The sequence below is a fragment of the Harpia harpyja genome, chromosome 10 (assembly GCF_026419915.1).
Source record: "Harpia harpyja isolate bHarHar1 chromosome 10, bHarHar1 primary haplotype, whole genome shotgun sequence".
NCBI lineage: Eukaryota > Metazoa > Chordata > Aves > Accipitriformes > Accipitridae > Harpia > Harpia harpyja.
In genome coordinates, this window is record NC_068949.1 from 24,856,631 (window position 1) to 24,997,584 (window position 140,954).

General features: G+C 45.6%; 5 protein-coding genes and 1 long non-coding RNA gene across 11 annotated transcripts; 4 read left to right on the top strand and 2 right to left on the bottom strand.

Annotated features, from left to right (window-relative positions):
• The first annotated feature begins 1,472 nt into the window (after positions 1-1,472).
• Positions 1,473-3,969, top strand: LOC128147150 (uncharacterized). Its single transcript, XR_008236948.1, has 2 exons — positions 1,473-1,999; positions 2,586-3,969. It is a non-coding gene; the product is annotated as an uncharacterized LOC128147150 (long non-coding RNA).
• A 13,768-nt stretch (positions 3,970-17,737) lies between these two features.
• Positions 17,738-42,516, top strand: PKD2L1 (polycystin 2 like 1, transient receptor potential cation channel). The gene is made up of 17 exons (XM_052799969.1): positions 17,738-20,010; positions 21,396-21,570; positions 23,930-24,297; positions 28,210-28,323; positions 30,268-30,395; positions 31,547-31,803; positions 32,663-32,887; positions 33,243-33,471; positions 33,845-34,015; positions 34,733-34,914; positions 37,126-37,246; positions 37,946-38,044; positions 38,800-38,921; positions 39,236-39,353; positions 39,586-39,722; positions 40,518-40,665; positions 41,692-42,516. Exons 3-17 carry the CDS (start codon positions 24,003-24,005, stop codon positions 41,902-41,904), a joined length of 2,559 nt encoding a protein of 852 aa, XP_052655929.1. The 5' UTR covers positions 17,738-20,010; positions 21,396-21,570; positions 23,930-24,002; the 3' UTR covers positions 41,905-42,516.
• An 11,539-nt stretch (positions 42,517-54,055) lies between these two features.
• Positions 54,056-73,771, top strand: LOC128147264 (broad substrate specificity ATP-binding cassette transporter ABCG2-like). 2 transcript variants are annotated; one of them, XM_052799708.1, is made up of 16 exons: positions 54,056-54,339; positions 56,659-56,942; positions 57,513-57,572; positions 58,855-58,969; positions 61,153-61,305; positions 62,074-62,231; positions 63,351-63,502; positions 64,708-64,824; positions 65,676-65,941; positions 66,501-66,583; positions 66,966-67,055; positions 68,383-68,507; positions 68,891-69,045; positions 71,075-71,164; positions 72,412-72,524; positions 73,432-73,771. In XM_052799708.1, the coding sequence occupies exons 2-16, from the start codon at positions 56,659-56,661 to the stop codon at positions 73,577-73,579; spliced, it is 2,109 nt and encodes a 702-aa protein (XP_052655668.1). In that variant the 5' UTR covers positions 54,056-54,339; the 3' UTR covers positions 73,580-73,771. The 2 variants fall into 2 exon arrangements, with proteins under 2 accessions (XP_052655668.1, XP_052655669.1); XM_052799709.1 differs by lacking the exon at positions 54,056-54,339 and having other exon boundaries at positions 56,850-56,942; positions 57,433-57,572.
• A 1,363-nt stretch (positions 73,772-75,134) lies between these two features.
• Positions 75,135-87,993, top strand: BLOC1S2 (biogenesis of lysosomal organelles complex 1 subunit 2). 5 transcript variants are annotated; one of them, XR_008236897.1, is made up of 7 exons: positions 75,135-75,254; positions 76,205-76,321; positions 77,203-77,322; positions 77,811-77,924; positions 78,465-78,605; positions 82,393-82,620; positions 87,869-87,993. XR_008236897.1 is itself a non-coding variant. In XM_052798996.1 (6 exons), exons 1-6 carry the CDS (start codon positions 75,203-75,205, stop codon positions 82,467-82,469), a joined length of 621 nt encoding a protein of 206 aa, XP_052654956.1. In that variant the 5' UTR covers positions 75,135-75,202; the 3' UTR covers positions 82,470-84,360. The 5 variants fall into 5 exon arrangements, 3 of the variants coding, with proteins under 3 accessions (XP_052654956.1, XP_052654957.1, XP_052654958.1); XR_008236898.1 differs by lacking the exon at positions 87,869-87,993 and having other exon boundaries at positions 77,811-77,915; positions 78,457-78,605; positions 82,393-84,360; XM_052798996.1 differs by lacking the exon at positions 87,869-87,993 and having other exon boundaries at positions 82,393-84,360.
• A 769-nt stretch (positions 87,994-88,762) lies between these two features.
• LOC128146955 (cytochrome P450 2H1-like) lies at positions 88,763-97,118 on the bottom strand. The gene is made up of 9 exons (XM_052798995.1): positions 96,862-97,118; positions 95,254-95,416; positions 94,242-94,391; positions 92,320-92,480; positions 91,741-91,917; positions 91,182-91,323; positions 90,703-90,890; positions 90,087-90,228; positions 88,763-89,606 (listed from the first exon to the last, which is right to left on the bottom strand). The coding sequence occupies exons 1-9, from the start codon at positions 97,039-97,041 to the stop codon at positions 89,425-89,427; spliced, it is 1,485 nt and encodes a 494-aa protein (XP_052654955.1). The 5' UTR covers positions 97,042-97,118; the 3' UTR covers positions 88,763-89,424.
• Positions 97,119-107,342: 10,224 nt separating this feature from the next.
• On the bottom strand, positions 107,343-116,745 carry LOC128147132 (insulin-like growth factor 1 receptor). The gene is made up of 6 exons (XM_052799427.1): positions 116,622-116,745; positions 113,088-113,282; positions 112,319-112,434; positions 111,603-111,756; positions 110,578-110,741; positions 107,343-108,854 (listed from the first exon to the last, which is right to left on the bottom strand). Exons 1-6 carry the CDS (start codon positions 116,718-116,720, stop codon positions 108,509-108,511), a joined length of 1,074 nt encoding a protein of 357 aa, XP_052655387.1. The 5' UTR covers positions 116,721-116,745; the 3' UTR covers positions 107,343-108,508.
• Between the last annotated feature and the right edge of the window lie 24,209 nt (positions 116,746-140,954).

Genomic DNA, 140,954 nt, shown 5'->3' on the forward strand with positions numbered 1-140,954 from the left:
CCCCCCCTTCCAACGACGGGGGGGCTGCCCCTCGTGAAATAAGAGGCGCCCGAGGGGCGTCGGGGAGCGGCGGTGGAACCCCGCGCCCCTTCCCCAGCTGGGTGCGGAGTGCGGCGGGGGAGGAAGGGGCTTCGGTGTAACACGCCTACTCTGTATGGGGGGTCTGTATGGGGAGCGTGAGATACACATACATACATATATATGTACGTATATATAAGTCATACACCTCTGTAAAGAAAAGCACACCCGCAACTGTGTATCCGGATAAGCGTGTATATCTGTGTAGGTGTTTATCTCGATAGGCAAAACCAGTCTGGAAAATGTTGGCTGTAACGTTTTAAAGAGAGCCCTGGCCGTTTTCCCCCAGAAAACAGTCCCTCTTGGCGGAGGGCGCAAGGAAAAAGGAGCAGCTCAGTTTGCTATCAGCTATTTTCCGTAACAGCCTCCTCGCTAGCCAGTAATGCCAGCAATGCCAGCAATAGGAAAATCCAAGCTCTATCCCAAGGAGACCTTCACGGGTAAGAGTGAAAAAGAGTGCCCTTACAAATAAAACCCTGCTGGTGGCAGAGCCCGGAGGCAGCTCTCCTAACCCCACCGTGTGGCCACCGTGCCAGGCACTCTCAGCCGTTTCGCAGCAAGGTTGGGGTGCCCCAGCGCCATCACCCTGGCCAGGACCTGTTTCCGCTCCTTCCCCCACTCACGGTGTTTCCCGTGTTCAATCCCCGCTCCCCGCTGACACACGAGACATTCTGGGAGTGGAACAAGGATGTCAAAAGCCATTTTGAAGCGTGCCCATATCCCCTCGCACGTATCCTCTCCGGACAGCTATCCTGCAGCGATGGAGCTGACCACGTGAGGTGCAGACGGACAACCAAGATCTTGCAGAGTCCATCCCCGGGCTGATCCTGCTCAGACATAGTGGGGCTGATTCAGTGGCAGCTGTCAAAAGTGAGCTGCATTGTAATCGCTGGGAGGGAGAAGTGACGATGAAAAATAACAGTAGCCCAGTTGTTCCCTGGATTTAGAGGTGTCCAGCAAAGGGGGAAAAATATGTCTCTCCTTTTTCATTTCACTGTGATGGATGAAGAGGTCTGAGAGCAGTCTGTGTTTTAGTTTTACATTAGGAACTCGAGCCTTGCCTACTTTCTGAGGCACAGTATTACAACAGAGAGCCCACATCAGAAGGTGTTCCCAGATGGTGAAAGCTGACGTGAGTCAGGGAGGGACTTTTAACCATCCCTTTTAAGACTCTCCGTTAAATGTTTGGTTCACAACGCTGAGGGTTACTGAACGCTGGGGAGAAATGATGCTTTAATTAAAGATACTACCTACTTTCTGTGTGAGTATTGGAAGAACTATAAACCGCTAAAAGCTACCCTAAGGAAATCAGACTCCTGCTATTTCCAAAAGAAAAACAGAAAGGAATGAATAAATAAATAAATATATATATATATATAAAAATAAATAAATGGTAGCACTTGTTGATTTAAAAAAATAACCAGCAGCTCATGCCACATGGAGAAAATAATCTCAGTGCCACAAACCAGGGGGAGAACTGGAAATGCTACCGGTGGGAGACAAGGAGGCTTTGGGGCATTCAAGGTTTGCCATTTTACGGATACTCAGACCCACCAGAGCCCTTTCCTTTCCCACCGGTTTCTTTCCTCAGACAGGGAGCATGGCTAAGAGGGAACTTACAGGGCAGCTAGACTTTGTCGTCCTCTAAAATTAACACCACGTCTGGCTGCTCCCACACGCCAGGAGTAAGTTTTCTGAACATTCCCCCGCCAAGTTATCCTGGGAGGTGAACATCGCATTTTTTCTTGTACGGACGGAGAGACGGATCTTGACCGTCGTTGGGGCTGTGCTCACCTGGCAGGTTTCAGACCTACGTGCTAAGGACAGCCCTGAGGAAGGCCCTTCGCAGCATAGTCGGCTTCTCCAGCTGGCATTTTGATCACTTTTGAAACAGGTTAATGCTCCTGAATGCGGCCATGTCGTGGTTTAACCCCAGCCAGCAACTAAACACCACGCAGCCGCTCACTCACTCCCCCCCCCCGCAGTGGGATGGGGGAGAAAATCAGGAAAAAAGAAGCAAAACCCGTGGGTTGAGATAAGAACGGTTTAATAGAACAGAAAAGAAGAAACTAATAATGATAATGATAACACTAATAAAATGACAACAGTAATAATGAAAGGATTGGAATGTACAAATGATGCGCAGTGCAATTGCTCACCACCCACCGACCGACACCCAGCCAGTCCCCGAGCGGCGATTCCCTGCCCCCACTTCCCCGTTCCTATACTGGATGGGACGTCCCATGGTATGGAATACCCCGTTGGCCAGTTCGGGTCAGGTGCCCTGGCTGTGTCGTGTGCCAACTTCTTGTGCCCCTCCAGCTTTCTCGCTGGCTGGGCATGAGAAGCTGAAAAATCCTTGACTTTAGTCTAAACACTACTGAGCAACAACTGAAAACATCAGTGTTATCAACATTCTTCGCATACTGAACTCAAAACATAGCACTGTACCAGCTACTAGGAAGACAGTTAACTCTATCCCAGCTGAAACCAGGACAGGCCACGAGGTTCAGGCATTGACATCTTGGCGAGGTGCGCAGGGTAGTTTGCTTTCCCAATGTGTAAATTGCGGCAGCTCCAGCCTTGCCTGTCAAAAGGCATTTTGGCCATTTGCGGGCTGGCGGCTTGGCTGTGCCATGCCAGCCAGCCTCCCTCCATGGAGAGCTGCCGGCTGGGCGATGGCCAGCACCCTGCGCAGCCCTGGCCCCCACCACCGGGCCCTGCCCATCTGAGTCTCTGCTGCAGACTCCTGCCTCAGTTCTGCTGCTCAAGGCTTGAGACAAGAGGGGGGATCGCTGGGCAGCCCAGGTGGGAAACCAGCAATGTCTAGCACAGGCACAGCAGTACAGCTTAAACTGGACTTTTCCTGATCTAGTTTGTATCTCTCCAGACGGGCTTTTCCCTCCTGCCAGGGAGAGCTGCCCAGCTGAGCCTTCAGCAGAAGTACGTTGCTGGTGGAGTTCACCGACACTGCTTAGCAAAGATTCAGCTTCAGCCATCGCCCTCAGGAAACTGATTCAATTCTTCTGCATCTGGTGACTACTGCCTGAGGTCGTGGTCTTTCGTAAATGAGCTGATGCAATGCCAGGGCCATGGTGCAGGGCAGCGATGAGCAGAGCCATGCCACAGGCAGCACAGGCCATGGACTTCAGCACGGGGTCTTTTTAGAAATGCACGGTCTAACGTAAGGCTGTTTCCACCTTCCCGAGAAGTCCTCCCCACAGATGCATGACCCAGCTGAGGCACCGTGCTAGTGAAAAGCTCTCGGAGAGTACTTTTTGTCAGAGGGTCTCTCAGTTTTTTATCAAGGTTGGGGAAAAGAGAGGCACAAACCAGCAATGGGGGTTATCACAAGACGCTATCTGTGAGCAGAGTCCATAGGAGAAAGAACGGTTGCATTCCTCTCCTGGGATGCACTAACCAGCCTGGTTTTGCTACCACAGTGCCAAGACGCAGGAAAAAAGCATCAAGGCTAAGCTAAGGATGTTTCACCAAAACATTTTCCTTCCTACTCTCCCCTCGGGGGAAAAAAAAAAAAAAAAAAGTATTGCTTTTCCATTTGGCAGTAAGTTTTGCAAGGAGATTTCATCTGGTGTCGACATATTGGAATTTTTAGTGAATTTCCTCAGTTACCCCCTCCAAAAATGTTGAAAAAGCCACATCCACAAAAAAGCTTGCTGCAAGGGCTTTGCAAGGTTTGTTTCCTGTTGTTTGTTTGTCTTCTTTGCCAGCATTCCCTGTCTACCCCTTTTTCTTTTTCTTCGATTTCACAACTGGAAGTTGAAAAAAAGAAGAGGGGACTCAAATAAAAGAGGGGATAAGCTGAAAACTGGGGAAAGAGCTGAGCCCTACCACTTCCCCTTTGCCAGAAATAAAGGTTTGCAAAAATTCTCCTAGGATTATTTTTCTGCATCTCTTGCTTTGTTTTCCTGAAGAAGTGTGAAGCAATTTCAGCTTTAGAGCTTTTTCTAGTGATAGGAGAATCAGGCCATGGGCCTTTCATCCAAGGAGAGGTGCAGGGGTGGTTTTCTGTCATTTCACCAATCCTCCTTTCTTTCTCCTCCTTCCCCTCAAAGAATCTGCTCTTCAAAGGCATCGAGCCCTCTCTGCAGAGCAGATGAACACCAGCATGGTTCACCACTGCTGCCGGCAGTTTCAGAGCTTAATGGTCCCCCTGGTTTTGACAGGTTGACTTCTGGGCACAGTTACGTGTGGCAGAGAAATGAGGTGGGGGTCCACGGCTACAGAATGAGTTGGGACAAGACCTGGCTCACACTACAGGAACTCAGAGTTAATGCCTGCTTGAAAGGTGATGGCAACTGCAGGTCCTTCAGGATTGTCAGTCACAGGAGTTCAGATGCCAGGGGCTCAGATGCCAGCTCGTGGGGTTGCCACCCTTGTTTAATGTTGCTTTCTCCCCTGGACTTTCTTTTGGAATCTGGTAACCCCGTGTTATATTTTCACACGCTCTTCCTCTGCCAGGAAAGGTAGCAAATGGCTTTCCTTTTTGGAATGGAAAGCTAAGACTCTTGTGTAGTCACCTGGCTCCAGAAATTGCGGCTCGAGGAGTCGGATATCATGGCATCGACCAAAAGCGAGGTTTATGTTTACAAGAAATGGCATCATCTCGCTCGCTTGCTCACTTTCAATCATGTTTCCTCCCCTCCTTAAAACATCACCTCTTGCTCCATAAATTCAGTGGATCCCCCAAACTCCTGAAGATCCCCTGCTCCATCCTCACCCTTAAAGCATGGCTAAATTCGGTGTGGGTTACCTGGGCTCTTCAGTTAACAGCTGCTATTGGGAGCTCCCAAAAGAGCAGCAGCAGGCAACCCCCCAGCTGCCTTCCCACAGCTGCCTGGGGAAGAGCCAGGGCTGAAAGAAGCAGCTGGTGCTCACTTTGCCACCTTGTTGCTGCTGCGTGGGACATGTGGCGTTAGAGGGAGGCAGTAAGGTAGCAGAAATCACTGGCGTGTCATTGCCAGGGTCAGAAGGGAAAGCAGATATGACTGGGGTGACAGGCCATGCCGCCAGACTGTGACCAGGATGGCTGAATTCCCTGCCATTGGTGCAGTAATCTTATCAGCACCGAGAATTAGGCTGATAACACGCTGATGACTGGGATGCCCTTTGCCCCATCCCTTGCTGCCTGACTCAGTACCAGACCCCCTGCCCATCCTCCTCCCCTCCTGTTACCGCAAACAGGCTTTGCTCCCGGTCCTCGGGCTGCCAGCAGCAAGAACCCAGCCGGTATTGTCTAAACAGGGCCATACAATGGGCAGCATTGTTGACACTGGATTTTTGCCCTCATTAAAGATGACCTCACAGCCCACCCCTTGGCCACTTCAGCCAGCCCCTCGGGACTGTGAGGCTGTCTTTTGAACTCGGGTAAATAAATTGGGAGAGGAGGGGGAGAAAGGGATGGGGAGCAGAGGAACACAGCGGTCTTTGTGTTGCCACCCTCTCTTCAGCACTGGTGCTCTCTGGTGTCTTTCTACCCACATCAGACATGGCAGGCCAGGTGCCAAGGAGCCAGCTTGCTGAGCTCACCCTCCCCGGCCTGCCTGCGTTCGCTGGGCAGTGACACCCTCTGCGGTTCTGCAGCCTCCCTTCTTCGGGTTGCAATTTGCTCCGGCCATCTCGGCTGTCCTTTCTCCTCCTCCAGGCCTTCTGTGCCTTCCTTCCCACACCTGCAGCCCACACACCTCCTGCCTCTTCTCTTCAGGCTGAGACCATCCGCCCAAGCATCCTCTGCTGCCAGCACCGTGGAAGTGCCACGCAGGGACCTGGGGAAATGCCACCTCCCAGTGGCAGCTCCTGCGACGCAGCGTCGGTGGCGTGGGCAGTGCCGCACTGTCCCCTGCTCCGTGGTGTCACCCAGGTTTAGATGCAGCTAACACACCTAAGATGCCAGCCGCATCTGAGGGTGGATCCGTGTGGGGAGAGAGGTGATGCTGGGGGGCTGTGAGCGTGAGCCCTGGGGACGGGTTGCCACATAGTCAGCACAGGGGCAAATCGCAGCACCAGGAAAGGATGAGGGCACGTCCAAGGTCAGTTTGCTGCTGCTCCTCTTGGGCAAAGCGTGGCGTCCCATGCCACTATGTATCCTCTTTGCATCATTGCCTTCTACCCTATCTCCTTGCTGCAATAGCGGCCTGGGCGTCTGGGGGCTGCCTAACGCTTAAGAGAACAAAAATGGTTTCCCAAAGTTAAAAATAACCTGGGATCTAGAGATCAGGAAGACATCTCCCTTCCAGGCTGCCAGCTGAATCCCAGATATTTCTTCTCCTTCTGGAGAGGTTTCTGATAGGCTCCTGTTAGGGAAAGCAGGCATACCCTGGCAGGGAGAAACTGGTGGGGCTGCCCCGAGAACGCATACATGCTGCTGGTATGAGAAGCGGGAAGGACAAAGGGAAAACTTGCTGGACCCTCGTCCCAACCTTCCCTACTCTAGGCTTAGCAGTGGCACGCAAAGGAAAACCTCAAAGATGGGGCGTGCCTCTCCCTTTCTGCCACCCCCAACTTTGCCTACATCCATACCTCAGTCTCCTTGAAAGTGAATGCTTTCTCTCCTCTTGGGCAATGGGACTAGAGCAGAGAGCTGTCTTTGTATTCCTCCAGAAGCCAGCCTTGCTTTTCCTCATTTCCCTCTTTGCTTATCCCAGTGAAGAGCTGTATCTTGCGAGCAGCACTTTTTTTGTCTGTAAAGAGGAGGTGGTACTTGCGTCCTTTGTCCAAGTCCGTTCACAGCTGAAAATCCTTCAGGATGCCCACCTGAGCAGAGTGCCTCCCCACCGTGACGTGTGATGGGCTGCGGCAGTGTGCACGGCTGGCCAAGGAAAGGACATTTGGAGTCCTGAAGGAGAGAGGTGCTACAAGCTGTTACGTTTCTGGCCAGGAACACTTTTAGGTCTCCTTGCTGGGAATGAAGCCCTTACCTGCCTGCCTGGTTTAGCTGCCTTTCCAGGTCTTTAAAGAACCTGTCTACCCTGTCTCCTTTAAAGAATGAAGCTGGAAACACACTCTTCCCTTTCCACATCTACTTCCTCACTTAAAGAAAAGGGCTGCAGACCTCTGGGTTCATGTCAGTTTTGGTGGGTAAAATGCCCCGTGCTAACCTGGTGTTTGCGTTTGGAGTGTTAATAGGGGGAGAGATCTGTTGCAAGTGTGAAAGAAATCCTGGGCAGGTAACACGGAAGGGACCCTGCAGTCCAATATCTACTCTTAGCTATTTCTGGTTACCTTTTTAAAGTGTCCTTGTTTTGTCTCTGAAGTCTTGTGGCAGTGCTAACATAGAAGTCTCATTCAAAAAGTCAGTCTGCAAAGGCCGCTTGCAAAGTCTGGTCCTCATGGAGAGCTGCAGCAGAGGATCGACCACCACATGCATTCACACATTCACTCATTCACACAGCAGGCATTCGGTGCGTTCTGGAAGGTATGCGTTTTGCTTCATCCGAGCTGTGTTTGAGGGGGTCGTGTTTGCAGAGACTTCAGGTATAAACTTCAAGACCAACCCACACTGGACCTTCTCTAGTTGATAATGCCAGGCGATTTTATCCCTGAGTCTTTGCGAAAAGCAAGTAAGGTTAAGGGCGAAGTAGCAGAATTGTATGGCTTTTGGTACAGAGGTACGTGACATTATCACGAGTGTTCTTACCCTCCTAATTTTACCTAGATGAGGATGCTTGTGGAGGTTTTGGGAAACTGGGCTAAGGGCACCCACTTTCAGAGGGTTGCTGGAACGGCTCTGGGATCCATACCTGTAGTACAGCTACTCTGAATGACCCTGCTGATATATGTGATGGAAGACAGATCAAGCTTCCTACTTCTGCAGACTGTACTAGACTAGGAAGAGTGGAAAATATGTTGGAGGTCACCCTGCTTAGATTTCCGGTAAGATCTTGGCAAATGGGATACTCGGACTGAAATAAATAGGGTGCAATTCACTAGGCAAGTACAAAGTTCTAGCTTGAGGGGAAGAGTCAACTGTCCAAACCTATGCTGGGAGAGTTAACTTGGTGAGATAGCAGTTCTGCAGATAGGGGTCTGGGGGCAACAGTGGAGCATGTGCTCACAATGTTGTGCTACTGTGAGCAGAGAAAACTGTGGATGAAGAAATAGTAGCGTGGGGAAGACACGTGGAGTAACCGTCTGGTTCTGCTGGGCACTGGGGACACCTTAGCGCTGAGGTTTTGCTTTGTTTGCCCATTGTGCCATTCTGCTTTTTAAATAGTCTGCTGGCTCTGTGTTGTGCCTTGGGAATAACAACGCTGCAAAAGGAATTAGGTACAAAGATTAGCAATGCTAAAACTTCAAGAGCCTCCCTGAACAGAAAAAGTAACACACAGGGAGAATCCAGGCAAACTTACCCTGTTCTGCACCAGCAAAGCTTCTCTTCCACGTTGACACTGGGCTGCGCAGCTCTGGGGGATGGCTGCCTGTCAGGACGGCACCTCTCAAACCACTAGCAAAGGACTGCAATGTCAGCCCCCCCAAGGATGTCCCCACCTGATCACAGCTTCTGTAATATGCTGGGAGCACCCCACAGGGACCCCAGCTAACATGCCTGAATGCTGGGGTAGGAGTCTGGAAAGTGCTGGAAAGCAGGTAACAGCTAGCTGGTGTGCAAACACGCAATGTTGCCAGTGACTGGTAGGGCCCCAACTCCTCCTCTTTCTCAATCCGTCAAGTTTATCCTTAAAGAGCTGGCTCAACCAGGTGATTGGCTCATCCCTGAATATCGCGCACACGTAGCGTCTAATCCCCAAACTGACGCCAGCCTCTGGCTTTTCAAATGGCCACCCGAGCCTTTCTTATCTTGTTTTCCTACCTATAAAATGGGACCTTCATGGATTATTTGGAATGACATGGCCAGGAATGAGTAGAGGAAAACAAGTACTGTGCAGCATGGGACCGTGCAGGTTGAGTTGATATTGCACTGTGGACAAATGATTTTCATCTAAACAATGGTTTGGTTAGAGAAAACTGGTGGACAAAGGTAGAAAGGTGGGGAATCATTTTCAGCTCCTGAGGAATCTGCCTCTCTGGTCTCTAGCCAGGACTTGGCCAGCACCATCCCCCCAAAAATCAGTGGAGTGAGCCCAGGACATGCTGGGGTAGGACTAGGGCAGCTCTTTGGTACCCAGAGGGTCCCTGCCTTGGTTTCCAAAGGTGTCAGGACTCCTTGTTCTGCATGTCCTCCCTGGGGCTCACGACTGGATCTCAGGAGGTGCCAGGCCCTCAGGTGCAGGGACCCAGCTCTTGCCCTGGTGCTGCTGGATCTATCACAGACATTTCTGTCACCCTTGGGGACAGGGTCTCTCCTCTTCTGCATGTGGGTGCTAATGTGAGTCTCAGCCAGGGACTAGGGGGAGAAACAGCACCGAAACGCCAGCAGTTGACACCTGAGGGAGAAGGAGAGGAATATTCCTGCAGCCAGTGTCAGAGATGCTTGAGGTTTTGCTCTGGAGGTCCCTGATCTCATTGTGTCTCATCTCTAAAGTTTGCTCCAGGTGTGCTGGGAACAGGCAGGGTGAGTTCCCACGGCCATATACGAGTTACATGACAGGTAAGCAGTGCTGAGGATGTAGGTTTGAACTGCTAATCCAGTTTTATCCCTCCGGCCCCACCCCTTGGACTTTCCCTAAATTATCTGCATGGGATATCTGCATTGTCTGCCCCTGCCAGAAGGCCCTGAGAGGTGGGAGCGTTCCCTCAGTCTCGCGCCCAGCCCCTCTCAACGTGCAATGATTTAACTGCAAAGAGCCTGGCAACTTTCAGCAGGTGGCTGCTGGTGGGGACTGTGGTACTGCCCTCCATGGCACGTGTCTGCCCCTTTATGCTGCAGCATGTGGATGATGTGCAGGGAGCAGCAACCTGCCAGAAAAAGCTTTCACAGGTGGAATAAATTGCACTCCCTTCATCCCAAACACCTGCCCTGGTCCTCAGGCAGGATCGATAGCTGAGTGCTCTGCCTTGCTCTTGAAGACTGGCTGCCTCTCACCTGGTTGGCAGGTGTCTCTGTAGCTCTGTCCTGGCAGTGGCAGGATGGGTCTTGTCGGGGCTGTGCTGGCTCTTGCCCTTATTGTCTTTATTAACCAGGGTGACAGAGTAGGCAGTGAGCGACTGGGTTTGGCAGAGGACACCAATGTGGTGTAGGAGGTAAGTGCTAGTGGGGCTGGGATTCTCAGCGCTCGTGGCTGCTGCGGGATGTGGTCCCAGGCAGTAGGAGCCAGCTGAGAAAGGGGCCATGCAGTTGGGACCAGCTGCACGAGGGGGACAAGGCATCGAGTGCCCAGGCGGCTGTCCTGCGCTGCCTGGCCCAGGAGGCCTTGTGGAGCCACAGCTGAACCCAAGTCAGCAGCGCCAGAGGGTTGCTAAATGAGCTAACAAAGCTTGGGCTGTGGCAGCAGGAGTAGCAGAGGTCACTATGTGAAGTCATCCTGACACCGGGAAGGCACCAGCTGGAGCAATGTGCTCAGCAGTGGGCACCATGCCCTCGGGGAGGGAGCAAATTTGGGGACAATTCAGAAGGGAGTGAGGAAGATAGGAAAGAATGCGAGGTGTGTGCTCAGTCTGAAGGAGCTTGGTGGTGGCGGCGGCTACAGGAGAAACGGAGGGAGGCAAGGACAAGGCTGGAAGGAGACAACAATCCGTTTCCTCTCCGCACTGAACGCGAGGGAACGGGGTTACGTTGCAGTAAATGAGACTTTTATCAGGCCTAACTCTGGCTCACAAATCGTGCTCAGCCTGCTGGGACAGTGGTCCAGCCTGCGCCTCCCCCCGTGCTGTCCTCTGGCCCGACCCAGGCACGCGTCTGAGGAAGTCAGCGGCTGAGATGGCTTGCTGTCACCTAGAAGTGCCATCTCCCCCTCCACCCACAACCTGCCTGGGACAGGGGGGACCCTTGTGGAAAAGGCAGCTGCCCCAAAGCCACGTTACTGGGTGGCTGCTGGGACGGCAGTAGAGGTTGGTCCTCCTGCATGGGCTTTGCTGCGCGTGCATGGGAGTTCTGGGCCGCCTCTGCTCCTATGGAGGGACCACCTGAAGAGCTGGTTGCGGTGGGAAAACAGCGTTACCCGGCCGGGGCGAAGAGCACACGCTGGCCCCTTGACCCGCGGTTCGCAAGCGGATTCTGCGTGTCAGCACTGCTCGCCAGCCAGGCCTCTCGGGGCCGGGGCCGGGGCCGGGGCCGGGGCCGGGGCCGGGGCCGGGGCCGGGGCCGGGGCCGGGGCCGGGGCCGGGGCCGGGGCCGGGGCCGGGGCCGGGGCCGGGGCCGGCTCGGCCGCCCGCCGGGGGCGGCCGCGGCCCCGGCGGCGGCGGGAGGACGGAGCGCTGCTGCCACGCGGTGGCCGGGCGGCACCTCGCAGGGAGCGGGACGGGGAGCCCGGGGCAGGTGGGAGCCCACCCGCCTTCAGAGCGGGGTCACAGGCAGGGGAGCGGGGATGGGAGGGGGCCAGGTCCCGCTGCCGCCTCGCGTGGGTCTCCGCTGGTGGTCTGCCCTTCTCCTTCCCATCAAGCTGCCGCTTTTCTGTTCAGTGCGGTCCTGCGCTGCCGCGCGGCCCACAGCTCACCCGTTCGTAGAGAACTTTACGCTTTGGCTGTTTACGGGGGAAAGGGGAGAAATCGAGAGACGGATCTGGCCCGTTGACTCCTGCAGGGTTGCCGAAGTCCAGCAAAACCTGGAAGTATAGGATTGCAGCCCTCGAAGCATCCCACAGATCTCAGCTGCCGAATTGCACCCCAGGCAGGGGGACAAGTGTCTGAGGTAGGCTGGACCCAGATTGCTGAGGGGTTTGAACACCATCCTCGTGGGATGCATCCAGAAAGTCAGAAAAGGTCAATGATGCTTCCAGTGAGCTTTCCCAAACAGGGCAGCCCTGTGCCAGTTTGCAGCCAAGAGCCACGTGCTATAAAATTCCTGGGAGCTGCCCAGCAAAACTAGGTGGTCACAGTAGTGGGTTTAAGAGCTTTACTAAACTCTTAAGCGTGTAATCGGTGAGTAGATGAAAAGCACTGAAGTACAAATAATAGCTAACGAAACCACTCAATATTTCTATGCAAGATTTACTGTGAATAGACTGAAAAGAGCATAGGCCTTACCTACGCTTCAGAGACTAAATGCTTAAAAAAGCGCTGGTGCATCTAAAGGTGGGAAGACCAGCAGGAACACAAGTTGAGGAGGAGGGGAACAATGCCACAACAGAGACCTTCTTTTACTAGTCTCCCGTTATATGAATTATGGTATTCCATCAGGAAGCTGGATGTAGTGATGCTGTTTTCCACCGTGCTTGCTTCTGCTAACAAAGCTGATGCAAACTCCCACCTCACCTCTCACTTCTGATGTTTCCTGTTATTTTTTTCCTATCCGCTAGCCTACGTGTTAGCATAACGTTCACCAGTTTAGGCCGGTACTGTCCCGTAAGCTGCTTCTCTTCTTCAGCTAGCCCTTCCTACTTCTGTAGATTTAAACCAGTCCTTACACTACCTTATCATGGAAGCATACTGAGTGCTATTAGGGAAGGCCTCTTTGGGACGAAACAGACAAGGTAGTGAGTTCTTGGGTGTGGACCTCTTCTTGTTGGGGTTGAGCTATAGAAAGGCAGGCTGCATCTGCCAGGAACCTGGTGGGACGGGAGTCCGAAGGTCTTCCTTGCTCAGCTCTCTTTGCCTGCCATAGAAGATCCAGCCAGTTTCTTCACCTCTGCGCCTGCTTATTTTTTCTTTCCTATTCGTGTAACCTGCGAGTCCTCTAAGGGAACGGGCTATGCAGAGGCTAAGGATTCCTGACTACTGGAAAGGCCTTTATGGTATAACGATTTTCTCTAGTTGTATGACACACCACTTGCTGGCCGGTTCTTCACTTTGTGCACAGAGATATCGAGGGAAAGCAGCAAGCGGTCTGTCTGAGTAGTCAGTGGCTAGGGCGAAGAGTTCAGAGGAACAGGCCTTCCAAACAGGTGTTTAAAAACCAGCCCATGCCCTTTCAGGAGAAACCAAGGAAGAGCGATCAGCATCCCTTCCTCTCATCACGCTTATTCAACACGAGCTTGCAACCTGCTGTATTCTCAGGGGTATGATGCAGGGACTCGCCTGCACTTGGCAGATGGCTGGGTTGGGGAAGAAATCTTTGATCTGGGCCCTGCTTTGTCTTTGCAGGGACACTGACAGGTGTTTGCTGGTGATACGCCACGGGACACAGGCTGTGGGTGTCCCTCCTTGCTGGCTGGGCTAAATTGGGGTCAGAGGAACACCCTGTAACCAAACACCCTGCCACTGGCACTGACAGCAGCCCAGCCTACGGGAAGCGGCTCTTTGAGCACCCTGAAGGAAGCTGCTTGACTCTCTAAGCGTGGGTCGCCTCTGGGAGTGAGCTGCTCGTTGGTTGCCACCCCAGAGCCAGTTGCATTGAACAGGAGGAAGTACCTTTTGCTTTCAAGCCAGGCCCCTTAGGGCACTTGTGCTTCTTTAGGTGCGGTGCCCACCTGGGTGTTCATCCCTGCCCACAGTGTTTCAAAGACAGACTTTCCTCTCAGTAGCACCGGTACAAGGTTGGCTCAGGCAGCTCCTAGGAGCACAAAGCATGCTTGCTGCGGAGATGCAGCATCAGAGCTGCTAGCCAGCTTCTGGGTGTTCTTTCACTGCCATCGTGTCACATCAGGGCTCATCAAGGCTGGACCGGCCCTACTGGAATTGGGGCTACAGGAGCTGTGCGGCTGCTGGAGAGTCACTGGCGCGGGAGTGCTCAAGGCCCTGAGCGGCCAGTGGGAGCCATGGGACACGGAGAGTCCCATCCTAGACCCCATTCGCTTCAGCAAACTGAGACTGCCGTGCTGAACGTCCTGGGTAAAACCAGGGGGAAAGATGTCCGCAAGGCCTCAAGTGTAGAGAGGACATGGTGATTGGAAGTGCAGGCTTTAATGCTTTTTAGCTGATGTGGAACTCAACAGAAAACTCTGTAGCAGGTGTGTGTGGTAACAGGCACGCAGGCCCACATGCGCATCTGCATGTATTGCAAAGGAGGTTTAAGAAAACAGCACCCTGCAGGGTGATAGTAAAGGTTATTCATCATCAATATCATACTAACAGACCAAGAATATTTAGTTACTGTATTCTGAAAAGAGGAAAAATGACCATTCTCTTGTGAAGGACCTTGTAACTTCTTCCTACACCCGCTTCCTTCTGCTCAGCCGGAGTTGCACGTGCCATTCCCCGCGAGTTTGCAGCCAGCCAGTGAAATCCCCACTGAGGGCCATTGCACAGGTACATGAATGCAAGAGCTCTCTCCATTGTGTCAGGAAGTATGTGTTAGTAAATATGTATTTATACATGTACAAATGTTTGCGGAAACTCACTGCCAAGTTGTACAACACAGCAACGAGTTTCTATAGCTCAGTTTCAATCTGTGCTTGCCCAAGATGCACTTCACTCCCTCTGCACCTTCTCCTCCCCCTCGGATAGATTTCTCTTGATGGATTGGAGACACGTAGGGGTGCTTACTGACGCAGTTCCTGCGTCTTGGTCTGCAGACAGCAGCTTTCATCTTTCGTGTTTGCTCCTCAACAAGTCTCTCATGAGACGGTTGGATACCTTAGCCTCTGCACATTCTTAGAATAAGAATGGTATCAAGGAAGTCAAATGCAGAGAAAATTCACTTGTCTGATGCAAAAATGGAGATAGCCAGAGAAGACTTGGTTCAAATGAAAAGTAATGAAAACACATTTATGTTAATAAACTGTGCTGGGAAAATTTTCAAAATGCAGCATAAGCAGCTTACTCGGCACCGAGGTACTCTTCTGCTTGGAATTCTGGTTTTTCCCTTCTGATGTTTAACAGTTGATTAGTACTGCCACCACCACTTTCCCATCCTCTCACCCTGACAGAGTCCCCAGGGATAACCACCAGCTCTAGCTCGGCTCACATTGCCTGGAAGTGGGAACCAAATGCTCGTGTATGAGTTGCAGGGGAACCTGCTGAAAAAGGATTACTGCCAAGAGAATGGACATAGTACCATAAATAACACGGGAACTTGAGTGTAGAATTATTTATCCACGGCTGTGTCTTTGTTTGTTTGTTTTAGTTGCAGCAAAGAGTGACTATAGTATACGGTGTGGTGCTATAGCTTTCTTGTACAAGGTTTCTCAAGAATGAGACCTCTGGGGAACCTTAAACCTCTGTGATGATTATTAAGCTCCTGGAAGAAAACTGAGAGGACTGTTCAAAATCCAGATAGAAACTGGTTGTGTTATTGAGCTGGACGCTTCAGTCCGGGTCCTCCAGCAAGGGGGTAGGGGTGGGGAGTTGAGGACCTTCGGAGCTGAGCTTCCAGTCCTGCTCAGCGCAGAGAGTTAGTCTGTAACTGGTGTCCCAGCATCATCTCTAGCTGATGAAATAAGTTCCCCCCAGGGGTGCTTCAGCAGCGGCTGGTGAGCTCCCGGAGAGGCTGTCCTCTTGAGTCTGGCAAGCAGATTCCACTTCAGTGTCTCAACAAGTGTCTGCTCTTTATTAACTGGCTGAACTTTTTTCTAACCATGAAATCTAAATGCTTTGTAGTTCTAACTCAGTGTTCGATACTGCTGTTTGGGGGGATTTATGAACCCTTTGGTGCTCTCTTCTCCTTACGCTGGGGATTTAAGGGTGGGACATTGTCTCAAGGTACGTGTGCTTGGCACAGCAAGCCGTAAATGGGATTTTTTCCATGATTTGAGCTAAACCAGCAGAAAGGGCGCAGTCCTCTCAACTGGGAGGTGGGAATGACGCAAAACCTGCCGTCTCGTGTTGTCCTGCGACCCCTTCCCTCCCACAGTGATGCAGCTGGTGGAGCCTTGGAGCTCAGGCAGTCCCCGGGCCGCCTCTGCCCGAGCAGGCGGCAGCGCGAGGCCGTCCTGACTTTCTGCCGGTGTCCAGCCGGGGGGAGCGGGGACGCGCACCGGGCGGGACAGCGCCGCTCGGCAGCCGCCGGCGCGGGGCGGGAGGCGGGGCCCGGGGCCCGGGGCCCGGGGCCCGGGGCCGGCTTCGGACGAGGTTGGCTGGGACGCGGGACGGGCGGGGACACGCTCCACAGGCGCGCGCCGCGCGGGCTGCGTGGGCTCGGCAGCGCGTGCTGCCAGGTGCGGCGGCAGCGGCGGGTGGTGGGTGCAGCGGGTGAGCGGGGGCTTGGCGGGCGAACACCGAGGTGACTTGGTGGGGCCGCCCTGATACCGGCTGAGCGGGGAGGATGGAGGGAGGCGAGGGGCAGCCAGCCCGCGGGCGAGATACCGAGGTGCCTCGCCAGCCGCAACACCACGCCCCCGCACGGGGGAGGGACCGGGGCGAGGCGGGAAACGCGAGAGTGGCTTTGAGGGAAGGGAGCCCCGGGCTGAGCGTTGGGCAGGGCTCAGGTACGGGCGGTGGGGCTGAGGGCGAAGCCCATGATGACGCCAGGGCAGAGGAAGGAAAGCGAGCGTGAGGGGAGAGCGCCGGGTCGGGAAGGTAAGCGCTGAAGCGGCGCGGGGCGCGGACGGCGCCGCCGTCGGGGCGTTGGAGAGCGAGGGGCAGGGGCTGCGGTGCCTCAGGGAGGGGACGGCGCCGAGTGGGCTTCGGCGGGAAAGGCTGAGGTCCCTCAGGCAGGGGATGGCATCGGGGAGGCTTGAGCACGAAAGGGTGAGGTACCTCAGGGAGGGGACATCGCCAAGTGGGCTTCGGCGGGAAAGGCTGACGTACCTTAGAGAGGGGACGGCACTGAGTGGGCTTCGGTGGGAAAGGCAGAGGTACCTCAGGGAGGGGACGGCATCGGGGAGGCTTCAGCCGGAAAGGCTGAGGTACCTCAGGGAGGGTACGACGCCATGTGGGGTTCGGCGGGAAAGACTGAGGTACCTTAGAGAGGGGACAGCACTGAGTGGGCTTCGGTGGGAAAGGCAGAGGTACCTCAGGGAGGGGACGGCGCCGAGTGGGCTTCGGGCGGGAAAGGCTGAGGTACCTCAGGCAGGGGACGGCATCGGGGAGACTTCAGCGGGAAAGGCAGAGGTACCTCAGGAAGGGGATGGCACCGGGGAGACTTCAGCGGGAAAGGCAGAGGTACCTCAGGAAGGGGACGGCATCAGGGAGGCTTCAGTGGGAAAGGCAGAGTTACCTCAGGCAGGGGACGGCATCGGGGAGGCTTCAGCGGGAAAGGCTGAGGTACCTCAGGGATGGGATGGCACGAAAGGCAGTTCAGCAGGACACTTTTAGGTACCTCGGGGAGGGGATGGCACCAAAGGCACTTCAGCAGGACACTTTTAGGTACCTCGGGGAGGGGATGGCACCAAAGGCACTTCAGCAGGACACGTTTAGGTACCTCGGGGAGAGGACGGCATTGGGAGAGGTTTCAGCTGTCAATGCTGAGGTACGTCAGGGAGGGAATGGCACTGAGGTATGTTTCAAAGGGAAATGCTGATGTACCTCGAGGAAGGGATGCTGGGGTAGGAACTTTGATGGGTCAAGAGTGTGTTTAGGATGGAAAATTCTGCAGGAACACATCCCAGTAAAGTGGGGGAGAACGGCAAAACTGTGATCATGCCTCCTAGGATGTCTGCAGGCTTGGGGACAGAGACGTTGAGGTTGTTAATCCTGTTCTAAATATTTCATTCTCTCTCTCTCACACTCCTTCTCTATCCTCCTGACTGGATAGAGAAGCAAATGGACAAGAAGGTCTTGCGCCACAACACAGATAAAATTTATTACTCTCAGCTTCAGAGACCTGGAGAACCATTCCCGTCTTGCCTTTAAACAGCCTCCTCTCATACACTTCTCCCAGGAAGAAGACTCATTCGCCAGTAAAATGCCATATTAAACCATAGGGTGTACACACTGCAACTTCCAAGCCCACCTCTGCATTAACTCACACCTGCAATATTGCAGTGCACATGCGATTTGAACTTGGCACTAGTTGTTGCAGTGTTTGGCTTTGGTGAGGACAGTGTGTGTTCGTCAGCGGTTAGTGTAGGGTGGACTCTTAAGGAGAAAGTGAAAATTTTCATGCAGGAGCTCGTTGATGTTGGAGTGTTGCTGTGGAAGTTTTCATGCAGGTGTTTGATGTTGGAGTACTATTGCAGGGTGAGTGGCTTTGTGAAGGCTTGTCTATGAGATGCAGTAGAGAGCAGTTTACAGTGAAAGGATGAGATTTGGACAGTTTGTTGGTAGGTTTTGGACAGTTGTCGGTTGAAGAGTTGGAGAGGTACAAGTTAGGTGTAGCGTAGAGGGCGAAGTTGACTTTGCCTGCGTGGTGCAGTTGGATTGGTGTGGACAGCTAATGAGAAGTGGGCTTTTGCAAGTGACCCTAAAACTCAAGATCCAGCTGGCAGCTACAGACATTTTCCCGCTGTCTAGCTGGGCTGAGGAGTGCCGTGCATGGCTGCAGTGTTACCAGACCCCTCTGGAGTGGCGCATGGCAAGCTTGAACCTCCGCATGTTCCAGAGAAAGTGTACCAAGGTGGAGAAATCTGGTCTTGAGTGATGATGTCTCATACGTGAATGGTGAATTCTCCTCTCTCCAGGAAGACTGGGTTAAACATGCCACTTTGTCTGTTTCCCAAATTACATTTTGGACTGTATTGCACATTGTCAAAATAAAGCCTTTTTTCCCTGCTTAATTCTTACCACGTTATCGTAATTAGAATTAATAGAGATATTCAAGCTTGTCCTAGCTAAACTGGAAGAGAAGCATCGGGCATGTGTACTTTTAAATGAAAATTAAATCCAATCTGCCATCTGATTATCTTTGAGCGTTTTACTGTGATTAATTCCCTCCCAATGTACTGTGTATAGTAAGGCCTGACATCTAGTGCTACAGGGGATGGATCTAATGTTGACACCTAAATAACAGGAACCGTACTTGCTGCATAACTTGTCTGCTATCTAGGATAGGTACTTCATCGGGCATTTTTTTTTTTTTTTTTTTTTTTAGGAAAAGAACACATCATGAGACTGAAGAACCATCTAATTGTGTCATTATACACATTCACTCCTCTTTTCTCTGCTTGATAGTATTTGTAGCTTTTTTTAACTGGGATTGTTTGAAAAGGATTTTTATTTTGGCTCTGTGTAGGCAGCCTGATATTCCTTTACAAGGGCCTTCTGCCCGAGTTCACCACACTCGTGTATCATATGATCATTGCGCTACACATTGATGGCAAAATTAGCTGTGCCTTGTGTTTCTCCTCTAAACCAGTTACAAATATAACAATATAATGATCATGACAGGAACTAAATTCACAGTGAATATTTGAAGGAACCTACTGCTAATATATTTTTTAAGTTGTTATTTGGATTTTTTAGATGCAACAAAAATCTGTAATTTCTTTTATTCTTTGCTATACAGAAGGTGGTTGAACTTTTTTATAGCAGATTCAATCACTTGTTGTAGAGCAAAATTTTCAGCTCCTGTGAAGAAGTAGGGTAGAGTTATTCATACCATGTAAGCAGCATAGATTAGCTGTATAGAGAAACAGTTAAAAACAACAGACAAAACCACACAAAAACTGCAAAGGCTCCTGCATGCTCACCCTTTAAGTGCTGTGATGTCAGTTTTCCTGAGAGCCTTTGAGGGGCTATCCCCATAATTACAAACACAAGTAAGCCAAACTGTATGATGCCACTGAGGGAAAAATTCTGTATTACCCCAGCCAGATTAGCTCACAACCCTGTGACAAGCTGGTGAAAAAGGGCAGGTTTGGATCAGGCCATGAAACTGATTACAGGCTCATGGTAACGCTATGTAAATTTGTGAATACTAAGTGTGCAATTGCTAAAACAGTCATGAGCACTGGACATATATCTGGCATGTATTCTCCTTTTCCCACCACCACGTTCTGTCCTGTTTCTGGAGATCGTTGCACAGGATTATTTGCAAACAATTTCTGAAGGATGCAAAGCTTCCAGAGTTGCGATGCCTGCCCAGCTGCTGCTGAGCTATGGGTAAGTGCTGTAGAATCTAACCTTGCAGTAGCAGAGTTGTTAATAGCTGCTGAAGAGCCAATTTATTGCTATAGACAATACAAGGGGCATGGGGAAAGGCAGTATATTTTATTAGGCCAGGAGACATCATTAGGAAAACGTATTTTTAGAAATGCAAGCCTCATATATTTTGTTTAGTGAGAAGATTTGCAGGAATGTGAAGGAGGGTTTGTGCACTCAGAAGCAGGTCTTTTGTTTCCTAACTACGGCAGTATAATAAAAGATATTCCTTTATCCAGCTTTTAGTTGCTGGGGATCTTGACAGAAAATTGAAGTGGGGGTCTTTGTGTGTGTACCTCAAGGTAACTTGATTTTTTTTTTTTTTGTTAGGCATTTTGTTTCAGTTAGCCATTTGAATCAGCAATTTAAATGGAGTCAGCACTGACAACATCGTGCAAACAATATACCATGATTAAGATGATTTGTTGGATTTTTTTAATGTAACTCTTGTTCTTTTCTCCTCTTCTCACATGATTTCCAACAGATGAAATCTTTTAATTAATTTTAAAAGGTCATTATTCCCTCCAGCATGGAAGTACTGTTTCATTCACGGGTGAATGCAAGCCAGCTGACAGGACACTGTTCCAGCAGCGTGCTGTTGTAGCCTGCTGCAAGACTTGAGGTGCTCGGGATGAATAGCTCACAGGTTACCTAACAAAGCTGCTGGCCCGTTGACAGGGATCGGAGGCCTAATCCTAGCATCACATAATTCCATGATGGAAAGGGCCTTTAGAGATCATATAGCCTAGCCCCCTCCTCTCTCTCCTTACCACCTCTAAGAGACCTTCACCTAACCTATTCATAACAACATTCTCCACCAGCAGGGAATGTATCCCCTCCCTAGGTGAACTCTCCCAGGGCTTTCTTCCTGTCACCTGCTCAATGGCTTCCCTTAGTGTCTAAATTAAATCTCCACCCCTGCAGTCACAATGAACAAATTATCTCTTCTTCACAGCGGCTTTTTATACTGCAGAACACTTACCGTGTTTTTTCCTGGTCCTTGCTTCTGCCCCAGGACAAATTTCTAGGCTCCCCTCAGAGTATCAGAGCTGCCTTTTAGAAACAAGGCAGTGAAAAAAGGAGCAGTAAACCTGGAGATCCTCTACAACAAATGCAGTTAGTACTTATGATTTTTTTCGTTCGCCTCTAGCTAGGTGTGAGCAGTTCTGCTGACAGTCCTTCTGCTTAGGGAACCCCTCTGTGCAGTGAATGAGTGGTCAGTCCAGGAAATACTCTGACCCACATCGTATTTTAAGGAATTTATTGACAGGAAAACTTCCGGGCTGTGCTCCTTTGTCTTATCCTAACATGATGAATCCCACTGTGACAGTTGTTTCTGGTTTTAGGAACAGTCCTCCCTGGGTACCTCTGAAAGGTTTCTTCTAGGCCTGATGAAAAATGGACCCCTCAACAAAGAGGGGGAAAAAAGGAACGGAGAAGAGAAATTCTGTTGGCTGGTTTTCACAAGAATGAAAGGTTGGTGAATAAGGCCCAAGGCACTGGAAGGAATAAAGACATGAGGTAAGTGCTGAGAGGTGCTATCAGACGCGTGTCGCTCCTTAGCCAGTAAATACTGGTGCTCCACAGGGTTTTACACCAAACACCATAGACATCAACACATACCATGGTGACTTATGAGGTCCTAAAGTTTGGGTCATATTCTCCCTGAGCTGACATACCTCCCTGTGCTACCTAGTGTAAAACGAGGCAGCTTCCTATGCAAATGCTGTATCCTGCCTCCTAGCAAGGAAGTGCTTGTACCATTTTGCAAGCCAGATAGACAACTCAGGCCCCACCTAGATGCCCCTCCAAAACTGAAGTGTGCACTAACAGTACAGTTCAAGTTTACCAGCTGAAAAGGACCTTTAGAGACCTGCATAAACGAATGACTCACCCCAGCCTGCCTGCAAAGCGCTGTATGTGCTTCCTTAATTATAGGGTGCTCTTTGTTCTGCCTTGTGTTAGGCTGTTCAAAATCAGGTGACACAGACATGACCTGTCCTCTGGGCTAGGTGGGTGACCCAGTCTTTCAACACAGAAGGTCAAGGTCCACCCTCTCACCACCTGCTCTGTGCCCTAGCCAGCAAGAAGGCAGACCTGCAACGTACCTGGGCCCTGAAGGATGTGATGTGATGTGACGTGACGATGTGCTTGCCACAGGCAGCGAGACATGCACTGTGAAAAAACCCGTGTGCTTCCCCAAAGCAGCAGCTCCGCACCATAAGCCATGCTGCTTGTGCATGGGCAGGGATATCTGCTGTATGGTCCTGGGGGTGTGACTGGATGCCTGGCCCTGGCATGTGGCCTTTCACTGAGGTCTCATCCCTCAGCATTCCAGCTGCTGGAGAGCTCTGCAAATGCTTTCCATCCATTCACCCCATTGACTCCATTCCACCACTCTCATTTTGCTAGGGAGTAGTAAAACACAACAGGCCCTATTAATACCAGATTCAGTCCAAGGATCCAGCCCAGACCTCCACTGACCTTCCAACCAGCTGCTGCTCTCTTAGTGCCCTGTGACAAATTAGGTCTTGCCTCACTGTTGTTCAAGCAGCTGCTCAGTGCCATCCATCATCAGGTAGGTGACATCGAGGGGATGTCTCTGCACATCCCAGCTGGCCTAGCAACATCACCTGCATGAACGTTGTAGTCCAGAGAAAACACCCTTGCTTGTACCTTTGAGCCCTGTGATTCTACAGGTGCAAGAGTCATGTTGCTTCCCTGGGTAATGTCGGAAGAATAGCTACAATCAGTACCCATGGAGAAGCACCTCTTCCAAATTAGGTATTCAGACCTAAGGAAGGACCAGGCTCAGGCTATAAATTCATTTATCACGTCAACACCAAGACAGAAGCCTGTCATGCCAGGGTTAAGTTGTCACCTGATCCCCCCCTCCAGGGGTACAGTCACAGGCCTCCAGCACCAGCGGGGCCTGGGACTACTTCTTGCTGCTGGCCGGTGGGTGAATGTTGGCAACGCCTAGCTATTATTATTTCCAGTTTTGCCTGGCATAATCCTGTTTTTTCTCAGGCTTGCCTCAGGGCCAACAGGCACTGCAGGGCTCACGGAAATTCTGCAAAAGCAGAAAAGCCCAGTTTCCAAAACGAACCCTAGAAGCTTACTCCCGTTTTTCACTCCCGCTTTTAACAATGGGATAGCAAAGAGGATGCTGTGGAAACGCTGACCAGGATGACGTTTTAGGCCAAACCCCAGCTTCTTCCTGAAATGCCCGCAATGCTTGGCGCACGACTTGCCAAGCCTCGCAGCCGAGCGCAGGCAGCTGCCCGCGGCGAGCTGCCGGTGCCGCCGCCCGCCCGGCTCCGCGCTGCCGCCGCTCCCGGAGAGCGTTTCTGCTCTTGGGTGCTTGCCTGAAAATTCGGGACTTGCCCCATCGCCGGAGCAAAGGCTCCCCGTCCGGCCCGTCTCCCCAGGGGTGCTTGCACAGGGTCCCACCACGGCTCCCAGCCCTCGCTGCGCCCCGCCGGAGCTCCGCCTGGAGCTGATCTGGGCTGCAGGCAGCCTGAGGGGTCCGATTAAATCCCATCTGCCTCCTCCCATTCCTCCCCCCCTAGCCCCCAACTCAGGGGCCGTCTCCTAGCAGCCTCCTCTTCCCACGACGGCATCTAGGTCTGTTATGTCCGTTGGGAAGCACAGAAGGTCTCCTGGACGCGTCGGTGTTCCCAGGACTGCTGAGATTATAGGGCTGACGATGGTTCCTAACAAAGGGTAGTGCCACCCCTCTGATAGGTGTCAGCGGTCGAGCTGGTATAAAAGAGAGAGAGGATGTGTCCTATCTGCGGGAAGCTTTTGGTGTGCCCTCTCCTGGTTGCTGAGGCAGACAAGCTGTTTGGCATTGATTGATCGATTCTCTCTCTGCTAGCTTACGACTCCAGCCTGGGCAGGCAATCTTCACAATTCCAGTTACAAAGTACTTCGGCTGGCAGTGACTAGCCATGAGCTCATCTCGCCTAAGCAACAGAGCTGAGAGCCGCTTTAGAGCCTCAGAGGAGCATGAACTGGAGGCAGTGGGGAGGAAAGCTTGGGACAATCCTGTTTACAATGGCTCTCCCTCTACCTCCTTGAAGATTCGGGCCCTCTACAACCCCAAGTCCATCCTGGAGAATCCCTATGAGAACTTTGAAGAGGTGGGGGATCCACTGCCCTACCAGGAAGAGCAGAGCAAAGCTGTGGATGGGAAGACAAGTCCTTTTCTCAAGTGCTGCTTCTACATCTTCAGAGGCATCCGAGGTAAAGCTCTGACATATCACTAGAAAGCATTTACTAGCCCTTGGGAAGAGCAATGGTAAGGGTGGGGGATGGGGTGGGAGGGGAGTGTGGGGATGCAGAAGGTAGAAACCCCATAGTGTCTGTGTAGCCCAGGAACCTGCTCAACATAGACCAGCATTACTCCGGAGATAATCTTTGGCTGACCTGGAAGGAGCATCCTCATTCTGTGTGCCTTGCTGTAGCTCCAGGGTCTGTAAGGCAGGAGGTACAGACAGAGTCAGTGGCGTGTGTGCTCAGGGTCATGCAGTGAATCTGTTGGCAGAGCTTTGGACAGAGCTTAGGTGTCCTGAATTCACAGGAGCCATCTCTCTGGTGATGAGACTATTCTGTCTTTGTGTGCATTTTCTAGATGGAGTGGTACTGACCCCTGTGTTACAGTAACTTAAGAGCTGATATAAATATCCACCAGAGAAAATCTAGCATTGTCAGGACTGAAATGCAGAGGATAACAGGAATATATCAAGCAAGGCTTTGCTTGAAGACAGCTGAAAGAAAGAGGGGCTAGTTTTCAGTTTAAAAGATAAAGGCGAATTAAATACTATGTAGGCTTATTCAGAGGCAATCAAAAAACCTGGGAGCAAGTTAGGTCTCCTGTAAGGATACAGCCGCGGGCAAGAGCATTTGCTGAACGGTTTCTTAGAGAAGGCATAAAGTCCTAATACTGTAAAAACAGGGAAGACAAAGCAAGAAACTGTATTTCTTGTGGAGATTATTATTTTCTCGTCAATGCCTATTTTCTTCCTGACTTGGAAGGCAAGACTCTTTCTCAGAGCTGTACCCTCTAACAGTACATGTGAGTCAATAACGGTATAGCCTGGTCCTGAATTGCACAGCCCCTCTATGATCAATTCTTTCTTACTTGTCATTGCAGTTACAGTCTAACACTATTAATTCACATGGGAGCCAGAGCTGAGGCTCTAGAGGTTTCTCCTGGCCAAGGAGCAGTGCTGGGTGGGCTTGGTGGGTAATTACAGATTGCTCAGAGGTAGTGTATCATTTACCTGTTTTATTCTGATATCCTTTCTTCTGGTCATTGTTTGACACGTAAAATGGAAAAACAAATCCATACTTTAACATCAAAATTCCATTTGTGAGATGCCAGGGTTGAAACTGGAGCATGCAAATGAAAATACCTGTCAGGACACTACAGCATTTCCTTCTTCTGTGACTGTTGCAGCAGTGTGTCCTGCCAGCAAGGGTGGTAAATAGGGTTGTAGGACAGACCAGAGCTGGGAAGATGAGATCCAAAGGCCAGTGCAGCCGGAAGAAGGGCCACTATCAGCCTCACAGAGATGGGGACATTTTCCTTGAAGAATTTGCATCTTTCCTTTGCATCTTTACTAGGTGCTCATTGTTTTTCATTGCCTCTCCAAATACTGCTTGTTCTCCCCTTCCCCTTCATTTAATCACCTTAGTGTCTCACTTGGAAAATGGAGGTAGTAAAGATAAGTCTTTTAGCCAAGGACAGTTTGGGGGGTGTGGGTGTGGTGTGTGCTTAAAACCTATTCCTTGGGATTGTGTGTCCATAGCTTTTCAGGGGTACTAGTCATAGCTGGCTTATTGAGTTCTTTTCTTGTCCCCACCAGCGACTGGGCTGGACTACCAGTGAGTAGCTGCTGCTCCTAGTGTCACTGCTCAGGACTGTTTGTCTCTAAACTGTGTCCAAGCAACTCTGAGTCCTCTGGTTCCTGCCTGCCTCCTGCCACCTCAGCTATTTCATGGCAGAGTTTGCTGGGTATCTGGGTGGCACAGGGACCAATGAGGGACACCCAACTTCCAACTGCTTTTGGAAGAGGTTCTCTGGCTGTATCCGAGACCGTGAGCTAGTCACTCACCTGGGTCACAAGTCTGGTTTAAAAGCAGCCTCGGAAGATAATGTAGGTGTTGCCATTAATTCTTACCAGTAACTCGTTACTAGCAGGAAGGCAAGAATTACAAACAAATTGCATTGATTGCCTGTTTTCTAGATTCTGGGTTTTTTTCTTTGCTCTGCCTTGTGAGTGCTGGACAGTCACGTAAGATGCCATAAGGAAGCCTGGATGTCTTCTAGTCTTGACTATCCTTCAACTCCAAATATCATGTCCAAAACAGATGCATCCCCAAGGGGGTAGGTAGTGCCAAAGGAGACACAGATGGGGACATGCTTCCTGTATGAGGTGGTATATTTCCATGGCATGTTTCCTAGAGAAACAGCTGAAACCAAACCTCAGCTGATGCAGTTTTACGATTACTGGATGCAATCTGAAAGGGTACTGGACCAGCCTCATGGTCCTCCAGGTATAATTTTGGGCAAGTCTCTGAACCGAGTTTTCAAGGATATTTTAGTGTCCCTGAATTTAGGTGTTCCCGAGTATATTTCTGTTCCCAAAGCAAAGAAAGTCTGTGCCTCTGTTCCCAACGTGTGGACAGTAGGTGTTCCCTGCCTCATGGAAAAACAGATAAACCTGTTAAAAGATTGTGATGTAGTCATAGCTAGAGATGAAGGGGGTCAATTAAAAGTGACCTGAACACATGGGTGTGTTGTTTCCCCTTGGATTTCTCTGTTGTGGAGATTCCTGTAGACCACATGATAATCTCTCCTGCACGAGTTAATCCAGATCTTCTCCAGGCTCTCATTTCTGTTGCTGGTCTGATATGTCCAGAACAGGCTACTGGTTTGTCTGTCCAGGAGTGAAGGTGGACACTGCAACAGTCACTATGGTAGCTGATGGTGCAAAAAGCTCTCCAATCTATTGAGATGCCAAAGAGCTATCGGAAGGAGAGGAGTAAATGTTCACAGACCACTATATCGTTTTTGCTTGCTCCAAAGAAAAAAGCGCTTTGTCCTCTGCCAGAGATGACTTCAAACGTGTGGCCTTTGATCCTGGCTTGCAGGAAGATGATTGTTGCATACTACTGGGGATGGGCACCAAGGCTGAGCTCTCTGGGAGCTGCAGAAAGCAGCAAGACTGTGGGTATTATTGACATGGCTTCCATCACTAGGCTTTCAAGTGGAAGTTCTTATGCCTTTCAACTTCAGGAGCATTTCAGAAATCACAACAGAAAGCCATTACAAAAAGAACAAACAAATACACTAATGGTATCAGGCGGTTCATCAAACCCAAAATATCAAGGCTCCTTTTAAAGGAAGTGTTTCTCTCTTTTTGATCAACCCTGGTGACATTTAATGAGTTGCTTTCACTGTGTGAAGAAATTGGATCACTTGCTGGTGCTATTGGCATAACTGTATTGAAGTCAGCAGAGCTCCATTGATAGACGTCCTGAAGATAATTTGGCTCTAAATTTTATGCTGAAAATATTGGGTAGGGTTATTTGATTGAGTCTTATGACGGACAAGAAATCTGCAAGAGCTTTTAGGTAAGCAAGGGACAAACATTTGGGGCTGAGGGTTCAATATACACTAAAAGGACCAATAGTTGTAAAGCTAACGTCAGATGCAGTTCTGGTATGGAAGTTCTATCAAAAGGTCAGCTGTTGGCACGTGGACAACTGAGAAGAAATTTTATGGTTTCAAGAGTACTTGTGACAAAGACTGAGTTTCTGCAAAGAGCAAGTTGAAAAACAGGCAGGAAAAGATCAGTCCATAATGAACTCAAACAGAAAACTGGAGAGTGATTTAGCAAAATAAGCAAGCCAACATATTTCAGTTCTGTCAGCCCCAAATCTTTTCTTCATGCTGGAATGGTTCTTTTTAGGGGTTATTTAACACATTTTTACAGCTCTTAGTCAAGTTTTGAAATGAAAAGTGGTTTTGCCTTAAAGTGACAAAAATCCAACTCCCAACAGTGTTCTTTGGGAATGGGACTTCAGCTCCTCACATAGCCTTTGAGAACGGCCATCAAAACTCTCCAATTTCTTCTTTACACCCAACAGGTCTGTGGGGCACTACGTTGACTGAGAACACAGCTGAAAACAGAGAGCTTTATGTGAAGACCACACTGCGAGAGCTGCTAGTCTATATTGTGTTCTTGGTGGACATCTGTCTACGTAAGTAGCTGTCATATCTCATAGGTGTTTTTTCTGTGTGCAGCATGAGGGGAATAATGTGAGATTTTATTATTAGACTTCCTCACTCTGTTGTAGGTGTTGAATTTATTGTACATGCACTCACTGCAGCAACCACTTGTGTCATTAACCTACAGAATAGCTGCCGCACGCAGAAGTAAAAAAACTGGCTATTGCTCTAGACCTAATTGGTATTGGTTAGGTTTAAGCAGTATTTTCTGATCCACGTTATCAGTTCTAGCCATTGACTCCACAGTCCTGGGAGAATCTGCCCAGGGTCTTTTTGTAGTTTCACGGCAAATGTTCAAGACCCAGAAAGCAGTTCTAGAAGCTTCCTGGGATCAAAGACATGGGTTTCAGAGAAATTTTCCCCTCTGAGAGTGGAGGGGTGGCTGAGGTGATAAAGCAGGTGGCAGCTCACACTGTTGTTCTTGGGTGGATTTAGTGTGTCCCTGTACTGAATGCTAATGGACTTTGTGTGGGTAGAACAATGGCTGTTTGTTTTTTGCGAAGGTTCATTCATTATCACAAATGAGCACCCGTGGCATGGGACAGTGAAGAGGATTATATTTCATGGACCCTATGTCAGCATAGACAGACAGACAATACCAACCTGAGTTACTATCACACTGGCCCAGGGAGACAGTGCTTCAGTCACTCTTCCTAAAGAACCAAGATACACGCACAGACGTACGTGTGGTCACACACCGACTCATCCCGAAGTGGGGGGGTCTTGAATGTCAGCTGCTTTATTTTCATGGCGCCCTTTCAAGAGTAGGACATGTTCTTAGTGATCACCATGATGGATGTTTTTCTGCAGGAAGGAGCACTGGAGAGTTGAAGCAACATGTTCATGGAAGTTAGAGCTTGCTCCTGTTTGAGGTTTTCTTGGTAGATGAGAACTTACCTGGAGCTTTCCACTTGGGAAAATAGGGTGGTCTCTATACCTTCATGGCTTCACATCAGAACTTCAAAATACAGATCATGGACTTTGTTTTGAGAAAGAAAATTTCCCTCAGAAATTTTGTCTGATGACAAAAGTTGTTATCCAGGATGTTCAGTTGCATCATCCAATGGTCTTCTCTGGCTTCTAAACTCTTATAGTCTGTCAGTCTGACACTTTAAATCCTGGAACATGCAACAGATAAGTTTGTAAATTCTTAAGAAAGCAGAAGGTAATATGATTAGAGATTAGATTCTCTTGTGCCTTGCACAGCTTACTTGTGATAGTATAAGTTACACAGGAAGCGAGTATAAAACATATTTATATCACGCTCCAATATTCAGGCATAAGTGCTGTCCCTCAAATGGGGTTCATTTACCCGGTGTGCAAGCCAATAACACACAGAGTCAAGGTATTTTCAAATTAATTTCATTGATGCGTATGAATGGGTGCCTGTCTCAAGACAGCACACCCTTGTCTTAAAAATTCCCACATTTATATGCTTAAGTAATACATATTCATTATTATTTCCCTATAATGATTGGTTCTTTCTTCTTCGCCTCTCATGTAAATTAGTGCGCAGGCTCCATCTTCTTCTTTCATTGTCTGCTTTTGAGTAGGTGGTATTGTTTGAGTAGATGGTCAATGAGTCGGTGGTCGCAATCTCCCCCTGTAAGAATTACCTTTGACCTACTTCTTACTCTGTCTTGGCAGTTCCAAGTGGTTCTTCAAGGTTTGTTGATCAGACCACAATCCATTATCTTTTCTGACATAAACATTCTACCTATCTACAAAGCCCCATTGTCTAACAGTTTATTCCTAAACCCTTAATCATGTCTAGCTATTGTTTCCCTACTTTAAATATTAACTGATGGGGAGGGCGGCTGTGCACAGGACTTTAGCAGCTCCCTGGTTATTTCAATCATATTATACATATTAATTGATAACATAAGGGAGGACCCTCCTCTTGTCTCGTCTCTTAGTGACATATGGAATGACAAGTTCCAATGCCTATTACTACACCAAAGTGATGTCTGAGCTCTTCCTGCAGACCTCTTCAGATGGCCGTGTCTCCTTCCAGTCCATTGGCAGCATGGCTGACTTCTGGGTGGTGAGTACAAATCTGGCTCGGCATGGGGTGCTCTGGAAATCTCAGCTAGACTGGGATATTCAGTTCCCTCTGAATGTGCTACCCAGTGATTTCAGCAAGGCATTTTGCTCCCACAAGCTTTTGCCAGCTACTAGCAACAGTAACAATATCATTTGCATGCAAAATATCCACTGATTTAAAATATAATTTATCCCTCTGAGCACTGTGGCCAGAATACTGGCTAGGCTAACTGTTCTGTGTGCCCAGAAGAGCCCATTCCCCAGTAACTTACCAGCTAAACAGGCAGGACATAACCAAAAGAAATTGCTGTGATATGCTCATTGCACAGATAGGGAGTACCGGCCTGGAGAGGCCAAGTGATTTACTCCAGGTTTGCTTGTGGTAGAAATGGCTTTGAATCCTACAGTCCAATGTCTTCATGCTGGTGTCTTAGTAATAGGCCTATGTCCATTTTCATGTGCAATTGTGGGAACAGCATACTTAACCTGCCTGTAATTCATGCCTGGACTGGTCTGATCTATAGATTCTTATTGAAGAAGCTGGATTAAAATTTGCACTGTCTTTTATCAAAGAGAATAAAGAGGGGAAAAGATGTCTGGGGTCTAACACATTTCTATCAAAGAATTGGTGAGCAAATAATATGAGCCATAGCAAATGCTGTTGAGATATTGCAACCACCTGCCTCTGACAGTCAGCCAGAAATTGTCAGTTAGCTTTGTCTTTTTCTGTCATATTAAAAAAGTACAGCGAACTATGGCACTATTGTTTTTCCCCCACTGTTTCCAGGGCACTGGCGCATGCCCTTTTCATAATTCACACCTTGTGCCAAGGCAATTCCTTGAGACTTGTGCTTAATGAAGTGGAAGGGACAAAGAAACTTGTAGACCTCTTGTCTCTTCATTAGCCCAACAAGGTGCAGCAACCATATTACAGGCCTGTGAAGAGCCAACAATGACCCTGCCACCCAGCATCCCTCTTCTATCACCAGCTCTGGTCCTTTGCCTCCTCAGCATACATCCAACATAAGCTTCTGCTACTTTCTATCTTGGGATTAGAAAGGGGTGGGTCAGGTCTTACTAGCTCAAAGCCAGGCTAAGAAAATTCCTCTGATATGTGGGCTATGAAGAAGTTCTCCTCTCCCTCTCTTGCAGTATGCACAAGGTCACCTTTTGGATAATCTTTACTGGACAAAGTGGTACAACAACAAGTCCCTAGCTGCGCACAACACCCAGTCATACATTTATTACGAGAACCTGCTGCTGGGTGTCCCACGCATGCGACAACTGAAGGTGAAGAACAATTCCTGTGTGGTCCATGATGACTTCAGGGAGGAAATCTTGGGCTGCTATGATGTGTACTCGGAAGACAAGGAGGAAAGGGTCTCCTTTGGGCTCATCAATGGAACAGCGTAAGTACATCTTCTGCTGTTCAGGATTAGAAAATCCAAATTAGTCTCTTCTAGTTAAAATAAGTTCTGCTGAGTTGCAGGATGCCGGGGGAGAGTTTCTTGCATAAGGCTGGAATTCCCCTTGTCAGAGGCAGCAAGTCCTTTTTGTCTATCAAAAAGGCTGAGTGTCTGTTTGAGGAAAAGCATAACGGAATGAGTGAGAGAGTGGGACCTATTGGGAAAGCCATGAAAAATCCAGTGGAGAATTAGGTGGAAATTGTTGCCTGTTTTTAAGAGGGTGAGGATAAATAGAGACCTGTGGGACCAGATCTGTCGAATGGATGATGCTCTCTGCTTCCCTCCTGGATTTCAGGAGACAGAGAGAAGGGAGTGCATCTCTTTCATCTTGAAAACCTATTTCTCTAGAATAATGTGAGGTAGCTGCAGGGTAGCTGCAGTTTAATAACTCTTTGCTTGCTGCATGAGTCTTGGTCTATGAACAAGAAGCTGTTGTTCATAAGGAAACATGAGTACAAGTATGTTCTAAGCAGAGGGTTGTGGGGAACGTAATAGAAGGTGATACAGCATGTCCTGGGAGTAACCTCCGTGCAAACAAGACTGTGGCATAGCCACTGAACCTGCAGAATTTTCCATCTGTAGTATCACAAGTCATGTTGTGTCACCGCTGGGAAGCACTAGATCAGAAACCTGACAATAATGAAGAACTGATGTAGGCCTAGATCTGGAATAGGAATTAAGTGCCAACTTTTTAATTAAAAACTGCTCTGTCCCTTGAAGATATAGTCTAATTTCTCCTGGCTACAAGGTCATATCCAGGCCTGGGGTGGTGATGCCTTTGCTTATGACTTGTCTGTTGCAGGTGGAGGTACCATTCTGAGGAGGAGCTGGGTGGCTCATCTCACTGGGGAAGACTAACCAGTTACAGTGGGGGAGGATACTACATAGACCTCAAGTTGACCAGAAAAGAGAGTGCTGAAGCCCTGCAAGTCTTGAAGGAGAAGTTGTGGCTGGATCGGGGGACACGAGTTGTCTTCATTGATTTCTCTGTGTATAATGCAAATATTAATCTGTTCTGTGTTCTGAGGTAAGCCGAGTCCCACTGAAAATTCTTCTGCCTCTTGCTTCTTCCTCAGTGCCACTGTTTCTTAAATATTTTAATATGGTCCACCAGGGGGTAGGACTGAGTGGTGTCAGTAGATATTGTATGGATTACTAAGAAGGCTTGGTCTTCCTGACATAACCAGTCACACTTCTCTTCACCTTTCACCCTTTCCTATCACGGGCAATGAAGCAGCAGAGATAAGGCTGTGTAAACACATGCACAACTCTTCCACTCATGGTTTGGTGGATAGCTCATGCTCAGGTTTGATGCCTGAAAATTATCTAAGACTCTCCATCTCCCTGTTTGCAATTATCAGACTTTTCTTGTCCCCTTCAAGGTTAGTGGTTGAGTTTCCAGCCACTGGTGGTGCCATTCCCTCCTGGCAAATCCGGACAGTCAAGCTTATACGATACGTCAGCGCATGGGACTTCTTCATTGTTGCCTGTGAAATTGTCTTCTGTGTCTTCATCTTCTACTATGTGGTGGAGGAGATTTTGGAGCTGCGTATCCACAAGCTTCAGTACTTCACCAGCATCTGGAACATCCTGGATGTGGTCGTCATTCTGGTGAGGATCCTTGCACACTTTTTGGGGGGGAGCAATGGCAGAGAGGTATAAGAGCCAAAATAAATGAAGGAATGGGGAAACTGGTCTAGATAAGACAAGAGCTGGCACATGTTTTACTCTAATAGCAAAATGAACTAGCAGAGTAAATGGACACATGCTCTTCTATCAGCTGTTAGCAGAAAATTCTTTCCTTAGGGATGCCTGAGAGGCTGTGAAGTCAAGGCATCATTCAGCACATTAATACCTTATTTTCATCCCCCACCAGTAGACTGCACTTGTGAAGTGTGATACCAAGGAATTCTGTGACACTTTAATTTCTGTGGAAAGCGTAGGTACAGTGGTCACTGCAGACTCTTCCTCTTCCTCTTTGCAGCTCTCCATCATCGCTATTGGGTTTCATATCTTTCGCACCATTGAGGTGAACAGACTGTTGGGAGAGTTGCTGAAACACCCCGACACCTACGCAGACTTTGAGTTCCTGGCATTCTGGCAGACACAGTACAACAATATGAATGCAGTCAACTTATTCTTTGCTTGGATCAAGGTATTGTAGGGGGTCTGGGAGGTGCCAGGCCCCTAGTCTCAGACCTCTTCCTCTAGATAGCTTGGGGGTTGACTCTTCCATACCTCTGAGTGAATGATGATAACAGCTGTATAACAGAGGATCTTCCTCAAAGTCATATGCTCTGTTTTGCAGTAATCCAGACAACTTTTCACCCTGCATTCTGAGGCCAGTTATTTGGAGATAGTGGACAGGGAGATGAGCTTAGATGTTGTGGTGCAAAAGTGATTTTAGAAAATTCTGAGTACAATGTAACTTTGTCTATCCTGTACTATTTTAGTATTTTGGAGGATAATCTGGCAAACGTTTTCCTTTCATGATGGCCACCCAACAACTGGAAATGGCTCGTCTGTTGGCATGGACTTTGCATTTCAACCAAAGCATCTTGACATGGTGGAAAGACACACTGTACTTGGGGGTCCTCATTAGCCTCAAGACATTTGTCCTTATAGCAGTCCCTCTTTATATTTTCCTTTGACACAGGGAACAAAGTCATATGTTTATAATCCCACAGGAAGATGGTGGCACACCTGGGACAAATATCCTGAACACTAAGCCACCATTCCCCTAGCCTGGCTGTCTTCTCGGTGCTTTGGTACTACAATGAACCTCTTGTCTTAGTAAGCATGTGCATATATGAGAGAGACTGATGTAGCTGATGGTTTGGCCTAACTTTGTCCCTGTTCTTTCTTCTTGCAGATATTCAAGTATATTAGCTTTAACAAAACAATGACTCAGCTCTCCTCCACACTGGCACGTTGCGCCAAGGACATTCTGGGCTTTGCCATTATGTTCTTCATTGTCTTCTTTGCCTATGCCCAGCTGGGTTACCTTCTTTTTGGGACACAAGTGGAAAACTTCAGTACCTTTGTTAAATGCATGTAAGTGTATAAGTCAGAACCGCATTTCCATCATTTCATCAAAAGAATTTTAACTGCTTTCCAACCTCTCCCCAGTTGCAAATCTGAATGTTAATCAGATACCTGTTGTGGTAATAAAGCTGCAATGGCTAATAAGTAGCTCACAGTCCTCCAGCTGTAACATCTTCATGAACAAAAGAACACAGAAAATTGAGGGTTACAGACGGATTTCTGGTTGTCTGGTGTTTATCAGTAGGGACGCGAGTAGCTGATCCTACCAGACTTTGAGACTCCTTGCAGCCCTACAATTCAATGGAAATTCTAGCCTTTCCATAGGAGTGTTTAGTGAGAAGTTTCGGTTTGCTGAAGCCTAGACAGCTTTCACTTGATGTGGAGTTGTTAGGCACACCAAGGGTACTCAACATGCAGAGTGGTTTAATGTCTTTCTGCAGAAAAGCATCATAGCTCAGCTGATAATTTAGTTTCTGTTCTGCAGGACCTTTTGTCACCTTCTCACCTGCTGTGGGTCCATAAAGGCAGTAGAATGGTGTTGCCTGACTGTCACTGAGACCTTGGCAAATTTGTGTTTTTATACACCAGCAGATGGCTTTAGGTCTAATTAGGTTAAACTTTTATGTAATTCTGGTGGTAAGAACTAAATAGCTCAAAACAAGTGTTTTGAGGTAAGGTCAGAGTGTTTTTTTGGTTTGGTTTTTTTTTTTTTATTAAGGAAGAGGCCCAGATAGAAACTCTGGAGTTTTTAAATTCTCTGGCTTCCAAATACACTTGCTGATCACATTGTTTCAGTGTCTGCACAACAGCCACACGAAAACTTTCTGGTTTTCATCAGATAGTACACTTTAATTCAAACAAAGATTTGGAAGGAATGCTGTTTGTTGCTACAGGGTTTTCACAGGGAAAAGCAGAAGTAATGCATTTATCTTATCAAGATGATAGCTTTAAACACTGAAATGAAAAAGTCAGAAACTTCATTTTTATATTATTTATAAATATATCTGATTTTTATAAGATAGCAGCTCTACTTCATTTCTGAAAGTTGGTAGTCATATAATATGCTCATTTTAATACTAATTCAGCATGAAGTTTTCTAAAATATGCTGTATAATAGTCTAAATAAGATTAAGTAGACATTTTCAAAGCAAAAGAGGTAAAAAGAATTTCTTACTGGGAGGAGACATTTCAACATCACTAAATTGGGACAATTTAAACCAAAGAAGAGGAAGCAATGCCACATTCCTCTTCCTTAGACCTGGAAAACATTCCCAGCTCCCTAAATAGTCTAAGTGCAAGGAATTTGAAATGGAGCTTTGCATTTCTCAGACAGGATTTTCAGGCTCTGGGGTCTCAAGGTCCTTTTCCCTGCACATGACTTCACAGTCTGTGTCTTTCTGCCTGTTTTTTTTTTTCTTTCCTTTTTTTAATTGGAGGATTATTTTTTTTTTTCTACAAGGCTCATTTCACTGATTAATTTCCAGAGAAGTCCCACAGATAATGTATCAAGATACCTGAGATGGGGCATGACCAGTGGGTGGATGAGCATGCACAGAAGGGGATGTTGGGCAAGTGAGTTAAGATATCCAATCTCAGACAATCCTTCAGTGCACGGGCCTGCTCAGGCAATGCGCAATGTTAAGGGAGGTATCTATCTGCCACAGCAGCAGTTTTCAGCCTGTGTTTCACAGACCTCTGGCACCCAAGTCCTGGCTTTTAAGGGGTCTACAAGAGATAACTGAGATAAGCAAACTTCTGATCAATAGACTTAAACTTGCTACATTACACAGGCTATGAATTGCAAAATGTTGAAGAGCACTGTCCAGTACTAACATCCTTTCCACAGTCTCATGAACTCTCTTACAAGAGAAGGCTTCAGTGAGTCAAATGCCTTTATAAGGGAAAATACAGGTTGTTTTTGTTTTCTTTTTGTTTTTAACTCCTGTTTAGATCAAAACACACTTTGGACAACCAGAAGTTTGTGTGGAAACCTTGTTTTACTTTCCAGCCAGCTCTTGCTCTAACCAGATCAGCTTGCTTCACCCCTGAAATACCATGGGTACATTTAACTCACCAGACTGGGTGACTTAGACCCTACTCTGGCTTATGCCTGTGGCCATCTGGGCTGCAGGCAGGTTCAGGATTCACCTCAGGACTGTCTGAGGATGTAGGATAAATGTACGTGCCTTTGTGTGACCTTGTGTTCTTTCTCTCCTCCAGCTTCACCCAGTTTCGGATCATTCTTGGAGATTTTGACTACAATTCCATTGACAATGCCAACAGGGTCCTTGGGCCTATTTACTTCGTCACCTATGTGTTCTTTGTTTTCTTTGTGCTCCTGGTAAGCAAGAAAGTTCTCCTTGCCCCTGTATTGACAGCAGTGTTTGAAAGACCCCTTCTGATACTCCCTGATTTAGGTGCAGTGCAAATGTTTAGAGAGAAAGGAAGTTTCTGTTACTATAGCTTTGCAGTGCAAATAGAGCTAAGTAGACAAAGAGCACGCCATTGCAATTGGGGATTTGATGAACAGGGCGATTAAGGGCCATACTCACATCCTTTAAGGTGAAGACTAAAACTGGCTGGGAATACCATTGGTGTGGTAGCTGAATTCAAGGGGATCAGTTCAGCTGCTCTGTAGCAGGCAGTGAACAAAGCATGGGGGACAGTCTGTACCTTCCTAGGCAATGGATGCAGAGGGATGCTCATAATGACCAGGTTAAAGACCCAGTGCCAGGAATCCAAATGTAACCTAAGGTCTTGCAGGAGAGGCTACCAAAGATGGTATTTGAGCTGGGAACAAATGTACCATCAGCCACTGCTTTAAGTGCAAGGACCTCATCCCCAGGGAGAAAGCACTGTGTGGCTGAAGTGGGTCTTCCCTTCACCCACTTTAATTTGCCCAAGGGATACCTACCCCATGTGGAAACAGCTCCTTGTTTAACTAAGCCCTGCACATTTGTGCCTGTTTCTTGCTGCTTCAGCTGCTGGAGCAGGCAAGATGCCTCATGCTTATTCATCATTCTTCTTCCCCTTTTTCTAGAACATGTTTCTGGCCATCATCAATGACACCTACTCAGAAGTCAAGGAGGAGCTTTCAAGCCAGAAGGATGAGCTGCAGCTCTCAGACATCCTGAAGCAGGTGATGAATAATGCGAGCTGTGCTACTTTCTAGCTAAAACCTGAAACATTTTCTGGAAGTCCCTGACCTATGTGGAATTTACTAGACAGAAACTGTGGTTGCCAACTCCAGATCCACCTTCTTGGTGTACACAGGAGTTACAGTTCCTTTCTGGGATGAATCAAGCTCCCAGATCATTTGGCAATGGGAAGACGAGAAAGCAGGGGTTGGGGGAATCCTGTTACTTGAGCATGCTCGTAGTGTTTCTGAGAGACTTTTCTTCCCAGGATAGTCTCTAGACAAAGTTCTTTCAGTCCTTGATAGCGTGTACTTTGATCAATAAAATGGCAGGTCCTATTTTGCTAAGCTGAGCGTGTTACAGTGGTGCAAATCTAGTGGGTTACATCTGGATTTCCCATGGACAAATTCCAGAAAAGGTCCTGGAAGGTCACAACTCTCTGTGCTGTGGGACCAATATTCTGCAAAGAACAGTATTTGAGACATTATCTTAGACAGCTGATGACTGGGAGATCACATAAAGGGACAGTCGGGAGGAAAAAAGCAGAGGGCAAACTTTGTCATGGAGACCCTGACTACCATGTTGGTGTTGCTTTGAAGGTGTGATCCTAGTTTAGAGATGGGGCTCATTCAGCAGTGCTGTATTTTTGCTTCTGGAAAGCTTAAAATCTCCTTGCCCATATTGCATTGTCTGCTTTGCCCTATTTTTCACTGTACTGCTTGCGTAAGTTCATGTCTGTTTGCACCTTTGGTAACAGAGCTACAACCGGACGCTCATGAGGCTGAAGCTGAAGAAGGAACGGATTTCCGATGTGCAGAAAGCACTGCAGAATGGAACGAAAGAACTAGACTTTGAAGACTTCAAGAACAGCTTGAAGGAGTAAGTTGGTTAGCTTGAGGGATGCCTGCTTAGCCCTTTCTCTTGGTAATACAGGTAATTTAAATTCTCTGGTTTTCAAGACTGGGAGAGCAGTCAGCTCAGATCTGGGCTATGTTAGACTCAAAAAAATAGTTATTGTCTTTCCTCACATGTTTAATGTCCTGTTCTAAATAGGTTTGTGTTACTATCTCTTTCCCATTTGGGAAGTTTAGGTTTGTCACTGGCAGGAGGAAACAATACATTGATCTCCTGCACTGTTAGAGCTTAACAGTGTAATTAAGTGCTTTGAGCTTTCTCTTTCTATTCTTTTGCAGACTGGGCCATGCAGACCATGAGATCACAACAGCCTTCTCCAGGTTCGACAAAGATGGCAACCACATCCTTGATGAAGAGGAGCAACAGCAGATGAAGCATGACCTAGAGGCGAAAAGGGTAAAAAAAGGGCAAGGAGAGAAACCCTCTGTTTGGTAGAGATCACTCCAAAGTGGCCTCAGGAATATTTGGGTTTGTGGTATAAACTAAGCAGGCAACTCAAATACAGCTCCAACTCTGCCTGGATAGCAGCTGAGTATATCACTGCCCATGAAACTCTTGTGTTATTCACAGTGAAGCTGACACAGAGTTAGTATCCAACTTTGCAGGAGTTTCTTTATCTATCTTCTAGGTTGCTCTGAATACAGAGATTGAAAATTTGGGGAAACCCTATGGTGACAACAACCTGGATGAGAATCTGACCTACATGGAAACAAGGAATAACCACGCCAATAAGGCTAGCTGGGTCTCCAAAGAAGAATTCCAAGTGTATGTTTGTGCTGGCAGTAGTTTAATCCCTCTGCAAATAAGGGGTCTGGTTCCCTGCTGCTTCCTTCCCTGATGTAACTGTTTACACTAGTGCTGAGCAGTTTCAGTAAGATTTGTCCCTTTTATCTTGCACACGTGTAAATGAGCAGGTCAGGAGAGAACTGGGACAGTGCTTGTAATGTAGTTTGCTTGTTCCTGTAAAAGATTGAGTTAAGAAATTTTGCTTTCTGCCTCTTGAATAACCTCTGCAGCTGTCAGCTGGCCACAGGCAATATGCTGTCATGTTTCAGGTCAGAAGGTAGCTCAGAAAACTGGGCCAGGGGAAGCTGATACCTTTACAGAAGGTCCTGTGGGAATAAATATCCTTGGTTTATAGCCTAGTTGGCCTTCATCCTCCAGGTCTGAGAATAACACTTGGCTGTTTCTTCCACAGGAACAGCATGGGATAAATACAGCACAGAGAATCAGGAGATCCTGATTCTGCTACTGAGAAACACTGAGCAATCCACATAGGGCCATATCAAAGGAGAGGCAGGTGCAATATTTAATAATGGGATTATATTGTGGCTGGACTGTGATCCAAACTGGTTGGGATCCATCCTAAGCAGAACCACTGATTAGAGAAGAAAACACAGTGTAGCAGGGAGTTATGTCTTCAGTGAGTATGAATCAATTATCTGATGGGGAGCATTCACTCCTGTTTGAGGTCTGGGCCATTGCCTGTGAGATGTCTGCTACAAATCCTACTGTTCATCACAAGAAAAAGTTTGCAAATGGTCTCCATGTCTCCCCCAGCCTCCTGCAACGTGTGCTGCAGCTGGAACAGTCCATAAACAACATCGGCTCCAAGATTGATGCAGTGGTGAGCAAGCTAGACATGCTGGAAAGAAACAGACTGAAGAGGAAGGACATGTTGGGCAAACCACTGGATAATGTTAATAAGGTTGGTAGCCCTCCACCATGTATTTGAACCAGCTTCAGGGCAGGTGACCAGCCCTGCTGTGTGAAAAGGCCTGGTATCATCTTTGCTTTTCCAATCCCCATTGACATAAGACAAAAAGGGTTGGGCAGGGCCAGCATTTTGTGTGATCAAGCCTTTGCTGTTCAAGCATAGTGACACAAAGCCTCTTACTTTCATGTCCCCCTAGTTAACCATGGTACCTTTAAACACACCTTCCAGCTCCTTTGAAGCCGAGGTTATTTCTGTGGCAGGGGATGCAATTCACTTGTCTTCAGTTGCTTTGTATCTACTTATCCTCAGACATAAAAAAAAATATCATACTGTCCTTCCCAGCAAAAGCGGTTCATTACAGTGTTGTGGACTGTGATCTTAACAATGTCTTGCCTGTGGATTAATTATCACACGTGAGGTGGAAGATTGTTAGCGGTGTCCCCATTGTATCTCATTGCAGAATTGTGACTTTTGCCAAAGATTGCCTATATCCAGTCAACCAGCATATTTTGAGTCTTCAGCTTTAATGTCAAAGGCAGCAAGGCATGTGGGAGCCGTGTCATTACCTCATGTTTTTATGGCTTCGATAATGAGAACAGCCAAACAGCACAGTGACCTAGCTGAGTCAGAAAGAAACCTCTCTTTTGCAGAGTAGTCTTGTGATCCCTTCCCATCTGAAAGGGGGTTTTGGGGAGTCCTTGGCATGTGAACATGCCTGAAAGCTTATTTGAGTATTTGTTTGCAGATTTGTTTTGCCACAGCATTTCTGTGAACGTTCTCATAGAGGGTGAAAAGGGATTAATTTCTCCTCATTTGTCTAATGCTTGAATGTGCAGTCATCAGTGTATTGCAGCAAACAGTATATTGGATCTTCAACAGACAGGCAGGCTTGTACTAATTTCTGGAAGAATGTGGGAAGATATTTAACTATCATGCACACCTCATTTCTCTCCTGGAGTGTTGCTAGACTTCTTGGTAGCTTGCTAACATTGCACGTCACTTTCTTCTGGTTCGCAGGAGGAAGAACCCAGTCAGGAAAAGCTTCTCCCCCACAGCCTAGACCAGCTGGGGGAAGAAGCAGCAGAAGGCTGGGGGATGGAACATATACAGGCAAACAACCTGAGTGGCAACTCTTCCCAAAACAGGGTCTATCCCATCTTGCCCAGGTCAAGTGTGCCGGGGTCTCAGGTGCCCAAGGACATCCAGCCACAGTCTGATGTGCGCTTCTAGTGAACAGTCCAGTGCTCCCAGTCTGGCTCCCACTAAGTCACTGTCAGTTGTTTTCCCACTATTAGAATAGTCTAGTCAGCTGGACACAGACACCACTGTTGCCAGGAACTAGTGATGTGAAAAAAATCAGGGATGCTCTTTTCCAGTGTAATGATGTATAATGTCCCAGAGCTAGAACTTCTGCCTCCTGTCTCTCTGGAGTAGGTGGAAATTTGGAACCAGGTGATGTATTAAATTTCTGCCTTGGAACAGGCTGACACAAAGTCTTTTATCTATCCTTTCCCAAAAAGTAGAGACCCCAGAACTCTGTGAACACTTGTGTCTAGAGTGGCATGTTGCAACTTGTTCCCAACACACACAATTGTCTGCAGGACAAAGATGTGGTTATCATGTAGACAAAGCAGAACATAATCATTAGTGTGAGATGGAAAGGAGAAATTTAGTTGTTTGGGTCTACCTGGTTACCAACAGTTTTGTTCTGTTGTTTGTTTCCAGAATGCTTTGGTAACCTTCTCTGTACCTTAGATTCAGATGTTGAGAAAAGAGGATACTAACACCTCACTCTGGATAACTAAAATGAGAGTTGACTTCCAATGTAATTGGGAGGATATTTGAAATATCATAAACTGGAGGAGCAGTTGTTACTGGTAGAGTCCTAAGTCTGAGTGTTAGGAAACAGACTTCTAGTTATATGGTTTCTAACGCAGCTGTTGACACTAAGAAATCTCTTTATGTTGTCTATTTTCACACTCCTTAAATTGCATTTTGAGGTACTTCACAAAACTAGAATCATATTTTAAAAGTTTTGATGCTTCTCTCTTTTGTCACAGAAACAATTTGGTTTCTAGTTGTGGGTGCTGACACTGTTTCAGTTGAAGATTATTGTGAAAATGAGATGAATGTCAGTTTTTCAACCACGTGCAAAATACTTCTTTTCCAGGCATTTTTCACTTTGCTGAGACTTCTCTTTCCTTGTAGTTGGTGCAGACTATTGCTGCTTTTACAGGACCACTGTAAATGTATTTCAAATATCTTAATCACTGGTATTCCACAGTAGTTAACCTCAAATAGGCTCTGTAGGCTTAAAGCCAATGGAAATGGGAGTTGTACCAGACTACTGCTAACAACTCTCATAAGCGCTACACTGTTTAGTGTGTTATGCAATGCAGAGATAGGTTTAGTGGGCACCTCGTGCAGTGGCCTTTTGTATTGCCACCTTTTTAAGGTGGATGTGTTGCTGTGTTCTGGGGAAAGCCTCTCTGGGAATATCTGAAGGACCCTCATGATCAGCCCTGTCCCCAGATGGCCCAGGCTCCAGGGCTGTCACAGCTACAAGTTATCATTGATAAACTGAAGCAGATGGTCATTCAGCTGCGAGAGCCTAGCAGGAGTTGTGAGACCTTGTCACCCAGCCCACAGGGAGCTTAGCTTTCAGCCAGGATCTGTGGATGCAGGAACTGCAGGGTGTCACAGCTCACTTCCCATCCTGCTGTTGGGGATAAGACTTATCTATCAGACATTGCCACAGTTCTTGACTCCCAGATCCACTGAACTCAGAACTGAGCAAGAGCTTCTTTCCTTCAGCTTTTCCATCTGAACTCAGAACAATGATGTTGCTTATTTCCTCCTACTCTCAGCATTGAAGCTATTGTCTTATTCAGAAGAAAATGGTCTATGTCAGGAGAACTTCAAGAAACAGGCCTTTTTTTTTTTTTCCCCTCCAAATTTTAATTAAACAGAAAATCCATATGCTAAATTGTATTTGAAAAGAGGAGCTACGTGCTCTGTAATGGGCTTGAATTGTGCACAAAGCCCCTTGCGCTTAATGAATCAGGTGCTCTGTGTTTTGAAAAGCACAGAGGAAGGTTCTTCCTTAAATTCATTTGTAAGACCTTGTTTTAGATCCTGGCTCAATAGCAGACTATGGGTACCAAGGCCTAATTGCAAAATCAAAAATATAGGCTGCTCTTTTGAAGTCTCTGAAGGAGTGCCTCCCTTTTCCACAGACTCAGAATATTGGGTGAGGTTCTGAGTCTGCTTTACTGCATAGATATCAAATATTTGGGATACTAATCTGTGAAGAACTAAGTCTAGCACCATGGGAGAGATTCAAGCAGCAACTGTCTGCTTCAGGCGGTTGATCCCAGGCTGATAGAGCCAGTGGAAGATATGCTGCTGGCTAAGGCTCAGCTCCTTTAACATAGTAACACCTACTGTGGAGACAACAGGATCCTGAAATATGGTCCTGCCAAGAAAATGAAGGTGAAAGTCATTATCTGTAAGGCCTGGCTTTATAAAGCCTCAAATTTCTAACAGGGAGAGCGTTGCTTGGTTGTTCTGCTCAACAGAAAAGGTGGCACAAGACCTCCCTCCCTCTTTGTGTTGCCCAGTGTTTCTGTTCCCCTCCCAAGCTGTGCCAAACACCCACAAGACCAGTCCACTGAGGCAGGGATGCTGCAGCCACCGCAGCGCAAGAGCCCTGCTGTCACTACTCACAGGAGGCAACCTCCTCCACCCTGCTCCTTTCTGCACAGGGACTCCCATAAGTGCCAGGGAAGACAGGTGAGGCAACAGGACAATGGTGTGGCAGCTGGGCTCAGATCCATGGGACAGTGACCATCAGCCTCAGGCACCCGGGTCACAGGCACTACGGTCTGCTCTTTAGGGCAGCGGGAAGAGCAAAATGGTAGTGTTTGCCCTGCAGGGTTTACTTCTGCCCGAAACTTGGGAAGCAAGCTTTCTCCTGCAAAGGGAGAGCATGGGAGTCTCCACGGAGCCATTGCAGCTGGGATAGACATCTGCCCCTCGCTCTGCCTGTCTGTGGCAATCACAGGAGCCGCAAGGCCAGCTTGCTGGGACTCCCCACTTCCCACTGACAAGAACAGCCTGGCAGCCTCCTTTCCTTTGGGCCATGGGCAGCAGTCAGCCTGCCCTGTTGCGGAGCCCTGAACCAGCTTTGGCTGGGATCAGACAAGAACTGCAGGCTTCAGTGGTCACCTGGGTCCATCAACAGCCTGGTCAGTGAGCTCCTTTCCTCCTTTCTGGTGCAATAGACTACTCCCTTCACCCTGTGCTGTGATTTCAGTGGTACCAGTGCTGCTCAGTGTAAAACAAGTTCTGTCACTGGTATATGCCTGTGCCTGCATTAATGTCTTCTCTTTTACATGCAACTGTGTCTTTTCCGTTCCTTGTCAACACGCTGTCATGTATATTATGTGTCCTGGAGTAGGGCAAGGAAATTACTTGTCCCCAGCAATCGCTTGTGTATAATTGTCAATTGTGTGTTCAAGCTGGTTGAGAAATAACATAAATACACTGAATGGTAAGTTCATACAGCGTCTCTTTTCAGATGTGTGTTGTCAGGCCTCCCATCAGGAGCTGGTATTATTTAGATGATATATGGCTGATGGGGAAAGTAAAGTATTTTTTTTCCTCGATAGCAGGTGTACGGCTGTGTTTTGTTCCAATTTGCAGAGGGTAGCCTTCCAAACTGCAGTGTCACTGCTGTGCCTTGAGGTGGTTAAAATCTTCAGGAGGAGGTTTGGAAAAGTATAAGGTGCTCTGAAGAGATATCACCACTACAGTTATTTTGTGTTGGCCGTTGCAGTGGCTGGGGTCTGAACCCCGTTCTGGTAGGTGCTGAGTGTGCTCTGAAGGAGAGGCTGCCTTAAAGCACTCTCAGATCCAGCCAAGGGGGGAAGAAAGCAGTGTCCTAACCACCGTGTCAAAGCGCAAGTGAGGCACGGAGAGATTCATTGATGTGTGCAGGGAGGGGCATGGCAGAGATGTCTGAAAGCAGGCTCAGGTGTACCTGGCATGGGGCAGCCCCAACCAGCCGTGGCCATGAGCGTGGAAAGCTCCCGGCAGCATCTCTTCTCTGTGTCTCTCCAAGAATACGATGCATTTGTCTTGACAATGAGCAAGCCTAACTTTTCATGTTTAAAAGGACTGTAAATCCCCAGACCCCCCCTGCCCCAAAATACAGCCAAGCTTCTGGAGTTACCTTACCAACTGTGTTTAGTTTACCAGTAGATGTCAGTCAGCACCACGCACAAACCTTTGCACCTACAGCCCCTTCTCTGTTCTGTTTACAAAGGAGGTCGGTAGCAAATCTCCCGTTTGTTTTATTGAGAGAAACTGAGACACAGAAAAATTACTTTCTCAGTGGCAAAAAGACAAGCAGAATCCAGGGTTTCCGAAACACACTTTATGATACTGGATCCTCCCACTCGAGTATTTGTTGCAAAGTTTGTCCATCTCTGGCAGGTTACAGTTCTCTCTCCAACCTGTCAACAGGGTTAGTACAGGTTTTGCTCATTTTTTGCCATCTTGTGAAAAGTCCTTAATAAGTGCTAGTATTAGCCTACAGCTGCTGCTAACTGGTCAGCCTTTAGCACAGGAGGCTGTTGGCTGGAGACCACCCTGCCCCTGCCTCTTTTACAAACATATCCTAGCAGGAGTCACTTATAAAGAAAAGAGCAACATCAGGAAACAACTATCAGTAGTCATAGAGTTTATCAGTAACTAGGGAAAAGGGAGGGGAGAAGCCAGCATCATCTGATGAGCCAGCTGATTACAAACCCAGATGAAGTGTCATGCCATCCTTTTGCTTGTCGCAAAAGCCCTAATTCAGGGCCTCCAAACCTGAAAGCAAGGACCCGGATACTGGGAGAGCAGTGTAAGTAGGAGGAATTTTGGTGGGTGCCAGGCCCAGCCCCCCTCCTGAGCTCAGAGGCCAAGGGATATGTTAAAATGAATATGCCAGGTTTTGGAGAGAGATGGCAGAATTCAACGCTTGAGGAGCTAAGAAGCCCTGCTCGTGGCCCAGTTTCAGAGGTGGCAAATGCTAGGCGCAGCTCATCACCGGCCAGCCATGCTGTGCACATGCCAGGTGCCCAAGCGGGTGGCAGAAGGGTGCCAGCTCCCAGGGTGCGGTGAGCTAAGGTTGAGCCCTGGCCGAGGAGTGCTGCAGGAGGAACGCAAATGCTCAGCTGGCAAAACAATGTGGGTGCTGGGTGACAGGTCTCCAGTCTGAGGTCACGCCAGGCTTTGCTGAGGCATGCCACAGCAAGTTATCCAGAGAGCCTGTGTGCTGGGCAGTAACAGGGCTCTGCGGCACAGGATATCTCAAACCATCTCTGGATGGTGCTGCATCCTGACCACTGCCGTCCCCAGAAGATACCGCTCATTTCTCTTCTCACCTCTAGGTGCCAGAAGGCACAGCAGCCTAAGAAACAGCCCGTTAGAGCAACGTGCAAGGCAGGAGCTTGAAGCTGGCTGTGCTTGTGCTGTCTGAGGAAGGGCTCAGAAGCCATTCCAAGTGATCATGTCTATTGGCTGTGACTACCTGCAGGGTCCCCTTCTGCAAAAAGCATCAGAAATAACAGCAAATGGCTAGCTCAGACGTATGAAAACTCCATACATGTGCATGCATGCGCGCGCGCACACACACACACACACTGCTGTAATGTGTCAAACCACCCAGGTTGTTCAGACATGTCTGGAGTTCACAAAGCGAGCAAGCTTTGAAAGCACATACAAAGATTTCTGGGGCAAACAGAAGGGCAGAGCTTTTCCTCAGTTTCCTATAGAATAGACAACTGCTACGGCAATGAGAGATGGCAGTCTTTCTGACTCCCTTCAGGAACAGAGCCTCTTCAGCCTCAAAGGGTTTTGTCCTGTACAGGCCCAGAAGAGGCCGTGCCACCAGCATCCATTCTCCACCACGTAGATACGGAGACAAAGGCAGTGGAAGTCCCACAGCACCAGGGTCTGGTCCCTGAGCTGCTTACTGGATCACATTGAGATGTGTGACTGGGAGTTTGCCTTCAAAAGGGCAAACAGTGATGGATGGAGACTTCTGAAACCCAGCCCTTGCCTAGGCTTTACAAGAGCATCAAAGGTGGAGGGGAAGTGCACAGTACAGCACTGAAAGAGCCACCGTGATCACCTCCTGTGTATGCTGGACAAGCTTTGTTAAAGGCCTTTCCACCTCTGATTTTGCCAGCCTTGTTAGGTTTGACAGGATTTGTGAAAGAAGGCTGGGAGACCACTCAGGAAGAAAAACCTCAGGACTATGTTGCATGCTTGACTGTTTCTTGCACTAGGGAGGAGAAGGAAGGCCTTCGATGTGAATGGCCCAACCTGGTGAACTGACCTGCAGGGCCCTGGTGCTTCGATGGAAGGGACTGGTCTGTGGGCCATGCTCTGGCTGCAGGACCGGGCTATGGGGGTCTTAAGCTCTAGTATGAGATAGGAGTGGCCTTCGTAAGGGCTGCGTTGCTAAGGAGCTGCTGAGAGTAGAGCAGAAGAGAAGACTGAATTGGATGGAGATCAGTGCAGAGGTGGGCAATACAGGCACCGGGAGCAGGGAAACAAAATGCAGCAAAGCTCAATGGTGACTTTATTTTAAAACAGAACTGGTTGCATTCACTTCTGTTCTCTTACCTGCATACTCATGAGCAGGAAGAGATGCGTTCAAACGGACAGTTCAGCATGTGGACACCAAGGCCTGTGTCTGATGTCACAGAACAAGGAACGCCAGTTACAAAGTTCTGATGTCTCCTGCGTTATTAGCCTGGTGACCATGGGTTAGTTTTGCACGTGCCTTTTCATACCCTTTAGGAGATGACAGTGTTCAGTTTCTTATCCTGTCCCTCCTCAGTGAGTCATTAAGATTTACTCATTGTCCTTTCTCTCCCAGTCTGAGTGCCTTGAGGAACTACCCCTAGATGTGTTGATGTCCTGGTGAGCAGCTAAGCTCAGTGCCATCAACACTTGCTGCTCCTGGTGTTCCACAACCAGACTCTCATTTACTCTCCATTCAGACCTATCTTAGCTTTTCTATTATGATTCTCTACTTCCCCTGCCTCTCCCAAATTACTGCCAGCTGTCTCCTGCTGTAGGACACCTAGCTGCCCTTCAGTGGTTCCTGGGTAGCTCTGGACTCCCTCTGCCCCTTTTGCATGCACCAGTCATCTCCACTTACACAGCGGTTTCCAAACTAGAAGAGAAAAATTAGGTCTGGAGAGGAGCCGAGCAGCACTGTCAAAAAAATTGAGACGCCCTGGTCAAGACAAACATGAGGCAGTGGCTCTACTGGAAGCAATAGCTAAATATTGAGATGCACCTGGGACCTAGTGGAACATAACCAGTCAGGCCAGCTGGAAGGTGAGTACAAAGAGCTCTGCCATAAGTAGTTTAGGAGTGTTGTGCTTTTTCCTGTGACATTACTGGGTGAGCTGTGGAACTAAGTGCTTCCTCCTTTTTGTTCTCCCCTTCATCTATGTTACTGCCTTCATCTTCAAGACAAACATCCAAACATCTAGTCTGGCCTACTGCTTTGGGTTTTCTTTGGTAACACTTGCTACCTGGTCATTCCCTGCCTTTCTGCCTCAGTTTCCTTATTGGTGAATATGATTTTCCTGCAGTCTGCATCAGCGTAGGGGACAGGTGAGATTTCTGAGCCTTTGCACTTTGCCTTTTTTTTTCACCTAACATGATGCTCTGTCCTGTGTTGGAAGGACGTGGCACAGTAGTTCTCTGTCAAGGTCGTATAGCACTGTTAGGCATCTAGGAAGGCACAAAGGAAGGGGGAAGTTATGGGTGAGACAGAACTAGTTTCTTATCTCTCCTTCTCCAGAACAGAATCTGTTTACTGCCATACTATCTCACGTTCTGCTGTTGTGCAGCGTCCCTTTGGGAAAGGACACTCTGGACCTCTGGGTGTGCAGCACCTACTGCAAAAAAGTCTGAATCTGTTTGGGGCTGCCACAACAAATACTAATGGCAGCAGCTCAGGCCTTGGGAATGGATAAAAGTTAAACAGTTTTTAGGAATGGCTGGTGGGCCAGGCTGGACTTTGCTCCTGGGAAGGAGGTGAAATGTCTACCTAACATTGTGTATGTCAACATTCATGTCTAGGGAGGGAGCTGACCTCTGGAGAGCTGAGTTGGGGCAGATAAAACACACTTTAATCCTGTTAACCTCCTGCAGGCACTGAGGCCCTCAAAAGGGAAGCAGAAGGACAGTGCCCTTTCCTGAGTAGCAAACAGCAATGCAAACTGTACTTGGGGAGTCCTGTCCTAGGAGCTTGGGCTGAGTGTGGGAGAACCATGCACTGGGGAACTTGTGTTGCTGCCCCAGCTTAGCTTGGTGCCACTTCTTAGCCTGCGGTCCCAGGCTTTGTCCTAAAAGTGTAAGAACATGGGGCAGTCATGACTGCTGTCTCTCCAGATCTGCTTTGTTAGAGAGGACATGGGAGCTTCCTTTCTTCTTAGCAGGCTCTCAAAGCTTACCTCCCTAGTAGGTGCAATACAGTGTGGCTAAGATGTATCCCCGATCCAGGTCTCTATTCCCAGCTTTCTCATCAGACCTCACGGTTTCTGCTCCCTCTACCTGTGTTATCGTCCTCTCTTCATCTATCTGGACTGTGAGGGAAAGGAGTGTCTCTCTGTATTTTTATTGTACATCTTATGGTAGTCCTAGGTTCTCTGTAACATTACTAACAACAGCAAGTTGCAGCTGTAAATATCTGAGCCCATTTATGATGTTAGCTTTTTAACTACTGAAGAGCTGCAACAGTGGTTTAGATGCACTAGATGCTTTAAAGTACACATATCATATCCTTGTCTGATTACTTGCTTTACCCAGATAACAGCCGTGTGTAGTTCTGTTGATCCTATAGTTTAGCTATTTGTGATTTGTCAGTCAAGCCCATCATATCTCAATGTAGTATACTAGTTAAATATTGGTTTCCTTTACTCTTAGATTTGCTTGAATCCTTTCTTGTCTTTAACCAATTAAGGATTTAGTGCTCCTATAAATTCAGATGATGGACTAAATGGTTAACAAAACTTGACAAAGTCAGATTTCTCCTACATAATCTGTAAGTCTTGCAAAAGTCAACTTCCACAAGGCAAGCAGCACTTTAACCAAGTAAGGGAGGCCAGTCAGCAGTAGCTTTGACATGGTGAGCAATCAGGGTGGAAAAAGCATGATGAGATGGTTTTTTATGCCTAGGGTGGTAAATTTGTACATGCAGCAGATTCAGCACATGTGCACACATCTGTACAGGGTGTGTCTTTTAGAATGGTTTACTGGAGCTTTTGGAAAAGAAGAGCTAGGAAATATATCTCACTCATGCACCATGTCTGATATTGCTGCCTTCTGCACTGATCTCACAGCTGCTTTTGTACAGAGAGCATTGGGATCTGCTTCTTGCTGCATTTGGTAGATAAGGCAATAGTACTCATCAGCATGCAGTTCCTCCTGCACATATTTCTCATGTACTCTCTTGCTGGCTCAAGTTCCCTGAAATATTTTATGAGTTTTATGAAATCATATGCATTAGCAGGATTAAAAAACACCCTGGATCCTCAGGGCAATGAAAGCACCATTCTAAAGAAAGCAGTGAAGAAACAGATCCAAAAATTTTGTGTCCGGCGATTCTGCTAGACAAAGCCATGTCTGACTTGATCAAGTGGTGGCAAGTCTTGGCCCATGTAGAAATTTGGACTAGAAGGAACCTTCAGCACCCCCTTCAAACAGATGGTTTTGTGATGCTGTGGCTCAGGCTGCGGGAAGACAGGAAGAAGAGACCAGGACCTTCAGCAGAGAGTGAAACTCATAGTCCCCAGTAACTTCTTATCCACTCTGTGTGCTGGGGCACATGTGGTACATGTCTAGTGTGAACAGAACCCGTAGGAAAGGAGCAATGTTCAAATCAGCTGCAAATGAGAATGATGCTTTTCAGCAGGACTCCTCAAAGCCTGACTTTCTGCTAGGTCCCTTCTCCCATGCCCAGGACAGTATCATGGTCTCTCCTGCTCTGCGACCCTGTAGTGGCAGCCAGATCAGAGGCTTAAGGCAGCAGGGGCTAAGGAGCAAGAGCAAAGACCCCAAACCTGTGTTAAAACCTGCACGAGATCTAAAACATGGCCCAGATTGCTCTTGCCTTGCTATCACAATGTATCAAGGCAAGGCCTGTAGCATTATTTGTTTGATGTCACTCAGTAAAAGCAACAGGGTTTTGTAGCTTGGTGCTTGCTAGAGCTTTACACTGGGCTAATGCCTTTGTTGTCTTTCTGTAAAGAAAGTAGAGGCTGACAGTTTACAAGGCAAATGCCCCTCTCTGTGCATGAGCAGCAGAAAGCAGTGCTGGCACCCACCAACCTACGGAGCGGTGCAGTGAGAGAAACGTACAGTGTGTAACATCAGGCTCTCCTCAGGCTTGTTATGAGTCTTTGTCTTAACAAAACACACCCCTGGCCACTGTTTTCTACCCCCGTACTGGCAGAAATCTTCCTCAGCAACAGTATGAGCTAGATCAACTGGATCAGTAGCATGATACAGTCGAAAAACACTCCCAGCTCGGGTGGGAGATGAAACAGGCTGAGGATCAAAAGGCCCTTGAAGAAGCCCAGAAGACTATTGCTTGAAGAATGGGCTAGAGGAAAGCCCAAGTCTGCAGCCAAGTGCTGTAGTTGGCAGATCTGATTCCTCCCCATATCTTGGGTCTCTGTCTATTTCTTCGCTATGGGGATGTGCTCAGGCACAGGGGGCAGAGAGGTGGTTTTTCCATTCCATGAAGCGTGGGAGGAGCAGTGCTGTTTCCCGAAATTACCAGCATGAAGGCGTCCATCACCTCTGTCTGAGGAGCAGCTGAGCAACTGAAACTAACTGTCAAGAGTAACCTGAACCTTTAATTGTGCTCCTTCAGCGAGTTGTTCTCCTGCACCACTGTGCAGGCACTGTGTGGAACAGCAAGTTCATGACTTGGAAAATGCTCACCTCTGCTCCCAAGCACACAGGCTTTTTTTGTCACTGTCCCAGGCACATGACGAGAGGATTGTCACTGCAGGACATTGAGGGGTAGTGAGTATTTAGGGTTGAAATACGCTTGGAGACAGAGATGTGTGTGCTTGGCGAAACACTAGGGCAAAAGTCTTCAATGTAGGCAGATTTTCCTCAAAAGAGGAAGTTAAATCACAAATGAAACATGAACTCAAGTCCTCTTCTGACCCACAGAGTGACTGAAGATAACATTCTTATTCAGCAAGCCTGATCCTTGAGTGTACCTATGGCAAAACTTGCTCTCCTGACAGATCTCTAAGGCTATTTCAATACCCCCATAATCCCACCTGCTCTGGACTCCTGTCAGCCCTGTGGAGCAATGCAGCTACACGAGATGTGGCTTCTGGCTCGTGCACCAACAGCATCGAGTGCATCAACATGCCTGGAAGGAGGCAGGTGTCAGAAAAGGGATAGCTGAACCTTTGGAGTTTTTATTATTGGTATTGATTGGGTAGCTAGAGGTATGCTTCAGCTTAGCTGAGCCTTAAATTCATCTAGCAAGAGGTGATGTTAGAAAAAAAACAATGCTGTACAGAACTGCAGAGGGTAGTCAAACCGCAGGCGATTAATACGGTGACTTGACAGCTCTTCTATAAATCATATTTATAAACCATAAGAGCAGGCTTTTCCTGCATTCACAACACCAAGGAGTCTGGGGAGAGCGAGCTTCGTTATAAAGACAATAGAGCTTGGGAACAGGAGGCTGAGGAGAAGCCTTGACAACAAACCAAAGGATATCCGATCTTCCTGCTTTCACACATTCTCCTAGCTGGGAACACATAGCAGCACAGAGAGGCAGCCCGATGGACAATGGGTAACCCCAGTGGGCTGCCGTGACCCCCGTGGGCCCAGCAGGGAAACACCTGAGGAGCACACTGCCTCTGAAGGTGTGAGATCAGTGTGGCAGTGTCACCCTTGGTTCCCAGAACTGCCTCTGGCCCCAGCTGACCCAGATGAACTGGAACCATCCCCTCGGTGTGATGGCCTTTCCAGAAAGTGGGAGGGCGGGAGAGAGAGTGGGTGCTGCCTCCCCCCCCCAGCTGCACCCCTCTGTGTCAGGGATGCGCAGGGGCCGCGGGCAACTTACTGGGCGCCTCGTGTCCGATGCCCCTTCCCCGCTTCGGCGGGTTCCAAAGAGAGAAGTAGAGCTGCTGCCCCCCCCCCCCCTCCTCCTTCTCCTCCTCTCCCCGCCCCGGGAGGGCGGAGTAAGAGCGCGGGGCAGCCCTCGGCACCCCGGCGCACGGGGGCTCCGCCGCGCCGCCGCCCCGGACCCAGCGCCGCCGGCCGGGGGAACCGGCTGCCCCAGCGCGGCCCACGCAAGCCGGGGGCAGCCCGGCTGGGCGGCGGCACCGCCCCGGGGGTCGCGCAGCCGGGGGCCGGGCCGCGCTGCCCGGCGGAGCGGGGCTCCATCGCCGCCGCTGCCTTTGCCCGCGTCCCGGCGGGGTTTGCGTGACAGCTCCGGGCACTCCCCGCCGCCGGTTTATGTAACCCGCCGCCCGCACCCGGTTATAAAAGGCCGCCAAGGCAGCGCCGCCGCCGGAGTCCCGCCGCCGCCGCCCCGAGGGCCGCGCTAGCTGGGAGGTAACGTGCGGTGCGGCCCTCCGGCGGGCAGCGCTCCTGGCGCGGCTCGGCCGGGGCGCGGGGCTGCCCCGCTGGCGGGCGGGGGTTTGGGGAGGAGAGCGGAGTGTGGTCGGCCGGGTCGGTTCGCGGCTCCGGCTTAGCAGCGGAACCGGCCCGTGGGGCGAGGGTGGGAGACTGGAGGGCCACTGCTTGTGAGGTGCTGCCGCTGCCTGATCCTACCTGTAGCCTCTGCTAAGGTTTTCCCATCCTCCTGTCGCCCTTGCACATACCCGCAGCAGTGGTTTAGCTTGCCAGCGTTACTCAGGAGCTTTGCAAAAACCCATATAAAAGGATTTATGGTGTAATAAACTACAGAACCTATCCATAACAGTTGTGAGGTATACAAGACAGTCAAGTGTTCAAAAGTCTAACCAGGTCTTTGCCCCTGGTGTCACTGTTGTCCTGACGGTTTTTTTCTCCTGATCTGTTGTGCAACGATTCAAGCATATAAGCCTTCTCTTGCTGATGTAACCAGCCAATCCTTGTTTCCCATAAGCAAGGCATTCCTGGGGGCTACTAGTCTTAGACTTCAGGATGTGTCCAAGCTAAATAACCCTTCCTTCTCCCCACCACTTTTATTTTACTTATACAGGAAAAAACGATGGCAACTTCTTGAGCTTTAAGTGATAGGAAGAGGGAGAGAGGAAAGGGCAATTCCTGTTTCTTTAAATCTGGCTCTTATAGTCCCAGTTTCTTAAAAGGATGACTATCTCTCTCCCTGAGAAATCCACTACTTCTGCAGTGGTGGGTATAGTTGGTCCTACTGATTATCACCCTCTCAGTCCTGGGAGGGAAGAAGTGCAGATGGTGGGAAAAGGACGATTGGTGGGATACATCTACCTTTCCACAAAACTCAAGTAACCAGCAATGGGTGTCTCTGTGGACAGTTCTCTCTCCTTGCTCTCTTAGTTAGCCTGGTGACCTCCTCGGCTTTCCGCAACATCTCAGTAAATTTTTAGCTTTCCAGCAAACACCGTCATGCCAGCACCTAGAAGGGAAGTAAATGATTAGGCTAACTTGTGTTAGTCTAACCTGTCGTGTTCAATTTCTGGAAGGGGCATGTAGTAATTCCTCTCTTCCTTGCTGTAGTTCCTGGAAGGGGGACAGGAAGGTTTACGGCTGCGAGGGCACCTGGCTAAAAGGCAGGGTACAAGTTATGCCCAGGCCTTGCACAGGCTGCAGAGCTTGGGGACTGCAGAGTTTCCAAGTTCTTCACATGCAACATTAAGGCAAGAACTTCAAACTTTTTCTTTTTAAATGAGTGAAGAGATCCAAACTTGTTCTCTATCAGTTACAACAACAGAAAGGGAAGGAGTCCCTTGACAAAAGAGCTCTGCTGCTGTGACTAATAAGTGAATCAATATTAATGGTTGCACCTGTATTGATATATTTCCTGCTATGTAGGCTCTGATGCATGCACAGGGAGAACAGTTCCTTCCCTTTGCTGTTCACATGTTGTCCCTTTCAGGTGCTCCCATCCTAAGCTACAGAGGCAGTTTATCTGCTTAAACCAGAATGCTTTATAACTTTGTTATTACAAACAGACATCATATTTCATTTTCCTTAATGTATCAGTTTGTACCATGTTTTTCCTTCCTGTGTCATGTCCCCGATTTCTCCCTGTGGGAGGGGGGAATCCTACTGTTCTTCAGGGTAAATGGTGCCTGCAGGCAAATCCAAATTTCTCTTCCTATTTGTAGTTGTGAAGTATCTTGCCACTGGTGTGACTGAAACATAAGCAACATGTGTAGTTGTTACTTTAATCATGTCGGTACCTCTGAAACAAACTTGTCCCAGCAAACAAGGTGCATGTGACTGGCATTCATTTTCATAAGCACAACCATTTTTCTTCCTGTGGTTCTTTGTACAGATTCATTAATAGGTTTTCTCTGCTGGCTTTGTGGGGGTGTGTGGTGGGGTAAACACATTACACCTGAAGGAGGGGAGCTTGAGTCTCTTTAGCTTAAGTGGTAGCAGCTTGCATTTCTAGTCCCCACTGTGTTGAGCAAGATGGTGACCATCACAGATGGGCTTGTTTTTTACCTCATTAGATGCTCTTTGAGCTAGCATCACTCCAAGAACATACATGTCTTATTCTTAAAGGCTATGTCTGTTGTTCCAAATCTGTGGGTTTCCGTGCCTGTCCATCCTTTTGGAAACTTGGCACCTGTAAGGATTGGTGTGGTGTGCATGAAGTTGCTTTTCCAAGATGCTTTCTGCAGAAATCTTTGCTCACATGTCTCCTTTCCCTGCATGTTTTTGTGTTCTTTGTCTCAACAGATGGGAACTGCTCAAAACAACAGTGACCTCAAAAAACTCCATGCAGTGGAGCTTGACCTGTGTAACAAGGACATGATGGCAGACACATTTGATCACAGCATTATTTCTGTTGGAGAAGAGGAAGGAGCGGGCAATTTCCAACGTTCTTTTCCAACACGAGAGTCCCTCCGATCCCCTCGGGGCTCTGTTGTGAGTTTCCATAATATCCAGTACTCCGTTAAGCAGTCCAGTGGATTCCTATGTAAACGGAAAACTGTGGAAAAGAAGATCCTTCATAATGTTTAGTAAGTTCTTAAATAAAATACCGGAGAGTAGGAATTAATCTGCTGCTGTGAATCAGTGACCTCAATGTCACCTTCCAGATCCAGCTGTGCTGGTAAAGAAATGATTACCCTCCTGCCAGTCTGCAGTTCCTGTGAGCACTTTCTAATTTGATTTTAGGCAAAATAGCTGGGATATAGCTGGAGCAGTTTCAGTTATTGATCTGAGCAAATTAGGACCAAACTTGAGTGAACTTTTCTGCCAGAAGATATGAGGGTTCCCTTAACTATGGTTCAAGCTGCAGTTGGAGGAAATGAGCAGCAGAGAGGAGCTGTTTCTTCTTTTCAAGACCCAGCTCAGCAGGGAAGACAATTTCTGTCTTTTGTAGATTGCTTTTTATGTCCAGCTCTGGTTCTGTTCTGACTGGCAGTCTGGGACAAGAAAGGAAAAATGCTTATTGATTTCAGATTTAAGGAGAAGTTTTTAATAATCTCTAAGTTTTCCTTTCAACAGCATTTTGTTCACACCTTACCTCTACTATGAGCTGCATGTGAACAGTCCTCCATTTGGAAATAACTCTTTCCTTCTTCCAGTGGCATTATGAAGCCAGGCTTGAATGCTATCCTGGGGCCAACAGGGAGCGGTAAATCTTCGTGAGTAATTTCTTCTGCTCCTTCAAATGGACAGTTAGCTGTTCAAAGAGGATTTGGGGTTCTGAGGGTTGGGGGAGATGTGAGGGATCTGCAGGCTCAGACCTTTGCATGCCTGTGAGAAATCTGGTGATGTGGTTTGACCTCATGTCCCTCTATTGGCTTTGCTGGAGTTCTTGCCCTGCAGCGGTGTCACACCCCTCATCTGCTCCAATTGGTGGTCCATATTACTGCAGTCACTTTTGGTGGTGGCCTGAGTTAAGATACCAGGCTCAACTGAGGTGACTGGAGCTTAGTTGTAGGCTCTGTCCTAGACCTGTAATGGAGTCGGGGGGGAGTGTGTGCAAGCTCCCTTGGGGCAGGAGAGATACCATCCCCTGTGAAGTCACTGCAGCAAGACTTCCTTGAAGATGCTAGGCCAAACCCATCTCTGACAACTGACAGAAATACGGTGTAATGTCAGTCTGTAGGATGCTCTGGATCCTCACCTCAACTAGGCTGTGGCCTGGTGGTGGGGGTGCACATGTGCTTGGGTTCTTTGGATGAAAGCACAGAGAAATACCATGCAGACTATCTCCAGCCAGTGCTGATGCTGTTTTCTCTCCTGTATAACCATGGTAAGAGAGCTCTTTGTCACTCTCTGCCTTTGAGAATGTCAGAGACTGGCAAATATGGCGAGGGTTCACACAGGTGTGTCTTTGTGATGACCCTTGATCTTCCTGTCTAAGGAGACTGCTGGCTAATCAGGATGTTTTCAAGAGCAGCACTTGATCAGGGTGGTGTTTACTTAGCCAGCAGACAGGCTGGCCTCTGCATTGGCAGTAAGGAGAATCCAGTGATACGTTAAAACTAAATGACTTTATAGAATTAATCTTAACTCGAGTCTTGTTTATACCCATTTGGATTAATTTCCTTGAGATCAAAGTTCTGGCTGGAGAGCCGACTGCAACTACTCGGCAGGGTGCTTTTGTGTTTGTGCATTTGAGGTTAGCTGTTAATACAGAGCCTGAGTTTATGTCTGTAAGGGGTTGACTGCTGTGAATTGTGAGGGTCTGTGTACTACCATAATGCCATGGCACACCTTGTGCTGGAAAATCCCGTACCTACACCAGACTTTCTGTACAAAGAGCTAAAGCCCCCAGAGTAGAGGAAGCCCCTTCTGTGCCCTTTGGTTTGCAGCATGTCATGAGCAGGCTGTGAGTGCAGTCCTTACTGGTGGTACTTATCCAGTCAAAGGTAAAAGCAGCTGTTATGGCAAAACCTAATGCCTGGTGTTTGTCTGAAGTCTCCTAGATGTGCTGGCTGCCAGAAAGGACCCAGCAGGCCTGTCTGGAGAAGTGCTTATAGATGGCATCCCACAACCTCCAAATTTCAAGTGCATCTCAGGATATGTTGTGCAGGTGAGTAATTGCATTCAGTGGAGGCCTGGGAGCCCTTGGGAGGGAAGACCACGTGAGACAAGCAAAGCATGAACTACTAAGTTAGGTGATTTTCAATGATCCCTACAGAGTCTAATTTGATAACTCAGATGTTACAGTATTCAGTATTTTTCTGACAAATCCTTTGACAAGAGGATCAAATCATTACTCCAACCAAGTCGAGCAGGAAGGTGTTTGTCTTCCCAAAGCCACATGGATGCCCAAACCACTGGACTACTGTGGCTTGTTCTTTGGGCTCTGCCCTGAAGTACTAGCAAGGGTTTAAAAAAAATAAAAAGGTGAGGAAAAAACCCCCAACACCCAAAATCCCTTGTTGTAAAACTCAGAAGCAGTTCTGGCTGGCAGAAGTACCTTCAAGCTATCAGGCAATAATTCTAGGAAGTAAATAGATCCCTGCTGTTCTTCCTCTGATTCTGGCTGGCTGGGACAGAGCTTCGTTGCACTTGGAGACAGGAAAAGACGGCTGAATCTGCGGAAGTGGGTGGAGGCCTGGACCAATAATAGACCCTCAAAGCCCTGGGGGAGCTGAGGAGAAGGGGATTCTTGGCAGCCATACGAGAAGCCAAATCTGGAAACCATCCGGGCTTCTGACTGCAGGCAGATGTGAAATAGGCAGCTTTCCCAAAAGCTGCCAGCTGGGGGGCTCTGCAAGGATGCATGTGATGAGTCTGATGCTGAGTCTTGATCCTGCAGGTCAAAGATCCCCAAATCCTCAGTGTTTCAGGAATGGCCAGGAAGTTTCTTGCAAGTGGTCCCAGTTTGAGGCATTTGTCTCTCAAATGCCCAAAGCAACCAAACTTAATCTTAAAATGATAGGCAACTAGGTGAGACATTAAATGGTCTCTCTCCCCTCCCACCCCTATGCAGTACTCCCTAGATCAATAAAGGTGGCCCAAAGACTACAAACAACACTTAAGGCCTAAATACATAAATACATACATACTTACAGCGTCAGTTTTATGCAGATGAGCATATAGACTTGCTAAGTCATGTGTTATCCCTATAAAACTGCTGGTGGTCTCTCCACTCATGCCTTCAAGTGAGGGTGTCATGCCACAGTTTGTTACATTTGGTATTAAGGTAGCTTAAATTCAGTTTAGTTTCCAATGTGTTGACTTAACAGTTGTACTGGTGGGTCTGAGGATGGGAAATGGGAGGCTAGGGTGAGAGACTGAGGGTGTGTGGGGAGGAAAGTGATGGTAGGAAATCCCTAAACCAGCTTTGGCAGCGAAGCCAGTTTATCATAACACTACACCCTGAGTAATCTGTCACATACTTCTAGCACAGCAGCATGTTCAATCTTCCTCTTAACTCCAGTGCCAAACATGGTTGGCTGGCACATCCTTTGTGCTGCTGATCAACTACATCTGATGTGGAAGGAGTGCCAAAGCAGGCAAGAACCTGCTGCCCTGCAGCTTAGGGGCTGTGTCTTCCAAAAGGGCACTAGATTTGAGAAGTGCCTGATTAACAGGCATGTTTCTCAGCAGCTGCCCAGTGTGGCAGCCCTTCTCCCATCATATGGTGGGATGCAGAATGGGCTCCAATATCAAAGCAGGGGTGATGGAGAGGCATGGAGCTCTGGTTGGACCTGACGTCAACTCTGTTTGGCTCGTGGTTGTTACAGGTTGGTGTGGGCTCCCCAGATGTTTGTCAACTGGATAGATTTGATTCTTACTCAAAATGCATATGACTGTTGAAGCTTTTCTAAAGGTGTAGCCCTGAGTGTCTCTACCTTGAACACTGAGCACTAGCAATGTCCTTTGGCTTCAGCTGGACTCACAGAAGTTTAACTCTTTACAAAACCAGCTGCCAGCTCTCCTGCTCTGCCTCCCTTTGGCTGGTAAGGAAAATGCATGTGCAGTACAAAATGGTATTCTCTGCACTTGAATTCCTGAGCCTGAAAGCAGACTGAGGTGGTGCTTGGTGTAAGCTGGGAGCCTGCAGAGCTGCACTCTCCCCTTGACTGCAACTGAGTGACCTTGAATTTCATGTCATGTAAGTTTTGAAGCAGGGGTTGTCCCTCAGTCCAGTTTCCACTGTAGTCCACAAACACCTTGTCCAGCAACTGCCACTACAGGGACTCTGGTGCCCAGTCGGGCAGCTGAGAAGGAGGCTTTCCAGCTGTCCATTTGTACTGTTTTCAGGATGATGTTGTCATGGGCACAATGACGGTGAGGGAGAACCTGCACTTCTCTGCTGCCCTGCGACTCCCCAGCTCCATCAGTGTTAAAGAGAAGGAAGAGCGAGTCACCCAGATAATCAGCGAGCTGGGATTAACCAAAGTGGCTGATGCTAAGGTGAGCAGTGAGAATACCTTTCTCAGAAATCATACTACCTCTGCAAACTGAACTACTTGACTGGGCAGTATGGCGTATGTAGTGCAGCTACACTAAGCGAAGCAGGAATCTGACTAAACCGTACTGCACACAAGAAATCAGTCTCCAGCTCAGGAGGTAGCTTGGAAAGAGGTATGTGTATTTGCTACTAAAAGGGGAAGATTTTGGACCATGTCCAGCATGTTGTATAAGTTCAGAGGGGAAAAAGTCACCTAGTCATTGCTCCTTGGAAAGCTGCTCAGTCATTTCCTGGCTTTGTGGGACAAGACAGGGAAATTGTTTTTACAGTGCTGAAAGCTGTAAGGTGTAAGCATCAAAGCTGGGCTATGATGGAGAAGTTCTGTGCAGAGCTTGTTCCTCCCAGCAGCATTTTTACTCTTACTTTACTTTTACTTTACTTACCCCGCTCTCACTTGAGCAGCAGGTGAGCTACAAACAAAAGGCATCCCTGAACACCAATGCCACCTCTGACTGCTGTGGCCTCGTTCTGGCTTTTCCTTGTCAGTGTCATCCTTGTTCCCTGAAGTCATAAGGTGCCTGGTACCTCTGAAAATCAGGCTCTGCTTACTGCTACACAGTCCCTCACACTGAGTCAGACCTGCTGCTGGCCCTAGAGTTCACTAATGGGACTCTGAAAATGAGAAGGGCTGCCGGGTGTGGAGAGCTCTGACCTCCAGAGCACACACTGACTAGGTCTTGTTGCAAGTACCTGATTTCTTCTGCTTGTAGGTAGGAACCGAATTGATCCGAGGAGTGTCTGGAGGGGAACGGAAGAGAACCAACATTGGGATGGAGCTCATCACAGAGCCACCAGTCCTTTTTCTGGATGAGCCAACAACTGGCCTTGATGCCAGCACAGCCAATGCAGTCCTCACCCTCTTGAAGAAGTAAGAATCAGTTCTTCAGGGCTTTGCTGCAATTTTGTTGTCAGCTCATTAGTAAAAAAAGGAATGCTGTTATAACTGAGTAGCTACAGTGCTCTTTTTAAAAAAAAAAAAAAAAAGCTAGACAAATAGACTCAGAAGTGGTAGTAAATTATTTATTTGGGTCTTGTCCAAAGCCTTTTGAAGTTAATGGGAATCTTTCCACAGCAAGGATTGGATTGGAGCCCAAAAAGCAGATGTAGCTTGGACAGCTTCCCTTTGCCACAGAGAGGGGTGGACTGGGAGGTCAGGCTTTGTAATCATAATTTCTTGGCCTTCCAGCTGAGTCTATTACAAAGTCTCTTCCTCCACTCTGGCAACAGCCTTGAACTCAGATCGGGCTTCACCTGCAGATTTACCATCAGTGTTTACCTTCAGTATTTACCTTCGTCTCCTGTGTTTTGGAGATGAACTGTCTTCTGGTACAAAGAGGGCCAAACGAGGCTTATTTAGTGAGAATGAGTTCCTAACCCTCCTCCTGGGTTTGTAGCATGTTGTCTGGTTTTGCTTGGAGGGACATTTTGCTCTGCTCTTTGTGGATAGAGGTCTTTGATCGGCAAGGATACTTGTTGGGCATCAGTGCTAAAGCAGTTGAAAGAGCATCTGACAAACCTGAAGGAAAACTAGTTTTGACTTTCCTAGAGAGTAAATCTTCAGCAGAAGAGCTAAGAGAAATCTCAGCTGGCCAGACTTCCGCAGCCTGCTATGTAAAGCCTGGTACTGCCATTGAGTGCAGTAGGACTGTTCCAGTTAGTCAAGTTGAAGCCTGGTATAGAAAACATGTAAGGAGGGCTTATACACAGATGTGGCCTCAACCTTTGCTAGCTACAGACAACATCATACTTTGTCTACCTGGACTGCAGTGATGGTCTCTTGTAACGATGGGTGCTGTCTTGAAGGTCTTGCAGGCAGTATCTGACACAGTGACAGAGAAGGGGGAGCTACAGCTTTTCCAGGTCAAGACCCTGAGAAGCTGACAAGTATCTGTCGTGGATTTGGATACTTATTCTTTGCTAGGGTTAACATGACCTTTCTGAAATGCAAAGTGTGGTATATTTGAGAGATGTTTTGTTTCTATTTCAGGCTCTCAAGAAGAGGGCGAACCATCATATTTTCCATCCATCAGCCCCGCTATTCCATATTCAAGCTGTTTGACAGTCTGACATTACTAGCTTTGGGAAAGGTGCTGTACCATGGTCCTGCGAGGCAGGCCCTGGAGTACTTTAGTTCTATTGGTAAGTCTTCTGTGCCAAAAGCAAAGACAACTGGCTAATGAGTTTAATCTGTGGGTAGATTCTTACCCTAGCACTGGATAATGGTCCTGTGCTGTTTTATCACTAGGATACTAGGGGTTGTACACATACAGTCTGAACAGTGTTATGGTAGAACAGGAAAAAAACCAAAATTATAAAAATGAAATTTTTCAGGCAACACAGAGCATGGCTCTCCTGCCTTTGTTTTGCCTTGCATCAGGACAAAAACCCAGAATCGCTTGGAATTTAGAAGCATGATGCACAACAGGCAAGATGAGGCTTGTAGTTCTACTGGGCCTAGGTGGCAGTCCCAGTGGGTTTTGAACCACAGCCTGCAGATTGTCAGCAATCTGTAGGGGCTGATCCAAGGATCTACTCTAGTCTCAATGCAGGCGGGAGACCGAGAGGACAAAATCATGGTGTGTCTTAAGATGGGTTAATAGTTGCACTGTTGGGTGGCTGCCACCTCTCCAGGTAAGCAGGGTGAGGGTTTCTGACTATAATGGACAAAGAAGCCATAGACACATTGGATTGTAAGCTTCCCCTGGCTTTACGGGAGATGCTTTAACCAATCTCAGTACATCTACTCCTCCTCTTAGTATCCCACCTCACTTCCTTTCTCACAGGAATGCTATAAAATAAGCATACTTGCTTTTTTTGTTTGTTTTTCTCCTCATCCCATAGCTAGAACCATATTATAAGAAGCCACTCTTGGACAGCCCTTCCTCTTTCTTGTGACCAAGGAAACACAAGCAAGAGTTGAGCTTCTAGAGCAAGCATCTGAGGCTGTAGAGCAGACATCCAGCAAGATCTACTGAGGAACTGTGTGTCTTTCAGAGTGGGATGTGGTTGAACAGCACTGGGAAGGAGGCAAGGGTTGTCCATGCTGAGCTGTGTAGAAGCAATTTACAGATTTCTCCTCATCTGAAATCAGTGGAGAATAAGCAACTTTGAAGCTCTGTACCATAGATAGAACCATAGATACCTCAGATTCACCATCTCCTAAATCCTGCCCATTTTACTGCTGTAAACTAATGCTCATGGAAAGCAGTGAAGTTTTCTTGTAACAGGGTTGTGGAAGACTGATATAGTATTAGACCTGACCTTCCAAGCTGTGCTCTGTGCAATACAAACATGTTGCATGTGTGTGGGTTTGTTTGTTTTTTTGTTTGTTTTTTTTTTTTAAGGATATGAATGTGAACCCTTCAACAATCCAGCTGACTTCTTCCTTGATATCATAAATGGTGATTCAACTGCTGTGGCAGCAAGCAAGGAAGATCACAGACCTCTGGACATAGGAAAAGGTAAATTGTGAAGGAGAAATCCACTGTTGGCTGGTGTAGAAGGGAAGTTGTTTGTGGTGATGGCAAGCTTTTATTCTCCAGGTTTCCGCCAGTCTAAGGGCACTTCATTATCTTTTTATTTTTCCTACTAATAGATATGCTTTGCTTTGGGCTTCTTTAAAGAGCTCAGAAAACTTTTAAAAGGGATTTCTTTTTTCTTCCTTCAGTAATATAGGAGCACAGTGATAGATATCAGTAATTTACAAAACGTGTGGGTAAGACTGAAAAACTAGAATTGCTTAGTCTCGAGACAGCTGACAGAAGGCAGAAGTTTTTAGTCACATAAGAGGCTGCTGCAGAGAAGAGAGGGTAGATAGGCTAAGGACTAATGGATTTACAGGGCAGTGAGAAAGACTGGAACTAGAATAGAGAACAAACTCTCTAACAGTGTAGTGAGTGAGATGTTGGGAAATATTTGTTTGGGGATGCGGTAGCGTATCCATGACTGAAGGATTATAAGGGAACAGTTTTTGTAATGGAGCTTTTTGGGGATGGGGAAACGGATCAGAGTAAATATCGATATCCCCAAAATTCAATGAAACAAAGGTTTTCTGGTGCCTTATTCTAAGAATATGGCCTTTTTTATGCCACAAAGAACAGGCAGATTAGGTAGGTTTGATTAAAACTGTAGGGAAACCGTCTCACTCAAGCTAGCCTCTTAAACTCAGAGCTAAGGCTTGAACAATTAAAATTCTCTTGGGCATTCCTGCTTTTTTCATTCACCCTCCAAAGTGGCTGAGCATGTTGATGGGCCATGTCTGAAGGTAGGGTTCATGGGGAATCACAAGCCATATCTTGTCTTTCTCACTCAGAGGTAAGCAATGAAAATGGAGTGGCAGAAGATAATGTGGATGGCAGTGTGGTAGATGTGCTGCACCAGAAATATCTCAACTCCAGCCTGTATCAGAGCACAAAGGAAGCACTGGGGAAAGTGGAGCTTGGGCAGGGAAGCAAGCAGACAGTATCCAAGCAGAGGCATGAGATTACCTATGCAAATGGATTCCTCACCCAGCTGTACTGGGTGTCCAAGCGTTCCCTGAAAAACCTCATCAGGAACCCACAGGCCTCTGTTGCACAAGTAGGTAACAATTGCTAAAAGTCTTAGACTCCCTCTGCGCTCAGTCCCACAATCTGCAGTTTGTAGGACAGACTTTTGTTTTCAAAGGCAGCTAGGGAAACAGAAAAGTCCTGTGCCACTGCCACTTAAGTGGAGTGAGATGCCCAGCTACCTTTGTTGCTTTTGAAAAAAATCTCCATTTTAGTGTAGCACAAGGACACTGCACTGAAGACTGGGGAGTGGGGGGAAAAGCTCCGTTCTCTGGTTCACATGCGGAGTTTCTAGGGTGATGTTAATTTTGTGCCTCACTTGAAATTTTAAGCTGCGTTATCCTTTAAGTGTGGTTCTACTAACCCTTCCCAGCCAAAGAAGATCAGAGGAAGGAGAAAAGTGAAGAGGATAAACTTGGAAAATTCGCCATAAGGCTTTTAATTGTGTGTGTCATAGGTATACGTTGACTAATAGCAGCAAAGTTTTAGGCAGGTGTGAATCTTAAACCCTGCATATGCCTTAATAATAAGTTTGTCCTTATTTACTTATCTGAAGGACTCCTTTTTCCCTTTCTTCTTTCCACTTCTAGATTGCAGTGACCATAATTCTAGCCTTGGTTGTGGGTGCTATCTTTTTCGGCGTAAAATTGGATCGAAGTGGCATTCAGAATCGGTAGGTTGGAAAGCCACAGCTTTGCTCATTTTTCTATCTGTAGAAGACAGGTTTCAGCCACAGGGAAGGCCTTGGGATCCACTTAGACCACAAAGGAGGGCTGGGTTCACAAGCCTCAATGCACTGCAGCTTGGTATTGCCAGAGGTCCTAAAGGGACTGCAGTTCTGTTGGGCTCACACATATGTACAAAGGAGATGTGAAAGGGAAGATAAAGGAATAAACCTGGTTTTACAGCTAAGATCTACAGCAGCACAATTAAATATCTCCATTCTGTGGACAGAGACAGAAAAGCACTGACTTGATGGCGTGATGATGTCTGAGGCTGCCAGTGTTGATCTAGGCTGTTTCCTCACTTTTTGACTGTTCTGTTTTGCCTTCTAGGGTTGGATCCTTGTTTTTTGTCACCACAAACCAGTGTTTTTCCAGTGTCTCTGCAATCGAGCTGTTCATCAGAGACAAAAAACTATTTGTGTAAGTAGTGAGGCACTTAGACTGTCTCATACCCTGGATTGAGGCAGGGGGAGTATCTTACAGGCTAAACAGAATTGTTTCAACCAAAGATTTGATTGCTCCCTTGCAACACCAGATTGCATCAGTAATGCTAAATTGGTCTGTTGAGCAGGGAGCTGAAATGCTAAGAGGTGGAGGAAGGAGGGGAGAAATAAAATGCCTTTATTTGCTTGCTGTGTCACAGTTTATTGAGAAGTGCTTTTCCTACCCACTTTTGGTAACAGTTGTTCTTGAAGTCTGCCTGTGAATCCTGCAGACTGTGAACCCTGCCTGCCCTCTTGCTGACAGGGTTGAGACACTGTCTTGCAGTGGTCCTAAAGTGGTAAGACTATGCAAAGATGATGGGAGAGTTCTTAGAAAAGCTTCACAAGGGATGCGCATGAAGATGGCTGCTGGCTGGCTTACAAGAGCTCCCTAATAATCAAGTGCATCTCTCTGTCTATATATATGTATATGTGTTTGTATATCTATGTGAAAGCGTGTAGATATAATATACATACATGTATATATACATGTATGTTGAAAATGTAGTTTGGAATAGCCTTCAGCTCATGGGATGAAAGGGCAAGAGACAGATCCTATGCAGTAAAGAGGAAATTGGAGATTTTTGCCTGGAATGCACACGTCCACCCACAGGTTGCTCACAGCAGCTTAGTATTGCCTTTAACAGCTGCTCAGGAGTGAATCTCACCCACACTGACATTTCTTGCCAGTCTGCCCTGCTTACCATCTTAGCTTACCAGCTATGTCAATGGGGATTTTGGCACCTCACCAGTTAAAGCATCTTTTCATGAGCTACATTAAGCAGCAGAATAATCATAATGACATTTAAATGCCCTGTGAACTAGAGGTGAGTTGATGTCCTAAAGGTCATTGTTGGGTATCATTCCTTCTCCCCTGGAAGCAGCTGTATGAGTTAGCTGTGGATGAAGTGTTCCTCCAGTTAACAGCAGTCTAACACTTTCCCATGTTCTTGTATTAAGGATCATTCTCTTTGAAAAGAGATTTAGGAGCTTTTTTCCAATATGTTACTTAGCAGTCACATAGCTTTTCATTCACTTTCCTCAGAGGGCTCCCAGTATGACTGCAGGGCCTGTGAGATAGATCAGCCCTTGCTTTACAGAGTGGGAAGTGATAGCACAGAGACAATAAGCAACTTGCATATAGAGAAGGAGTCAGTGGTAGAGAGAGCAGGAAACCGAATCAGGATAAATCAGACACGCATGCTGAGCCTGCTTTCTAGATAACCTCTAAACCTGTACAACTCCCCTCCTTCCTGTCCTCGCAGCCATCAGTACACCAGTGGATATTACCGTGTGTCTGCCTACTTCCTGGCCTTGATGATAGGAGATCTGCTGCCCATGAGAACTGCTCCAGCCATCATATTCTCATGCATCAGTTACTGGATGATTGGTAAAGAATTGATCCTTTCGTTGAACCTGTCATCTTCCAACACATTTGGTTTCTGACTTAGTCAGTTTAATTCCTATATAACACAAAACTAGTTGAACCTTCAACTGATTTAAAAGCTTGGCATCATAACTTCAGAGGACTCTGGGGCAGGGGCAGAGACACCAGCAATCTAGGGCAGAGACACCAGCAATCTAAGACAGGGACCTGCTTGACCACATCTTTCGGTAATGCTCTTTGGGCCTTTGGAGCATGCATAGGTCCTGCCAACTCCAGACTTGGTCTGTCTTCCTGCTTTCCCTGTCTTGTATAGGAGTCCAAGGGTACCTCTCTGGGATTCATAATACAGTTGTTTACCAGACTCTTTCCTTTCTGTTTTTTGACAGGATACCAAGCTGTTGCAGGCCAGTTCTTCTTCTTCATGCTGACCCTGGTACTGGTGTCCTACACTGCCACGGCCATGTCTCTGGCTATCAGTGCTGGGATGGATGTGGTGGCTGTGGCCAATCTGCTCATCACTATTTGTTTTGTCCTGATGCTTGTAAGTATACAAGGGTGTGTGTGCTCCTTTAGTGGAGCTGAGGAAGCAGCTGAGACAGGCTGAAAGGACTGGGTTGAGCCAGCCCTAAGCAGGCTGAGAATCCACAGTCCAGTAGCATGTCAGCCCCATGCCTGTGATTTTATTGTCACTGTAGTCAAAGATGTACTTCTGCCGGCTTGTAATCTAAGGGTCAAATCATCGCTCAGTTGCAATTCAGTAGGTGTGATGCCACCAGAGCTTTGAAAGAGTGTGCCCCAAAAAAGTGTTTGGGTTTTTTTTTAAATCATCCTTACAAAAATTGATTTAAAAAAACATCTTGCAATTCCAGTATTAGAAATCTAAATGATCAACTAGATCATTTAAAAGGAAAAAGTCTTGAAACAAGCTTTAGATCGATTGATTTTATTGCATTAATTTTTGTTGCCCAATGGGATTAGAAGCATACCCTCTCTTTATTTTAATTCAGTATTGCCCATGGGTTCCAGAAATTACTTCGATAATCTTCTTCAAGGACTTCTAAGGAAGAGAACAAGTGAGAGAGAAAGGAATTTTGACTACTCATAGATGAGGGATGTGAATTCTTTTTCAAAGAGATAATGTTAGTGATGAAACTTCTTGCTGTGAGGCCTATCAAGTTACCTTAGCGTAAAAAGTACCTCCTGTCAGGTGGTTCCTGGTAGCTGTCTGTGTACATATTCTAAGCCCACAGCTCATCACTTGTTCTTCAATTTGCAACTTAACCTGCTTTTGCAGTAAGTTAAGTGATAGTGTATCGCTTCAAATGCTTGCTGGGGGTGAGAAGTATGCATGCGTAGTGAAGGGCAGGTGATGTACATCGAGTTAAGTCACAGTATATAAGGAATGGCATGCACATCCCGAGAGACAGCAGGGTAAGCACCCGAAACAGTTGTGATGAAGCACAGCCTAAAGTGTCATGTTTAGCTGTGAAGTCCAATTGTGCTAAGAAGTAAAAGAGCGAGCCTTGTTCCAGGCAGGAGAGAGCACAGATAAAAGATATAGGTGGAGGAGAAAGCTGAAACAGTAACAGCCCTTAAGGCTCCCCATGGTTTCCTTCTTGTTTCTCCACTTCCTCATCTCCCAGTCATCCTTCTGTAGCCTCTGGCTAACTCTACCATAGGACACACTCCTCCAGAGTAAGAAGTTGTTAGCATGCATGCTTCTTAGCTCACTGTCCTGGTTTCAGCTGGGATAGAGTTAACTGTCTTCCTAGTAGCTGGTACAGTGCTATGTTTTGAGTTCAGTATGTGAAGAATGTTGATAACACTGATGTTTTCAGTTGTTGCTCAGTAGTGTTTAGACTAATGTCAAGGATTTTTCAGCTTCTCATGCCCAGCCAGTGAGAAAGCTGGAGGGGCACAAGAAGTTGGCACAGGACACAGCCAGGGCACCTGACCCAAACTGGCCAACGGTGTATTCCATACCATGTGACGTCCCATCCAGTTTAGGAACGGGGAAGTGGGGGGGGGCAGGGATTCACCGCTCGGGGACTGGCTGGGTGTCGGTCGGCGGGTGGTGAGCAATTGCACTGTGCATCATTTGTACATTCCAATCCTTTCATTATTGCTGTTGTCATTTTATTAGTGTTATCATTATCATTATTAGTTTCTTCTTTTCTGTTCTATTAAACCATTCTTATCTCAACCCACGGGTTTTGCTTCTTTTCCCGATTTTCTCCCCCATCCCACTGGGTGGGGGGGAGTGAGTGAGCGGCTGCGTGGTGTTTAGTTGCTGGCTGGGGTTAAACCACGACACTCACGTGTGGATGTAGAAAACCTTTCTGACCTCTTTGCAAGCAGTTCAGCTGGAGTACTTGGGTGTGCTGTTGGGCTAGTTGGCTGGGACTGCTGCAGAGTTTGAACCTTATGCCTGTAGGCCCAGGTGTAACAGCAGTAGGAGGTGCCTCTGTCCCAGCGCACCTCTGCTGGGCAACTGCAATATCTATGCAGGAATGGCATTGTTTGCAGTAAAGAGAGTTTGTGACTCATTAGTCTCTTCTGTTCTATTTCAGATCTTTTCAGGCCTCTTAGTAAACCTCCCTTCTGTAATGGGCTGGCTGAACTGGCTCAAGTACTTCAGCATCCCCCGATACGGCCTCACTGTAAGTAGAAAGTAGCATCAGTCTCCTGTGAGTAATGTAGCCACACTGCTGCTTCCTGGAGAGGTTTTGAGTATAAATTAAGTTATCTTAAAAGTCAGATATATTTACTTTCCTTGTATGAACATGGTAAGAGAAGAACAAACCAGCCAGCCCCCAAAAGGATGCCAAAGTTAATCTGTGTGTAAGAGGTGGAAGTCTCAGAGATTGAACAAATCCTTTGTGCCACAAAATTAGTGTCACCTGCACAGCAGCAGAGTGAGCTGTCCAGTGAGGCACTAATTCCTAGCCTGAATAGTGATCCCCATGGTTTAGAATAAAGTCAAATGTTTTATGGCCTCTCCAGAGACTGCTCTTTGGGGGGCCAGTCTGAGGTTAATGACTGTCCAACTGGTTAAAGGATTTACCATAATCCTGAGTGTCTCAGTCTTCAGTGTGGCTTCCTCTGAAGTGAAATATGACTTACTGCCATTTCTGAATAATAAGGAGCTAGCCTACCAGAAAGCTAAGGGTGCAGCTGCTTGAAACACTGTAATTAGATGTAGGAGGTCACCCACTGGTCACAGGTGGGAAGCACAGGTTGTGCTTCCATCTCCTGTCTTCATTCTGGCCAAGCCTATTTGGGATGAATAGTTTTCTATCTCTGAGTAAAAATGAGTGAAATGAATGCCAGAGCTGGTGCAGGATCGTGTGGGCAGGACCATGTTGACCACCAGTGGAAGAGACAGGTAGGATCAGGGAGGCGGGGAGATGTGTGAGACTTCCCCTGTTTGGATATCACCGAGATACTTTTATCAGTGTTGCTGAACACAGAAGCGTCCCCTGAGACTGCAGTTAGCCCAGGTTGCCAGTGCAGGGGAAGCCTTCCCCTCTTGCCTTGGCTGACTTTGCCATCTGCTTCAGTGCTGGTGCTGGGGTGTCTGCATGCAGCCACATGGTTTTGTGGGTCAGGACCTTGACCCAGATGAAAATGGATGAACAGGAACTCGTAGCTGGCAAGACAGAAACCCATGGCTCAGTCACTGAAATGTAACTTTGAAGCCAAAGACTCAGACACCAAACCATTCTGCACGTAGAACTTGGAGCAGTTCCTCAGAAAGGCAGTGATTAAAAGCTTCAAAATAAAGAGGATCATAAACATACAGTTCCAATGGTGTTACGTGTCTTCTAATCAAATTCCTTTGAGATGTTTCAGTTTTAGCACCCCAAATCACTAACTGTAAAAATCTGATGTCTGCCTCTTTCCCTAGGCTCTTCAAGTGAATGAGTTCAGAGATCTCTATTTCTGTGGTGAGAAGAATCCAAATGTTACAGCATCTGTGGGAGATGTAGACAGTTGTCCCCCTGATATTTCAGGAGAAATGTAAGTCTCTAACTCATGGTGGTTCTTGGGCCTGATTTGTGATGGCTTTCTTAGAGAGAGGTCTGACTGTTTCAAATTTTTATATTATTCACAGAATAACCACTCACAGGCCAGTCTCAATAATATGTCCCAAAATAATGTATTTTAGGAGTATGTAGTAAAACTTTACAATTACAGAAGAGTGAAGTAGGGATGAAACTTTACTCCTAAAAATAGGCAGATGAGCTAAATTGACTTTTGTCTTTGATAGCCTAGCCCTGGCTTATCAGTTTTCTTAAACAAACCCAGGGCCATTTAGCAATGGAAATGAAATGTGTGGACAGCTACAAAGTTGTTGGTTAGCAGTAGACCTGTGATCAGAAACATGCCTGCCCCTCAGAGCAGAGTTCTAAATATTAACCTCCCTGCAGATACAGCAGCAAGCCAAGGTATCTATCTCCCCGTGCTACTGCCCCATTTGAAATACTCGACTATTTTAAGAGTATTGTACAACTTAGGTTGTAGCAACGTAAGTATTTCATGACACATGCTAGAGGGCTGGCAAACTGAGGTTATTGCAGAGAATGGTGCTAGAGCACTGTTTCCACAGCTTTTGGATCCCAAACCCCTGCTACGGACCTCCAATGATTGCTGTGTGAAACTAATGCTTTTGTACTTATCACAGTTTAATGTGGTTCTGAGGTTTGCTCATAAATTGCTTAGGATTGTACTGAAAAATTATGAGAACCAGAGATCTAGATTTGTCCCTTAAGCTTTTTTTAGTGATAGCTTATGAAGTTACTCTATTTCTGTCACCTGTTTTGCAGAGTTGAGGGTTGAAGAATCTTTGTGGAACAGGAATAAAAGTAACTACCTGAAGACTTGCACCACATAGTAATACCAACTTCTTCCCCATGCTTTTCTGCAGGTGTTCTGGTGAAGCATACCTGTGCAGCCAAGGAATCGCACCTACCAGCTGGGCAATGTGGGAAAATATAGTGGCTCTCTTCTGCATGACTGTTATCTTCCTTATCATTGCCTATGCGAAACTCCGGTTTATGAGAAAGTTCACATAGACTCCTGCAGTGCCTTGCTCTGCAGCTTCTCCAATCTTAAAACCGCAAAGCTTGTTAGGGCGTACTGGAGATTGCCAAAAGATTTCAACTGACTTTACTGGACTTTAGATGGGAACCCTGTCCCCTTGTTTCTGGAGCATGATCTCACACAACTGTATGATTTTGGTTTTTAAGAAGAAATGCATTAATGTACATTGCATAAGTGTTTTTTTTATAAGAGAATATAGTTCTCATAATTCCTTAGGTACATATCAAACTGTATATTGTAAAGCATTATTCTTCTGTGGCCAACTTACACAGGAAATGTTCAAAGGGAAACATTTTCATTTGAATATGTGAGCTTCTCCATCACAAGTGGTGTAAGGTGATGATGGCATTTATGCATTGATATGTTGCCTCTTGTTAGTGCTTGTCACATCTGAGGAGAGCCAGAGACCATTCACAGCGTGTTGGAGATGCATTTGATTTTGAAGTCAGTACAGGGAATGAATGCTCCTTGCCAAGCAAGAACAGTTATACTTCTAGTAGCTTCTTAATGGAAGCTACTTGCAGAAACAACTTTTGCTTGATTAAAAACTAAACAGTAGTGGTGTAAGACATCTCATCTAAGAATAGTGAGAAATATATACTGTTGTACTGTAAAAAAAAAAACCAAACCACCCCCCCCAAAAACCCCCATCAACAGCAAAAAATACATTTACTACTTAAGAGGAGGGGAGGAAATTTCCTTTTTTCTTTTTTTTTTTCCAATAAAAATTTGTATACGTAGCAATGGCAGATCTTTTTAACAGGCTTAATGCTTAGCTGCACCATCTATATATAGTGGTCCTTACTCTATCAGCTGAAAAAACTCCTGTAGACAGTGTTGTGGCAACTACAGGACAGACTGTAGCGTGCCAGCAGTTGTCTCCTCACCACATGATCAGCAAAAGCAGAGCTGCTTTTAAGCTGCATCAAGACTCTCAGATCCAAGTGGACCAGCTAAGCCAAAGGAAAACATCCTCAAACGCGAGGATGGCTTGCTTGTGAAGGCCGGGCTAGCAGCAGCCCTTGAGACTGGCCTGCAGTGTGAAAGTGCTTCCGGTGCTCTTGCAATAAATGGTTCAGTCGTGGCGTTAGAAAGAGGGAAATAATCAAACTGAGAGCGCAGCTGCGTCAGGCACAAACCGTGCTCTTTCTGTGCTGCTTCACTGCCTTCTACAGCTGGTAAGAAGTAAACTCGTGCCGCGTTTTACACCTCGGTGTTTGTCTTTCTCCTCTCGCCGTGATGCCGGTCGTTTGTTCCTGCTTGTTCCCGCAACCGAGGCTGTCCCCCGCCAGACACCTCACGCACGCGGTGGCGGACGCCTCCCCTCACGACGCGGACAGAAGCGGGGAAGGGGGGGCAGGCCCCGGGTCTGGGCGCGGCGCGGCTGTCAGGCCCCGGCTGCCGCGTGGCCCGGCGGGGAGCGGGCCGGAGCCGGCACAGCGGTGGCACCCCCGCCAGCCACGGCCCAGCGCCCAGAGCGGCTGCCTTCCCCTCCCGCCCGCAACCGCGCATGCGCCGCCGCGGCGACGGGCGGGGCCGCGGCCGTGCGCGGCTCCGAAGGCGGAAGGGGGCGCCGCGGGAGGGGGACTGTCGCCATGGCGACCGCGGCGGAGGGCCTGCCCGAGGCCGGCGCGCAGCCCGCTAAGCGTAAGGGGCCGGGGTCGTCGCCGTCGCCCTCCTGTCCTCTCCTCTCCGTCCCCCTCCTCTCCTCTCCGTCCCCGTCTCCGGGTTCGGCCCTTGGCCGCGTGGCGGTGGCCGGGCCCTGCCAGGCCGCGGCCTGCTCCCGGCGCGGCGCAGGGAGGAGCCGCCCGGCGCGGCAGCAGCCGTCCCGCGGCGGGAAGGGCTCCGGCGGTGGGGTGGGAGCCGGCTGCGGGGCGGGCCCGCGGCTTCGCGTATGTCGGCCGGCCGGCCGGCTGCTCCCCTGGAGCCCGGCGGCTGTATCCCGCCAGGGTCGTACCGCCGTGTGCCTCTCGCCGCCCCTCCCCGCGCCGCCGCTTCGGCCGGCGGGAGCCGTGGGCCTCGGGCGGCCTTTGCGTTCAAGCCGGCAAAAGCTGCCCGCACAGCAAAGAGCGACTTGCCGGGCTGAGGAAGAGGTGCTGAGCTGCTCCTGCGAAGAGCGGACCACGGGCAGGTTGCGGTAGAAGTGGATTTGGAGAAGAAAAGCGGCGATTATCGCTTTCCACAGATGGGGATCTGTTGTAGCCCCTCGTGAAACGGACTGGGGGGGGTCTGTTCTTCTGTTCTGAATCTGTGACGAGAAATAAACATCAGTAGCATTGTGCACAAAGTCACTCAAATGTTCTCCCCACATTCCCTTCCTGTCGTCTAAGCGCAGGAGGGGGCTGATATTTGCAGGTGCGGTCAGGCCAGGTGCCTGTCCCTTAAATGGTCCCTAAAGTATTATTTTGAAATAATCTTGATGCTATTTCAAGGAAACTGCCTAGGTTTGTTACCCCTTAGTGTAAAGTAGACAACTTACGTGGAAAGTAGGTGTAGTCAATTCGAAGGTGAAAAAAAATGGGACCATTTAATCTTTATGGAGTATTTCTGTACCTGCTAACTTTCCCCTAACCCTGTAATGTCTGTACCCTGATTAGAGGATCCTGCTGTTGAAACAGCGGAGGAAGCTAAGGAACCAGCAGAGGCAGACATCAATGAACTCTGTAAAGACATGTTCAACAAAATGGCCACTTATTTAACAGGTGAACTGACAGGTAAGGCACTGCAATACTGACCTGCAAGTAAGTTTTTGGTTCTTTTCATTTTCTGTTAAAGAAATCTGTTGTGTAGTTTGTCTAAACTATACCTATTTAGATCATATCTAGCAAGACTGGCAGTTCAACCCTGGCATGTTGCTAGACTACTAACAACACTGAGATTAATCATATTAATGAAGTCCCGGAATAGCACAAATACTTTTCAAAAGAATTCACTGTGATATCAGCAACTTAAAAAAAAATATTTTTAGTCTTGCAGGAGCTTGTACATGGAAAAACAAACAAACCAAAGGGGTCTAAGTTAAGAAGGACTAGAAGAGAAGCACAACTGAGTGGAACACATCAAGGACACAGGCCTTGCTATATAACTAGTGAGAACGAGGATCGTACACATGTTTTGCAGCAGTCATGCTTTAGAATAAACTGCTGTGCAACATTAGCTGGAGCAAAGTAAACTGCTTAACAAGTTAATGGATTCCATAGGCTCTAATTTTGAAAGTGCTACATAGCGCTACTGATTTGCATGGACTTGAAGGGTATATGTTACAGATTACCAGTCTGGATATGTGCTATCAGTTTTGTAAACATAAGCATTTAACTGACAGAATAAGAGTAGAAATGTGAGGAATTAGTCATTTTTTCTCAAAAAAAACGAAAAATTGCAAGTGAGTAAGTATTCATCAGTCCAGTTGATTTTTACATTTCACAACATGTCATCTCTCTTCTTGTAGACCATTATACTAATACCTCTATTACCATCTAAACTATTCTTTTTTACATTTGGCTATTGGTTTGAAATCTCTTATTCTCTTGAAGAGTCTGCACCCAATTCAAACTGCATCAACTTTTAATTAAAATAAACTCTTATTCTTTTTAAGCCACCAGTGAAGACTACAAACTCTTGGAAAACATGAATAAGCTGACTAGCTTGAAGTACCTAGAAATGAAAGACATTGCTATAAACATCAGTAGAAATCTGAAGGATTTAAATCAAAAATGTAAGTAAACCAGATAAGGTAGGGGTATAATGAACAGTACACTTGTTTGGGAAATGAAGCATCTGAGAGTCAGATAGTTCATACTTCATTAGGTGCTGAAGGAAAGAAAACTCATTGAAATAGACATGCTGCTATACAATGCCAATCCGGTATATTTCTTTACAGCTATAGACTAGCATAAGAGAAAACACATCTGAATTTATGTCCTGTTTTACTCCAGATTTTGGATCTAATAGGAAATAATGCTTCTTTTTATTCACGTTGTATTGTTACTTGTGTTGAGTCTAGCCAGTACTCTTAAACATTTCGTACTTTCCTGGAACATGGCTGTCGGTATCGCCGCTTGATTTTGGGGCAGGGGAAGGAAGGATATTTTAAATTGTTCTATCTGAAGAATGTAATGAGAAATTCTTGTGTTTCAAGTATGAACTGTTTCGTGGAAGTGAATTACTGAGAACTGACAGATACAATTTTTCTGTTTTTTTAAGATGCTGCTCTTCAGCCGTACCTGGAACAAATCAACCTAATTGAGGAACAGGTTGCAGCTCTGGAGCAGGCAGCTTATAAATTGGATGCATATTCCAAAAAACTTGGTAACTATTGTCCTCTACTGTTACTACCTAGCAGCATAGGCCCTTGCAAAGGGATTTAAAAAGACAAAGTAAACTCCTCCATTTAACAAATCTGAGCTGCAGAGTTGCCTATGCTGCTTTTGAGCAACAGACATTGTATGTGAAGTGGTAAGCGTTGGGAAAAGATTAGTAGAACAAGTTATGTGGAGGTGGAGTAGTACAGGTATTATTCAACTACAGCTTATTAGTGAGGCTTGATTTCTGTTTTACAATATGCACTCACCCAAATTCTAAAGACAGTAGTTTAATCCTGCAAATAGAGCGATTCATAAAGTTCGTCCAGGCACCCAGGTCCCCTTAGCTTAAATTAATTAGTGGCCTGACTTAAGCACCTGGTTCTTAAAAAAGTTTATTGTACAATTATATTTGCCTAAATGCTTTAGTAAAAACTGACCCTGAGTGATACTGTAAATTAACTTGAATTTTAAGATGTATGGCAGCTTACAGGATTCAAAGCTTTTACATATCCTATCCTAAAATATTGTTATTTTTCCTTCTGCAGAAGCCAAGTACAAAAAACTGGAGAAACGATGAAATTACAACAGTCTTTAAGTTGGAGTTCGACTATGAGTCAGACTGATTTCTGTTTAAGTTGCACAACAGCAATTCTGTATGTTGACAAGGATTTGGTTACAGCTAACATCAAGACTGGTAACTTTTTCTATCTATTGAATACAGTAGGCTGTATTCAGGCTTAAGGCTGAATAATATTTTCCTCTTCTCAAGAGGTTCTGTTGCCTCAGTTGTCTGCAGTGAAAAGTAGAAGCCTGTCCCTAACCCATACGTTGATATTGGCTGCCTGCGTGTGTTAGTCCTATGTCCCACATGAAATACTTTGTCTAGGAAAAGCCCTCCATAACCTATAAAGACATTTTCCCTTAGTAGCAGTGGGACCTAAACTTCTTTTTTTTTTTCCTTCATTGAGCTCTGCATTGAGAAGATACCCAGGCCTTTGGAGTTATGAGCATGGTATTGAAAACACTTCATTTTGGTATCCACTTTTATCTGTTTTCAATAGAGAGACTAATTATTTTAAATTTACAATAAAACAACTTGCTGCATTTGTCTCTCTGGAATCTCAAGTTCCTGTTGGAAAGATTATGTAAGTTGTCTTTATTTTTTCAAAGGGTCTGTTAATAAAGACAAACTCCTTCCAGCTACTGGAGATCATAGAAGCCAACATGTTTTAAACTCTGCGTCAAGTATTCCTGCAATTATATTCTTTGATTGTCTGGACCTCAGGTGAAATTGCAAGCAGTACTGCTTTATCACATGCTCAGTTAACCTAGCAGATCCTTTCTCTACTTTACCAATGAATTTTGATCCTAGTAGTTTTTTAAGAGGCATGCCCAGCACAAAAAGCTTCTTCTCTACCAGATTAAGTGTTCCAAATTGCTAATTTAGCAGAGCCCTTCTTACTGAGCAGGTACTCCAAGGTTTTTTTTTTTCTGTACCTATTGAACCTGACTAGTTCAAGCTGGCTTTTGAGTGAGTTGCAGTCGAGGATAGTACAAGTGCTGATGTAGGAAAGAAGTAGTTTGAACTTCCTACAGGCTGTTTAGAAGAATGTCTAGTCAGGTGCCAGTGTGGTAAAGATCATAATGCTGTCAGTCAGTGTACAGCCACTGTAAATAGTCAAGATGGACACTTTTCCCTAGTGCTATTTAAAAGCAGTGAAGCAGATGACCTTTGAGAGCCTTCACCATCACTTTAAAAATCCTGGGTTTAAAATAGAAAATACTGTTCTATATGGCATTGATGTAGGATTTGAGAGAGGGTTGAGTTCATTTGAAGAAAGGCCTTTTTGGAATGGGCGTCTTTAAAGAACAGGGTTAAGTCTCCCAGAGGTATCCAGCCATTTGCACCTGTATTGCTTTTATCTGTAGTTAGCTCACCGATGAGTGTTCTACCTGTGAAAGCAAATTAGACATTTTACTATTGTTATCAAAGCAACATCCTCCAACCCAACAGGAAGAGGTACCAACAGATGAGTTACCATTTCTATGTTGGAGGAAATTATACCATGTAGCGCAGCAGCCTGTTTTAAAATCTGATGGATCATTATCATCTCAGGATTCATGGTGTGTTCACAGTTCTGCTGGACAAGAGGATCTAGCCAGCCAGATCTAAAATCTTTGTGCCTAGAGGCTGACATTTGAATGACAGCCTGAACAGTGGCCTGCTTGGTGATCTCTGATGGTGGGAAGTGGTACCACGAGGTGGTAGACAATCTAGAAGTCCTGTTTCTCCAGTGTTTCATGCATCTGTAGATTATGCAAGAGCTAGACATGATTCAGCCAGACTCACTAGTGTTTTTGATAGTACCATTCTTTCTCTTTGCCATTGTGGAGGAGTATCACAGATGTTTGGCTGCTGATGTAAAAGCTTGAGGGTGCTTCTTGGAGTTCCTCTGTTCCCTGGAAGAACGAGGATTTTCATTATAGCATGTAGCACTTGCATGTGGCTGGGACCTTAGTCCCTGATCCCCTGTAAGTCCTCTCCCTGGCCCCTACCCATCTCTAAGAACAGAAAAGTTATTGCTTCATATCAGGTTGGAAATGGTTCTGGATAGGTGGACATCATCTAGAGCTGACCAGCCACTGAAATGCTTACCAGGGCAGGTTGTTCCAGGATTGAAACAAGACCACTAATCTTCTGGCCTAGTGATCGCTCTGATTCCCAGCTCTTTCTGGGAAGGTGGTGCTAGAGGCACAGAGCAGGTGCTAGAGGCACAGAGCAGATGCTAGGACACAAAGGGATTGTTCTCCACTGCAGGGATGCAGCTGGCCCTGCACTCGGGCTAGGTGCAGAGGCCAAGATGAAGGGGTGACAAGAGTTGTGTCCAAAGGAATTACAATGGAGAGCTGGCTATCTGCTGTCTAGAGAATTGTGATCATCTCCATGTGATAAAAATAATACCAAGCCGTAAGTGCCAGTGACTTGTCTTATCGCATGGCAGCAATGCCAGTAAGTTCTGCTCATGGCAGATGACCTGCAAACCAAGTATTGAACATAGAATGGAACATGGCCCAAACATGCTCTGTGCTCTAGTAGCAGCACACTGCCAATGTAGGCAAGTCCACTCCCTTATTGAATGTGGACCATATGCTCAGACCCTCAATGGGAGACAGACCACAGATCCAAGCTGGGTACAGAACTGAATGTATGGCAGCCCTGCTCTGTCTTAAGATGAGTCCCAGTCACCCTCCCTTTTCCTTAACACGTACTGTCTACATTCCAGCTGGGATGCTAAAACTCAGTTCCATAGTAAGGATTCACTGTCACTGGGATCATAACAGCAGCCTTGCTCTGTAAATTCCTGAAGTGGCCAAGAAGAACAGCATGGCACTCCTGTTGTGTGTTTACGTCCTCTAGCACTTCTAGCTGCCTTGGACCCAGTAGGGCACCATTTCATCTTGAGACCATGGGGAGGCACATAATAATGAAGATGTTTCAGGGCTGCTAGTATTTCTTAAAAGAGGAGACAGTTACATGCCTCACCCTTCTTAAGCATGGTTTAATGTACCAAGCTCATCCTGCAGCTGCAAGACTTTCCTTCCATAATGTGTGCCTGGAGCGTGCTATGTTGCCAAAGGCAGCTATGGACATGACAGCAGCCTGGTAGGAAGTTTTCCTAACGTGGGAGTTACATATAAGGATTGTCAGAGGGTTTGGGCAGAAAGGGTTGCACTCAAGGATAGGCTAGTTCTAGCTAAGCAAGAACACATTCTCAGGGGCACAAGGGCTAGAGTTTTTCCTCTGCTCAGGAGAGAACTGGAAATTTGTGATTAAGCAGATTGTGACTGTACAAAACACCACTGTGGAGTACACATGTACTAGCTGTAAGCCCTAATCAGTACTTCTCAGGTCTCCAAAGATGTCTGAAAGCAGAGGATGCTGTCAGTGTCATGACTAAAATTGCAGTGGTGTTCTCTAAGACAGCATCCATGCAGCTGTTGTTAAGAGGTATTGCTCCTCACCCCTTAAGGCCAAGGGGATAAAGGGGACTGAGTGACAGTGGATAGGTAAATATGGTCACATGAAAGTAAAACCATTGTATCTCGTTCCCTCTGTATTTTACGTCACCTGGAGAATGCTCAGTCTGCATGGAGTTTTGTGGCCTGCCCTATCCCACCTCTTCAGAGTCAGAGGTCCGGTGTCTGCTTTGTATGTATATAGCAAGGCAAAGAGCAGGCTCAAGAATAGGTTTAAATACACTCCAGTGACACTCCTATTTGGATCTGGTTTTGTAGAACTGCTGGCTTAGCCATGTCTTGTTTTAATCACAGGTGCATTTGATAGTTGCTTTGATGAAGAGATCCACTCACCACATGCAACCCAGCATACTGTTGGAAGATCTAGGAATCTGTGTGATCAGGGCATAGAAAATTTCGAAGAATAATACAGCATTTCTCTGCTCATTGTCTTTCCTTGACAGGATTGCAGGAGGGCCATGAGGGGGCGATGTGTCAGCAGAGAAAACTTCCAGAAGATAAAGTGGTAAAGGCAAAATAAGAACCACATCTTGTTCCTGTTGAAAAAGTTACTTTTCTACGTATAGAAAATACAATGCTATTTTAAAACTACAAAGATGAAAACCTCCAGGAACTCTGAAGATTGAAATCCATCTAGCTGTGCATTGCCAGCAAGTGCTTAGTGTTTTCAGGTAAGAGGGCTAAGAAATAGCAGATTCCTTCACAAACTCTTGAGTATCCCATGTCCAGGAAGCAGAAATGGGAAGAGGAGCTTGTCCCACAAGTGACTCTTTATTGGGAGGAAATTTTAGAGACTGACTACCTGGCTGTCTGGAGGATTGTGTGACAGTGGCGTCCCAGTTAGGCCAAGAGCTGACAGCTGTGTTCCAAGTTCTGTCTCTGAGCAACTATTCCCCTCTCTACCTGAGGGGCCTCCGTGTGACTGGTAGACTCCAAATCACGGCAAGGATGGCAGGTCCTTGGAGAGTAGCACCACAGAAGAGACATAGCTGGGTGTGTGTGAACAGAATTGTACTGGTGAAATGTATAGTCCAAAAGCAGAGGTGCAACTTGGTTGCTGCTCAGACATCTCACCTGGAGAGTCCATGAGAAATTCTAGAGGAGGTACAGAGGGAGACTAAATCTCTATCTCTTCTCTACTGCAGCATTTCCTGGTGGAAAATTGTCCTGGTTGTGGCTGGAATAGAGTTTATTTTCTTCCTAGTACCTGTTATAGTGCTGTGGTTTGGATTTAGGATGAGAATAATGTTGATAACACACTGATGTTTTAATTGTTGCTAACCAGTGTTTACACTAAGTCAAGGACTTTTCAGCTTCTCACACTGTCCCACCAGTGAGTATCCTGGAGGGGCACAAGAAGTTGGGAGGAGACACAGCCAGGACAGCTGACCCAAACCGGCCAAAGGGATATTCCCATACCATATGATGTCATGCTCAGTGTATAAACTAGGGGGAAAGCTGGCTGGGCATCGGTCTGCAGGTGGTGAGGAATTGCATTGTGCATCACTTGTTTTGTATATTATATTATTGTTATTGTTATTTCTTTTTTTTTTCTTTCCTTTTCTGTCCTATTAAACTGTCTTTATCTCAACCCACAAATTTTACTTTTTTTTTCCTAATTCTCTCCCCCATCCCGCTGCGGTGGGGAGAGAGTGAGCAGCTGTGTGGTGCTTAGTTGCCAGTTGGGGTTAAACCGCGACAAAAATATAATAAGAAAGTAGTGGGTGCTTGAAGGGAAGAACACGGAAGAGAACAAAGGGAGGGCTGACAGAGAGTTAAGGGGCAAAGTATCTCATCAAAGCAGTCTATGCAACTGTTTTGGAGCTGAAGCAGTTCTTGAGGACTTGGACTGCAACTGCAAACCAGGGTGTGAAAATCAGCCTAGCAAATACAGCTCTTTAAGGAGAATCAGAAGAATTCAGTTCCAGAGGAGGATTTTTTTCCTGGCACCTTGAGACAGCTGCTCTAACAGGTTACTCTGAAGTCACCCAACTTTCAGAGCAGTACTTCATGGAGGTGTCCACAATCTTCAGAATGAGCTCTTAAATCGTCAGTGGAAACTGCAACATGTCCAACAGCTGAAAAACAGCTCTTCTTGAACAGAGTATACTTTTAAACCTGGAACTGTGTGTTCAATAGAAATGTTTAAAGATATCAATGGGGTGATAATCACAAGTGTATATAATGGCCTGAATATAAACACATTGTTGTATTTGCAGCATCCCATCAGAAGACAAACATATAAGCAACAGTAATAGGCGGAAGACAAGCATGCTATGAAAGTATGACAGGGTTTGTTAATGCAAGGTTTGTTAATGATTAATGTTGTCCCTGCTTTCTGATACTACAGTAGAACAAGGTTGACCTTAAAAAAGGTCACAGAGACTTAAAAATTAAAGCAGTTCATCCAAGTTTGTTGGTAGTGAGTGATTTTTTTCTAACCAGTGTTTAACCCAGAGGAAATGAGAGCAGCTATTGGTTACCTTTCCGCTGTTGTTTTTACTGTAGGCTTCCTAAAGTGAGCCTTCCAGGATGCAGCTTCAGCCCTTGCTGGTCCCACATCCCTGTTCCACATTGCAATGGAACCCCTGGGAGCCACAATCTTTTTCTTGCTGGTTTGCATTGTCTGTCTCCTTGTCTGTTCAGTGTGGAGGAAGTTGTCTGAAACAGGGAAGCTGCCTCCTGGGCCATTTCCTTTGCCCCTCATAGGAAACATGCTGCAGCTGAAGAATAACTTGCCTGAGGCAAGAGGATGTAACTTAAAAGTGTGTTCTCTCAGCTCAGTAAGTAGTATGGTCCTATGTTCACAATATGTTTGGGCTCAGTACGTGTAGTGGTGTTGTATGGACCTTATGTTGTGAAATAAGCTCTGATTGATTGACAAAGGTGTAGAGTTCAGTGGGAAAGGACTTACGCCACTCTCCCAAAAGTTCTCCAGAGGAACAGGTACTTTTCTGCAAGATTCTCCCTAGGTAGAGGTGTTCTTTGGGGAGGATGTAACTGAGAAGTCAGAAGTGGGAAGAGCTGATGTTTCATTTAGTATAGAAGCAAAGCCTGGCAGAATCTGGAGAGACCTTTGGTTCACTGGCATTAAATGGTCCCAGTCTCTTGCTGTTGTGGATGATAGCCGTTGTACCTTGTAAGGTCTGGGTTATGACCTGGAGAGCAGATGGCTGTGGTGGCATCCTCACACAGCTTTCCACTCTAGTAACTGGGTATGTCATTCCAGTGGGACAAGTATATCCTAAGATAGCCAGGACTACTTTTCACTGGGGGTCATTGCACTTCCTGTCTCTCCCTCATTTCCAAAGATTTGAACTAGGAACAAAGGAAGTTCAGGCAAGCTGCCATAAAGAAACCAGGCATCTCTCTGACATGATAGCAAGTTAAAGAATTTTACTTAAAGGTGCTGTATAGGGAGTAGTTAAAGAGAGCAATGCAATACAGACATGATATAGGAAATCCATGCAATAAAATAGTGTGAACTGTTTGCAGTTTGAAATATAATATAAAATGAAAATGAGAACCAATGTGAGAAGAGTGAATAGCTATTCAAATTTAAAGGTAAAAGTTGCTTTGAAAGATGCTAAAAAGCATTTAACCTGGGAATTATGGCAGGAAATCTTTTCTACCCTACTTAAGTACAGAGGCCAGATTTCATCTGAAGGGCAAAAGCCAATAGAAAGACCAGTTCATTTTTGCCTTCTGAAGTTTCTTATGACTAATGTTCCCTGGACTGTGCAACCTAAAGCTTTGCTAAAGCTTAACGGCCCATACTGGTTACTCATGCTTCTAATCTACAGCATGTACAATCATTTTATTCTATGTCTAGTGGTTATCATATGCTGTTTCCTATAAGAGAGGCCATGTTTTAGCCTATGAAGAGAGTTCAGATTAGCCTGTATGGCTTTCAGAGCTCGTTGTTTTTTGCATTGTGTGAGCACAGGACAGGAAGGTCTAAAGGTCATAGTTTTTAGGGAATTAATCCCTTTGTGCAGGGTTTTGGGGGTTTTCCTTTACTTTTCAAGTAGTATTTCAGACAGCTGCAAATGAAATACATCAGGAAGCTGGGGCAGGGAGTCAGCTAGAACAGAAAATAGATGCCACAAGCTAGGCAGTAAAATGCTTCATCTATCCTTTGACACCAGTTCTGTGATCTCCTTGATCTGAAAAATGAGTAATCACAGTGTGTTCATGGGTGTGGGAGACTATTAAGAGGGCCACACATTGCAGAGAGTGGAAAAGCTGTGCTCCTTGGACTGAGAGTCTTCAGTGCAAGAGAGAAGTCAAGTGAGGCATACTCCATATTAGAGCTTGAAAAGGCAAAAGCACAAGTGTGAATCTCCTTGGGTTGCTCAGCTGCAAGTTGGAACCTTTGCTCTGTGTGTGTGTCTCATTGGGGGGGGTGGGGGGTGTAGCCCACAGCGCACAAGTATTGTGAGTTACAGTTATGACCCATGTGAAAAATATCTCTGGTGTATTTGTGTGCCAAACAGAAGATCCATTTAGAAAGGTGAGTCGCAGAACCAAAGTTCTTCAGTGTTAATTAGTAATCCAATAGAGAGCTTCGTCCTCAGGGTAACACAGCGCTGGTGAACCTCAGTATACTCTATGTGATACAAAGCCACTTTCAACTCTTAGGTCTCTTGACAGTCATATATAGCTTAACATGCTACTGTATAGAGTTATCAAGGGAGCACTGACATCCCAAGAGGTCAAAATGTATCTTTGAAATGGTAACTGGGAGAATCACTAAGAACATTGACAGCTGTGGATAAAACTAGTTTTCATAACTTTCCCTTTTAAGTGCAGCTTCTGTGTGGGAATTCACAAATGTCTTAGCATCCTTCCCTGCAGCCTACAATGGGTATGTAACATATATGTGCACATGAGGTTCTGGTATGCACTCTGCCTGTGATTTTTTCCTCTTCATCAAAAGATTTAAAGATATTTGAGTTTACACCTGGCTACTCCAAACTGCTTGTATTCACCTTTAATAATCCCATCTCCCTTGACCCACATCTATCCTTAATGTCCAGACATACAATTGATCTATGTATGTCATGTTAATTTATAACAGTAGCTCAGGCAAGTGCTCTTGCCCTGTTATGGGGAAAATGCTCAAGTACATTTGTTTGCTTCATGGATTGCTTCACTGAGTTCCTCCCCTGGGACACCTTTAGTGGGTTTGAGAACTTGCTAGTTCTTTTCTTTGTTAGTGCTTGCCCAGCTGACTGTTGCTTCTGTAGCTGCTCCCCAGCTTCTTAGAAATGTCTTGGAAACTTGAGCTTACAGAGGCACTTATGTTCCGAGAGAGGTATTTGGGAACTAATAGAAACAGTGCGCAAAATAGATTAATCGAGTTTGAAAGCCACTTCTTCATGTGGCGAAGCGACAGGACATTGTGTCGGGTTTGCCATAGAAAATTCATATAGCCCTGCCTAGTCCTGCACACGAGCAAGCAATGCACTGTCTGTACAGTCCCAGCAGAAGATAAAGTCTAGGTAACACTGAGTGCTAGCACGCAGAGAGAGAGTGAGCAATATGGCTTCGTGAGAGATGTAGAGCTTTTCAATGATGGTTGTTTTCTTAAATGGATGATTTTCAGTTTAGTGGTCAACAAAGGTCGATGAGCTACATCCTCATCATTAAGCATTGGAATTTTTAAAAATCTGATCCTTAGTCTCCCAGGAGGTGATAATACTTGGTGCTAAAGGAAGTTAACCCAGGGGACTTGTGAGCAGTTATTGGTTACCATTGCACTGCTTTTTGTATCACAGGTGACACAAAGTGAGGCTTCCAGGACACAGCTATAGCCCTCCTCCAATCTCAAAGCCCTGCTGCATATCATTGTGGAGTCTCTGGGAGCTAAAGCTGTTTTCTTGCTGATTTGCATTGGCTGCCTCCTTGTCTTTTCAGCATGGAGGAAGATGCCTGGCACAGGGAAGCTGCCCCTGGGCCATTTGCTTTGCCTATTTTAGTCATGGCACAGCTGAAGAGGAAGTATGGAGTGTTTTCCTCTTTTTATCTGGTGAGAAGACTTGTTAATAGTTGATCCTTTTTGGTATATGGTGATAAACTGTATGATATTTTCATATATCTTTCTTTCATTCATATTTCCATGATTCTGCAACATTTGTGGCTTTTGCCTTTGCAATGCTATGCTACCAACTCATGGTATATCAAGCTTATTAATACTTTGAAAGGAAAGAAGTTGTGCCTGTTTCACATAAGCAGTTAATGCCGTTGCGGTAATATTACAGTTGCTGTCTTTTCCCACATAGCACAGATTCAGCTCTCTGTCTTCACTGTAATCACTATAAATTATACATTGCAGGGAATGTGATCAAGTTAGGAAATGCCAATCCTACATCTGTACATGTATGCTTGGCAACTCATGTAAACTCTTTTTATCTTTTTTTGCCTGATTGCAACATTGCTGTAGTGATCTTTACGCACTTCATAAAATAATGGGAAGATGCAAGCTGCCGTTCAGCTAGTAAATGGCACTGGGGGATCCCAGTATTGTTTGATTGGTCCTTTTTTGCCACAATGGACAGCTCTGTAACCACAATTGGGGTTCTGGTAGGTCTGGTAGGGTCAGTCCAGCCTTCTCCCACCTTGTTACTGAGAACGGAAATTTTATATAGGTCATTGGCCAGCTCAGTCTTCAAGCCATAATACATTTCATATAAATGAGTGAAGTGAAACAGTCAGATATGTACAAGACTTGGAAGACATTCGGGAGTATAAGCTTTGTGGAGTAGGTTTTTCACCAAAAGATGTTCTTCTGGGATCTCAGAAAAACAACGATTCAGTGTACTACTACTTTATTTCGCAATATAAATTGTAATTTCACAAACCTTCATTATGATCACACAGGAGAGGACCCATCTGCCTAGTCATTGATAAACTCCATCCCCACCACAGGAGACAATATGTATTGGGGCAAGAATACAGTAGATGATTGTCTTCTAACAGAAAAAAACCCCACTGTTTTATGCTTACCTTTACATACAGGTCACAAACAAATTGAAAATACAGAGGAGAGAGGTACCGCAAGCAGAGTCTGTGGAAACCCTGGAGTACAAGTGTCTGTTCCTGCTGTGCTGAGAGGATCAAGTGATATGGACAGTAGCAGCAGGGCTCTCAGAACACTAGTCCACACACCCTGACATGTCAGGACGTCAGGAGCCAGATAGGAGCCCGAGCTAGGTGAGGCAGGTGCAGAGGAGAACCTGCATAATTTTGCACAGGCAGTTGTCTCCTTCCCTATGCAATTGCCTACTTTGTTTCTGTTTAGAGCTGGCTGTGGTGATTATAAAAGCACCATACGATTTTCTTTTCTAAGCACGTTTCTCTCCATAAAGTATCTAGCAAGTGATCTGAGTGTTTCAGTCTTAACAGATTGGGAAATTACTGTCATTCAACCAGAGCTTTCATGAGTTTGGGAGCTGGCAACTGTCTTCGCTTGGCTAACGTGGAAGAAAGGAGAGCTCATAAGGTCGGGGCATATTTGCCAGAGCGCTGACTAATGGGGAAATGTCAATGTCCTTGTGATCCACAACAGATTTCAAAGTAAAGTTCTGCAGGATAGCTGTTAAAAATATGAATAGCTCCATCCGGGCCAGACCTTCTCCTGCACAGATGCGTTTTCCTGCAAGCAAAAAATAAAAATGACAGTGGAGTATTTTGCTCGTAACTTATTTTAACCACTGTTCCATGGAAGTTCAGACATCTCACAATGGACAGGCAGCACTGCAGCATTTTGGGGAAGTAAATGAATTAAACTAGGGGCTAAGCATCCAGAACAATGAGTGCTCAGTGGGCAAAGGCAGTTTGAAGGCTTTGATTTCTCACGTTCTGCTGCTGTTTGATGGTAAGTTTGGAGAGAGAGAAGTTGCATGGCTGAGTCTCTCTTCATGTATCTCTTCTTGTAGAATGCAGTGGAGGAGCTTTTGTGGTTGCTAAAAAAGGAAATCAACTGAAACTCTAGCACAGGGGTTAGAGCTGCCCAGAAGTGACTCTAGCAGATCACCAGACATCACTGTAGAGACCATGGTGATGGAGCCACTAAAATCTTCAAAGAGGTTCTAGGAGAGAATCATCTAGAACCTGAAATAGAAAGAGGTCTTACCTGCAGAAAATGGCATGAAGTAGTCACTCTTTTTAAAGGTACCATTTGCATTCAGGAAATGTCCTGGGTCAAATTTTTCTGGATTTGGAAATTCCTTACTATCATGTAGGATGGAAGTCAGCATAGGGATTATCATAGTGTCCTGAATTAACAAAGAGAGGAGAATAAAGTTAAAATGGAGATGTGCTAAAGCAAAGTGGCATCGAGAAGTTCCCAGGGCTGAATAGAAGGCTAGTCAAAGTTTAACCAGTTTAAAATGATCATTTAATAAATAAAACTGTGTGCCATTCATATGGCAAAGATTTTTTTTTTAATGAATTTTAATGGTGAGTCTGATTAGAGTATTTAATATTGCTTCCAAATAAATTAGAACTTTGCTTACATTTACGTGAAAAAAATAGAAAGCTCTATCTCCCTCTTCACGTAGTGGATGAAGTCTTTTTTTTTCAAATACAAGAGGTTGGACTCAATAACTTCCAGAATCCACTTCCAAACAACATTATTCTAATTCTAGATCACATTTCAGTGTTTTTTGAAAATAAAATAAAATACAATGAATAGAACACATCATTGTTTTCAAGAGATTATGACCTTTCTCAGGCACAGTGGAACAGACCTTGGGGATAAAATAGTCTCTGAACTTGATGTCTTTGATCACAGTATGTGGGACATTAAGTGGAAGGAAATCGATGAATCTCTGGATTTCATGGACCACAGCGTCTGTGTAGGGCATCTGGCTCCGATCTGCCATGCAGGGGCTTCGGTCTCGGCCAATGACACAATCAATCTCCTTTTGCATTTTCTCTGTTAGGAAATAAGTAAGTGTTGGATGGACAAGACCCCCATCTGTTTGCCTAAACCTCTCCCCATATTTACAGCAAAACTTGCTTTTAGTGCACCAGGAATGTATGAATGTACTTAGTACTAATATCTTTTTCCTGTGAATAGAACTAAGACTAATACACATTTCCACACTGCAAATACACATTTCCTTACTCAGGGGACCATTGCCACATGTGGTAGTGACAGGAATTGTCCAAATTGATCCCATGACCTATTAAAAAGTTTTCCGTTATTTATTTCCTTTTCTATTACCTGCTATCTCTGGGTATTTCTGGAGAATCAGAAGTCCATATCTCAGTGTGGTGCTGGTGGTCCCTGTTCCTGCAAGGAACAAGTCGAGCGTGGTTCTGCTCAAGGTCTCAACGGTGAATTCTGAGTGACCGTTCCCTTTCTCCTGGAGGAAGATGTGGCAGAACATTTTGAATGACAAAGCTAAGCAGCTTGTTTAAAAAGGAAGGTCCTGTACCTGTAATGTATGATTTTAAACACATCTAGTGTCCTTTCAAAAATACGACACTCACTCTCCAGAACACCAGCATTGATAGTACTTTTACTAAATAATATGTGGGAGGAGCATTGAATTACATCAACCAGATTGGTCTCCAGCTTTCCTAACTTTGGCTAGTGCTGTTAATTCTGTGTTTAAAAATCCTTGATAAGAAAATGGAGAGGTAAGAATGAAGTTGATGTGCCAAGAAAAGCAAGTTCCCTCTGTATTTGCAAAAGCCCAGTGCCCTGCCACAACTGAAAGAAACTGGGATCCAAGCAGTGTTTTTCTTATAATTCGATAAGTATCTCGCTCTTACATTACCTGTTCCATTTTGTTAAGAAAAGCATCAATAAAATCTCGAGGACAAGTGGGATCCAGGGTTTCCTGGTGTTCCGCTATGATTTCTGAAGTAAATTGATGAACTTTTTCAGTATTTTTTATCATTTTTTGATGAGGCCCAGGTAAATACTCCATGATAGTTGGGATGAAATTGTATAACTGTAAAAATAAAATGGTGGAAAAGCACATTCTGATTAATGTGGATACAATAAAATGTTGTCCTAATTGTAACTATGAAAATGGGGCAATTAAAATGTTTTGGAACAGTCTTTATTATTCAACTGGATTTTAATGCCTTTTACTATATGGTTTCACTATATTCAAGGATAGACTTCACTTGAGCAACTTTTGCAATGATATCCTTCTTTGGATGTACAATGGCAATTCCATAAGGTAAGAAAACACAGGAATTGGTTATTTAACTGCCTTTTTGGTTTTCAAAAAATTTTTCCAAATGTAGGAAAATCCACTCCATTTAAAAATTAATAACATGAATAAATATTAATTAATAAAATATTATAATCATTAACAAATTTATTAATTAAATAAAACTGTACACACCTGTATTTGTATAGAGTTCTGGAGCCTGCTGTTTTCATCTAGCAACTCAATTAAAGTTAGAAATTTCTTGTCCTCATAGTCAAACCGATCCCCAAAGACGATGGAGCAGATGATGTTGGAAACAGCATGGACTAGGAAGTTGCCAGGGTTGAAGGGTCGCTCTGCAACAACAGAAAACCAATGGTATCTTGCTTTCAGTATTTCAGGCATCATCCCCTCCTCTGACACTACAGGGAAGCTTTGCATCCTCTTGAGACACAGAGTTTTGCACTCCTTTGAAAGGATGGTGAAGGGCTTATCCAATTTATTCTTCTCTACTTGAACTAATTTCCTTGTTGAACGGTTTAAGAATCTCTTTTGTCCTGTTCTCAGCAGAACACTAGTCTGAGTGGCTTCATTCCTTTTCAGCTCACACATGCCTGTCTGCCTTATAGACTGTTTATTAGAAATGGCCTAAAGATTCCCACCAAAACCCATAAGCACTTTGCCTGAGCCATGTTTTTAGGTTATTAGACCCTGTTTATGAACTCTATTAGTGTAACCTCAGCTGTATAACTCTCTCCTAGAGGTTCAAATGCCTGTGGTCAAAGTCTAGGTTTGATAGCACAGCTGCATAAGCATCTAAGAAAACTACAGTGTGAGAAAAAAGTGATATAACATCCAAGAAAGAAAGGAAAGGTATAATTGCAGTCAGTCATAGGGTGCATCTCAAGGTTTCAAGAGGAGAAACAACAACATGAAAAGTTATAAAATCCTAAAAGAAAAAAAAAAGAGTCAGAAAATGGCAACTTGGCAGCATTGAGGATCAGCCTATTCCAAGGAGCAATGGCACCAACCCTTCTCTGCCTGACTGATGACTCCCTGGCCATTGAAGTCTCAGCAGATATCTCATTGGATGTGATGAGTATATTAATGCTGAGCCTAGTAGATAACTAGTCCTAGCTATTTATTATTTGCATCAAGAGTAAATAATGGCTTTATACTTTTCAGTTGTATATATCTTGCTTGCAAAGCCTTTTAGTACACAGTAAAAGATGCCATAACAAGGTGAGCCAGAGATGGAGGCTTGCAGTAGGGCACAGGAAATACAGTATTATTGTGTTAGTGAAAGGATAAGAGCAGGTGAGAGTGTTTTCTCTGATTTGTAGCAGGAATGTTTATCTGTGAATCCAGACTGAATTTGCTAGTGGCTCACAGGAAACTGATGTTTCAGCATTCTGCTTTTTCCCCCTTGCAGAATAAGCACACATTGAAGGCTGGCTGTGGAAAGGAAGCCTGTGGTCCAGGCTGGTACTGTGCCACTCTCAGGGGAAGCACTTAGAAGTAACATTGTCTTCTATACTACCAGAAAACAGATTTATAGGTTGAAACCTATAAGGGGGTTACCCTATGCCCTGCCCTCAAAAGCAGCTTTATAGTCCCTGTTCCCATTGCATGCCCCACCATACTGGGAGGTATTGTCTAGTGTTCAGATGGACTGGACCCAAACCCAAATATCTGTAAATGAGTTCTCTGGTCACCCACTTCTTCAGGATCTGTTTACTTAGAGCTGCAGGAGACAAGGCAAGGAAGTGCATGTTTCTTGGCTACCTGGCAGTCCCCAGCCTTGTCTTTATGGCTGAATTCCACCAAACCCTCGGCTTTGGGGCCAAGCCATTCCATTTGCCACTTCCTGTCTTGTTCCTCAAGCAGAACAGGGTAAAGGATGCTTTCCAACACTGGTCTTCTACATTTATCCCTCCATACTGCCACAGTGCCTTTGACTGACCTACTCCCAGCAGTGATAACTTTGCCTGTGGGAGCAGGGAGCAGAAACAGCAGCCGCATGCCCACTTCTTGGGTCATAAATTTGGTGAAGCAGTCCTACACCCCTCATTGCCGATATGCAGTGTGTCCCAGCAGGCACAAAGTCCATGTCCTACCATGTGTGTTCCTGATCCTCTCCACTAGAAAATGAGCTTCCTCCTGGATTCGCTCCTCGATGCTCTTCTTCCCCATCCCAAAATCCCTCAAGGTGGTGAGTGCAAATCGTCGGAGCTGCTTCCAGGTCTCCCCATTGCTTGCCACAATGCCTGATACAGGAAGGAAAAATAGACATCCATGAGGAAACAGATTTTTCTTTTTCCTGAATGTGAGCTACACAGTAAGTACTTCACAAACATACAAAGACACTGCTCTCTGGAGTTATACTGCAAGTGCTATATGCCCCAAAATGTAACTTCTCTGCAATTCTGGAGGGGACAAATCTGATCCATCTGTCACACCACTTTGAGTAAAACTGAGTTTATTCCCAGAATAAGAAAAGCTATGTTAGGATGTAAATAATAAGGTAACACTGGTACTGAATTGATCTTGACCACAAGCACATGGCCTTTGCACTAACATAACTGCTCATACATCCTGCTGTGTACCTTCACACTGCATATCGTTATTTGCAATACCATTGATACTGTAATATAGTACCACGGAATAGGTACTATTTACCCAGATACATGCCATACCAGGAACTACCCTGGTGAATAAGCTCAGGGCTTTACCTTGAATGTGGTCCTTACTGGGGCAGCCTATATTATCTTGTCTTTGTTGTGCTGTGGACTTTCCTGTTGCTGGTTCCTTAGCTGTATGTATATTGTCAATATTTTCAGAAATGGGAGAATGTAAGATCTTAGAGGCACATTTAATGAACAAATTTTTAGCCAGAATTTAAAACATGCTGAAAATAGGAAGGCACTCAGTGAAGCCAACCTGGGACCTTAAACAGTCTCCGGGGGTCCAATTTACTCAAGGGTCCAAGTAATGAGTTGGACTTTTAGTCTTTTATTGCTAATTTGTATGCATGAAAGTAGTAAATGAAATCCACCATTCCGTCCTCCACTGCCCTCTCAGCTGTGCTCCTGAAGCACTGAAAGCATCAGTTGTGTATGCTAACATTACCTGTGCCTTGGAAGAGTTTTTTAAGCAGTGGTAGATTGCCCCTTCCGCTGAAGTCATCTGCCTGATCAATCAGGGCTTCTTTCACAACTTCATAGCCATACAGCACCACAGCCTTTTGTGGGCCTAAATATATTGTGAAGACAGGACCGTACTTCTTGCTGAGCTATAGGAAAGAGGAACAAAAAGAACAACATGTCTGAATGTTAATCATGTCAAAAGAAGTTTGTAGTGAAAGTGTCTGAGGGGTGATGTGGCATTGTCCCAGTATCGCTGAGACATAGCATTGATTAGCAGCAGTGCAGAGGTCTTTCAGCTATGAATTACAGCCAGGGGAAGAGGGAATTGTACAAGAAATAGGGGATATGAATGGAAATAGTGAGGTGTCAAGTCCAAATCCCAGAAAAGAAAATAGATCTTCACGGGACTGGCAAAACAGTCTGGAATGCCTTTCTACAGAGCACAGTGGATAACAGTTTACATGGGCTCAGAAAGCAATTATATACACTTACGGAAGCAAGCACCTAAAGGGTTTTTGAGCATAAGCATACCACAGTTGTCTCTAAAATCTCTTGGACCATGACCTCTGGAAATTGAGCAAGTATATGAGTGGAGAGTCACTGCATCCTTGCACTAATCATGTACTCTTTCCCAGGCATCTGCTTTTGGCTACAGTTGCAGAAAGATTCTTGGGCTACTTGGTCCAACCTAGAACATTTCTTGTGCTCACTTTTTAAGAGCAAACTAGATATAGTCCCAGGTTTTTTGTGGTGGGAAACTGAATAACCTAGAGCTCTGAAACAAAGCAGAATGCCTGAGAGTGCTTGTGATTCTCAACGTTCATAAGCACGAAGGCAAAAAGAAGCTCATATGGGTATGTGTGCATCTGGCAATACACACGGTGATGTCAACAATCACCACAATTTTGCTCTGAAGAACTCAGGGACACCCGCCTTTCCCACCCGTCTGCCACCATCCCCTCACAGTCCCCTAATGAAGAGGCACTCCAGCTGAACTCCCTCCACCTATCCCCTCCCAGGCCTTGCAACGCACAGGTTTTGTTTGACAGATGGGTGATGTCAGCCAGAGGAGGGAATGGACAGCACAATTCACCTCCAAACTTTTTTGCTTCAACCCCTTCACTCGCTACTTCCGCTCCCAGGAGATCTGACCTATCTGCTAGGGAGCAGAGGCAGCAAAATGGAGCAGCGTCCTCCCCAAAAAAGGGCCAGGCCGTGTTGCTAGTGTGGTGAGGAGTTGGGCACAGGAGGAGTATAGTGAATATTGCAATAGCATTAGTGCCTTGATTGCAAATCCACTGCAAATTGTAGTACTGCTGTGAGGTCAGCACAGTACTCATCATTAGTATGATACTGCAAATATATAGACTTAGACTTGCAATATATAGACTTAGATACAGACTTAGTTATATAATTTATTGCAATGTATAGACTTCAGAAGCATGTATTTCTGGGAAACTGTTTGTTTCTGTTTGAGTCTGATGTTTGGTCAATGCAAATTAAGCTTGTGAATTAAGCTGAGACAGTCTGGACTGGGCTTTGTTTTATATGCAATGGAGACAACGTAGGAAAGAAGGACACAGTCCCTTACCTTCTTCAAGCTTTCAGGCAAGTTCCACGCATTCAGCTGGAGTATGTTTCCAACAATGGGGAGTGTGATGGGACCAGGAGGCTGCTTCTCTTTTTGCGATATGTTTTTCCATGAGGCAAAGAGAAGAAGGCATGAGATGCAGAGCAGCAAGAAAATAGTGGTCATTCCCAGGAACTCCATGGTGGGCTGAGGAAGAGAAGACAAGTGTCAGAAGAGCCTGATGTTGGACCTGTAAATTCATGCTTATTTATATGCTATGATACCAAAGCACCCAGATGAAATTAGCCAATAGTCCCTTCCTATTCCTGCTGAGATATGAGATTACTTATTAACCTGCTGAGGTAAGAATGAACAAGCTAGGGATGAACGCCTTGTTTGCATGCTGATTTTTTACCTCTCCAGCTTGTGGTCCTTTGGGTAATCATTCATGTAGGACTAAAGAAATCATGTTCTAATGCTGTCAAACAAACTAAAAATGCAGAAATATTTAGAGCCTAGCTGCTATGTATATGCTTAAACTCTTGCTGTTTGCCCTTATGCATAGATTGACATCTGCCAGTCCCTCTAGTATCTGAGCACAGTGTAGGGAGGTGTGGTTGAAAAAGGGCATCACTCCAAGTTCTTCCTAGGAATTTCACCTCTATTTCTGGAATGAAATTATGCAATTGTACCCAAGTCACACATTCAGATTTTGAGGAATACACTCATCTTGTCTTAATCTGGCATTTCAACCAGACAAACCCATACTGTCTACAGCATTTACATGGTCACAGGCTCTCCCCAAACCACAAATCCCTGCAGCAACCTGCTGTCTCCATTCTGATGTTTCTAGAAACTAGTTGAAGATCCATAGAAGGATCATGAAAGGTAAAGACACCCTGAACAGAGCTTAACAGAATGATTAGCTTAATTAATATCGAGTATTTGACACAATGTAAAATCTTAAATGAAACGTTATGCTTCCCACTTCTCCTCCCTACAGGAATCTAAAACCCTACAAACAGGGTGAGAACTGTGTGTGTTTTCTGGCAGAGAAGTAGAGCAGAACAGTGATTCAGTCATCTGAGACTGAAGAGTTGATCCAGGACTCTGTTGCCAAATCTTGTCTGTACATCATAGGGGGTGTCTATAAAGTGCTAGCGATCTACTGTAACCACTGTACTCAGACTCCTACAGCCCCTAGGGTCTAATGTGCCTCCCTGCCATTCCTCCACTTTCCACTCAGGCCCAACTACAAGGCACGGCATTAGGCTGTATATTTCCTTTATATGTGACTTTCTGCAAGGAGATACTGATCCTTTCTTGGAGCACATTTGAACACGGTAGCTATAGCAAGATGACTAGAGCAAGTCAGGGAAGCTTGGAGGAAACATCACTGTAAAAGGGGATGTGAAAGGGGCTGCACGTCCAGCAGGCACTCAGGCTTGCTGCTGGTCAGGGCTGGGTGGATGATGTCTTCTTAAAACTAAGCAGGTATGGGAAGGAGTCTGAATAACAGGTATGCCTTTCCTAAACTAGACACATAATTACTAAATGGCATAGCTCAAGTTTCAGGAACCCTGTAGTGCAGTAAACCAGTGACGTAGGTACAAGGTGAGAAAAAGGAAGTTAGTAGGTGCAAAATTATACTTATTTTCTGACACTGCTTAAGTGTCAAGAGCATGAATTACTCTTTGGTTATTAAGGTTAATGAATGTTACTAAACTTGATTTTTGAGAGCAATGTAATAGTCCTAAAGCAATGTTAATTCAGAGTCAGTGAAGCCCTGGTAAGGAAAGAAAGAAACAAGGGAAGAGGACATGGGGTGTAGAGAATGGAAGCTGATAACAACTGCAGCTTAAGGGATGGAATGGGAACATACTGGAATAGAACCACAGTTAGTTTCATCACTGAAGGAAATCTCTGTGTAATAAGAAAGAAACATGAAATTACTCTTAAACTCTCTCTGAATGAGAATCTGTGTCAAAGGATATTATTTTCATGTTTATCTGTGATTAACAAAGGTCAGATATTTCCTATCTATGAAACTGGTGCTCAAAGACAGTGCAGCAGATAATGCTGGCAAGAAAAATGGGGTGGGTCAGAGCTGCTCTGTAGCAAAACCTCCCTGGACAGCTCTGTTTGAAACAGCTTGGATTTTTTTTTTTCCCCCTTTTTTTTTCTTCTCTCCCCTCCCCTGTTCTTGAGAAGCTTTGTGTTTTACATTCCCAGATCCCCAGCAGGAGTGAGAAGTCCCCATTTCTACGCTCCCTGGGTAGGTCTGGCCCCACAGAAGAGCCCTTCGCCATCACCCCATAGGGTCTGGTCACACTCTCCCGCTCTTCGGCTCAGACACCTGGATCTCTGCCCAGCACCTATTTGGTAGTGGGTGAGCATTAAACAGGTGTCAGTGTCCTCTGCCTGTGCCTATTTCTCTCCACACACTAGAGAGGGAGCTTATCCAGACCTTCAGACAACTAATGTCAGATGAGACCGATCCCACCCAAACAACCATGTCAGGGACCATTTCAGTTCCTCTGAGCCAGTGAAACAGGTTCTGCCACCTGCCAGCACTCAGCCCATCCCATTACATCTTTTGAGGCACATAGCCAAAATGATACTGACCCCTTAGGTGGTGCGACACTGGAAGGAAGTGTTAAAACAACGGATATATTCTTATATATCCTTATGTATCTTATATATATATTCTTTTATATATCTATCTAAGTAAGTCTCTTATTTGTCTCTCAGGTAATGCTAATGGGCTATGAAAGGCATTTTCTTTCCTGCACCAGCTCATTGGCTTAGAACTTGAGTCCACATTGGTGCAATTGGTTTTTGAGTGCTCACATCTGCACTTTCATGTGTACAAAAATAACCAGATACACTGTGAACACCAGCCTTTGTTTTCTACTGAGCTGCCAAAATGGGATTTAAAGGATGGGCAGATTTTATCTTTAGGCCAGTTACCTGAGGACTAGCAGATTCTACAGCAGTGAGGAAAGAAACATTTCCCACCTAAATTTAGATATCAAAAAGGTAGGTGTACAAATCAGGTAGTCTCCCCTGTTAGTGGAGAAACACTGATACTTCCAGAGAATGGGTCATCTGGCATTCTCATGCACCTATTTTAGTGTGAAGTTTGTCAGTCACTGAAGAAGTTTATTTGTTTTCCTTAACTACAAAGGGAGCCTCAAGAGACTTACACAGATTTACCTATCTGACTGCTAGGGATCCGTTTTGGGGCAGTTGACTCTGATACCCTGTGCATCTCTCTTGGCCTTAATGAAGTTTTTTTATCAGCAACAAATTCTGCAAATTCTGGTACAACAGGCATTGCTCTGAATACTGCACACCAAGGGTATTTAAAACCAGAAGTGGGCAGATGGGTGAAATTCAGAGGAGCCTTCTAGGTTGTGCCTGGAGAGATGATTATGTCATTGAGAACAGTCAGTTTTAGTGTCGTCAAGGAAAAACTGAAGTTGTTTGTATTTTCTTTTACTTTACTTTTGCAGATAAGTTGCCTTGCATTCCTCTGTTGGCATCCCCAAAACAACTGCTGTGAAGCCTAATGCACTGGAAAAGCAGGGCTTTGCTCACAGAGTCACTCCCACATCTGGACATGGCTTTTTAATTATTTATCTAATTACTTGCATAATCCCTAAAGGGTTTCAAAATGGTGTTGGGATAAAGCCAGAACTGCTTGGAGGGATCTGTGAGTTTCACTGGAAAGAGATTTAACTGCCAAAGGTCTTGGGTCACGTCTGATGACAGGAAGACAGGAATTATTTGAGTATGAAAGGCTATTTGAATATGAAAGGCCCATCTTGATACAGTTCACATTCACAAGAAGTACCTGAAAGACTCTGCTTTCTTCCCAGTGTGGTATGAAAGCAGATGCTGGGGCCTCTGGTCTTGTTATGAAATGGCACCATTCTCTGGCTTCACCTGTGGATCTGAGCTCAAATTGACAGGGTGGGACACCATTGTATGAACTAATCTTTCAAAATCCAGGCCTTCCTCTGAATGTCTTCTGGAGGCTGTTGCTTTGCGCAGCCTGCCTAGTAGCATGTATGGGCCGGCTCCTGGGATCCCATCCTGTGCTTACATGCAGCCTTCAATCTGGAACCTGGACTTACTGTTTAATTCACTTGCTTTGTTCTCCTCCAGATTGGGTCTGTGTGAAAAAAGACACCTTTTTATCCCCAAAACAGCCCCTTCAAGTGTATTCACAGCCTACAAGGGTATACAGGCTCTGGCTTCTTCACAGCAGCCTGTATGGCGGTGTGTTTTAGATTGTGATGAAAACAGCATTGATAACACACTAGTGTTGCACCAACTGTGCAAGCTCCAACCTCTTTCAAAAGTCTCCTGGGCTATCTGCTCCAGTCAAGCACTTTGTGAAGGCTGGATAATACTTGTACATACACCTTAAGACATCTAGCATTTGAATCTTTTCTCACCCCTGAGACACAACTATATGTTTGATGTGCTTTAGTGAGGAAAGAAATAAGCAGGGAAGGCTGGCTGGCTACAACCAAAGGTTTTGGTGGGGAAAGGTCTTCCTGATCTCATGAAGACTGTAGATCAATCTGCAACATTATCAGCAACATTAGCATCTCTTTAGATAGGCCAAATTTCCCATCTTTCCTTAACCTTCACAAGGACAAAGCCTTTCTACCCTTTCTCTTTGCTAGGAGGAGGCTGGGAAGTGGTGGGGAGAAACAAGACATGCAAAAGATTGTGCTGCAGCAGCTCCTCCTTCCTGCTGCTGTGGAGGGCAGCCCCTGGACAGACAAATACCAGAGGCTCTACAACTGATGAAGTCTGGAAATCTGCCAGCACTCCTAGAGAACATCCCATACCCTTTGTTTTTGGGGAGACTGAGGTCATGGAAGAGGAGACCATGTCAGAGTTTTTATTCATTATTTTTTCCTCCATTGTAGCCTGAATATTAAGGGGGCTCTATGCCAAGTAGGATGCCCAAAAAAGCAAACCAAACATTAGGCATTATTAAAAAAGGAATAGAGAACACAAAGGGCACCTCTTTATATCACCATACAAGCCTATGGTGGACCTTTAGCTGGAATTCTGTGTGAAGCTGCAATTCCAAAAGGATGGTGTAGACCTTGAAAAGCCTTAGAATAAGGCATTTAGGATGACTTAAAGTCTGGAAGGACTGGTTAAATGGACTAGGTCTCTCTGGGCTGGGAAAGATATGAATGAAGTGGATATAGCAGACATCTGTGAAACTGTGAAGGGTTTGGAGAAGGTAAGAAGGTGTCCTGGGTTCAGCTGGGATAGAGTTAATTTTTACAGGAACCTGGGGGGTGGGGGGGTGGGGAGGCATAGCCGGGGCAGCTGACCTGAACTAGCCAAGGAGCTATTCCATACGATGTGACATCATGCTCAGTATATAAATGGGGAGCGGGCCGGGGGGAGGTCTCTCGACTTTCGGTGGCGGAGTGTCGGGTTCCGGGTGGTGAGCAGTTGCACTGTGCATCACTCGTTTTGTATATTCTTTCATTAGTACCGTTGTTGTTGTTGTAACCTTTTTTTGTGTTGTCCCAGTAAACTGCCCTTATCTCAACCCTCGAGGTTCCAGGTTTTTTTCCTTTTCTCTCCTCCGTCTCCTCCCTATCCCACCGGAGGGGGGCGGGAGGAGTGAGCGAGCGGCTGCGTGGTCCTTTGTTACCGGCTGGGCTGAAACCACGACAGAAGGGAACGACTGCTCATATTCTCTTCCTGTATAGAGCACTAATATAGCAATTGGCAGGTTTTAAACAGGCAAAAAAAGGTGGTTCTTCAAACACCATGCCCTTGAGCTGTGGAAGATCATTTTGCAAGGTATATGTGTCCAAAAAGTAACTGGGCAAATTTATGGGAGAAAAATCCATTGAGGGTACTTAAACACAAAGATACCACCAATGGCTCAGGAATCACTGGAGACTGGAGCAGTCTGAAAGCATATTTGTCTTGGGTTGCCATGCTTTTATTCTGTTCCCTGGGAATTCATTTTTAAACCACTGTTGGAGAGGATTCTGAGCTGGCTTGACTATTGTCGTGATCCAGTACATCCATCCTCAGGCTCCTATGTCCTTATGTTATAATGTGACATTTCACTGAACATTTTCATTGAACAGGATAGCAGAGTAGCCTGTGGAAATCATCTTGCTTGTTCTGCTGTGAATAACAACATCTCACCTACTAAACTCTTACTACTTTCAGATAGAACTTTCCTTAGTGCCTTGTAGAAAATCATAATATCAACCTCTGCCTTATTTCTAGCAGCAATTTGACAAAGGATCTGCCATGATCAGCAGGTATTAAGGTTCAGTGATAGCTTCAGCATTCAACAATTTGTGTAACACCCATATTTGTAACATGCTACATAGGTAGTACTAGAGATAAGCTACAAACCACATCATTAGTTTTCAGATCACAGAAAAGACATTTGACCAGCTAGCTCAAATTGGTTAAATATTTGTATATGAACTCACTGGACCCAAACCATAACTCAGCCGAAAAAGGATGAAGCCAATGAAGTTCACCAGTCATTTGCAATACATGCTAAATTGCTTGTTTAGTCTCCAAAAGGGCAAGGAAATCAAGATGATAACAGCCTTCCTGTGACCCCACCAACAGTAAATCACTGTGTTGCTGCTATACCCCATCACCTAAGCCAAGAAGCTTAGCTCTAGACTATGGTCAGCATTAAGAAAGAAGAGGCGCTTCCCCAAGCCAGGCAGAAAGAAGTCAGGAAATGGGAAAAGTCAGTCCCAGAGCTCCTGAGATTGCTGCTCCCAGATGCCTGCATGAGCACTGGAGCTCCTGAACCAGTTGCAGAACCACCACGGTGTACAGCAGGTAATCTAAAAGGTCCATGCCCTGGGAGATAAAGAAGTGAAGGGGCAACTTTATCAGCTGTCCCCAACTACAACACCGTCATCACAGGGCAGAGTGCCCACTGCGCCTTCCCAAAGGCTGAGTAGGGAATCTGCAGTACAGACAGGACCTGAACACAGACCTGCTGAAACTCAGGCTAAGGCCTTAACTAGAGTCATTCAGCAACTTTTAAAAGTTGCTTATCATCATCGCAAAAGATCATGGAAACATGTAACTTGCTGATAATCTGTATGTTCTGAAAACAGTGCATATCATAAAGAAAAATTATGATGGAAAAATTAACCAACTGACAATTTAAAATTCAAGAAAAATTCAGCAATCACCAAGTAATAAAACCTTTGGCTACACTTTGTGATATCAAGTAACTATAGTGATAAGGAAAACAGATGAGAAATCATGGATTTAAAACATGAAGAAAAAAGTAACTGATGGTCATGCCAAGTGATATAACGTATGCCTTTCAGTCCGGCCAGGGACAGAAGCACAGAAGTAGCAGGGTGGTTTGGAAAGTTAAAGGAGAAAATCAAAGAAACAGAACAGCCCTAAGAAGTGACCCCACCACAGTGGCACAGCCAGCCCTGGAGCGTTCTAGCAGGAGGATGGTGGTGGAGGACGCTTCTTCACCATGGTGACACCATCTTCCTGTTGATTGTGTAGAAAGTCAGGCTATAGCAATTTCCTCAATATCATGCAAGAAACTCCTAGCGCAATACAACACAGATGTCTGCAGGAGAACACACTATTGGCTATTCTTCTCATCAGCCTAGTCTTCCAGACAAGTTCCCACACATGGTTTTACATGTTTTCTTATCGTTTGGGAGGCTAGTTTTTGAATGGAGAAAATTCCATAAACCAGCAGCATTTTAACTTCAAGTTTACAGGTATTAGTATCTGTCAGTCGGGCTTTTCTCCTAACCATGCCAAAATACAGCAAGTGCAGTAAAAGTGTAAATCATGTTTCCCTAATGTAAATGGTAACCAAGGAAATGTAGAATAACTTGAGAAAGAAGGGCTGTGTCAAAAAATGCAAGTAAGTGAGGGGAGCGTGTTTAATATACTGCAAGTGAAAGAGAAGTGCAGAGAGCCCAGGACAGGGTGGAGGGCACTGCCTGGGAGGGACACTTCTCTGTACAAGTCAGTGCCAAACTGGTGAGTATGCAGTGGGTCTGCGGGGTACAAGACTGAGACGGGGAGGACCAGTGGTTGCCTTGGCCAAAAGATCCCCAAAAGATCTCTGTGTGAGGGGCTACACTAGCCACATGGTGACAAATGGAAAAGGAGAATTTGCAGGGTCAAGAGGGAGTTTCTGGGACATCTTTTCTACTTATCACAGTGGAAATCAGCCATTAAATGCTCTGGCAGTGAATAGTGAACTGACGTAGCATTCCTGACCTGCATCCCATGAGGGATAAGAACTTGCATGAACTCACAGGCAGTACCTAGGTAGCAGATGAACAGACAGTACTTTCCTGGCAGGGCACAAGCAGCAATGGCTTGGAAGGTAACATAAAAGATGAACTTGTCAGTGAACCAAAGCCAGAGTTCACTTGATTAAAGCAAATGTACTTCATGTGCATTTCATGCTCAAGTGAGATCTTCTAAGCTAATAATTGTATTTGAGTTTCATTTAAAGTTTGATAGTGATTGGTTCAGAGCCCACAAGGACTATGGCAACTGTCTGGATTTGGGTGTTGATTCTCTTGTCCCATCCCACAGCCAAAGCCTGTAACAAGCTCCTTCAGTCCTCCCCACTACAGGTTTCATGTGTGAGACCACTGGGTGAAGAGGGCCCATGTTAAGACTCTGCCCCTGCAGCTCTCATCCCTGCCTCCCTTAAGTGTGAAAGGTGGCTCATCCCCTCCTCCCAGCCACCATCTTCTCCGGCACATATCACCTCCTCTGGAAAATATGGTGCCCATCCCTCATAAACATGAAAGATGTGCCCTATACTTTGGCTTAAACTCATTTGGAATAGTGGAAGAGAATATCAGCTATGATTTATTTTCCCCACTTAAGTGGTGTGAGATATATGACATTTCAATGAAAAACTGTTGATTAAAAAACTAAAAATCTGGGTATGTACCCCTGCCTTCTTCCTATGTGAGTTTCAGATAGAGTTATTAACTAAAGTAAATCTCCCAGTAGTGCTAAGGCAAAAGATGCACCGTGATCCACATGTGGTACAGTACAATACATTCTGTTAGTATTCAATAGCTCAGATGATACAGCCACTGGAAGCAAAACGAAGTATAAGTAAGAACTAACCAGACACATTGCACAGCCTATCTGATATTTCACAAGAGCTTGGCAAGAAGGATATTTGATTAATCAGTGCAAATGGGTTGGTTAAATGTTTCTTAATGAACTCAGTTAATCCAGGCATCAGCTGAAAGAGTCCAACATCAGACTTTCTAAATAGCTTTCAATGAAAATGAACAGTGAACTTCCATGACCTCTTTCAACGCACCTTTCAACGTACCATGACCTCTTTCTTTGTATGTTTCAATGTAAGGTACATTGACTCTTCAGACTAAAAGCTATTAAGGAAGGACTATTATTTATTATTTGATCCAGGTGTACTTGGGGGGACCTCTAGATCAAGTGAGGGCGAAGGCCTGCTTAAAAGTATTTCAGCCTTTATAAAGGAAAATTTTAAAAAGAAAAAAAAGGAACATCACCGCCCTCTTTTTACACAATAAAGTGTTTTTCCTAAGTCTGAATCGAGTTTCCCCAAGCCCTATGGACTATTACTATGGTCTGTAGACTAGGGGAATGATATCTGTGTATTATATCAAAGGATGGGGAGGGTAATGGTGGTTAATGAGGATATATTGGATAGTGTGGGACCCGAGCATGACATAAATGGTATGAAATAAGGGTTGGAGAATATGCTGGTTTTGGCTGGGGTCGAGTGAATTTTCTTCATAGTAGCTAGCACAGGGCTATGTCTTGGATTTGTGCTGACAACAGTGTTGATAATTCAGGGATGTTTTCGTTACTGCTGAGCAGTGCTTACACAGAGTCAAGGTCTTTTCTGCTTTGTCTTTGTCTCTTTGTCTCCTGTTCAACCTAAGAATTACACCCTTAATCTCATGGACTAACCAATTAATCCCATCAAGAGTTACACAACTGAAATTCTTTCTACAGTCCCTCACACAAGCTCAGTCTTCTCCTCGTCCCCGTCCAGGGCTGTGACTGGAGGGGTGAGGAAAGCCTTGTCCTCTCTCCCAAACTCCACCTTTTTGACCCTTTGACTGTCATTACAGAGTATGTTGCAAGCAGTCAAAAGTGTGTGCCATACACACTCACATACTCATGCACTACCAGACAGGCTTTGGCATAGATGGAGCATTGGTCTGACCAGGATCGTCTGCTGGCTTTTCTTACACTCCTTCCGCACACATTTCCAGCTGTGTGTTGCTATATAATTTAGGATGTGTTTAATTCACCTAATGCCAGAGCTGATGAAGTGGGTGGACAGAATCATAATTCTCCAGCAGGAAGTAAATTCTGGGTTTGTATTCTAGTTTTCATCCAAATACACGAACAAGCTTTTGAAAACAAACAAACCAATCCTGTTTGTTTTCACAATTGAGTTTCAGTAAACAAAATCATCCAGTTTTATTCCCAAAGGTCACGTACTCATATGTTAACATTAAAAAAGCTTTTTAGAAGTGAACAGAAGTGAAGTCCTTGCAGTACGGTTGAGGAGATAGTTTATGGGAGGTGGCTGGGTTCCTGTCCACCACTGATGCATTCTCCTTGCCAGAGGAGAAGTGTGGAACAATGTTTGGAAATAGTGTCATTATTAAACAGCCCATTGCAAGGCTGGTAGGTGCTCTGTGGCAAAAAAAAAAAAAAACACCACTGGGTGAATCCTCTGTGTTAACTGATTGTGCTGGTTTTGGCTGGGATGGAGTTAATTTTCTTCATAGTAGCTAGCACAGGGCTATGTCTTGGATTTGTGCTGGAAACAGTGTTGGAAATCCAGGGACTTTTTCATTACTGCTGAGCAGTGCTTACACAAAGTCAAGGCCTTTTCTGCTTCTCACCCCACCCCACCAGCAAGGAGGCTGGGGCCGGGCACAAGAAGATGGGAGGGGACACAGCTGGAATAGCTGACCCCAACTGACCAGGGGGATATTCCAGACCATACAACGTCATGCTCAGCACAAAAAGCTGGGGGAAGAAGAAGGAAAGGGGGGATGTTTGGAGTGATGGCGTTTGTATTCCCAAGTAACCTTTACACATGATGCAGTCCTGCTTTCCTGGAGATGGCTGAACACCTGCCTGCCAATGGGAAGTGGTGAACGAATTCCTTGTTTTGCTTTGCTTGTACACATGGCTTTTGCTTTACCTATTAAACTTGTCTTTACCTCAGCCCATGAGTTTTCTCACTTTTACCCTTCCCATTCTCTCTCCCATCCCACTGGGGGGGGAGTGAGCGAGCAGCTGTGTGGTGCTTAGTTACCAGCTGGGGTTAAACCATGACACTGATACTGTGCTATTTTGATTAATTAACAACTTCTACTGCTTGGCTAGTTTGTTAATAATTTCTGACCAGAATGGGAGGATGCAGGAGAGAGGATGTCCTTTTGCTGTTCAGTCCCAACAGTGATTTTGTGAGGTGTTCAGGCTCCCCCGAGTGTTATGAGATACCAGTGTCCTCTCCTGGCTGGTACTGGCCATGCTGGGATTTTCATCTGCCATGAATCAGGGATTTGCAGAGGTCCAACATCTTGCTTTTTCCATCTTTGTTTTTTTAATGCCACTTAATGCCAGTATCACCGTACCATCCAGTCTCCTTGAAAGCTGCTGGGCTCCTGTCTATTCCTCTTTTTGCCTCAAACTCATAAACCATCTCTCCCCATTTGTCTTGCCTGGAGAAATAAAGATCATTCCCTTCTGACGGCTGGACTTGGTGGGAATCGCCAGGGTCCAACATGTTGCCAGCAGCCTGTGGGAGATCAGGATCTAACTCTAGAACCATGTCGTAAATATGGCTGAAGGAGTCCTCCTCAGGGGCTTTGCTCCCCAAGTCAACAGAGTCGTAGTCCTGCATGTCAACATGAGAAGGCACTGCTTCAAGCCTGGCAGCCTCCAATTCCCTTTGGAGAGAGGAGAGAAAAAGTGATGCTTACCCACATCCTGCTGCTGGGCTGTGATTTGGCCAAATGCTGGCCTATTACCCCAGAGAGGTACCTCTTTGCTGGACTCGTGGCAGGCTGACATCATTATTCAGAAGCATTCAGCATCAGAAACTATCATCTACCTGCTCTTAGCATGAACCACCACATGATTTTCCCTCAGTGTGGAAAGCCATGGGATGCTCTGGAACTAGCATGTGCCACGTGCTGCCTCAGTGTTGTTGCAGTGGCAGCAAGCTGCTGGGCTGGCAGTGGGTGTCACACACAGCATGCGGTAGGTAATGTGGAGCTGTGCTAATCTCACTGCAGCAGCCTCACATGCTGTCTTTTAGCTCAGGGCTTCTTTTTTAAGACCAGAGGCATTCTGCTGTAGATAGGTCTCTGTGTCTGCTTCCCATACCCTGCACTCAGATTTTAGGAGGTATTTTCTATGAAAAGCACAGATAGAGACAAGCAAAAATCTTTATAGCTGTCTGTTGGGTTAAAGACTTCCTCAAGCAGGCAACTCTGTAGGACTCTGTTTCATGACCATGCCTTAGAAAACACATGCTGAAATTTACCATATTTTAGCATTTAAAAACTTTTAATGATGACACTTGTGGTGTATCTACAATGGACACCAGATCTCTATCCTGTTGAAGTGAATGGCCGAATTCCCCATGATGCTGGTGAGGCTGCAGTTTGTGCTGTGGAGGGAAGTGATTTCCCCTTTGGAGCTCTGTGTTCTGCAGTGACTCTGTGAGCTAGTGAGTGAAGGAGGTTGGCACCTGGTTTTCTGCTGCTTTACATTATTTTTACATAGGCTAACAGGAAACAGTATAAACTCCCTAGTAAGCAGACAGCAAGTCTCTGTGCCTTGGGGAATTTGGTGAAGGCTAATGCGGCAAACAGAGCCATTCCAGGACAAGTTATCTGACAGCAGAGTATTAACTCCATTATTATATTGTTGGTACCAGAACAACTCTCATTCTGCTCTTCCTCCTCCCACCAAGAATTTGGAACAAACTTTGGGCAGATATTGTGAGAAGCCTCCATCAGAATGTTCTTCCAAGATTATGAAGAGGCAGATTGCACTGGGGATGCACATGCAGGAAGGCACAGACCTCCCACCGTACTGAGCCCACTCCGCCAAGACCTATGCGGAGCTCTGCAGAAGCCAGGCTCCCTGCCTGCTGATCTTCTGCCATGATGCTCTGTCTTTGTGAGACAGCATAGCAATGCCTGAGGGACCATGAGTCTGCTTTCCTACTGCAAGCAATCACCATAGCAATATATGGCTCCATGCTGGCTCATTTATCCTCCTCAGACATAGTACATGGTGCAGAAGACTCTTGGGTCTTGATTAGACACTAAACAATTTGTCTGACTGGTTCTAACACAGCTCTACCCAAGACAGTTCTAGCTCCCCCCAAAATGTCAGCCAAAGCACAAAAGGGCACTTGCATAAAATTGTCTCCCCTTTCCTCCTCACCTGCTCCTCCCACACAAATTACATCTTTAGCAACACAACTATTCCAGCAAAAAAAATAATCAGTGTTGGCCTTGACTGAGTCTGTGAGTTAAAGGCTGGGGGACTTCCCTGGGGTAAGAGAAACCCCTATGGATATTACTAATCACTCACCAGTGGGACTGAATGTCCAGTTACAAAGCTGTGCAAAAAAGGAGTGCAAGTGAATATTGTTACCTGACTGCTTGTTTTTCCTGTTTGATCATCTCTAATATGGCAGAAAATGCAGGTCTCCTGGTGGGGTTGTGATTCCAACAGGCTTTCATGCACCCAATCAGTCTGGCGAGGTTTGGAAAACCAAAATCATGAGGGATACCTCCTAACTCCGTGAATTTTAGAACCTGTTTTTATTTATCCAGACAACAAAAACAATGTCTCATTAGCTTTCTGAGAACTGGTGGCTGGATGTGCCACTTTGCCCTACAACAAACTTGCTAGCAATAAAAATGGTCTAGCTTGCACTGAATTGCATAATAATTGCATAACAAACAGTAATTTTTATGTGTTAATTGAAGTTAGTGGGAATGAATAGTTCCTTGAAAAGTGGTTTTGTATGGCTATTGTGTAAATTCTTTAGCAATGTGTTTAAGTTTACACTGCAGCCTTTCATTACTGAAGGCAATAAACTGTGTTTCTTCTCTCTGCAGAGGGAATCATCTCCAAAAATGTTACAGGAGCCTAATAGCATTGAGATCAGTACTCAGCCATCACACCGAGGGAACAGGTTCAAAAGTCACTGTGGTGGAAGAAGGGACAAGGATGTTGACAAACTGATGGACAGAGACAGCACAGCACAATTAAATAGGTCTCTTGCCCTCAGGACCAGAATTAATGCATAAGCAAGGAAGGAGAGAGATTTCCATGAAGCCTGAACACAGCTTTCATATGGGAAAATAAAGATGAAAAGAAGAGATTATGGGTAAAAATGCACTTTCCTGTCTAAGAAGGGAGTCCCATGACCAGCATTGCAGGTGCTACATTCAGAAGATTGTGGAATATTTCTCAGTCCAAATATTGACTGAATTATGAAGGAAATAATGATCTCCTGATATAGGCAACATCCACACTTGGGGTGGGAGTGGGGGTTTCTTTCCACACATGGAGGAGAAAATTGGAAAATGGGTCTTCCCATCCCTAGCAATGTTAGAGTTATAGAGAGGCTGATACGGAGTTTCCCCCAAAAATACCCTTACCCTCCTTACCTCCCTGCTGTTCAGTGAGTGGAAAGGTTTCAGTGGCTTGTACATGTGCAGGTTGGTCAACTGTGCTGTTAAAGCTTCCCATATCATAATCCCAAAGCTAAAGACGTCTGATGCTCGGGAGTAGAGCCCATCATTTCTCACTTCTGGGGCAGCCCTATTGAAGAAGTGAACAGGTTGTTGGTCTGACATGTTTCTGTATACTGTAGAGCTGAGGAGCAAGGCAAAGCAGAGTGGTTCATGCTTTTCAGTGTGGATCCAGAGACTTCAGTTCATACTTTGCGTTAGTGGCTATGGTTAAGTGTCTAAGTGAGAGAATAGAAGGCGGGGGGGGTGGGGACGACAATGGTGCCTCATGGGACAAATACCTAAGCTATTGAAGAGAAAGGGGGCACAAGGCACAGCAGCATTTTTTTCCATGTTCAGAATTACAGGAGAATTCAATTTTTGCCAGAATGTCCAAGTTTTCTGCTGGACAAAAAGCCACAAGACAGTTTCTCTGAAGCAAAGAAACAGCCATGTTCTGCTGTTTGGACAGGTACAAGGTAGAATATGGAAAACACAGGTTTAAAAGAATACCCCCAGGATTTTCCACATTTTCATAGGAGCTGTAAGAAGCACGTGGATATGTGAAACAAGATGGTGGCTAAAGCCGTGGATGGATAAGGCAGAGTTTGTGACAGGAAAAGAGGGGGGAAGTAAAACAACAATGCACTTACCACTTGGCTGCATCAGTTGGCATAACTTTGCGCACGTAAGGCTCAAAGAGGTTGTCATCTGTCCCTACATGTGGCAGACAGACTGCTCTTCCCCAGCGACCAACTTTTGCCATCACCTTTCAGAAGACAAGGGAAAGAGAGGGGGGATTTAAATCCACAGCATTTATCCACTCTTAAGCAAAAGCAGCAAGAATTCAGTAGTTATAACAGTGCAGGGCTTGCTGGATAGTTTATCTGTGTTCTGTAAACAGTGACCAGCATCACTGCTTCCCAGTTCAGGGATGAGGAATGATGGATTGACCTGTAATGATGGATTGACCTGTCTTGACACTCATCTAAGCTAACCTTTCAGAAGTTAAGATAGTCAATATAAACTTGTTATACAGCCTTCCTCACATGACAGAGCTGAGCAACTCCAGAAAACAATTAGACATCTCTTCCCCAGAAATCTACCTTGGCATATGATGGATCTCTGTCTGGGGTGATTGCATTACCACCTGATTAAGAAAAAATGACTAAAGTTTTTGCAAACCTCCCTGTTCTAATGTAACTAAAAATGCATGCTTCAACATGTGACAAACCAAACTATGACTGTAGTGCTGTGCTCCCTAGCATCCATCTGTGTGCACCTTCCTGCTCATTTGCCGAGGGCTCTCTTTGTACAGGGGTCTAGCTGGGTAGAAGTAGATTGTGGTTACAGGCAGCAGTGGTCCAAGCAGAGTTAGGGAATAATCTGAAACAAGACAGGATGAGTAGAAAGAAAAAATACCTCTGGGCAACTGTGATCAGAGTTAATGTAAATGTAACTACACTGTAGGTCACAGTGTATGATCCTCCTGGAATGAAGATAGGCCATGGCAGCAGCAACCTGCTCAAGGCAAGTGAGAAGTTTGACATCATCCATGCTAGGACTTGCAGCAACTTCTATTAGGGACTTTGGGTTGCCATCAAGAGGCTCAGAGATCTGCAAAAGGGATACATGAGAAAATTAGGGAGAGGAGTCAAAGGGCAAATGCTTGCTAGCAAGTTATCACAAACAAAGCAGAGCTCTGCTTCCATATGTGCCCCTCACAGCAGTTTCCCATCTTCCAGGAGTGAATAGCAAGATGCCCCAGTTCTGTGTGGTTTGCCTACTTTGTGCACATGTGTGATGTGCGGAGGTTCCTGTGCTAGCCCTGAGTGAACAACGGGCAGAGCTTGAAGCTCTGCAGGCCGGGGGAACACACCCAAGTCAACACAGAATTAGCTTGTCTACATTCAGGAGAATGTGTTTAGTGTGGCATAGTGGGGATGATATTTCATCCTTATCTGATGGGATTTCAAAACAATACCCTCCCCAGACACTACAAACAGTAGTACAGCAATCACAACCATGTACCGTAGCAGTGCTTGACAAGGGCACCACCTTGCAAAAAACTGGGAAGACACAAACTGGGACAAGATCTCTGACTCACAGATCTTACAGTCCATTGCCAGAAAAACAACCCCTTTCTTTAATTTTTCACTCACTACTGTGCTGCTCTTTCAATCCCTGCTGTGGCTAAATGCTTTGTAAAACACTTTACAGTCTCTCAGTAGAAGCTGGCAGCTCTTGCCACTGCTGTTCGGCTCCTTGAATGCACGAACGGCAGAGTAGCCAACAGCCATTACCATGAAACACTTCATGCAGTTACAGCTACACGACGATTTCCCTACTCAAGGAAGGACTCAGCAGCAGAAAGACTGCAAAGATAACGGTCTCATTTCTCTATCTACCTAGAAGGATCCTCTTACATGTTGTCTGGGATCCCACCTCAAGACATGACAAACCCAGACACCAGGTAATATGTCAAAGAAAATCCTTGTATGAGAAGGGACTCTTTCCTCCACCACACTGGTATAGATATGCAGAACTTCTCTTTAATTCAGAATAATCGCCCCTGGTTAACATAAGAGCAGAATTATCCAGTAATGCCTTCATCATCTGCAGAAAGACCTCTCCATGGTATGGTAACTGATTTTCAACCTTGGCCTGGCAGGCCCCTGGGAAAGGAAAAATCTATGATACAGTTCTGATGTGATTATGAAAGACAATTAATTATAGAGAAATAAGCCCATTGATAACAAGCTGAAAATCATTCTGCTGTGGAGTTACACCTTCACCTCCCTTGCTTACAGGAAAAGTAAGAAGCACACAGATAACTACTAGTTCCTTATTATTACAGTGAATATTCCTTTTCTGAGGTCTCCATCTCTGCTTTCTGAGAGAAGATAAACGACCTTTCTCTCCCTGCTTTGCTTTGGCCAGCTATTTTCACATGGGGTCTGTACAAACACAGACTTTCTAACAGGAGCAAATTTACACTTCATGCTTCCTAGAGCCTCTTGTTTCTGCCATTGCACACACTAATGCATGCACACTTGCCACTATCAAAAGCCACACAAAAAGAGTAACGGAAGGTTGCAACTGCAAAATGTTAGAGATGCACATAAAGACAGAGCTTAGGGACTGACTGGTTGATGACATGATGTGCCTGAAAGCACGCCTGTAGTCACAGAGCTTGGGGCAGACCTGAAGGCCCCGCACTGATTCCTGTACCTCATGGCCACATCACTGCTGCTGTGGGACTGCTTTTATAATCACCTGTGGGGGTCTCCTTGCGCTAACTCCAGAAATGACTGCTCTGGTGTTTCTGCTGTGGCTGAGAAAGGAAGAGAGTCTTCTGTGTGATTGTACCTGGAGGAAGTGCTGGGGACAACTTCACCAGCAAACATTACCAAAGTGTTTTATGATCTCAGATAATGAGGAGTCAACAGGTTTCATCGAGAAAAAAAAAAAGTGCTGTACCCGCCCAAGGCATGGGAATAGTGTCTACACAAAACGACTCGGTGTTATAGTGATAACCACTGAGTGAGAGAGATGAAGCCAGTAGTAGCCAGTCACGTAAAGCCATGGCTGCGTGATTATAACTGGAAAAATCACTGTACCAGGGGAATGTCAGACACATCTAAGTGAAAACATAAGCTCCTGAAAACTCTGAATCTGAACTCAGAGCTGATTCCAAGGGAAATCAGACCAGCAGGATCACTAGGGACAACTCCACAACTTGCTGAGATGTAAAGAAGGGACATCTCAGTGCCGTCAGCAGTAAAAGTCTATCAAAGAAGAAAATCTTATCCATATGCTTATACATGCTTTCTTAGAAATACTGTAGTGAGATGCCAGAGCATTCCCTTTACTAGGCGGTAAAGATTTACAATGCTGGCAAAGGACAAGAAACATTTCTAAAAAATGCTTAAGGTGATCAATATGATCTAGCGGCAGCAGAGGGCACCAGTCGCAACAACACCTGACTTCTTCAGAGCCCAGAGTAACCCTGCCCGGGGCAGTCCCCTCCAACCTGCAAGGTCCCTTGGAGGCTCCGGCAGTTCTGCAGGAGTCCCCTTTGCATCTCTGCCAGGCTGCTTCCTTTCTCCAGCCTCTCAGCTTTGGGTCCTGCTTCAGTTCCGCTCTTCTCTGAGGGTGCTTACCCCAGCTCCTCTCTGTGTGATCCTGACCCACGCCGTGGCCGTTCCCACTCTCGCAGCTTGTGCTCTGAGCCCCCTTGGCACCCTCCCCTCCTTGCTTCAGGTGCCGCTGCCCCCATCAGAGGTACACCTCCCTGCCTGCCCCACACCCTGTGGGACCTCCCCAGGGATGTGCCTGCCCCACGACCCCCACTCCAGGGCTTCCACCACTCCTTCCCATCCTCCACAATGACTGACTCCTGGAACTTGAGAGGTCACGGCCACTATGACTCTCATTTCATAAATCTGTCATAAGACTCTCTAGGAAACTCTGATCTCATCATTTTGCTACGAAGAAAGCGTTTCTTTTTCTTAGCCCTCCTGATGATCTCCCAGAGCACAGTGGACTATCTAAACATAGTCACAAAGCTACTTCCAAACCAAACCACCTTCTACCTGAAGCTGGTAGTTTCAGGTACAACAACAACAAGCTGGGCTTCAGGAATGCAAGAGAATAGTGGTGACAACCCATGGAAGACCACAATGTTAAAGCCACAAAATTCGTATCAGAATTCACATCATACCCATGTCAGACATTTCTCTCTGGTTTTCTTCACTGACTCACATCCAGACCCTTAAAAACCAAAAGCCTCCTACAGCTGCATCACATCTGCCCTCTCTTATCTCCCCTCCAGGTCTGAACACGTAGCCGCCCCCTGCCAGCACTCTATGCACAGGAATTCAGGCCACAAACATTGCTTGCTTGGTGACACAGACCCCTGGCAAAGCTCTCACAAATCATTCCTGCTGCACTCACCAGAGTGGTGGTCATGGGGAAGTAGTGCATGATTTCTTTTACCGGCAGTATGTTCTCATGCTGTAGTGCGTGAAGAGCCATCTTGGTCATATGGTTCATTCTGAATGTCACCAACTCAGACAAGCAATCATCCTGTAAGAGAGCCTGAAAATCAACTGCCAGTAGCAGCCAGATGCCACCACCTTTATGGAGAAAAGGACGGAATTTGAATCTTACCTGTTATGGCAATGAAGAGCCAAGCTCTTCCTTCAATAACCTTAGTGAAACCCAACTGACTTTAAAGGAATGACTGGAGAATTACAGTCTTTGTAATGGAAAAAAAGTTGCATTTACTGGTCCTATCAACTTAATTAGCTTTGTGAATGACTGAAGAGTAAAAGAACAGTTTGATGATTTAACTTTGCATTAGGAAGAAACAAGTGAAATTTTCCAGCTTTAAGTGCCCCAAAATTTTGAAAACCAAAAATTCACATCCAAAATATATTCTGAAATGTTATTGGCCTAACAAGATTTGGTGTGAAAATACCATTTGTTACTTATACAAAACAGGTTACTTATAGGAAACCCAGTTTTACATGCACTTTTTTGTCAGTGAATTTACTCATAGTGAAAATGCTCATCTTGAAAGTCCCAGAGACCGATGAACTTTGGCGGGCCAAACTATACCAAAAGGAATAAATAAAACCATAAAGAATTATCACAGAAAAGCCACAGATACGTAACTTTTTCCATCATATTTCTTTTCCAACTGTCCAAGGATTTTGCCTTATTCCCCTGACTCCTCTTAAACTGGCTTCTCCTGTTAAAATGTGCATTTATAAACGATGAAGCCATGAACAACTAATGCAGTTTGACTTGACCATCTCTACAGCACAGACAAAGAATTTTTGCTTGTTAGACTGCCAGCATAATCTTTAAAGATTCAGCCAGGCTGAGTTCAAAAATTGCCAGCGATGATAAACCTACCACCAGTCCCACTTCTTACCTGAATTTTTCTGTCTCTAGCTACTGGCTTTTGACATGATTTTGACTGCAAGGTTTAAGTATTTTTATTGATAAAGCAGATAAAGTTTTATAAGAGATAAAGTGATAATAATGAAACCAAAGCGCTACCTTTTGCCCAACAGTGTCTTCACACTTCTCTGGAAATATGTTGAGTGGATCACTCTTCTTGAAGTTGCCTGAAGAAACAGCAAGACAAAAATACAAGGAAGCCTATTTCTCCTCATATGTATACCAGCTGTATGTTGACATACTGGCATAGATGTCTGAAAAGTTGCTCTTCATTTCTCCCTACCAAAGGAAGATCTGTATCAGTCCTCAGATTTTAATAAAGTGTGTTTAACTCTACACGATGGCTGAGTCATACAACCACATCACCAGAACATGCTCTTGCAAAAAAAATTACTCCCCAGGAAAATAACTTGTTCAGAGCCATCTCCCAACAAAAGGACAAGCTCCCTCTTCCCCTCTGTGGTGCTCCCATTTCCAGCACAGTATGTTCTGTCAGCCGAAGGTGAAGGATGTGGTAATGGGGAAACTTAGCCCATGCAGTGAGGTTCCACTGGGTGTTTCTGAAAGCAGCCACAGCCTTCAGACAACCACCTGCTTGTGACACCCTTTATTCTCATCATTTCTGAGGTCTTTCAGGAATTGATCTCACAAGATTTCAGTGTTTCTAAAGTCTTGAATTCCTAGTGTTGTCCCATCACCCATGCTTAGTCCCACTGAGTCTCCTTTGCAGTTTCCCACATGCTGGGTTAACTGCTGAAGCACAGATTGCCTTTTCATGATTGATAACACCTGTTCTGGGAGATTTTTCACATAAACTGTTAAAGCCAAGCAGAATCTTCATCTAGACTGTGGGAGAGCTGCTAACTTATCCCCAAACTTGCATTTCTGGATCCCCATCTGTACAACTCTGAAAAACCTTATGGAAAGACCTTTTGTCATTAGATGTTTGGATCAACTCATACATCCAAATAAGATCCCAATCTGATCCGTTACTTCAGCAAAGCCCCTGACCTTTCTGTGGGTTACCCAAATGCAGCCCAACCTGCTCTGCCACTGCTCTCTTCAGACTCTCCTGCTTCCAGTACCTGCCTTTCGCAAAGCCTCCTGCATCCTCCTGTTATTACACCTGTTGATTTCCTCTTGAGACACAAGTACTGTTAAGAAAGTTTTCTCGCCAGAAACATTTGTCATGCATGCTTTGAGAAAACTAGTTCATACCTTTGCTGTCAAGGTAGCCCTGTAAAACAAAAGGGAGAAGAAACATAACTAAATCTTGACCATTCAGTTATTTTTTCTGCTTACTTCCATCTATACAGATAGAAATACCAGTACTCCCACTTTTAAATCATGCAGCACTCATTAGCCTTTGAGATCTAATGATGCCAGAAAAATCAGGTTTCAGCAGTGCAGATCCTGGGGAAGAGAAGGCTTCCAGATGGCCTTTCATTCCCCAAACAAGAAAAGCCTGCTGTGAAATGCTGGTGCTAGAACAGCTTGAGCATACTGAAACAACCCAGGTTTAGGTAGAATCCCAATGGTGTAAATCCATTGCTTTGGGGTTAAAATTTAAAAAAACATTTTTCTTCATGTCTGAAACCAGCCTGATTTTCTGTAGTCCACTATCAAGTCCATTAAATGGGTACTTTTACTTTGGGCCAAATGCAGTGGCCAAGTGAAAATAGGGCAACATTTACATACTTCCTATAAACACATGGGACCAGCAAGTCTACTTCTGACGTTCTGTTTCCACGGGGCCAGAGAAACCAGATCTGCTTGTTTTAGGCCTGACCAAACATAGCTTTCTTACCATTTGGAGTTCAGCAGTGACCAGGCAAGCGCTGGACAAAGCCAGACTCTTCAAAGCTTTACACAAACATTTGTGAGACCTGATCATCAGAGTATCAGGCTGGCTTTCTCAGCATGCATATCTGGTTTTCAACAAACATGCCCTCCAGATAGATTACCCTGCAATTATTAGGATAATGATTAATGCTGATTATTGATTACTGATTAACACTGATTGCTACTAACCATTAGTAGATGTAACATGAGTAGCAGCAGCCAGTGCCATAGACACCGTGCTCTAGAACATGCAAAAAAGGATATTTACAAAGCTGGCAGATCTGGAAAAGTTACTAAGCAGCTTTGACAATTACCCTTATAATATCTTCCTCACGGATGGGAGAGAACTGGCTTATTATCTCATGTGGCTTGTCCAGATCTGACCCTAGAAAAAGAAAAGAAAGGCTGGAGTTTGTATTTGATACTACCCAAGCCTTGAAGGCAGAAATAGAGCTCCCTTTGCTGTCATGGCTGTAGTATCTGAGGCAAATGGTATGGCTCAGCTTATTGCTGAACTGAAACGAAAAATCTGGCTAAGAGCTGCAGGCTGCAACCAAAGAACACTGTATTATAGATAAAGTACCTAACAGTCATTTAAGTGAGATGAGTGTCATCCGTATGCTTAAGCCCACCCCAGAGACGGTGGCTCTTATATTATTGTGCTTCCAGCACAGACGAAAGGACTCTGCTGCCAAGTCTTCAGGAAGACTGATGTACCACCCGCCTACGGGGATTTCTCCTGAAATGGATCCTGAAAAGGCAGCAAGTGGAGAGGGAGGAACTATGTGTGACAGTTGTTGGTCTGCACATGTTAGTCACCATGTGTGTGAGGAAGGTGCTCAGACAAGGTACTGAAAAGTGAATAAAGAGCTCTACAGACAAGCACCAATTTGGGAAAGAAATGACTCTTCAGTGACCCATATAAAAGGATGTCCTCAGTCTAGTTCCCACCGCTGACACAAACTGCGGTAATTACATTAAGTGTAAAGCGTTCCTCTGGTGTATCTGTGCAGTTCTGCTGAACTGGCTGGTCAGACTTGCCAGAAACCTCTCCTGTATACTAGTATATGCAGGCAGCCAAAACCTGAATTAACTTTAGAGTGAACCCTGATTAAGTTAGATATGGGTTAAATATTTCTAACATTGGAGGCTCACCTCTATTGATTAAAATGTCTTACAACTCCTGAATCAAGAGGCTGCAGCAGGTGACAACCAGGCAGCAGAAAGCACCACGGGCATGTTCCCATGCTCTGAGTGAGCACTGTGAATAATTACAGGAAATGTCTAGGCCTCTCCAAAGACCAACAAGTTCTTCCATGAAGAGGAGACTCAAAAACACTCCCAGATGTGGGAACAGATGGATTCATCAGTGTGCTGTGTAACCAGGGAATTGGATCAGAGGCTGGGAAAAGACCTCCTGCCTCTATCTCTGTAGGGCTGGCTGTTCCAGGCTATTTTGTCAGGTTCGTGACATCATGCTCTCAAAATTCATTGTCATAATCTGAGGAGTCTCTTATTTAATAGCTTCTGTAATGAAAGAGAATTCAACCAGGGAGCTAAAAGTGTTGTTAGTTCAAGTGGAAATCAGTTAGACCCAGGTGAGTAATGTTGCTGAGACAGACTTCTATCCTTCTGACTATGCAATGAGCTAGGTAAATGGGTTGAATGAAATCAGATCCCACTGCCTAAAAGCCAACGTCCCACTGTAGAAGACATTACAAACACAGAGGTAAACCTGAGCCTTCCCTTGAAGGAGAGATACCCAGAACACAACAGGGTACAATCATGGGGCAGGTTTGGTGGAGAAGTTTACCCAGACCCTGACTGCATCAATGAATAGAGAATTTATCAGTCAGGTGTATGTCCTGGTTTCGGCTGGGACAGAGTTAATTTTCTTCTTAGCAGCTGGCACAGTGTGTTTTGGATTTAGTGTGAGAATAATGTTGATAACACACTGATGCTTTAGGTGTTGCTAAGTAGCACCTATCCTAAGTTAAGGCTTTTTCAGTTTCCCATGCTTTGCCAGCAAGCAGGTGTACAAGAAGCTGGGAGGGAGCATAGCCAGGACAGCTGACCCAAACTAGCCAAAGGTATATTCCATACCATAGAACATCATGCTCAGTCTACAAACTGGTGGGGGGTTGGCCAGGAGGGGTGGATCGCTGCTCAAGCATTGGTCAGCGGGTGGTGAGCAATTGCATTGTGCATCACTTGTCTTTTCTTGGGCTTTATTTCTCTCTCTTTTTTTTGTGATATTCCTTTTCATAATTATTATTGTTGTTGTTATTATATTTTCTTTTACTTTAGTTATTAAACCGTTCTTATCTTAACCCATGAGTTTTACTTTTTTTTTTCCCCTCCCAAGTCTCCTCCCCATCCCACTGGAGTGAGCGAACGGCTGCGTGGTGCTTAGTTACTGGCTGGGTTTAAACCACGACAGTATATTATGCTATAGGGAAAATTAACTCCATCTCAGCCAGACCCAACACATATATATAGTTTTTAATGCATTAAATGATGTGCTTGGTCACTGTTACTGTCACTCTAGAAGCTGTAAGTTTACTGGGAAGGTGACAGGTACTGGCATACTGCTGTCTGAATTCTTCAGGCCTAGCTTTTGACAGCATGAGGAATTTTACACTGCTGGCCTGGTGTTATGCTGCTAAAAGAAAGAATCACAAGCAGGATCCTGGGAATGAAGGAAAGAATGTCCCTAAGGTTAGGTCTCTAGTTGGTGGAGCTCCTCCAGCTGCAGTGCTCTGCTCATCTGCAGGAGGGAATGAACACATAATTTTCATGGCTACATTTATCTTAAAACTGTAAACTCTGTAACTCTGCATCTGCACAACCCTAGCACAGCCCCTTGACTGGGTACTACAATGCTACAAATGACCAGTACTGCATTAAGTAGCCATCGCTACAGTGATGTTGGTAAGACACTAGCCAGTCACAGTGATTTCCATACCCAGGGTCCTCCTGTAGTTTTCCAGGTGCTCTACCAGTGCCTCCATGGATGTACGCTTTGCCTCATCATGCTCCAAGTTGGGGGCTATTATGTCCCACAGTTTCAGAGGAATTGAGTCTGGTCTTTGTGCCCTGTGCCCACTACAGACCTAAGAGGGGAAGACAAAGAAAAGGACCAGCCATTGATGACTGCAGCTGAGCTTGACTGCAAAGCAAAACAGCCCTGGACAATGCTTATCCTACTATCTCAAGGTGGTATCATAGGTTACGGAAATCTAAATGAGTCAACTACTGATTTCCAGGATTATACCAACATAATGGAGAAGAATTTGACCTATCTAAATACCCCTTTCACTCTTCCAGTTCCCCAACACCACTGTGAAGCACCATTGAGATTTTTTAACTGCTGCTGTTCAGGTTCACACGTAACATTTCCCTTGATGACTTCACCCCTGAAAGACCCAACACTATCCTTCTGCCTGTAATTAAATCCCTTTATACCATAGCTGGTCCCACTCTGGTCTCCCACCAGTTTCCAATGCAGCAGTCATAGATGTTTCAAGCATAGGGGTCTCAGACACTACTCTCATCCCAAAGTAGAAACAATATTCAGATACAGATGGTTTTCATTGAATGGTGATACAGTAACAGTACAGTACTCAGAGCAGAAACTTCAGCTTTAGTTTACCCTACACAAGCTGCAAGTCCTTATGCTTATTTAACCAGATTTTCTTTAACAATATGCAGATTTTTCCCTCTGATTCCCATAGATGTCTGCAATTTCCTCTCCCTTTCTGGATGACTCAATCACCTCTCTGGAGCCTTCATTCCTCCATTTACGTTGGGGAAAATGGAGCTTCTCCAAACGACACACAGATGTGTAACCAGATAGATAGGAACCACCTATTTGTGTGACCAAAGATTGTTCTTCATGCACTTTCCCAGATTCAGATGTTTTATCAAGCTCCACAGGTTTGAAAGACCAAATTCAATGCGAACTTCAGTGTCTCAGGCTGAAATAGGTTATATTTGTCATGGATCCTGTTCATTTCTCACTATTAGTGTCCCTTCATGCCCTTAACACCCTCTGGCATTAAGAACACATCCCTCAGTGGGTAGAAGAGATTTTTTTCTGATCCCCTATGAAAGCAACTTACCTCTCCTATGAATCTGGACACAGGCAAGTACCTGAGCTCAAAGTATGTTTGCCCACCATACAGGAGGATGGAGTAAGATGTTGCAGCAACAGCCCATGCATCGGAGAAAGCAGAGAAGATGTGATACTGCAGGGACTCAGGAGCACTGAAGTATATGGACAGTGGCTCCTCACTGTCTCCTGTGTTAAGACAGAGACGAATCAGGACAAAGGCCATGACCAAAATTCTCTTGCCCTTGCCTTGGATTATCTTTGTAACCATCAGTAACCAACCTCACAGCACCTGGACATGGCCAATAAGAAAATAAAAGAGGGAAAACTGCTCTTAGCAACAACTACTAGACATCCTACAAGTTACTCATAAGGAGGGTAAAGACAGCAGAATATGGAAAATAAGTCATACTGTCTGTGTGAGTCTGTTTCTATCACACCTTCATAATTTAGAAAAAAGTTGACCCTCTGTAACTGCATTTGACTGAGGGATGGAGGTCTCAGAGTTCTGACAGGTGTGAAAAAAGGAGGCTTTTTATAGTGTCTTCACTGAAGGAAGGCTGTGGCATGACTCAGCCTTTACTACACATACAAGAACCCACATAGACACTCACCCTTATAATATATTCCTGGGCCACCAGGCTTGTGTGGCTCCAGTAACAGCATGGGAAACTGAGTGAATAAGTAAGGGCTTTGCCTAGGATTTCAGAGTATGAGCTGCACGGCTTCAGAGTTTACGTACTCGTGAGCATTTCTGGGACAGTTTCATTCTTTAACCTTGGACTTGCAACGTTTACAGAGTGAGTTTTCTATAATTTCTGATGACTCAGTGATTTTAATCTTAGTTGGTTATGACAGCTTCCCAGGCAAAGCTGCAACAGGTGTCATATGCAAAGACTGGCTGAATTTTTATATACTTCCTGAACTGATTTTTTGTTGTTGTTAAAGACATTTCCTTATAAGAGGCACATGATTAACCCTATCTACAGCAGGTTTGGATGCTTACTGCTGCTGTGCACGTATAAATCATTCACAAGAGCCAGCCAGCCCTAGCGAGGTACTCAGAATGACTGTCAGACTGCAGCAAAAAACTGAGCAGGAGAAGAACAAGCTGGGGTCCTAGCAGTTGAATTCAGTTGTTTCAACAGCAGTCAGGGTAAGAACAGGTGCTCTCTGAGGCTTCTTACATTTCACTCTCAGCCTTTTTGCATATCCATGTCATTAATAGCGTTAGCTTGCATTTATCAGGGCTCTCTAAGTTCTTCACAGATACAGGGAAGGACAAATTCCCTGAGGATACTAAACCTCAGAGCAGAGAAGCGACTCACAAAAGAGCTGTTCAGTGAATAGCAGCCCAGTGAAAATAACTGACTTTTCCCAATCCCGTCTTCACCCCACCAGCTCCTCACATCTGTACCTCTGAGCTGTCCAGATTTGATGGTTTCGTAGGGACAATCAGTGGTTGAATAGTATCTCTCATCCTGTGGGGGAGCCAGCCTGGCCTGGAAGAAATCAGACAGCTTGACCTGCACTCGAAGTGCTCCAGTTCCTTGTCGCCCACCTGAGACCACAATGAAGCTGGCTGGAGTGACGTTGCAAAGTAAGACTCTTTTCTGGTGACATGACCCAACAGCTCTGGCAATATCTTTTAACATGCCTATTATAATGGATTGAGTGAGCTTATTTCTTTTTTCCTGCAAGAAAGCCAAGAGCGGGTTTCCATCTTCCATCATGTACAGTGGAGGCACTCCACAGGCCCTGGACATTTGCAGCTTGGCAATGGACTCCCTGTCTTGACACAGAGCCACTATTCTGATCACTTCTTGAAACCTTTCACAGTCACTGTCAGTGGTATTTGTCTGCAAGATGTCATTCAGGGTCTGTTGTTTGGCTATGTAGATCTTTGCATTGCCAACAGGTGTGATACCTTGCACAAAAATGCTACTGGCATTTGTCTTCATCTGTCCCTTGAGGGTAAGATCAGGGAAGGTGACCTTCAGATGTTCTCGGAGAGCTGCTTCCACGTGGCTGGGATCAGCTGGGATCACCTTGTTTCCCAGCTCAGTAGCATGTGTGTATGTGCCATCCTTGCTAAAGAGTAATGGTGCAATGCAGTGTCTCACCTCACTCAGTGGGTGGTAAAGCAACTTTTGGAAGAAATGATTGAGGATGATCCTTGCCAAAGTTGTCTTCTTTTTAGTGGCAGTTGTCGTCCACCATTCCCACAGGCTTTGGAGAAGATGCAGGCACTCTTTTACTGCCCCTGTGACAGAGATATGTTCTGTTAATGCCACTGCAGAGGACCCACCATATCATACATTGCAGACTTTTAAAAAGAATGTGGCATGATGGTACAATGATTTGAGACATGAAAAGAAGAAAAATACTGCTTATCTGCTGTAGCATTGACTAAGCAGAGCCAAGTCGCCACAATCTCATTGAAAAGGCTGTGCCAGGTTGGACATCTGTAGGCAACTGGAGTGCTGGTTTATGTCTCTAGTGAGAGTGTTGTCTCAGCAGCACAGGGCTCAGTTCAATGGATAGAAAAGCAATCAGCTCAGAAAAATTGGATAGTGAAGATCTCAGCTGCTTTATCTAAGAAACTGAAAGCCCAGTCCTGCTTCTTTCTGGAAGGTTATAATTTTGTCATTGTCATCATCACCTTTCTCAATCAAGTCAGTCAGTGGTGAATGCTAGACAAAAAGGGATAATAACTGGATGTACAGTCTAGTAAATAAAGCAGCAGAGACCTTATGGAATAGTGACCAACAGAGTGGTGGCTGTTTTGCTATTGCCTGAAATCTGATACCCAAAGCAAGTACTGGCTTTGCCTGTGCCTCGGGCCAGTCCTGCATTTCCTTACCTTGTGTGTGGCTGGCTTGGATATGTTCAGTGATGCGCTCAGTGATTTCCAGTAGAATCTCCCAGTGTTTTTTCCCCAACTTTGTGCACACATGGAAGAAGAAAGGCTGGCTGACTGCAAGTAGTTTGTCTTCAAACACCTGGAAAATACAGAGAGTAACTGAGTTGCTCACATTTACTGTAAGCTTCACTCATGGTGTTTGCTTACTTTCATATTAAGTAGCAGACTGTACATCCGACTAAAAGGATGCATAAAACAAATCTCTTGCCCAGGGGTCATGTATTTGCTGCTCACAGAGTAATGTCACACCAGTGAGAGGTGGACGAGTCAGGAGTTACAAAAGCAATACTAGGATAGCATGATCGGTTTGTTATGCACCTTTTCAGTAAGAACAAGAATAAAGATATGTCTTATCATCCAGGGTACTCTCTGAAGCTGCTTCTGGATGAATTGGAACTGCACAACCCTCTGGTTTGCACAAGTCACTTTTTTCCCCAATGTCTTAAGGAAACTTTCCAAGTGCTTCAGGTACGTTTCTATAAAATTTGGCCAGGGTATTTGTTTTTTTACAGCAGTGGAGATGGCCATTCTGATTTTCTGGTAGGCACTAAAGCACAGATACTCGTAATTTCTCTCCTCTGAAGGTCCAGTGTATTTTGCAAAGACCATTCCCCTCAACAGAGCCTTCAGTTTTCCATTGTTTGTTGTGGAGACATGAACAAACATTGCTGCCAGAATCCAACAGTGTAGTTTCTCCTGCTGAATGTGAAGCTCCTGGTTGGAAGCAGAGCTGTTGCATTGGATGAGATTTCTTACTCTCAGTTCTAAGTTCTCCAGGTTTGCCAACCTAGAGAAAGTCAGAAAGTCCCTCTTGATGTTTTTGACCAACATCTGACAGATCTGTTGTCTGATCCACTCATTGCTAGCATCCCAGTATCTCATAAAACAATCATCCAGCTCTTGAAAAGATATGTAGGACATTTCTTTCAGGATGTCTTCAGTTTCTGGACAGAAAATATAACAAACATATATCAGCTGAAACCCTCCCAGAGTTTCTAGCTAGTTTCTGTACTGGATCACAGCCTACAAGGACCATTAGTCAGTTTGCCTTTCCTCAAAGAAGAGGATGTGGTTGAGACGATGCTAGGAATGTACCAATGAACATGCTTACAACCTACCAGAAATCTGAAAGGAAAAGAAGAGAGTCACTCCTTACTATTCTGTTAGGCATCCTGACTGAACCTTGCACATAATGGTCCTCGAAGATCTCCCGGAATACAAAGCCATATACATATTCCAAATGTGGTACAGTGGTCAAAACCTGACTACAGCTTGTGTTTTTAATGAAAGAGCCAGTCTATTGCCCCCTTGAAGAGATAAATTGGAAGAGATGAAGTCTTGCTATTGACTATGGTAAGAACTGAAGTTGCCTCACGGCATTGCTGAAGCAACGCTGCACAGGCATGAATGGCAATCTGTACTTTAGTTGATTCTTGTCCATTAAGACAATATAGCCTTATGAGACTCAGTCTGAATCATAACACCTTTCTTATCATCTCGCTTGTGTTTTATAGTTCAGCTAGCTTCACCAGGCAGTCAGATGTACACTTAATGCCATAAGCAAGGGACATGCAGTTCATGCTTGCTTTCCCCATCAGCTCTTTCCTTTGCAGCAGCTCCTGTGCACTGTTTATTAATCACCACCACCTGAGAGCATTATGCCTGTATGAATCATCCTCCAGTAATTACTCTGATGCAGCTAAATATGGTCTTTATTTTGCAGCTCAAGAGCACAACTGCAAAGGCAGGACTCTCTTGTGCGGGACATGAAAGTTCCTAAAGGCTATTGCAACAAAGTCCTCCCAGCTGCTGCTGCATGGGAGTATTGCATGAGTGGGAGTGCCCTCGCTGGCAGAGCATTACCAGTACGTGGGAGCAGTCTGTGTATGGAGTGTATGTGCAGGAACAGTACCTCTGTGGGGAAGCACTCTGTGCTGCAAGAATGAGTTGCTGAAGGAAGAGGTGCAGTGATGTCTCCAGTACGGCCTGAATGACTCCCTTGATCTATCTGACCTCCTGAAAGGGGCTGTAATACAAACATGGAGCACAGAGATGTTAGTTGGCTAAATCTACCTCTGTTACCCTGCAGACACTCTGCAGTAAGTGCATGCTCAAAAATGCTGGTATCACTTACAATCTCTGCCTATGGAGGATGAGAAGGGCGAAGTAGACTCTGGAAAGAGAAGGCAGGAAGTTAAGGAGAGCAAGCTCTTCTCCAGGATAAGCCAAAATATAAACAACCAAAAGGCACAACCTTGTCTCATCTGATATGGAATAAGCAAGCCAGTTTGTGACTGATGTTTAGTATCTGGCCCTACGTGTGTATTTACTGCCAGGTGCAGATACCCAAATCAGTGCAGATCTGCTTCTCTATCATTATGCAGACACATAGGTGTTATTAAAGGTTTAAGATTTTAGAGACAGCAACTCTGCCTGTCCATCTATTTTGTGAAGTGTTCAGCACAGTGAAGGGTGCCAAAGGGTTATTCCCCAAACCAGGTCAGATACTGAAAATCTATCATAAGAAACGTGTCCTTTATCTGAATACCAAACTGGTGGCCAGAAAGTCATGATCAGTTCTACACAGCAGTGGCTTGAATATCCTACATCCCCCTGGCTATCTGGAGAGTTTCATACTATTGGAAAGAAACTATTTCAGCTTCTCCTCAAGATATGCATATCTCACTGGAGCACTAAGATTTCTTGGAATTCTTCAGGCAAGATATTTTAGGCTGACTAAAGAAGTTATTTCAGGTTGCATTAGAGAGCATTTACCTTTAAGCAGAATACATTCTTTTCTTTCCCTCTGGGAACAAGGATCTAGATTTCACAGATAGAGTTTTGAAAAAACTGCCACAGGACTGTTTTGGTAAAGCTCTCAGGATATATTACCATCACCAAGTGCAGACAGTGTGACTGCTCTGCCTGTGTTTCTAGATGATGCAACATGAGCTATGTCTATCTTAGAACCCATTTACGAGCACAGAACTGTGCCCAAATTACACAGTTCTATCTCATCATGGGGTCTGACTATGTAGACGTAGCCTTAGACATTTTAAAGTAAGGCGATCTGTCAAAATCCTCACTGAAGTGAGGTACTTCTTATATAACAAACTGTTGGTCCAGCTTGCATCCTGGACTTATGCAGGAAGCCTGGACTGATGGAAATAATCTGGCAGAAACTTGCACCAGTATTACTGAGTAATCCGTAATGTCCCATACTAGAAACTACCTCTTTCCAAAGCTGTCACCCTCCTCTCCCTCTCCAGGGCAAAATAAACTTCAAATTAAATCAAGCCAACAGTCAAACATGACAAGACCTATGATCTTACCTGTCTCTATTTCCCTCAATACTATCTGTTTCCTTCTGCTCAATGGAATCAGTTTTCTATGACGATCTATAGTTTTCTTTATTTTGCGCAAAAGCTGTGGGTCGTTGACTTCTACTGAAAAACAACATTGCCATAGATTGGGCAAAGTATAAGTAGCATCAAACAAAAGCAGTACAATTCTCCTCAGCTTATCTGCAGTTACAAGTATGTCTAAAAGAGTTCGGAAGTATTGGTCTTTGTAGACTGGTATAAGTGTAACAGGGATAATTTTCATGGGTTTCTGCATGGCATGTATGATGGTATCTCCACCAACAAAATTCCTGTAACCATGGTAACAGCAGTAATCATCGTTTTCCAGGACTTCCACAATCTTCTCATTAATAAAGTTGTCAACAGCTATCTGCTCCTTGTTCCGTGGTGCAGGGGCAGATGGGATGTAGAGGTCATAGCAATACAGTTTATGACAGATGAGGTCACCTGAAACAATACAAGATGAGTAGTAGTACAGCTCACTCCACTCAGTTGGGAATATTGGTTTCACATGGGAACATCCTTCCAGGTAATCCAGTTAACATCACAGTGCTATGACTGCTCCTTCACTAGGAAGAAGAGCGTTACTTTTGCCTACTGCAGATGCATTTGGGCAATATATAAGCAGGTATTAAGGTCTGAGTGAAATTCTATACTTTGAATGAAAGAAAAAGATCATAGAATCATAGATCAGGCCAGATTGGAAGGGATCTTGAAAGATCATCTGGTCCAACCTTTGTGGGAAAGGGAGCCTAGATGAGATTATCTAGCACCCTGTCCAACTGCATTTTGAAAACCTCCAGTGATGGGGACTCTACCATGTCCCTGGGGAGGTTCTTCCAGTGACTGTTCTCACTGTAAAAAGTTTCTTTCTTCTATCAAGATGAAACATCTCCTGGTGCAGCTTGTACCCATTGCTTGCCCCTTCACTTCTCCATGTGGCTCCTTGTGAAGAGAGCCTCCATTCTCTTTGTAGCTGTTCTTTAAGTATTGGAATACTATGATGAGATCCCCCCGAGCCATCTCTTCTCCAGGGAGAAAAGACCTCAATCCTTCAGTCTTTCCTTACAGGGCAGGTTCTCCAGCCCTTTGATCATCTTTGTGGCCCTCCTTTGGACTATCTCCAGCCTGTCCGTATCTTTTTTGAACTGTGGGGACCAGAACTGGACACAGTACTCCAGGTGTGGCCTGGCTAGCGCTGAGTTGAGTGGGATATGGTTGTCATTCCAGGTGCAGGACTTTGCATTTGTCTTTGTTAAACTTCATACAGTTCTTGCTAGTCCACTCTCTGCTCTAGAGGCCTGTTAGAAGATCACAGTCTCTGAATGAGTTTTTGGGATTCTTGCATTTCTCCTCAGGACTGTCTAATGTTTTAGCTTAGCTAAAAGGTCAAGCATGGAGCAAGATCTGATTTTGGTGGAGTAGGTAATTTTCTTTTCTTCCCATTTTATTCTATACACTCATAATAGTTAACCTGAAATTGAGATAATGTTCTGGGAGACAAAAATGGCTTCCCCTGGGTGCTTTATGAAGTGACCCTGAAGGACTAATTCCAAAGTTACATTAACTGAAGTTTAAGTAAAAATACTCACTACCTTCAATAGACATTGATCCAAGCAGCAGTGACATAATTACTAAACAATCTGAGCAGTGACGCTGCCACCCAGAGCAGCCCTGAGCAAAGTTCAGGTTCTGCACACACTACGATGTTGGACAAAAACAGATATGTATTTCAGAGTAAGGTTTTACTCACTGAAGTCACTCTTGCATTTGGTTCTTGTTAAAAATTAGACTTGGCACATTTGTAAATGTTGCCATCAAGGCTTTGATACTTGAGTAATCAACATTTGCTCTAAAGTTCCCTGCTAATGATTTTAGAGAGAGTGATCACTTGCAAGGGTTTCCCTTTCCCCATCTCCTCTGATCTACCCCCACAGACCTGGAAAAACATTGACCTCCTAATAGAGGGCTTGAGGGATGTTCCTGGTTCAAAGAACAATGCTCTGAGCCTGCAGACCAGCTGCAGGTTGCAGCCTAGATAGACTGGTCTTGGAGACCCTTACCACATTTCCTTTCTCCACACTGCTGACAGGTTTCTGTCTCACTGTTGGTATTCATCCTTCTCAGGGCATTCGTAGAGTCACAGAGCAAATGGACGGAGCATGCGCTTGATCTCTCCCCTGTACTGTTCCCTGTGGTATTTTCGATCAGGTACAATTGTTAAGCTGAAGTAGATCACGATGGGCTGACTTTTCATATTCCACAGCCAGACCAGAGCCAGGGATCAGGATCAAGCCTGGAGATCAGACAGGTTAAAGGAGACGGTCAGACAGTAAATGTTAGGAGCTGAAGAATTCTTACAAGAACAGTTTGCAGGTTAGCAGACCCTAACAGGCAGTGGTGATCAAGGAAGAGTCCTTTCAGCTCCAGGCTATCACCTTTTCTATGCGTTCTAGCTCCTGCACTGTGGTATCACCGAGGTCTTTGTGGAGGGGACATAAGATCAGGTTCTACAAACATTTATGGCAGCTTCCATTGCCATAGGAGGCTCAGTTTGCCTTCCCCTAGAAGCATTGGTAGGGAGGTCTCAATTGTTCTCCTGCCTTGCTTTGCAAGTATTTCTTTACAGATATCCAGGTGGTAACTTGCATGTCCTTGAGGATGTTGGCACGCACTAGTGCAAAACACCCAGAAAACAATATTCTGTTTTTTTCATTTATATCTAGCAATCCACATTTCTTCCAGTAACTGAAAAGCTGCAGAACAGGACATAGCAAGCTGGGCCTTTTCCTTTTCATCACCATAGTAGGATGTATCCCTGCTACATTTGCAGTTATGCTCGCTACTTTGGCTCAGATTCCTTTTCCAACTGTTAGTCATGCTGCAGCGGGAAGGAGTTTTCCCAGTAGCCCTCCTCTTACTAGGATCAAGGTTTATTAATATGAAGCTCAAAATTAAATAGTGAAACTATCCAACTGCCTCCTGCTGGGTCCCAGTTTCTGGTGCACAGGACTTTCTCAGAGCCGCCTTCTATTCTCTCCCCACCAGGCAGTTCTCTCCAACCCCTCCAGACAGCTCCCTCAGACTGTGGCCAAGGCCACCACAAACCCTTTGCCTAGAACAGCTGATTTGCCTTGCTTTGTTGTACCATGCCTCACCTCTTCAGTCTCTACATTTCTCTCTGTGACAGACCACACCACACAGCTTCTGGATAGAGAAGAGCACTAATTACAGGAGTAACTGAACTGAAGACTCATTTAAAAGCCTGATATTTGTCTAGCATGTTCAGCATCTCAGAACAGACCAACCACTGTTGAGCCTAATTCCTGCTTTGCAGGTGATCAGATCTTGTTAGAGTTTCAGTAGAATTGTGTTAGCATGGGTCCTCTTTGGGTCTATAGGAATTTTCCACAAGTCCTTATATGCAGAATTTACCAAATTTCATCTCCCACTAGTTCTTAGTGGGTACTGAATGCTTAAGGCCCTTTGGCAGATGAAACAATCCTGTTCTGCCAGTAAATGAATAAAAAGTTCTGCTCAGGAGCCAATACTACATGACTTATTTCTATTAGCATTTCTGAGTGCCCACCACAGAACTTGTGAAAAGCCAGGGGACATAAAGCACTGGCAGCTTCCAAGAAGGACACATTTTATAGCGCAGTTTTTGAATGTGAGCAAGGTATTGCATCCTTGTACTCCACGCAAATCACTGAGCAAAAATATGCATCCAGATATCACTGCATTTTGGAGAACATCCTGTCAGACTCAGGCTCTGGTCCTAACCACCACATATACCCCTGGCCTAAGCAATCTTTAGTTCCAATCTTCATGCAACTGCTCTGACTTGGTGTTGTGGTTTAACCCCAGCCAGCAACTAAGCACCACGCAGCTGCTCACTCACTTCCTCACCCCCCCAGTGGAATGGGGGAGAGAATCTGAAAAAAAAAAAAGGCAAAACTTGTGGGTTGAAATAAGAACAGTTTAATAGAACAGAAGGGAAGAAACCAATAGTGATAATAGTAACAATAATAAAATTACAATAATAATAAAAGAATTGGAATATACAAAACAAGTGATGCACTGTGCAATTGCTCATCACTCGCAGACTGATGCCCAGTTAGTTCCCGAGCAGCAATCCCCCCCCCAGGCCAACTCTCCCCAGTTTATATACTAGACTCGCGAACTCTATCCCAGCCAAAACCAGGACACTTGGCATTGTAACAAGGTCAGGCAGAGATCTTATTCTGCCACAGGCAAATCAAGAACATTATAGTTTACACATTAGTTTCTACAAGTGTGTTTGTTTGTTTAGGCATATGTGAAAGATAACCATGGTACGTGAGAGCAGATACACACTTCTGAGAATAAAGACTTCAAATCCAAGCCATGGTGGTTTCCTGTGTGTTGTCTCACTGAGTCGCCCAGTCTGGGATGAGAAAATATTAGTAAGGGTAAAGACTAAGAGTGTCAGGATGACCCCAGGAGTTCCAGAGCATCTCTTACCACATCAAATCCCACTTCTCACTTTCTCTTAGACAACTTGATTTCATTATTGGCCTGGAAACACAGGTAACATGAGGGAGCACTAATTGCTTTTTCCTGATGGTTTTGTTTCTGAATGTTGTTTCCAGTCAAGTAGGCAAATAGGAAAGAAGAAATCTGCAGACACAAGGTCTGCCGTTTATGGAAAGGAAAAGACACTTCAGGAGCAACACCTGCAAAATAGATCTAGCAGTAGATAAGTCTGAGGAGGTGAATACACTATTAGCAGTAACTAAGAACCCATCTGCAGCTAGGAGGTTTAAAAGAAAGAAAAACATAGTCTATACCAACAAGAGCCTATCTAATTACAGTGGGATCTCTGGCTGAACCTGCCAACGAGTCTTGCCTGGTGACATTCTTCCCAAGCACTTCTGTCTCGCAGTTACCAAACAAACACGACAGCAGCTCAGATTTGGGGAGCTGAGCCAAACAGTGCAGTTCATCCCTCAGGGAGCATGTCAGGAAGGAGGAGGAAAAAACCACCAAAGCCAGAGACAAATTAATCTTTTCTGTAAAATCACTGGGGAGTTCAGTGGTTAGGATAGAGATACATATTTTACTGCCTCCACAAGAAATAAAAGTGACATTACTTACCACATGGTGCTCACAAGTCCCACCAGGATGTCTGCTCCTTCCCTTTCTTATGTCTTGAATATGGATTTTATAGACAGAACAAAACATCCTTCCTGGTTTCTCCCATTGCCAGTTCCTTTTCTTTCCTTCTTCCCTGTACAAAGCCGAATCCCTCTAATGTCAGCAGCTGCCTGGGACAGCAGTGGAAAATGCTGGTGCTTGCTAGCAAATCCACCAGAGGCTTGCTGGATGTGTGGTAAAGTATTCAGGGCATACCTCTCTTTTGAGGCATGGCTTTGCTCTTATTTCAAGCTTTTTTCACCCAGTCTTGGCATCAGTCCAGCTAATTATTGGAAGAGGTGGAGATATGAACTTTGCGCTCATAGATGAAGCAGCTCAGTGCCTTGTTTTTTCCCGCAATACGTAAGCAAATCGTGGCAGGCCGACTTGCCATCTTGTGGTGCTCCCTTGGTTTCGGCAGAGGTCTTCCAAGAAGGAAGCCTATGAAAAATTGAGTTTACTGACTTCCCACATAACTTTTTCTTGTTTTTTTTTATGAGGTCATAACTCAGCTACATAATTACAGGTTGAGCCTAATCACCAAGTACTGGATTTTAAACACTGCAAAACTAAAGTTAAAAGGCTGCTGGATGTACAGTTTTAGTTGTGTTCGCCAGGGAAGCTGAATTTGAAGCTGGATAGAGACCTACCAAAGTCCAGATGTTAAAACTAGGATATTAGGTTCCAACTCAACTCTTACAAGGAAATATTTGAACAACAGCTCACTTACTATTTCTCTCACTGCACTGAAGGTATTCAAGCATTGTCCACCACTTGCATACGTACAAACAGGAAATTTGTTCAGTAACACAGATAATTGCCGTGTGGATTGTGAAGCAAAACCAGCTGTCTTTCTAACACAGGATGCAATCCCCGACGTGAACAGTAGAGGACAGCTCCAAAAGAGGCACTAAAAACCCGTGAGCCGACACATTGCTATCCTACTAATCTGACGATTTCCTCTTAGCCGGGTAGTGACTATCTCATGCCCTGAAGCTTAGAGATAAGTAAGTAGACAGTTAGAGATGGAACTGAGTAGAAAATCCGACTCTCTCTGGATTTAGAGGCAGAATTACCCAAAGATCATGACAGTTCAGATCTAGAGTCTTCATCCATGTTTCTGCTTTGTTTGTTATTCAGTTAAGTTCAGTTAATCTCATCCAGCCTTTTGCCTTGACATTACCTAGCTGCACTACTCTCTGCAAGCAAAGAAAACATACTTCTTTTAAACGAAGAAAAATGAGGGTTTGGGCTCTGACCCACTGAACCAAAGGCTGTTGCTAGTTACAACAGTAGAGATCTTGAGTCATCTGTTGAAGTTGAAGGGACTTAGTCCAACTTGATTTTTCCCGCTCTCACTGATTGTGGTGTGAGTGCAAGCTTTTTGAAACCTACTGCAGTTATCCTCAGACCCATGCAGTGTTTAGGAACTCTAATCCTACACACTTTTCTCTGTCACCTAAAATGCTGAACTTTTACTGTTTTGGCCTTGCCTGCCTTAAAGAGATCTGTCTTTGTTTTATATGAAATAGAAAAAGCTGAAGCTCTCAAAAGTCTGCTTTCCAGAGAGCAATGCCAGATAACCTGAAAAGCATCTAGTCTCCTCCTGGGAAAACTCAAGAGCAGAAGCGTTGGATAAGATGATATCCCCTCCAGACCAAGAGCTGGCACGTGAACACCCTCGTCAGAATTGCCCTCCTGCCTCAAGTAGAAGTGAACCCAGCATGCAAAGTACTTAGTATATCAAGGCAAGAGCCATGTCTGATATTGCCAAATAGATGGCAACAACCCAGTCATGACAGTATCAGTAAGGGCTGTCCTCTAACAGTGCTGCTAGGAGAGCCCATGTGCCAGGAGGTGGCCAGCAGGAGCAGTGAGAAAGCCTCAGACAAGCAGATCTCCTGAACAGCAACTTGCACACAGAGGGAGCCTCTTCATGCCCTTCCACCTAAGTGTGTATTTAACTAACAGGTAGTCTAATGCAAAGGCAGAGGTACTAAGTACAAGCCAGCACACCATACCCAAGTGGCAGGCTTCGCATGTTTGAAGTCTGCTTTAGTACAGCAAAGGATGAATGAGGACTCATTAAAAAAAATAAAAAAAAATTTTAAATCAGTGATATGGTGTCGGCCCTAGCAATCAGTATTGTGATTGAACAACATTGCAAGCTCTGTTGGAGAAGAGGAATAGTAGGAGAAACCAGGGCTCATCTTGCTGGTACCAGTATTGTCCAAGGCTGGAAAAGATTTATCTTAATATAATATTGCTGCCCTCTAGTGCTTTGGAAAAGAATCTGCCCACAATTACTAGCCGTAAGGGAAGCACACCATTTCTAGGAATGAACAGGAAAGGATCAAAATAGTCAGCAATATCTATAAAGGTAAAAATTAAAGACAGCTCTGGGTATAAATCCATATAGCCATCAATTATTTCAAATTAGCTATGTCAGTTTAGAGCCCCCCAGAATCTTGCCCATTTCTGTTTCCAGTAGCAACAGACTATCAACAAATAGATCTTCTACCTTCCTTTTACTGTATCCTGAGGCAAAGGCTTTCATCAAGAGACTGGTAGTTGTTGAAGATGAGGTGGCAATGGCCAATAATCCACAACACCTAAAACTGCTCTTGACACTAAAACTGACAGATGGTACAGGGACACTCTAATATATTATAGATATTAAATTATCTTCTGACCTCAATGATAACTTCAGGTCACCAGTCAGAACATCCCTCATGGTCTCCAAAATACGCTCCATATACCTCTGCCTTTGCTGCGCCTGTTCTGTGGCTAAAGAAAGTTCATTAAAATAAACTATGTGCAAAATAATCTCTACTAACATCTGCTTAAAAAAAAAAACCAAGAAAAACCATCAAATGAACAAAAACTTAAACCGCTCTGTTGCTTCTGATTTTACAAGTGATAGCACAGAGAAGCAGCTGAAAATTACTAATTCAGTTACCTTTCCCCCCCTGCCCTTCCAAAGCAATTTATTGCATATCCATTCAATTAAAAAAATTTGTTGTGTTAGAACTCACCTCACAAAAATGAAAACTGTACATCTCCAGTCTGTGGGGAGATCTGTCAGAAGGAGCAGCACCATATTCAGCATCCCCATCTCACTGCACAGGGCAATTAACCTTCCCAGTGTGTGCCAGATAAAGGCATATTGAGACTGGAATTTAATTCTTCAACTGGTAAAGCTCTTCTCTTCTGCCACTGCTGAAGACCATCAGCATCTTATCGATTATTTTGTCCATTTATCTGGACAACTGCAACATCAGCTTTTGCTTTGCAAGGGAACTCTAGCAGTAAGGGAAGGAAATTCAGGCCTTGTGGCCAGATCACAGAACAGACACCCTTGTTTTTCTGAGTTTTGCCTCTGATTTTCTGAGTGGTTATGGACAAATCCCTATAGATTGTATTTTCCCTCTGTCTGTATAGCTGACGTATATTCTGAGATGTCTAGTAGCACAGTAGACATGTCCTTTTGAAGCAGCAGTAATTTCTCACAGTCGTGAAAAAGCCTGGCTAATCTTTTATTAAGCCTTTTAGACTCTGCTTTCCAGCCAAAACCCAACTTCAGGTGACAACTTTCTGCCCACCTGAAGTTCCTTCAGTGTCTGTGATGGTTTACCACATTACTCTGCACTTCCAGTCATAGAATCACAGAATCATTTCAGTTGGAAAAGACCTTCAAGATCATCGAGTCCAACCATTAACCATGCCCCCTAAACCATGCCCTGGAGTACCCTGTCCACTCGCTTTTTGAATACCTCCAGGGATGGTGACTCAACCACTTCCCTGGGCAGCCCATTCCAATGTTTGACAACCCTCTCAGTAAAAAAATTTTTCCTAATATCTAACCTAAATCTCCCTTGCCTCAACTTGAGGCCATTTCCTCTTGTCCTATCTCCAGCCACCTGACAGAAGAGACCAGCACCCACCTCACTACAACCCCCTTTCAGGTAGTTGTAGAGAGCGATAAGGTCTCCCCTCAGCCTCCTCTTTTCTAGACTGAACAGCCCCAGATCCCTCAGCCGCTCCTCATAAGGCTTGTGCTCAAGGCCCCTCACCAACTTGATTGCTCTCCTCTGGACACGCTCAAGCAGCTCAATGTCTTTCCTGTAGTGAGGGGCCCAAAACTGAACACAGGACTCGAGGTGCGGCCTCACCAGTGCCGAGTACAGGGGAACAACCACCTCCCTGTTCCTGCTGGCCACACTGTTCCTGATACAGGCCAGGATGCTGTTGGCCTTCTTGGCCACCTGGGCACACTGCTGGCTCATATTCAGCCGGCTGTCAACCAGCACCCCCAGGTCTTTCTCTGCCGGGCAGCTTTCCAGCCACTCTTCCCCAAGCTTGTAGCGCTGCATGGGGTTGCCGTGACCGAAGTGCAGGACCCGGCACTTGGCCTTGTTGAACTTCATACGACTGGCCTCAGCCCATCGATCCAGCCTGTCCAGATCTCTCTGTAGAGCCTCCCTACCCTCAAGCAGATCGACCCTGCCTCCCAACTTGGTGTCGTCTGCAAACTTGCTGAGGGTGCACTCGATCCCCTCATCCAAATCATCAATAAAGATATTAAACAGAACAGGGCCCAACACCGAGCCCTGGGGAACACCACTTGTCACCTGCTTGTGTCCTTACGATATATTCATACCCCTGTATGCATGTACCTGCATGTATGTGAATTAAGACAAGCTGGTGAGCAGCCAGTCCCTCCCTTCCCCTGCACGCTGGCTGCATGCACCAGTGATGGCAGCACCTCTGTGAGCGCGTGTGTCCCTGCCCCTGGCAGGATCCAGGAGACAAGGCTTCCTTGGTGCGCCCATCCTGCCTCCCGTTGCCCTCGGCCAAGGCCACTGCTTGTGTCAGCTGCAATGTTCAAACTTGGTTCCTACCACCTATCTGTTTAGCTGAGAACACAGACTTGGGGTGGCAACAGCAGCTGAATTTGAATGTCAAAGCTGGTGCAGTGAAGAGGTTGCTGATAAACCACACAAACACACTGGTGTCCTCCAGTAACTGGAACTAGTAAGGCTGGGCCACTGAGATTTGCATCCAGTCTGGATCTCTTGAGCTGCTGGTTGCAAGCAAACAACCTGTTGTGTTCATTTTACAGGTCAGAGACCTAAATCTACGGACAAACTGCAGACATATAGTTGCAAGCAGGAGGAAAAGCAGCCTATGAAAATAATGGCTGAAATAGCCATTGACTCATGGTCATTGTCAGCTGCCCACGTGTTGTCCACACAGTGGTAATGGAAAAGAGGTTTAAAGAAAGTCTTACAGCAAAAGGTTCCAGGAAATTAATCTATTCAGTTTACCAAAAGAAAGGGGAAGGATGTAGTAGGGAACTGGTCAGAGAAGGATCTTCAGTCACACAAAGCTACTGCAAGAAGCTGTTGCAAGAAGCAAAAACTGAATGTACACAGAACTAGAAACACAGCACGAGGGATTCACTGGTGAGACAAGTGACTCAGGCACCAGGGTGAACTGTGTATTTCAGTAAATCATGAGTGGATGTTTTTACAGAAGATAGTTTCCTAGATCAAGCACCCCTGTATTGAAGAGGGAAATGCTTCAGGGAAATCCAAAGATCTGTGTTATGCTGAGATCAGTCTAAGCAATCATAGGTACATTTTCTGGCCATAAAAACCCATGACTCAGTTAACCTCTAAACTTACCAGCCATGTCTGATTGTGCAATATTTATTCCTGTTTATAGTACAAATAAAGCAAACTAAGCACTTCGTGATACTATCTCAGTGTGTGCAATAACTTCCTAGATACCACGTAGCTACTACCGTGGCAGGAAAGGCCAGCTGCTGAATAAAACTTGCTTGTTAGAAACAGGTCTTCTGGGGTCTATTCCGTGTTCTGCCCTACATACAACAGAGCAAGTAA

Excerpts from the sequence above, each read along its gene's own strand:
- BLOC1S2 (XM_052798996.1), top strand. The coding sequence starts at position 75,203 with ATGGCGACCGCGGCGGAGGGCCTGCCCGAGGCCGGCGCGCAGCCCGCT. Across the intron at positions 75,255-76,204 it reads CGGCGCGCAGCCCGCTAAGC|AGGATCCTGCTGTTGAAACA; the intron begins GTAAGGGGCCGG and ends TACCCTGATTAG. Across the intron at positions 77,925-78,464 it reads CAAAAAACTTGGTAACTATT|TACAAAAAACTGGAGAAACG; the intron begins GTCCTCTACTGT and ends GCAGAAGCCAAG.
- LOC128147264 (XM_052799708.1), top strand. The coding sequence starts at position 56,659 with ATGGGAACTGCTCAAAACAACAGTGACCTCAAAAAACTCCATGCAGTG. Across the intron at positions 62,232-63,350 it reads GTCCTCACCCTCTTGAAGAA|GCTCTCAAGAAGAGGGCGAA; the intron begins GTAAGAATCAGT and ends TTTCTATTTCAG. Across the intron at positions 64,825-65,675 it reads ACCTCTGGACATAGGAAAAG|AGGTAAGCAATGAAAATGGA; the intron begins GTAAATTGTGAA and ends TTTCTCACTCAG.
- LOC128146955 (XM_052798995.1), bottom strand. The coding sequence starts at position 97,041 with ATGGAGTTCCTGGGAATGACCACTATTTTCTTGCTGCTCTGCATCTCA. Across the intron at positions 92,481-94,241 it reads GAGGATCAGGAACACACATG|AGCGACCCTTCAACCCTGGC; the intron begins GTAGGACATGGA and ends CTGTTGTTGCAG. Across the intron at positions 89,607-90,086 it reads CTTCATGCCATTTTCTGCAG|GAAAACGCATCTGTGCAGGA; the intron begins GTAAGACCTCTT and ends TTTTGCTTGCAG.
- LOC128147132 (XM_052799427.1), bottom strand. The coding sequence starts at position 116,720 with ATGAACCATATGACCAAGATGGCTCTTCACGCACTACAGCATGAGAAC. Across the intron at positions 113,283-116,621 it reads TCCCCATGACCACCACTCTG|ATCTCTGAGCCTCTTGATGG; the intron begins GTGAGTGCAGCA and ends TCCCTTTTGCAG. Across the intron at positions 110,742-111,602 it reads ACTCACTGAACAGCAGGGAG|GTTCTAAAATTCACGGAGTT; the intron begins GTAAGGAGGGTA and ends AAATAAAAACAG.
- PKD2L1 (XM_052799969.1), top strand. The coding sequence starts at position 24,003 with ATGAGCTCATCTCGCCTAAGCAACAGAGCTGAGAGCCGCTTTAGAGCC. Across the intron at positions 30,396-31,546 it reads GCATGGCTGACTTCTGGGTG|TATGCACAAGGTCACCTTTT; the intron begins GTGAGTACAAAT and ends CCTCTCTTGCAG. Across the intron at positions 33,472-33,844 it reads TGGATGTGGTCGTCATTCTG|CTCTCCATCATCGCTATTGG; the intron begins GTGAGGATCCTT and ends TCCTCTTTGCAG.